This window comes from Pseudorca crassidens, chromosome 15 (genome assembly GCF_039906515.1).
Source record: "Pseudorca crassidens isolate mPseCra1 chromosome 15, mPseCra1.hap1, whole genome shotgun sequence".
NCBI lineage: Eukaryota > Metazoa > Chordata > Mammalia > Artiodactyla > Delphinidae > Pseudorca > Pseudorca crassidens.
This window is the reverse complement of record NC_090310.1, coordinates 16688312-16832490: the sequence shown is the minus strand read 5'-3', so window position 1 is coordinate 16832490 and position 144179 is coordinate 16688312. Positions and strand designations below refer to the sequence as shown.

General features: G+C 45.4%; 2 protein-coding genes across 6 annotated transcripts in view; both read right to left on the bottom strand.

Annotated features, from left to right (window-relative positions):
- Nucleotides 1–5961, bottom strand: part of GSG1L (GSG1 like) — a 223435-nt gene extending 217474 nt beyond the window's left edge. The window contains exon 1 of one of the 2 annotated variants that reach the window (XM_067706306.1): nt 5525–5961. In XM_067706306.1, coding sequence (XP_067562407.1) covers nt 5525–5873 — 349 coding nt within the window. In that variant the 5' untranslated portion in view covers nt 5874–5961. The remainder of the gene's footprint in view (nt 1–5524) is intronic. The other variant, XM_067706305.1, reaches the window with a different exon arrangement.
- Nucleotides 5962–27708: 21747 nt separating this feature from the next.
- Nucleotides 27709–134782, bottom strand: XPO6 (exportin 6). 4 transcript variants are annotated; one of them, XM_067706302.1, is made up of 25 exons: nt 134171–134782; nt 105060–105228; nt 99792–99882; nt 96698–96810; nt 95705–95902; nt 90512–90671; nt 88468–88545; nt 79193–79646; nt 75788–75914; nt 69646–69755; nt 60870–60978; nt 59327–59416; nt 57900–57969; nt 51201–51360; nt 48006–48098; nt 44244–44388; nt 42450–42596; nt 41356–41545; nt 35714–35869; nt 34640–34754; nt 34293–34464; nt 32723–32884; nt 31334–31432; nt 30948–31178; nt 27709–28398 (listed from the first exon to the last, which is right to left on the bottom strand). In XM_067706302.1, exons 2-25 carry the CDS (start codon nt 105141–105143, stop codon nt 28297–28299), a joined length of 3456 nt encoding a protein of 1151 aa, XP_067562403.1. In that variant the 5' UTR covers nt 105144–105228; nt 134171–134782; the 3' UTR covers nt 27709–28296. The 4 variants fall into 4 exon arrangements, with proteins under 4 accessions (XP_067562403.1, XP_067562402.1, XP_067562405.1 ...); XM_067706301.1 differs by having other exon boundaries at nt 59327–59419; nt 134171–134781; XM_067706304.1 differs by lacking the exon at nt 105060–105228 and having other exon boundaries at nt 59327–59419; nt 134171–134781.
- Nucleotides 134783–144179: the final 9397 nt, after the last annotated feature.

Below are 144179 nucleotides of genomic sequence, written 5' to 3'. Positions count from 1 at the left end.
GCATGGTGGCTGGAGCCTGAACTGTCTGACCACAAGGCCTGTGGTCCTGGGGTGCTCTGCCGCCTCCATCAACCAGACAAAAAACAAAACCAAACCCTCATTTTACACATAAGGAAAGAAAAGGCCACAGAGAGAGGGAGTGTGACTTGTTTAAAGTCACTCAGCAAGTTGGCACTGGAGGCTGGACTTGAACCCAGGGTTCATGACGCCTGGTGCAGCGTCCTTCTCAGTGAGGCCTCTTAGAGGTGCCTGGGGAGGCTGCGTGAACTGGGTTGGGGGGACGGGGTGCAGCACAGCACCGCAGGCAAGAGCCAGGCTCTGGAGCCTTCTGCATATCACAACTCTGCCACTTGGAAGCTGTGTGACCTTGAACAAGTCACTTCACCTCTCTGTGCCTCGGTTTCCTCATCGGGTGTAACCATGGCACCTACCTCATAGGGCTGTTATGGGAACAAAAGGAAGTAACACTTTTGGGGGCTCAAGCCATGCCCTTCAAAGTCCAACTCTTCATGTATCAGCTGCTCCTGGCCTGTCTAATATTACACCAACGTATTCCCAAGCGCCGCAAGTCCCCAGGTTGGGGACATCACATGCGTCCTCATACTTGTGAAAATGTAGCAGCATGATATAAGGGACGGACAGAAGAGCTGGGGTTTTCTGTAGAAATGAAGGGGAAGCAAGAAAGGCAGGGGGGTGGCAGGGGTCTTCTCCTGAGGGCTTATGGGCCCGCCCCACACTCATGCGTGTGTGTGTGCGTGCGTGTGTGTGTGTGTGTGTGTGTGTGTGTGTGTGTGTGTGTGTAAGGAGGGGTAGATGTAACAGAAGCCTCAGCGGAAGGGGAGGGGTCCCCGGCCGGGCCCCCTGCTTCCCTGCAGCATAAGAAGACACTTAGAGCCTGGCAGAGAACCGGACACAAAGAACAACAGACATAGCAACCAACATCTATCCCACAAATGTTTACTGAACACCTACTGCTGCCAGTGTCCTGAGCACTGGGGAGCCAGCCGTGAAACAACACAAACTCAACCTCCACCTTCACGGAGCTGGTGGACCACACACAAAACAAATGAGGAACACTGAGGAAAAGTCAACGGTGGCAAATGCTAGCAGAAAAATCAAGCAGCAAAAGCGTGGGGAGATAAATACTGAATGGGGTGCTGGGAAAGAGCTGACTTCAAGAAGTTTCCAGAAACCGTCTTGTGGCCAACTGGGGGAAGAGCATTCCAGGCAGAGGGAAAGGCAGTGCAAAGGCACTGAGGTGGAGTGTGCCTGGTGTCAGGAGCCAGTGTGGCAGAAGCCAGTGACCAGGCGGGAGAAGGAGAGGACCCCAGAGAGGCAGAGAGGCCATGTAGCCAGGGAGGGGCTGAGGGCCACCTTCACGCGGGGCCTCAAGCTTTGGGGAGGATGTGGCTTTGACTCTAAGTGGGGGGGGCAGTTGTCAGAGGGGGGCTGTGCAAAGGAGAGACAGGATCTGATGATCACTCAGATGCAGGGTGGCCAGGGGACTGGCAGGGGTGGGGGCAATGGTGGAAGCGGGGAGGCTGCTGCCCAAGTCCACAGGAGAGACGTGGGCGGCTCGGACAGCTGGCAGCCCAGAGGTGACCAGGGGCACTCACACACCCAACAGGTGCCCGGCACTTCCCTGAACTCTTTCACTGAATCCTTGCACCATGAGCAGCTGCTAGTTGCTCTGATCTCCCTAACCCCATTCCCCAGGGCAGCAAACTGAGGCCCTCACCCAAACCACACTGCTAAAAAGAGGCAGCACGTGGCATCCATCCTTCACAAGAGAGAGTGGGCACTGTCCCACCCATGACAGGGGAGAGAGTGGGTCTAGAGTCGGGACACCAAACGTCCAGCTCCTCCTCTCCCTTCTCTCTGGCCGCCCCTATCCCACTTCCCTCCAGCCACGCTCACAAGCCCTCCTAGACCCTGCCACCCCATCAGTCCTCCGGAGCCACCCACTTCCTGAGGTTCCAACACACACTCCCTGAGACTGAAGTTCAGCATCACCTGTGCTCCCCGGTCAGCACAGCCACCTGCCCGCCAGCCCCACCTGCCCGCTTCCAGACCTTCACTCGTGACCCCTCCAGGCCTTTCTCTGCTGCCCCTCCAACCCCAATGCCTGCGTCTGCACCCACCCGAGCCTTCCGACCATCTAATCCAGCAGAGAGATCCAATCTGCGTGAAGGGCTTGGGGTAATTCTGCGTCGAGGCCACACTTCTCTTTCTGTTTGTTGAAGGAGGCTGATGCTCCTTCTTGGAGGAAGGAGAAAAGCTTCCTTTGTGCCGGGTCTGGGGAGACTGTGTCTGTTTAGGACAGGCTGCAGTTTTCTTTGTGAACGCCGCTAGATTTTTTCGTGTGGGAAAAGGGTTTATTAGATTTCCCCGTGGCTGCGCAGAATGGGGAGAGGTTTTTCTGAGCACAGAAAGAAATTACCAAACAGGCGTTTGAGAGGAAGGAACATTGAGCAGCTGCTTCTCACGGAGAGGTTAGTATTTCGTGGTTGGTGTTTTCATTGGAGCGAACATAAAATGCAGAGAAAGGGAGAAAGCCTTCCCTGTAGTTTCATGGGCATGAGGGAAGGAAGTTGGTCCTTGATGTTCTGGCGGGGAGGACAGGATTTTGTTTGGGGGGGGGGAGGGCTGTTGGGGTGTTGTTTTTTTTTTTTCTCTTCAAGTAGAAAATAAATTTTAAAATGGTCGCAGAACCCAGAAGAAAGGTTGTCATAGCAACAAAAGTTTGAGGCCAGGTACCTCCTGACACCCTTTCAGTACCGTGACCGTGGAGGGGCAGGATTTGGGCACTGTAGGATCAGTGGGGGAAACCATCCAAAGCTTGGCTCAGACCTCCCAAATTTCTCACCAGCACTGACAGGCTGATAACTATTTTCCAAGCTCCCAGGGAGGAAAATTGTGATTTTCTGGGAGGGGCGATCTCTAGCCAACAGTGATCAAGAGGAAAGAGAACACTGTGGGTTTGTTTTATTTACCCAACAAACTAACCATCAATGTTTTTACTAACCAAGGACTGGGGGTGAGGGTCTTATGCTGAGCCCCCCCAGATCACGCCTTTCTCTGACCCCCAACTGTACCATTCTCTTCCCTGATCACTTCATTTTGATTCCTTTGTGCCCCATGAAGACAATTCAGGCCCCCTCATCAGCTGTGAGGCCAGACGAAAACCTCTCTTAGCTTCAAATTCCTCATCTGAAAAATGGGCACCATAGAAGTGTCTGCCACAAGGGCGTTGGCAAGGATTCCACGAGATCCGGCCGGCAAGAAGTTTTAACAGTGTCTGGTGCACATGAAGGGCTCAATAAACGTGAGCTAGCATTGTTTTTAATGAACAATTTTTTTAATGCTTAGCTTTAAACATCCTGTATCAAGCCCTGGAGGAGCTACACGGACAAGCTACAGGGAAATAACTGCAAGACTTGGGGGGTGTGACCTTCAGGAAGAAGCTAGGAGAGACCTCAAACAACTGAGAGGCTCAGCTGGCCAGTGAGGGCCCAGGCACTCCATGGGGCAGAGACAGGACAACTCCGCTGCAGGATACAGCATTGGATTTAAGTGTGTACATAAAGGAAAGGGCAGGGAGTCTGCGTTTTTACACGAAGGAGAAACTTGGTGAGAGGCGGAGGTGAGGTGGGGGGACCCCACCCCAAAGGGTGCAGATATTTCCCAGGACGAGGCATTCCGAGGCCTCCATGGGAGAGGATTGGGCTGAGCGGAAAGCAGGGAATTTTAGCCAAGATGTTCTTTAAGGTTAATTATTATTAAATCATTAAATTATTATTATTATTACATCCCAGAGTAAAAATTCAAGTCCTGAGTGCACACCAGAAGTGAGTCTGATGGGGTGAAACTGGTCAGGGGTGGGACCCTATTCGGAGTGTCTTTGGCAAACAGCTGGCATGAAGCAGGTGGTCTCAGGAAAGTTCAGTGGGGCACCCCTCCAGGCAAGACAGAGCAGGCAGCACCCCGGGAAGCCTCTGGCTCATGGTCCCGAAGCCTCATCCAACATTTATCCTGCAAATAGGTATTGAAGACCTTCTATGCACTAGACGGTACCCAGAAACTGGGCATGGCAATGAACAAGACGGCTGGGGCCCTGCCCTCATGGAGTGACATCCTAATGGGTAAGGGGGCCAAGAAGCTGGTGACCAAAGGCATGCCCCCAGAAAACTTCAGGTGTGCCAAGTGTGATGGGGGAGATAAAAATGGTGATGAGCTACGAAGATGGGGAGACCCTGCCTCCAAAGGGGGATAGGGAGGTCTTCTCTCCAAGGGACCCGGCCTGGGAAGGCGGGTCAGGAAGTCCCATTGGAGCTCAGGAGGAGCCAGCCAAGGAAGATGTGGGGAAGGGCATTCCAGGCAGAGGCAGCAGCCTCCCCGGGGTTCATTTCACACCTTCCTCCCTCTGTCCTTTAAACCAGTCAGGCCAACGCCGTATTCAGGACAAACTAGCGGTTGTGGCCCACTCCTGTCTACATGAGACTACACACATAGCCCACGCTGACATCGAAGAGCTAGGCAGGCACGGGGAGTTTTAACCTTGGGCAAAGAGGTCAATTCCACTCAAGAGGGTCCCCAGACTTGGCCTCGGAGCAACATCGTCTGGGAGGTACCGGGTGGTGTGGACCAGCGTCCCCAGCATGTGGTACAACCACCGCCAGGCAGCTTTCCCCTGAGCCCTGCCCTAGCCTCAATGCCTGCCTCGGCGACACCTACTCCGGCCCTGGCTGCCTCCGGCGGCAGGTCCAGGAAAGGGTGCGAGGCCGAGGGAACAGTTTGATCTGCCTTCTGAAGAGTCCCCCCCACCCCGCGCCCCAATTCTGATCCGAGCCTCGCCGAGCTGTCCCGCTTTCCCGCCGCATATTCTCCCGGGCAGGGGCCGGGACGCGAAGGGCTCCCTGCCGGGAACCCACCAGACTGCCCCCACTCCTCACTCTCGTGCTGCCCAAACCCGGTCCGGGAGCGGTTTAGTGCGGGCTGGGGATGGGGGTGGAAGAACGAGCCCCTCGGCTTCTGGCTCTGTGGATCTGCGGTGGAAGGGGCGGCTGACAGCAACAGTCCCTGCGCCAACACCACCGCCACCCCAGGCGGGAAGGGATGGATGGGAGTAGCCAGTGCCCCGCGAAAGGAAGAGGGGGAAGGGGCGAGCGTGGAGATGAGTTCTGGCTCGGAAAGGAACGGGGTGGGTGCCGGGAGACGCGCCTCTCCAAGGCGCGGCGACGTCCCCACAGGCGCCTGGTGCTCGTAAGGAGCACAAGCTCTGCCCGAACCTTGAAACGGCGGAGCGTCCCGAACGCCATCATTCGACACCCCCGGACCTGCCCACCGCGCTCCCCGCCCCCGAACGTTCGGCCGAGCCTGCGGAGCGCGGGGCACGGCGTCCTGGCGGTGGCGCGGGCCCCCGTCCCGGGCGCGAGGAGGGAGCGCGGGTTTGGGTCTGGGGCGCCGGGGCCGCGCAGCCCGGGGGAGCCGGGAGCGGAGCCCCGGGGCGCCGCCGCTCACTCACCGAGCCCGCCGAGCTCCTCCTCGCACGAGTACCAGATGCCGGTGTGGAAATTCCTGAAGAGGAATCGGTCGTCGCCTGTCTCCCAGCTGTAGAGCTCGACGCCAGGGGGGCCGTTCCCTGCGGCGGCGGCGGCGGCGGCAACGGCGGCGGGGGCGGCGGTGCCGTTGGCCGTGGCGTTGGCGCCCGAGTTGGGGCAGTTGGCGCTCCCGCCCTGGCCGCAGACCGGCTTGGGCACCCGCTGCGTGCCCTGGCACCAGTGAGTGGTGAGGAAGGCGGTGGTGGCGAAGAGCAGCGCCAGCAGGTTCAGGGCCACGGCCAGGAGCGCTCGGCCGCGGCGGTTCGTCTTCATGCCGCCCGCGCCGCCGGGACTGCGCCGCCGGGGAGCTCCGCGCGCGAAGTTGGCAGCCGGCGCCCCGCGTCAGCGGCCGCTGCCCACCGCGCCCCGGGGCTCGGGCGCCTGCGATGGGCGGCGGCGGACGCGGCGCTGGCCCATGCCCCCGCCCCCGGGGTGGGGGCGCGGCGCACGGGGGGCGCGGGGGGCGGGCGGTGGCGGAGCGGCTCCTGCGCGCCCGGAGCCCGGAGCGCGAGTGCACCTCGGCGAGGAGCCGCTGGCGCCTGGCAGCGGCCACGGCGCAGGGACGCGCGCCCCTCCGTGGGGAGACACCTGCAGGCGGCCGGCGACACTGTTCTGGTTCCCGCCCTCACTGGGAGAGGGGGCGCCCCACGCCGGGCGCTGGCGGGGGCCCGGCAGAGAAGGGCGCCCTCTAAAGAGACCCGCACCCGAGTGGAGAGTCTGAGAAGCAAAGAGAGTGCCAGAGAAGGCGCTCTCGGAGAAAGAGGCTTCCCACCGGGGACGTGAGGCAACAAAACCAGCCAGGAGGGGTCATCTCACGCAGGAACCAGAGAAGTCCCGCCCTCTGGAGAGAAGGGCAGAGCCTGCTGGGGCTCCCCACGAGGAACATGGACCCGCAGCACGCTCCCCCGGAGGCCCGGTAGGGAGCCCCAAGAAGGAGCCCCAAAGAGTCTGAGCTGCAGAGTTGAGTTTTTTGGGCTTCCCACACCCAAGAAGCAGCAGGGCCCACTGAAAAGGATGCCTCATTACTGATCCTGGAGTTGCAGGACCTGTCAGGAGGGGTACCTCACCAGAAATGCGGGGTTGTAGAGTCTAAAGGGCTTGTGCTTCCCCTGGGGGTCTCCCAGGGAGATTTGGGCTGTGTGAACCAACAGGACAGGCTCCCCTGGCAGGATGAAGCTGCAGTCACCTGGGCTCCTTATCATGGCATGGTACGGCACGAAGGGTGGCAAAGAAGTGTGCCACACCGGATGCCAAGTGTTGGATATGACGAATGGGACTTCCCCATGCAGGCATCCCCACCCACCTGAGATCCTTAGCAGTATGACCCGAGGAGGTACCACACCAGACACAAAGTTGTTGCAGTTATCAGGCAGGGGTGCCCTACAGAGGCTGCCAACCCAGAATCTCCAAGGTGGGGGGTGGGAACAGAAAGGTCAAGAATACTGACTTTGGGGTCAGGCGACCCTGGGGCTTGACCAGCTGTGGGCTTTGAACAAGTTATTGTACTAAACCTTTCTGAGTCTCGGTTCCATATCTATAAAAAGGTGGAGGAATATTGGGCTGTCGGAATGAGATCACACCTGCAAAAAGCACTTGGCACATAGTACGTGCTCAATAAACGCTGGCCATCATTATTATTATTATTAACATCTGAACCAAGATCAGAGGACTAAATTCACACAGACCTTTTCAGGATCTCTTGTGCAAGGTGGGATTGCCCAACTATGGACGCTCCATCCCCACCTCTGCTCTAAAATAACCATGACCCCTGAAGCCCCGTCACACTGCAAAGCACAGGGTGCCCGGATGCCCAGGATGTGCAACAGTTAATTGCATGTTGATTACAAGAGCTCATCTGAATTCTGCCCAAGCTGAGAACTGCTCCAACAGCCCCCTGCTCGTGGAGTGGCAGGGCTTGCAGAGTTCAAGGTTAACGGATTATGAATTGCCTTACTCTAGTGGGTGAGCCTGTGCTCCCTGGCAGCTGGTGCTACTTTGCCTGGGGGTAGGTGAGAATAATTGTAGGCAACGTTCCTGGCAGGAACCCATATGAAGGATGGCCGAGGGTCTCCAGACTTGTTCATTAGATCCCTTTTCTGGCCCTAGGCAAGGCGTTCCCAGCTATTTTGAGGAGGACCTCCATTCAGTATTGAGGGTATTGGTTGAGAGAGAAAATACATCATGGCCAAACAGCTGAAAAGAATTCAGTGACACTTTTAAACGGCCGAGCAATATTCATCGGAGGAGTATCTGTACACATTTGAAAACCAGTCCCTCGGATGTTGGCTTGAGACAGTGGTTCATGTGCATGTGTGTAGCACTCAGGGACCTACAGGCTGGGAACCCTGTCCTGGGCATTCAAAGCCGGGAGAGCCCAAGTGACATATGTCTCAGGGACCACACTTTCTTAAGAAGTACCCAGAGGAAGCACAGAGGGGTTTGAAATTTCCATCTGAGACAGTCTTCCACTCTCTGAGTGCCCATTGGATGCTCAGCATCAGAGAGAAAAGAGCATGAACAGCATTAATAAGTACGTTGTAGAGTCGGCAGGTGTTAAGAGCCAAGGAGAACAATAAAGCAGGGAGGAGGATAGAAGTGAGGGTAGCAGATTGTGATTTTAAATCAGGGCTTCAAGGAGATCTCACTGGGAAGTTGACATTGGAGCAAAGGCTTGAAGGAGGGTGGGAGCAGGCCATGGAGCTATCCCAGGAAAGGAGGTTCCAGGAAGAGGGAGCAGCCAGTGCAAAGGCCCTGAGGTAGGGGATAACTGAGAAAGCGGTGTGGCTGGAGATGAGTGAGCAGGGAGAGTAGAGAGGTGATGGGGGGAGGGGACAGGTCATCGTGTGTGGAGTCAGTTACAAGGACTCCAGCATTTACTCTGAGTTGGGTGGGAGCCTGGGGAGGTTCTGAGTAGAGGAGGGACATATCTGACTTGGAGTATAACAGGACCACTCTAGATGCTGAATTAAGAAGGGGGAAACAGAGACCAGCTGGGGGCTAGTGAGTGAATCCGTACAAGTAATGCCAGCGGCTCAGACCAGGGTGGTTGCAACGAGGTTCTGCATCTGTGTCAATTTTCAAAAGCAGATCCAGCAGGATCTGAGGTGGGATGTGTAAGACGCCTTTGAGGTGTTTGGCAGGAGCTCCTGCAGGGACAGAGCTTCCCTGTGCTGAGCCCGAGCAGGTGGGGGCGGGGCGCGGGGAAGCTCCAAAGTTCTGACTGATGTTGCCCTGGACCTTGTACTCGAAGTGAGGATAAGGACCAGGGGGTGGAGATTGTGCCACCAGAGGGCGCCACTGCATGTGTCTACACACCCTTCCGGAACCGAATCCAAACTCATGAGCAAGCCCCTTGGATAGGATACGTATTTTTATCCTCAAATAATGTTACAGTTGCCTTGGGTGTGGACAGGTGTTAAAGAAAAATTATCCATGACACCTGTTAAGACGGTAAGGCAGCCTTTATTCAGGGACCACTGCAAAAGGAGTTTTGCCACAGGAGAGAGATTGGGCTGAACTCTGAACACAGGGACAAGAGGGAATTTATCGCCAAGGAGCAGGGGGGCGGTCGGCGGGCGGAGGAAACCTCAGGGCTGGGGGGATTCTGGCTAAAGCGACTTGACAGGATTCCTGCTGAAGGCGGCCCAGCAGGGTAAGCTGTCTGGAGTGGCGAATGAGGAACTTGATTGGGTTTCAAGGATGAGGGATTCTTGCTAAACTGAACCAGTAGGATTCTTGCTAAAACTGGAGTAAGCCGGCCAAGGACAGAGCCTAAGGTCAGGGCCTAGTTGAGAGAAGGGCTCAGAGGAGCCCAACTAAGGTTTGGTCAAGGAGGGTCTTTGCCTGGGGTGGGGCTGAGGTGGGGAGGGAGCTTGTTTAGGAGGCCAGAAATGTGGGCCCAAGCCCCTGTCCCCTCCTCTTCAGACACTGTCAAAGGCCAAGGCCTCCTGTCTCCCAAGACCCCCGAGCAGGGATTGAACCCCGGCCACGGCAGTGAAGGCACCGAGTCCTAACCACTGGACCGCCAGGGAATGCCTCCAGTGCCTCTGTTTAACCTGCTCAAGTACTGCCCTCTGCCGGCCCCAGGACAAAGTCTAGATGCCCCAGTTTGCCTTTCCAGGTCCTGTATGGCTGGCCCTGCCCACATCTCAGCCCCTCCCATGCTGCCGACACACCAAGCCACTTTGCGCTTCCTGATAACCATGGCTGGGACAGTCCCCCAGGCCTCGCCCACCTCCCTCCCTCCCCCTCCCTCTGCCTGGATGCCCTCGCTGTGCTGATCCTGTGCGTCCTTCAAAGTGCTGGTCACACATCGCTCCACGCACGGCAGAGCCTTCCTTGGCTCTGTCCTTCTCCGTCTGGCCCTTCATCACCCCTCCTGTGCTGTGATGTCTGTGTTCACGCTCATCTCCCCCACGGGCCTGGGGGGTCCCTCAAGGTCACCTCCACCGGCAGCCTGCAGGCCAAGTCTGGCCCATGAGCATGTTTTGTTTGGCCTGGTTGGAATTGGCCTCCACAGGGTGCTAAATTTTCATGAGTTGCCAACATTCAATAATCATGATTTCACATAAAAATCTAGACTTTCAGCTTCTCTGGCAAGATCAAGTTACCTGCCGACACCGGGCCTGCATTTTTGCCTGGCAACCATTGCCAAAGTTCCCCGTAAAGCGGATCACAAGGGACCACAGTCCCACTGGGCCCTTCCATCGTTAGGGACACCTGTGGGGAGCCCCTGGGGGCATTCAAATTTGAGAACCTGGAATCAAGGCCCCAAACATTTTTGATAACACCATTTGGCACGTCTGTGGTGCTAGAAGTCAGGGTGATGGTTAGTCTCGAGGTGGCAGAGTGACTGAAAGGGGCCCCTGGGGGTGGGGCTTCTGGGGGCTGGTCACATAGGTGTGTGCACTTCATGAAAACTCATTGAGCCATACAGTTGAGAACTGTGCCCTCTTTTATATTCAAAAAAATTTACCAGAAAAACTGTTGCTGTTAATAATGAAATTCATACTTTTTAGGAACCATGAATGTGCTTTGAAGGGACACGACCCAAATGCATCTCGCCTTCTACTTGGAGTGGACTGCTGCAAACACTCTCACCAGCTTCTGGACCTCCTAAGTCACTTCCTGTTTTCTTTTTCTTTTTTTTTTTTAATTTATTTATTTGTTTTTATTTTTGGCTGTGTTGGGTCTTCGTTGCTGCGTGCGGGCTTTCTCTAGTTGTGGTGAGCGGGGGCTACTCTTCGTTGCAGTGCACGGGCTTCTCATTGTGGTGGCTTCTCTTGTTGCGGAGCATGGGCTCTAGGCACGTGGGCTTCAGTAGTTGTGGCACGTGGGCTCAGTAGTTGTGGCTCACGGGCTCTAGAGCACAGGCTCAGTAGTTGTGGCGCATGGGCTTAGTTGCTCTGCAGCATGTGGGACCTTCCCAGACCAGGGCTCGAACCCGTGTCCCCTGCATTGGCAGGCGGATTCTTAACCACTGCACCATCAGGGAAGCCCAGTCACTTCCTGTTTTCTAAGCCTTCAAAATAAAGCTTGGGAAACCGGAGCATCTCCGGCCTCCAGGCCCTCCTAATTATAGCAAAGGATTAGCCAATTTCCAATTACTGGTGAGGTTTTTTAAACATTGACTCCCAAGGTATCTAAGCCTAATACACACTTTACTCCCTGGTTCAGATGCCTCTCCAGGGCTTCAGTGAAAGCCGGCCTCGCGACACTGGTGTGTTTATGAGGCTGCCTGCTGCTTGGGGCCAGTGTTCCCAGGGGAGGAAGGGACCCTGGAGCTCTGTGCAATCAAAGAAGTCCCAGAGTGTGGGGTCTCCGGAGGAGGAAGGAACCCACTTCATTAGCAAGTGATCAACTGGAGTTTTCTTTGAAACTGTCTTAACTCTTCCAACAACTATTCGAGAAGAATGTAACAGGCCCTGGCTCTGTGCTAAGCTTTCAACGAACAAGACCAACCAGGTCCATACCTTCATGGGGCTATGTTCTAGAAGAGGAGACAGCAATGAGCAAGGAAACCGCTCATACATCCAATAATTGCAGATGGTAAAACAGGATGCAAGCGACAGCAACCAGGGGCCTCACTGAGGAGGGACGGTTGAGCTGGGATGTGTTAGCAGATGTCCCGGATCGCGGGTGGAAGGTCTGAATTTTAATCCTGGCTCTGCCACATCTGGGCCACCCCTACCTCTCAGAGCCTCAGCTTTCTCATCTGTAAATGGGGAGCGGGAGGGGCATCAACACGTGCTGAGCGTCCTCACAGGAGGAGACTTCCATCCCCTGTCACTCTCAACCCTCACAAGGCTAGTTGCCTCCATTTGACAGATGAGGAAACTGAGGCATGGAGGGAGAAGACGCTTGGAGTGCAGGGGGTTGGGGAGAGCTCCTATCCCACGGCCTTGAACATCAACCCAGGAGCTAAGGTCTTACCCCATCAGTGATGAGGATCCAGTGACGACTGTGGAACCTAGAGCATGACACACCCAGGGCTGTGTTTCTGAAAGGTTGCCCAGGGGGCCGGCAGGGTGGGTGGCTGGGAGGTAAGGAGTCCTGGAGGTGTGTCAGGAGGCTCATGCTGTGGTCCACACCTGCTCTGGTGATGAGACGGAAGCCTGGGCTTGTTATCTGGCCGTATTCACAGAGAACAAACAGGCTCGGGCACACATGCACCGCAGGACGTCTACTCAAAAATGTGCTCAGAGGGCTTCCCTGGTGGCGCAGTGGTTGAGAGTCCGCCTGCCGATGCAGGGGACGCGGGTTCGTGCCCCGGTCCGGGAAGATCCCACATGCCGCGGAGCGGCTGGGCCCGTGAGCCATGGCCGCTGAGCCTGCGCGTCCGGAGCCTGTGCTCCGCAACGGGAGAGGCTGCAACAGTGAGAGGCCCGCGTAACGCAAAAAAAAAAAAAAAAAATGTGCTCAGAAACCACAGCCATAGGGTGACCAACAAATCCACCTCAGCTCTGACATCCGGGGCAGAACGGAAGTGAGCCAGTCCTGGAGAGAAGTGGGAGGAGGACAGGAGGGCCTCACACTGGTCCCCGCCATCAGCAGTGATGTCCTCTGGATGACAGGCCAGGGAAGATCTCAGGGGGATGGAGCATGAATGCATCACGAGAAAGAGTGTGGGAACATTTATTTAGGACGGAGGGCACGTCAGGCACTTTGGCCAAAGGGATGTAACTGAACCCTTATGGAATTCTTAATCTCAGCTGGAGAAACTGAGGCTCAAGAAGTAGCAGGGCAGAGGCCGGAGTCCAGGGCCTGGCTGGCTGTCGTCTTCAGGTGAATCAGGTGTCCAGGTGGAAGCCCCATAGCCCACTGACTCCCCTCCTTGTTTCCAGCACTCAGTGGGATTTTTCTCAGTCCTCAGGGGCTGTAGCTGGTTTGTTTTACTCCAGTCTTGAAGGGGACAGTGAGGAAGGCTGGGGAGAAAACAGACATTCTAAGGTGTCTCCTGAAACCGGCCCTTCTCGGGCTGTCTTTCTGAGTCCGGTTTTCCCCCAAGCTGTTTTTTGCTTCCCTCTTCTGCCCCCTAGAGGCTGAGAATGGGGCAGCAGGCTCTGCTTCCCTGGACACCGAAGAAAGCCCCCTCTCTCCCCATCCACCCTCCACCAAGAAGCTAAAATTGCCTCCACAGCGACCTGAGGGACACCTGGGACTCGATTAGGTGATTGAGAGCAGAGGTCTCCAAGTGGGCATAAAAGTTAATAAATTACAAATATATTACCAGCAGTATAAAGCATATATAAAAACTAAAAGAATTTAAAGGAGGACATAAAGATTAAATAAACACGACTTTTAAATGTTTTTATTTTATTTACTAACAGTGTAATAGACCTTTTGGCCTTCCTTTATACATTCTTTATAACATATTTTTACAGCTAGCAATGCAACTGCATACCCTTTCTTCAATTTTTTGAAAAACATGGGTTAACACTGTGCTGTCGTGATTCAGGAGTCTGGTTCTGTGTAGTTACTTCCATACTTGATTTGGCTGTTAGAGCTGAAAAGAGCGCTTTCATTTGGATTTATACAAATATTTCTAAATCCAGATGAAAGAAGCACCTCATGGGCTGTGTTTTCTTTCTTTTTTTTTTTTTTTTTTTGCGTTACGCGGGCCTCTCACTGTTGCGGCCTCTCCCGTTGCGGAGCACAGGCTCAGCGGCCATGGCTCACGGGCCCAGCCGCTCCACGTTATGTGGGATCTTCCCAGACCGGGGCACGAACCCGTGTGCCCTGTATCGGCAGGCGGACTCTCAACCACTGCGCCACCAGGGAAGCCCTGGACTGTGCTTTCTAAACACCAATATTCATATTTTAGTCCCATTCTCAAAATAGGGAACCGTTTTTGGTGAAATCTGGCTAACCTACATTCATCTTTCTAGATATCCATCACTAAGTCCGGCAAACAATTCGGAAGATTAGTATTCATGTATTTTTAACAAATGGATTCAAAACCCCCTGAAAGTTTTCTTTTTGGAAGCTTTTTGAAATTGGTTGGAATCTTCCGTTTTCAAGTTCTTGAAGCGTGCAGGCTTGGAGAGTTTCTAAGGGAAACAAACTTTCCTTGCTTTTTGGCAATACGAGCTCGTAACAATGGAAACATTTCCAAACATCTGCTTTCAAAATGCTCTTTCCAAAGATGTAAAAAAGCAGTTACATTCTCTCCCATTGTTTAAAAGTTACCTTCCTCCTAGAGGAGCAGATTAGGTGCTTTGTTTTCAGGGGGGCAAATAGTGGACAGTCACGTGTCACCCCAGAAGAGGTCAGCGAATGTGGGCGCTTGTCTTTAAATACATGAGCCTCATCTCCAGACTCAGCAGCTGTTTGAAGTCACACTCAGGGTCCCTCCCCATCTCATAACAAAGTATCACTGAAGAGTCTTCTATGCAAAGTTCTTGTTCTTAGTAGTAATAATATAAATCATAAATACGGTGACAGAGAAGAGGGACTCTGTGTCAGGCACTCTGTAAGCGGGCTCAGACGGATTAACTTACTATATCCACGAACAGCCCTGTGAGGCAGGTCCGATTCTAGACCTTTTTGACAGATGGAGAAACTATGGCACGGACGTGGCAAAACCATGAGAAGCCAACTGGACAGCACGTTTAGGACATCGTTGTCGTGACTGACAGATGATACTGGCAAAGGGGAGACTGTGGATGGGGCCGGTGTGAGAACATGGGGACCCTCAGACTTGGGAACCAGAGCTTCCCCCACCACGCAGGAGACACCATAAGCTTCTAGCGGATTTGAGTCCAGGCCTGTGGTTTCGGCACAGCCGCAAGGGACACCCACACTCTGATGGGAGGCGAAGGACACAGAACTCACTGAAAAAGGGTGAATCTTGCCTGTGCTCGCACTGCCTTATCTTCCTCGGGTTTCTGATCAAGACATATGTTCTGGAGCCTCTTACCTTTACCACACAATCTGTTAAACAGTAGAGATGCTCACACACACACACACACACACACACACACACACACACACACATACACAACTGCCTGACACTCCTTTTACTGGTTTAGTCTCCCAAGTAAAGCAAAGAGAAAGACGATTTATTGAACATCTACTAACTGCCATATGGTGTACCCAGACCTTTATACGCATGACCTCGTTTTTTCCTTGCAATAGCCCTATGAGTCAGGGGCCCTTGTATCCCCATTTTATAGATGAGAAAACTGAGGCTGAAAGAGGAGTTGACCTGCCCAAGGTCAATGGCAGAGCTAGAGTTCAACCCCAGGTATGTGACTCCCGTTCCTGTGGCCCAGGATACCTTGACCTGGCAGCCATCACTTCTGGAAGTTCCACCTGGCAACTCTCTGAGTGGTCAACTCTTCTGTGTGCTGGGAGGGGGTTTTGTTTATTTGTTTGTTTTTTGGTTTTCCTAATGGAATAAATTTGACATGTAACATTGTGTAGAGTTTTTGAGCAGAAAAGAATTCTACCAAGTTAGAAGAGGGTTTCGTTAAAATAGGTGAAGGCAGTGAAGCGTGGAGAAACAGAAGTAGGAAGAATGGGATGTATTCCATTCGTGTCTCCCCAGGAGTGAGGAAAACCAAACACTGGGTTCAACCCAGTGCAAGGGAGAGAGCTCCCTCATTGGGGTAAGTTTATCATGAAGAGAAAATCTACCGCCTGACCAGCACCCCTGAGGGGAGGCTGCCCCAGGAAGGGACTTGGCTGGGGTTTGTGAGCCAAGGGTGGGCACACAGGGGGTGGATTTATGCTGTTGAGATGAATAAATGAGGTAGAGCCCATCCTTGGCCCCCATTCTTTATCCATCCTGTGTCTGTACCCTTTGCCATTTTACACTGTCCTTCCACAGTGGGCGGGGCCTGCTTCCCTGCCTCTTGACTTTGGACACGGCTTTGCCGAGAGCATGAGGTCAAGATGTTGGTGGCCTGGTCCTCAGTCTAGGCCTCATGAGATCTTGCAAGTTCCCACTTGCACTTCTGTCGTCGCTGTGATCAGAACACACCTGGGCTAGGCAGCTGGCCCCAGGAGGGGGACCTTGACTGACAGCCCCTCCTGATTCCCAGATACGTGACCAAGCCAGCCAAGACCAACAGACCTCCCTTGCCAAGTCCAACCTGCCTGGATTCCTGACCTCACATTCTCACACCATGCCAGCTCTTTCTTAGATGATGGGGAAGCTTCTCTTTCCCAGAAGCCCCAGCAGATGGCTCTTGACGTCTCACTGTAGACAGAGAGAATGGGATCCTCCGACTGGCTTAAGACAGTCAGGACCCACCCCTGGAGCTGCGTCTGGGGTCAGTCCCTGCCCAAACATCATGGAGGAGACAGAGAGAGGTGGCTACAACAATTATCTATTGCTGTTAACAACGTGCAAAACTTAGCAACAATTACTGTTTCTCATGATCCTGTGGGTTGGAATCTAGGCAACTATCCTTCTCTCTCCTGGTACCATTCGTGGGCTGCAGTCTTCTGATGGCTCGACTAGGCCCTAGGATCGATGAGGAGCTCACCTGTACACCTGGAAGCTGGTACTATGCTCGGTGGGGTGCCTTAGTTCATCACGTGAGCCCCCCCCCTCCAGTCAGCTAGACGGGGCTCCTGTTTTGCGTGTGTCTTGGAGGTCTTAGAAGGCACAGGTGGAAGCCACAAGGCCTCCTAAGCTCTGCCCTAGGCACACACATGGAGTCACTTCCAGGCATTCTATTGGTCTAAGCATTTCTGCCCAGATCTAAAGGGAGAGGGAGTATTGCAAAGGGCTGGTGGGTCTGCAAACAATCCCCACAGGTGATTAGGGCAGATACAAGAGAACAGATTCTGGATGGCCAAAATGGCCAATGACCACCACGAGAGGGCAGAGGGAAGCAATGGCAGAGAGGCCTTCCCGGGCAGTGGGCGGATCTTTCTGCCCACGGGTGCCCTGGCAACTCAGCAGGCAATGCCCCTGGAGACAGTGCTCGTGTCAAACACAGGAATGTTCCTGGGACCTACGCCCGGGGATAATCTTTGAGATCAGGACGGTAGGGGCTGGGATTACATGTCTCCCTCACTAAATTGAGTCATGAAACTTTTATTAAGGGATCTAGCTTGTCAACGTCAAGAAAACAAGGCAACTCTGGGCAGACCCATTAAAAGCAAATCCTTCTCCACTATCGCCATCGCCGGTCCTGGAGGAATTGTGAAATGACAGGGTGAAGAGGCGGGTCGGGGGTGGCAGAAGGGGCTGTCTCATCTGCTAATTGCATGCAAAGTGCTTTCCCAGGCCCCTAAGAATGCAGGCACAGCAGCCACATCCAATTTCCCAAGGTTTCTTCGCAGAAAACTGCCTCCTTCACAGACACGCGTGACAGCTGCTTCCATCAGACACGGGAGTGTGTACCCAGCCACTTCTCCATCAACCAAGAAGGAGGGTCAAGTGTGGCTACGTCATTTCCGGAACCTGAACACCCCCCTCCTGCCCCCTCTGACTGAAGGCCTCAGGGACCCAGACCTCCTAGCTGGAGAGACCCTCTGGGCCCCCTGGACCACTCTGCTCAGGGAATGGGGCCACACAAAGCCCCCACTTGGAAGACTATGATGTCACCCACATCCAGATTGGCCATCTCGTAGATATGTGTTGCTGGTCAAGCAACTTAGCCCCTCTGAACGTAAGATGGGTACGACAGTGTCCACTTAACCTATGGAAAACTCCTGGTATGACTTTTTTTTTTTTTTAATGTGAGCCAAGATTTTAAATCAGGAGATAGAATACAAATAATTGGATTCTCCAGCTTCTTAGGGACAATCTAAAAGTCTGCCAGCACTGGGCCTGCATTCCCAGCTGGCAGAACTGGCTGGAACTGAGTAACTGTTTTAGATAGGATACAGTCTCTCCACTTTGCCACAGTCCCCACCACTCCCTATTGTCTTACATCAGATCTACTTTGCTCATTCCTATCCCTGACCTAATCCCAGCAGGCACTGGAGTTTGCCACCACTGGGTTAGAATTTTAGTTCCACTGTCCTCAGAGCTCTACCAGATCGTTATCCCAGGATCCACTGTCACTAAACCAACAGCTCAACATCTGATCTTTGTAGGGAGCCGTCATTGCCTCCTTCTGCATCCTCCATCGCTCCAGCCACCAGGGGACTTGGAAACCACCTCCCTAGCCAGGCATCTGAGTGACCGGATCAGCCTTCAAACGTCCTTGTTCCTCCCTGTGGCTGAAGATCCTGGGGTGAGGCCTCTGCTTTCAGCAGTTTGCAGGGCCCCAGAATCCAAGTCTGTTTTACTCCTCCAGGCGCTTAGTCTGCAAATGGTTTCATCTCGGTCTCTGGGCTACTTGACTGGAGCATCCAGCTGCCGTCTCTGATGTTTCAATCTTTCAACAAATCCCCGTCGAGCCTCTGTTACAGGAAGCAGCAGACCAAGGCGCATGGGCCAAATCCAGCCCTCCACCTGCTGCATTCTGCCCACAAGCTAAGAACAGCTTTTACATTTTTTAATGGTCGAAACAAAATCAACATAAGAATCATATTTTGTGACACATGAAAATTATATGAAATTCAAATTTCAGTGTCCGCAAATAATGTTGGATTGGAAAGTAGCCATGCCCTTTCATTTCCGTGTTATCTGTGGCTGCCCGCAGGCTCCAGGGCAGTGTTGGGTTGTCGCAACAGAGACGTACGGCCCACAGCCCACAGAGCTTCAAATGTTTGCTCTCTGGCCCTTTCCAGAGAAAGCCTGCTGCCCCCTGCTCTGCTACATTCCAGGCCCTGTTCTGGGTATTGGCGCTACAGAACTATTTCCGCTGCCTGGTGCTGCATAACAAAGTACCACAAATTGAGCGACTTAAAACAACAGAAATGTATCCTCTCTGAACTCAAGGTGTCGGCAGGGCCATGCTCCCTCCGGGGGCTCCAGGGGAGGATCCTTCCTTGCCTCTTCCAGTTTCTGGTGGCTCCCGACATTCCTTGTGGCCGCATCCCTCCAATCTCTGCATCCCACCTTCCCCTCTGGGTACAGCTTTTGGAGACACTCATCATTGGATTTAGGGCCCACTGGATAATCCAGGGTGGTCTCATCTCTAGATCCTTAAGTATATCTGCAAAGACCCTTTTTAAAAATAAGGTCGCATTGGGCTTCCCTGGTGGCGCAGTGGTTGACAGTCCGCCTGCCGATGCAGGGGACGCGGGTTCGCGCCCCGGTCCGGGAAGATCCCACATGCCGTGGAGCGGCTGGGCCCCTGAGCCATGGCCGCTGAGCCTGCGCGTCCGGAGCCTGTGCTCCGCAACGGGAGAGGCTACAATGGTGAGAGGCCCGCGTACCACAAAAAATAAAAAATAAGGTCGCATTTACAGGTTCTGGGACGTGGGCATATCTTTGGCTGGAAGGGGTCATCATTCAACCACTACAAGTGGTTTATTGCCTTCTAAAATCTTCCATTCTTTTGAAGGGAGATTAATGATAACCACTTACCCCCTCCCCCAAAAAAAGACCCTAACAGGTCAGGTGTTGATGAGAGCTGTAGGTGAACTACAGGGAGGTGAAGCAGATGGAGAGGAGGCTGAGCAACAACCACCCCGGGGGGTGGTTGAAGGTGGGAGGGGAAGCCCTAACCCGCAGGGCCCGGGGGGACTGGAGGGAGGCGGCCGAGCCACCCGAGCCCGGTCTCCAGGGTAGGGGAGGAAAGCTGAGGCTCAAGAACAGGGGCCTGAGGCCTGCCCCAGGGCAACAGGCCACGCCCGGCCTGGAGGGTTGGAAAGGCAGGAGCTGCTCCACCACCCACTTAACTGCTGGGGCACCAAACAGCATCGAGTCCTCAAGCCCACTCACTCTGATTTTCTACTCTGCTAACGGGAAGGTGGAGACTTCAGGCGCCGGTGACAACCTGCTGTGTCCTGGTGGGGATGGTAAAGGTCAGATGTCACAGGTAAGGGTCTGGCACGCAGACACACTTAGCTTCAGACACAGGATTCAGTCGGTTTCGGATATTCAGTCCTGAGGGGACCATGATCATCTAATAGTGGCCTTTTAGTCTGAGGATCCAAAGTCCAAAACAAGACCTGGATGTCCCTCCCCCAACCCCATAAAGACGTCTGCCTCCCCCCAAAAGCAATCTTGGAAAGAAGAGGGATGAGGGGGAAGGGAGACCTCTTTAGACAAGACACTTTCAGTGGGGAGTTTGACAAGTCTGCCATGGACAGCTGTGCAGGTTGTTCACCATCCAAGAAGGCCTGGCTAAGGGAGCAAGTGTGGGGTGAAATCTTGCTTACACTCCACTCTCCTGGTGCAGAAGTGCCCCTATTTGGAGGAAGAGGTGCCTTTTGAAATTCTCACAAAACTTGTCTGAAGTTTGAACTTTAATGGAATATTTTATCCAGAAGAGCCTGTTTTAAATCTGGAGAGAATGATTTCTGTTTAATAGGAAAATTTTTAAAAAATACATTTTTTCCGGCCACCAGTTTTGCAGTGTAAAATGAGATGATTTCTAGAAACAGGTACGTTTTGTGTACATCTGAGTCAGGTCAGAGCACAGAGTATATTCTGTCCGTCACCTCACACATGCGCACTGTACACACACACACACACACACACACACACACACACACACATTCTCTCTCTCTCTCTCTCTCTCTCTCTCTCTCTCGTAATTATGATGATATGAAGGACATGGACCACTTTCTTGAGGGCAGGACCCATGGTTATCCACGCGTCAGGCCTAGTCCTCGACCCAGTACTGGTCACAGTATAAACCCTCAGTGAATGTCTGGTGATGGACCGGCAGACTGAACAGGTGAGTGGTGCATAAGCGATACACACCTTTGAGCTGAGCGTGGGTCAGACACGCAGCGTTCTATTAAGGGAAACCTACATAGCTGGCCTTTGTTTGGCTCCACAGCCCCTGTGCACAGAGAAACCCCAAGGAGCCTTGTGCTCAGGGACGGACCGGAGTGCCCAGGGTCTCCCAGAAGTGCACTCCACCTGGGTCATCTATACAAACTGGATTCTGCAAATAGCTCTCAAAGCCGCCAGAGGAAGCAGAAGCAACTGTGTGGAGCATACTGTGCGTCAGGAAGCAGTCCTCTCCTCACATGCCCAGGCTCTAAAACCAGAAAGGGATGGGACCCGGCAGACCCAGTGAATCTGGGCCCCCAGGGACCCTGACTCCTGGCTCTCAGCTTCCCACTGTCCCCACAGCCAGCTCAGGCTCTGGCTCTGGGACTCCTCCAGCAGTTCCATCCACAAGCACTTCCTCTCAGGAAGAACAAATCCGACTCCAGGCACAGCAGCCACAGCACCTCTGGCAGGGAACAGAATTTGGAATCCCATAGACCTGGTTTCCCGCCCTGCCACTTACAAGCTGTGTGACCTCAGGCAAGCCACATAACCCCTCTGGGCCTCAATGTCCTTCAAGTTCAAGGGTGACAGTGACAAATGTCCTGTCTCCTCGCTCAGCAGAATATGAGCTTAGGGGACGTCTCTGGTGGTCCAATGGCTGAGACTCCATGCTCCCAATGCAGGGGGCCCGGGTTTGATCCCTGATCAGGGAACTAGAACCCACATGCTGCAACTAAGGATCCCACAGGCCACAACGAAGGTCCCACGTGCCACAACCAAGACCTGATGCAGCCAAATAAATATTTAAAAACAGAGAGAAAGAAAGAGAGAAAGAAAAAAGAAAGAGAAAGGAGAGAAAGAAAAAGAGGGGAAGAAAGAGGAAGGAAGGAAGGAAGGGAGACAGAAAGAAAGAGAGGAGGGGAGGGAGGGAGGGAGGCGGGAGGAAACGAGCTTAGGAATGGCTGACAGGAGCACAGAAGCTTCCAAGGCCCCTCAGCATGCCGTTTCCCCAGTGAGGCTGAGCGGAGGCTGGCTCCTCCGTGAGCACGGGCACAGCAGAAAGAACGCAGGCTCTGGAACCACACAGACCTAAAACTGGACCCCAGCTTTGCCCATGACTTGCCGTGTGGCCTTGGGAAATTCACTTCCCCTCTCTGCGTCTCAGTCTCCTTATCTGTTAGCGTTTGCTCTGAAAGCAGCGGATCCTAAGGGCTGGGGTGGGTGCCTGCAGAAAGCAAGCCCTGGGCAGCGTCTGGAAGGCAGTGGTGGTCTGTCTCGTCCTGCAGCGGAGGAGGCGGGAACCATTTTTGGAAATGCCACAGTACAGATCAGTAAGGTAATAACAGCCCCCAGAGTGTCCTCGGGGCTCCCAGCCCCTCCCCAGGTAGGCTCAGCAGGGGGAAGCTGGAGATGCTGTGCACATCCTTCTCTGGAGTCCAAAACACTTCTACTCCAGTGGCCTTCAGAGGCTGGAAGCAAGGTCGCAGCGACTCCAGGGGAGCTCAGGACTTGGGCAGAGAGAGGCAGGGCATGGGCTGGTTGCAGCCTCTGGACCTCAGGCCCCACCTCGGCAAAGTGAGGATAAGTCTTCCTCAAGGGCTCCGAGATTGGACAGTATCTGTCTTGGTTTTTCCGGAAGGAGCCGCCCCTTTGGACGAGTCTCTAGCCTCAGGCCCCAAGCTAACTCCAGACACCAACGTGGGTCCAAGAGCTGAGGGCCCAGATTACCTCCTACAATGTTCCAGAGGCCACTTCTACCTCACTGGTCCCCGTCACGGCTTAGGCAGAAACAGCCAGACAGCTGGGGTCTCTAGGGGTCTGTGACCCACCAAAAGGTGTGTATCTGCACAGAGGCCTAAGGGGGCAAAACCCTGCCACACACATAACAAACATCATGTTGTACACCCTGGAAGAGGTGTGTGCATGTACATACACACAAGGAAAGGTCTGGAAGGCCACCCACTGAGTCCTTATAATGACTTAAGAAACTTCTATGTTCTTTGTTTCTCTGAAAGGAACATGTATTGTTTGCACAATAAAGAGAAGGAAAACTGGAGCTGCTGGATGTGTTTAAATAATTAATCTTTCACCCTCCTGGCCCCCCACTGCGGGCACCACACAGGGCTCTTGGCGTAGACCCAGGAGGCCGCATAACCCATGTCTGTGGTGAAACCCACCACCCCACCTAGGGCCCGAGCCAATCAATTAACATGGCTTTTAAAAGATGTTTCCAAATGATGCAGACAGGGAAGAGCGGAAAAGGGAGTCCCTGAGCTGAAGAAATCCTTCACTGAAGAGCCGTTCTCTCAAGTGCTTTTCCCTAAGGAGCCTGAAAGTAAGGCCAGGCGTTCTGAGAAGACACCAAGGACGCGGCTTCATTGTGTTAAAAATTAGCGCCAGGAGAGACCTCAGTGTGACTCCAGCTTCCTCCTTTGAGGAAAAACCCATTTAGATACATCTGGAAAATCCTCACGCACTCAGTGTTTTGGGGGCACCTGCTCCAGGCCCTACACTGAGCGCTGGGGACACAGATGCTCCCCTGCCTTTAAGGAGGTCTCATCCCGGCGGGGGACAGAGGCGCCATATGGTTAACAAGGAAGCCTCGCTGTCAAGGAGCGTGCAGGAGAGCTTCTGAGTGGAGGACCTGGAGGAGGGCAGCCAGCTCAGGTCCAGAGGGTCAGGGAAGACCCCAGCTTTCCCCTGGAGCTGGTGTGGGGATGAACCAAATTGGTCAAACTGCAACCACCAAAATGCTGGCTGTGCAGAACACGATGTTGCTCGTCATGTTTCTCTCAGTGCTGGGGACCAGCTCAGAGTCGATCCCTCCTGATGAGCCAGGCAGCTGCACCTGAAGCTGAAAGGAAGGACGCCGGGGATCGTCTGTCTTCCAGACGCTACAAGCCTCCCAGGGCCGGACACTTTCTCTTCCAGGACTAGGGAGAACAGAAGTCCCAGTTTACACCTGTCGCCCCAGAGTTACTGTGATAATGTCTCTTTTCACTCAAGACATCCGGGTTTGGGGAAAAAAAAATTATAGTCATCCTACCCATCTGTCCACCAAAGTTTCATGGCAATCTTCAAATGTCTCCGGTCAGCGCCAGCCTGGTTGCCAGCCTTAAGATGCCGTCACAAGGTGTCTTCAGCCTTCCTCTGCCCACTCGCCCAGAGGCGAGACCTGCTCAGATGATCGTCACCTGTAATGAAGTCTCCCCTGACCCCCTAGTTCTACAACCCTCTGCCCATCTTCTGGACTCCCAACCTTGATCACAGTCCTAAGTACTTAGATTCTGCAACCATCTGTTTGCCTTTCTCCTCACTGGTCTGTGAGTTCCTTGCAGACACAGGCTGTGTCTTATTAATCTCCAAATCCTTCCCTCGCAGCCCAAGCACCTGCCTTATGGAGGCATTTGGTAAGTCTGTAAAATTGACGAGCCACCACCAACCATGGCTCCTGTCAAGGTCCCTCTCCCTGGCCCCAGCTGCCTGGCAGAGGTGTCACTTGGGGACACTAACATTGCTCAGAAGTGGGCAGGAGGCCTGGTTAGGCTGCCACTAACCAGCCAGGAGGCCCTGGGGCTCAGGGTCCCCAAGATCCACAAAATTAGGGGCTGATTTGGTCAAATGGTCTCAGTGGAGCCTTACAGCTCAGACATTTTGCAACTCTGAAGTCTGTAACTTTCATCCTTCTTCTGAATAGAAATCAGGCCCCAGTGATATCACAAGCCTCAAAAATATTTGACCCAGCAGTTTCACATGTAGGAACTGAACCTATGGAAATAATCACACAAGTACCAAGATTTATGTACGAGGACGTTCACTGCAGCAGCATTTGTAATAAGAAAAACTATAAACAAATCATGGTATAGCCATATGATAGAACACTGCCAACAACTGCAAGTGTGTGTGCCTGACACCCAGTGAGGCCAAACGGAAACATCAGAGTTTGGAGCAGAGAAAGGTTTATTGCAGGGCCACGCAAGGAGATGGGTGGCTCACGCCCCCCAAAACCCCAAACTACCTGAAAGCTTGCAGCAAAGCATTTTAAAAGGTGAGGGAGGGGTGTGGCTGGTTGTTACAAACTTCTTGGTGCAGGAATCCTTTGTCCCCATAGGTCAGGTCACCATGTTCCTGTAAACCTCCAACAAGCCAAGTATTATTCTCTGTTCTGCAACATTTTATCTCTGTATGAGCAGAAAAGTGTAATACTCTTTAACAGGTATAGCCCTTGGGACATTGGGATTGACATATATACACCTGTTGATACTACGTATAAAATAGGTAACTAACGAGAACCTTCTGTGTAGCACAGGGAGCTCTACTCAATGCTCTGTGGTGACCGAAATGAGAAGGAAGTCCAAAAAAGAGGGGATATATGTATCTATACATATAGCTGATTGTAAAGCAACTATACGCCAATTAAAAAAAAAAAAAAAGGGGGCTTCCCTGGTGGCGCAGTGGTTGAGAGTCCACCTGCTGATGCAGGGGACACGGGTTCGTGCTCCGGTCCGGGAAGATCCCACATGCCGCGGAGCGGCTGGGCCAGTGAGCCATGGCCGCTGAGCCTGCGCTTCTGGAGCCTGTGCTCCGCAGTGGGAGGGGCCACAACAGTGAGAGGCCCGCGGACCGCAAAAAAAAAAAAAGAAAGGTATAGCCTTGAGAATAGGCTGTCCTGTATATTTCAGGCTATGCGCAACATTCTTAACTGGAAGCAAAGGCAACAGAACACAAAGATTAAAGTAAAAGAAACAGATCTAACATGGAGTCAGATTTGTTCTCCCCTATTACAATACCATCCACCATTAAAAACCATGTTTTAGTAGAATATTTAACAACATGAGAAAATGGTCATGTTAAATAAATCAAAAGGAGACTACAAAAACAGGACCTCTATTTAAAAAAAAAGGAAAAGGAAAATCATACATGTTTGCAGACAAATAGGGAAATGTTGAAAGAAAATTCACCAAAATACTAACACTGGTTTTCTCTGGGCACTGGGATTAGATGACCCTATTTTTTTTTTTCCTGCATTTTTTACATATGCTTCTACAACATTTTGTAGTTGGAGGGGGAAAAAAGGCTGTTAAAAAATGTCAACCCTCCGTTGTGTGAGGCCAATGGTAGGCAATGGAAGAAAATGCCATAAATTGTGAAAACCAGAAAATTTCATCAGAACCCTTCCCAAAGCCAGCGGCTGTGCCTTTGGCAGATGTAAATGACATAAACCAGAGGAAAAGCAGGACATGGGCATCAAATGGAGCCGAGACAAACTCCTTGCACCCACAGGTGGCAGGGAAAGCAGCCCACCTCATTGAAAACCCCCAGCCATTATCTGACCTAAAGGCTCCCTCTTGTCCATCTCTATCCTTTCCCCATCCCCTTCCTCAGATCACAAAGACAGTTTCTGGATTTGCCAAGGGCCTGAGAACTTATCCAATTCCACCCAGGTGTCCTAAGGCCTGCTCTGTACCAGGCCCTATGTGGGGCGCTGCAGTCAAGAGAAATCGGATCAAGACCTGTCTGACCTCCCTCCCAGGGGAGGAACCCTTCCTGCAGGTCATCCAGCCTCTTCTTGTCCACCTCCAAGGACTGGGAGCTCACTACAATCCATGCAGCTGGGGCCGCGCCCATCAGTCTTAGAATAAAAATCCTCCATCCCAGCCCACCTTACTCCTCAAGGCCTTTCCTCTACCATCCCAAGTCCTGCCTTGTGTTCCATCCAAGGGTGGGGCTCACAGGCGACCAAACCCATTCCCTCACCCCCTCGGTCATTAGGCATTCAAAAAGCCCTTTCATCATCTCGGGCACAGGCAGTGCTCCCGGCCTTGCCTAGCAGGCAGGTGAGGTGGTGTTTATAGCCCAGGAATAACTGGATGCTAATTCCCTTCTGTTAAAGGGCGACTGAAGTTTCAATTCCCTCCTCTATGAACTCTGAACTGGGGCTAGCTGCAGCTGGGAGGCTGTGACTGACGCGGAGCAAGGGGCTATGTGCACGTGTGCGCGTAGCTCAAATCCAGCCCACGTCCCCACTCCCACCAAAGTTATTCTTATAAAGAAAGGCCTCAGAAGTAGAAGCCATCAGCCCCCAACTCCCTCCCCAGTTCTGTCAATGAGCCTTCGCATAACACCCCTACCCTCACTTTCAGGTGAGCAAACCTCTTCCTGTCAGGCGTGGTGTTCCTCATTAGAAGCAACCCCAGTCCTGTCTGTCCAGTCCCTGTCACACCTAGAGCAGGAGGAGCTGCCGATCCGTTACCCTAGAAACTTCACGGACAAGTGCCATTTCTGCACGTGAACAGCTGGTCAAGGCCTCACATCTCTGACACACCAGCAAGCCCTGAGTCCCACCCACTCCTCGCCCCTCACACAGCTACACCCTCCCTCCCCTCCCCAACCCCCATTCTCAGACAATCCATTAAGAGACCTTCACCTCCCTGTTGTCCTCAGGCGTGACTTCGGTCTGTTGAGGGGTCCACTCTCTGGGAGGGGGAGCAGTGGGAGCCCACGTTTTGAGAAGCAGGGGTGTGGACACCACCTGGACTCCAGGCCCACCTCCACCACTAGGGTAGATGTCAGACCAAGTCCCCCACCATCCCTGAACTTGAGAAACAGGGACCCTGCGTCTTCTCACTGTTATGAAGATGTTGTCGAGAAGAGGACGGGATGTAAGTTAGTCCTCCTCGGAGGGGCTCCCCCAGGGCACCGACACAGGCCTCACCCCTTGCTGCCCGGCACCCTGCCAGGACGCTCCCCTTCACCTGGATGCTGGCCCTTGAGGAAGTTTTGAGTGGAAAAGAAGCTCCCTAACCAGCGTTTATATAACAACAACATAAGCATTTTATTTTTTCATTAAGCTTCTTAGTTTCTTAGTATCACAATGGAATGATGAGAAAACAAGAACAACAAAAAAAAACCCCACGGGTCTGCAAATCTCTGACAAACAGCAGAGACTTCAAGGCATTGAGGGGGAGGGAGGGAGAGGCCTGACAGAAGTGCCAAAGTAGTTCCAGCATCAGCCTCTCCTTAGCCGGCTGGGCCGGGGTGGGGGGAGGTGGAATGGTGAGAAGGTGGCACTGTCACAGCTGTCCTTGGCATTTCTGCCTCGTGACTGATACACGCATGATCTGCACGGACCACCCCACAGGGTTTCCCGTTGCCTCCCCGGTACCTGGCCGCATGATCCCTGCCTGCTCCAAACCCCTGGACACCCCGGAGCCAGTTCTGCTGGGTGGGTGGCAGGAGAGGAGCGTGGAGGGGGGTGAGGGCAGGCGACGCCGTTCCGGGTGTGAGAAGCCGAGGAGTGGCCGAGGCCCGCCCGGGAGACACCCGTGGCAGCAGGCGGAGGTGGTGCAGGTGGCGGCGGCAGGAGTCCACGTCCCTTGGGCGGTGAGCAGGCCACACCTAGAGCTTCACGGTGCCAGGGGGCAGGCTGTCATTGCAGAGTCTGTAGTAACGCAGGTCGTTGACCAGCCTGTGCACACTCTGGGTGAACGAGGGCAGGTCCTGGAAGGCAGGGGCACAGCTGCAGCCCAGCCCCACCCAACACCCAAAATCACCCCCACCCCACCAGCCACTCCTGTCCCACAGGGCGTCCGGAGCTCTGAGAACATTTGACAAAACGCGAAACTTCACTCACTCTTGCCCCACGTGTCAGCAACGGCACGGTGGGAGAAAAAGGACAACAGCTGATACCGCCCTAGTGCCCACCACGTGCCAGGCCCTGTCCCAAGCAATTCAGAGACAGAAGTTGTTCAATCCTCACTGCCAGCCTGCGGTGCAGGTTGTTAGTACCGTCATTTGAAGGATGAAGAAAGCGAAGCGCAGACAGATTAAGAAACCTGCCCCAGGTTACACAGTCAGGAAGGGAGGAGATCCAGACTGGAGTCGCTCCCGAGCACGGATACGGCTCCCCTCCACCACGGCCGGCCGAGCCACATCTGCAGAACCCTTCTCCACCCAGGGCTCCAGGCAGGCCCTGCCAATCAAGAGTCACAGTGGCCCGTATGTCTCATGACACCGAGCCTGCCAGGCCGCAGAATACAAACAGAGAAGGCCCCTCACAGCAGGAGGCCCAAATTCAACCATGGACCACTACAGGACCACCCGAGGTCTGCTTCTTCATCTTTGGATTGGGATTACTGAAGGCTGGATTGCAGGTCCACAGGCAAAGTAACATCAACGGTGCCTGTCCACACCCCCTAGGCAACCTGGCTAACCTCTCCTCCTCTTCAAACTTTAGCTCAAAGCCTGCCTCTTCCAAAAACGCCACTCGGATACGTCCTATTTCCTGGCTCCAGTGGGCTAGGTCGGGGCCTCTGCTCCAAGCTCTCTGAGGCCCTTGGCTCACCCTGCCTGTGGACAGTGAGGGCAGGCTCTGGAGCCAGAAGCCCCAGCTCCAGATCCCGCTTCCTGGCTCCACCAATCCCAAGTTCTGTAATTGCCAACCAACTGCTGCCCCTTCTGAGCCTGGGTTCCTCTGTGAAGTGGGGTTAAACAACAGGACCTACACTTCAGAAGGCTGTTGGAAGGCTATAAAAAAGCCGAGGCAAATACGGTGCTTGGCTCAGTCTGGTCCACAGAGGGCGCTGTTGCCCATCTTCCCAGCAGGACTCCTTAAAGGCAGGGAGGCACGAGCTCCTGGACACCTGGCACAGGGCTGGAGAAGAAGCCAGCTTCAAATACACAGTGGATGGATGAATGAATGAATGAAGGCGCTGATTCCTTTACTTATTTCATCCTCAAGAAAACAAACCAAGGGATATTTTTAAAATCAGTGGTGCCCAAATGCCAAATTCGAATGTCTTGAATGGAACATGGCAGTATATTTCTGCATTTTTAATACGCACCCCAGGTGCTCTGATGCATACCTATCAATAGCTTTGAAAACCACTGCTTTAAATCAAGAAGTTGACTGAGAATGACATCATTAGAAGCTGATCATTAAATATTAGGATTTGGCCTCCAGGATAAGGATGACAAAATACCCAACTGGCTGAAGTGAACTTAACGAAGCTCAGGAGAAAACAAGATCAACGCCAGGGAGAGAAAGTTTCCAAGACAAGGGAAAACAGGAGCCGAGTCTAAGAAAGAACGACCCTGACACGTATCACAGACGAGACAAGCAAGGAAGACGAAGAGTTTGCTCCAGCAAGAGCAACACGCAACCCTGGACGCTGAAGTGGAACGTGGATGGGCTGTTCTCGCACGGCGGTCGGGTCAACACCACCAAGAGGATGTGGGAGAAAGAGAAGGTGTCACTGCATCAAGTGTGAGTGGCTGAAAGACGAAAATTACTTATTCGATAGGAAAAGTTCCAGGAAGAGCCTCTTGGCGGGCGAACAGCCAAGACTTACAGCAGCTGAAACTGGAAGGAGGAGGACAGATGAGGGCCCAGCAACGAGGCCTCAGGACAGGAGAGGCTGGGCACCACGGGACCCGGACACACTAGCAACGATGGCTTCACGTGCATCCACAGACCTCACCACCCCAGTTCCCACTCAAGGGGCTGCCCAGGCGGAACAGCCCACCTGACCGTCTCTGGGTGGGCAGTGGGAGGCAAGAGCATGAGCACTGTGAGGCTCCTCCCAGGGCCTGGCAGCAGGTCAGCCCCACTGAGCCTGGCATCTGGAAGAGCCCAGGGCCCCATCGCTAAACCCTGATGCTTGGGCTCCCAAGCGTCAATCTTCATGGCCTGTCTGCAAGTCCTGGCCGTACTGGCTCACAACCCAGAGGAAACAAGAGCTGGGCCCCAGTCAGAGGTGGGCTCGACAGGGTGCAAAGAAGCTGAGACAAATCAGGCGGACGGCTGGGGCCAGAACCGGGCCCAGTAGCTGAGACAAAGAATATACGTGCTGCAGAGGCCACCACTGGGGGACAGCGTGTGCCCCTCAATCCAGCCACGGCACCAAGTCATCCAGGAGCCGCACGAGCTACAGTGGAGCCGCCGGGGGCACAAAGCACGCGCGAGGCAGCCTGCCCCCTCCTCTCGGAACAGGTGCCAGGCTTGAGAGCCCACGCCTGCCCTCCCTTTAGCCTGGCCTCTCTCTCCTCACCCGATCCATCTTGAAATTCCGCCCCAGCACATTTTTCTGGTTGGCATCCACACCATCACAGCTGGTCAGGAACTCTGGGAGGAAGGCCGCGAAAAAGCCATCGAAGTCCACAGAGGCCATGTTGTAAATGGCGATGCCAATCTCCTCCTGCAGGAGGTCGTGGGACTTGTGAACCAGGACCTGGAGCAGCACGTTCACAAACTGAAAGAGCATGGTGGTCCGGAAGATCTTCTGCAGACAGAAAGAGCAGGGTGAGCGAAGGCCGGGCGGGCTCCCTGCCTACTTCCTGTTGTGCTCCGCAGCCACTGACCCGAGGAGGGTGGCCTCGGCCTGGGCCCATGACACCTCTGAGGAAGAAACCTTCATCTGAGAGCTGGGGCACTTACCTTGTGGTACAGCTTCTGCTTCGTGTTGAGAGTCTCCAAGTAAAAGAGATTTTGTTTAAATAGGTGGATGTCAGGCTGGAGAAAGGACTGTCCAAAAGCCTAGGAAATAAGACCACCATTTATAAGCAGCCTTTCAACACCCTCAGACCCAGCCCTTCTAGGGCACCTCCCTACGCCCAAAGAACTGACACTTGGCGGCGGTTCCCCATGCTGATGCAGGGCGGGGCACCTACCGCCTCATTCTCCTGGCCTGTCTGGTCAGATCTTTGGAACGCTCCTGTGTAGTCTGAGCTCCCAAGTTCTCCCCACTGGGCCTCACTTATTTGGTCTCATCTTGCACCTTTTGTAATAAACCTCCACACCTTCACAGGATCTGTCTTTGAAGGAAGCAGCTAACACCTCTAGGCAAGCACCTCAGCCATCTTAGCAGATACCAGAGGCTGCCCTCCCCGCCTCAAGCCAACCACTCGCCCATAAACCACCCTCTCCTTGGCATCCCAGATCTTATAAACCACAAATCCTTGAAGGCTCCTTCACACCTGGCTGCCTCTGCCTTGGGGTTAAGCAATAGCAAATTTTTAAACTGCTTTGCAGTTTCTGAGCTGCGGAAGTTTCCAGTTCACCCCCCCACCCCAAACACAAAGAGCCCTGCTCCCACAGAAAGTGACTGAGGAGGAGTGGGGGAGGCCAATGAAATGCAAACCCAGTGGTGGGCAGGGCACTCCCCAGAATAAGCCGGTGATGGCCTCGTCATTCCGTCCCTGGGCTCCTAAACTATGAGAAGGGGGTCTTATAGCCACAGTGGTGTGTGCTCAGCCCCCAGAGCTCACTCTCTAGGGTTTAACAGTTGCACTTGATCAGAAAGGGAGACAATCACAGGGCAGTGCTTCTCCCAACACGGTACAAGCCAGAATTATCTCTCAAAAATGCAGATCAACTAACACACTGCTGCAGGTAAGGAGGGCCCCCGGTGGTCCTGACGTGGGCAACCTCCTCACACGTGGGGCAACTCTGCTATAAGGCAGAGGGAATTGAGATGTATCCAGCATCCTGGGTGCCAGGAACGCTGTGTACACTCTCATTTAACCCCACAACAAACCCACGAAATAGGCACTATTATCCCTACTTTACAGATGGAGAGACTGAGGCTCCAAGAAGTTGACTAACTTCATAGGTACTAAGAGGTAGAGCTGAGCTTCAGACCCAAGACCACGAGGCTTCAAAGTGCCACTGTGTGGCGCCTGCTGCAGTGGCCACGTTAGAGGCAGTGGGACCATATGCCACAGAAGTAAAGCAAGGGACAGTCGGCCAGTGGACCCAGTTGGTGTCCAGAATGATGCCCGTCTGTTCCTGGATCACAAGGCAGCCTCACCAGCTCTGCCACATTACCTGCATGATGGCACTGAACTGAGGCTCATTCTCCATCTGCTCCTCAGCAATGCCCCTCTGGACACTGGCCAGGACGGTGGACTTGAAGAAGTACCTCCAATTGTGATGGAGCGTCCGGAAAAGGAGCTCAAACAGCTCAGCCTTCACATCAGGGGAGGGGCGCTGTGGAGACACACACAGACCCTCAAACCTTCAGGGAGCCACTCACAGCCTGGGCCCAGAGCAGCAAAGAGGCCTGAGAGATGCCTCCTAACAGCCAGCAGCGTGTTGGCTTTCCACCCTCACTCTCGTCCTGTCAAGCCCCCTGTGGGCCAGCAGTTCAAACGAGGAGTTCTTCGGCAGAGACATGGCCGCAGTTGAGACACAGAATGCCTGGGTCGGTGCCAAGGGGCCCTTTTTCTGATGGAAGCACTCAGCTTTTTAAGCTAAGAGAAAAAGGCTACTAAATGGAAAACAATTAGGAATATGGATTTCCTGCCGAGCAAGCAGCTGATCTGATCTGTCACATCTTCTTGGTGGTGCTGTTCCTTTGCCAGTATAAAAAAAAAGCTGTCCCAGCTAACCTGTTGGCCTTATGCAACCTCTGAGGATAAAGACAAACAAGAAGGCTTAAAAGAGGTTCTGCCCTCTATAGAAAAGGAGTTTAAAGAGCACTTAGAAACCACCAACAGCAGCATTAGAGGGCCTCCAGGTGGAAGCAGCACCTCGGGGGAGGCACTGTGTGGCGCTAATTGCTCTCCCGGCCTGTCTCCTTTCTCACCGGCAAGAGGAGAGGGTGAGGGAGGCAGGCTCAGCAATAATTTTCACATTTATCCAAAAATCTCCAAGTCACTGAAGAGCATGACAGGTCACATTATTCCACAGGTCTCAGCAGAATTAAAAATTATAAGGCCCAGATCTATTTAATTCAGCTTTGATTAAAGTTAAATTAAGACCAGGGGGCACCAACTTCCATGGCAGGAATCCTCAGAGGGCGCAGGTGTGTTTAATGATGCAAAGCAACTGGACTTACTTAAGCCTTAGTCTGGGCAGTTAGGAAGGTTAGCCCTTATTTACGTAACTATTACAGAAAACTTAAGTTAAATATATAATTATTCTGAATTTTGTCATGCTGAGTGGCTGTTTTCTAAGAAGGACAAAGAGCTTTCTAATGATGAAAGCTTTGAATGGTTCTAAGAACTTGTTTTGTACCCCTGAGATCATGAAATTTCTTAATAGGAAAGTGTTATGAACTGTTATTACTACAACATTTGTTATGTTTGCTGGAAAAAACCATATATTCACCTAAAGTTCTACATTGTTTGCCATGGGACACTGATCTTACTTACCAACCAACCTTGTGACAATTAACCTGTTATGCTTACACCAGATTAGCTCTAATTAACTCAACCAATATAAAAAAAACCATATCAAGCTAATGGCATTCTTTCTCAGAAAAAAAATTATTTTATAAGAAAAATAAAATAACTAACAAATTAGCTTTAAAGCACAACACATTTTCCTCAATATTTCATTCCGTCCCCCATCTCAGGCAGGAGGCAGCACAGTGGACCACCCCAGCCCCTCATACCTCGGCGATGATGGGATACACCTGCTCCATGCACAGGGAGATGATGCTGGGGAGGAAGGGCTTGAACACCTGGCCAGGCTCCTGGACCACCACCTGCAGGATCTTCAGGAACTTCTCAACTACCCGGCAGCCAGTACTGCCTTCGTGGAGGATGCTCTCGGCCAACTGTTCTCTGCAGACAGAGAAAGCACACAGTAGCCAAGAAAATGTTTCTCTGGGGAGCAGTATGAAAACCAACGCTTGTGGCAAGTGAAGGAAAGGAGCAAAAAGTCCCACACTTTGTAGCCAGGTCGCACCACTTCTCAGGTTGAGTCTGAAAACCTTGGACACAGCGGGTCTGTGGTTACCTGGTAAACATATTGAGGAAAGTCTGTATGATCTGCTCAGTGAAAGGCACACCCATCTGTACTCTAAGGCCTCGAAACAGAGTGAGGAAGAAACTCAGCATCTCATCAGTCACATCTAAATAAAGGGACAAAGCAAATGATCAGAGGCACGTACACAGGGATAAACAGACGCCCTTGGCTTGATGCACTTCCTTCTGCAATCTGCACTATCCTTTCTCTTTAATTTCCCCAACACCATCACAGCCAATGACGGAAAGTGGGAAATGATTATGGATGTGCTGAGAAAACAGCTCTGGTACAGAGAACTCTGCCTGATGGCTCACGATAGGAAAAGAAGGTCATCTCGAAGCCGCCCTCACTGCCCAGCACCCAGCGCCATGCAGAATTCTCACTGCAGGTGGGTTATTCTGTACCCGCTGATGCAACTACTGAACTGGGTCAGCCCCTGAGGGCTTCAGCCACTTCTCTATGACTGGTAATCTGCAGTTGGGTCCAGGGTCAAGTGGCTGAAAGTGGACAGTAAGGGTGTACTCAGATTGCATGGCCCTGGGCTATTAAATAGATTAACTGCAGAAAATACTGGTTACATTTAGTGTGGCTCCACTTCCAGATCTAAACAATCATCTCGTACAGTACGTCCTGGCTTGAACTGCACACACTCAGGGGCAATCGGTGAACATCTGCTGACTGAGAAGCCCTGGATATTTCTCTCATAAGACTGACAAGACCACTGTAAGTGGTCATGAGAGCCAGGCGAGTACATCCAGAGACCCAGAGAGAGCCTCTCTGAGTGACAGTGACAGTGTGCGGAGGTGAAGCATCCCAGCAAAATCCACCTTGCCGTGTGAGTAAATAAGTGGAGCTATCAGAAAAGTTCTCTGTCCCGCTGCAATGCCCCTCTTACTCCAATCCATTCATGTTCCCAAGCGACTCAGCGACACACGACATCACCGCCCTCCGCCTTCACCATCTAGGCCGACCCCACCGACTGACTTGGCCTGCCCTGCAGAGCTAAGCAGTTACTCTGGTCCTTGTCAGCACCACCCAGCAGTGAGGCCTGCGGCCAGCTCCTACCTGACTGATGGATAAAAGCTGGGAAGAGGGCCAGGGAGACCTGCACGGATTCCTGCAGGGACTGGTAGCAGATCTGTCGGGACTTGGTGGATTCCCCAGAGATATTCTCCACGATATCTTCTAAGACACTAAGTGTCTGGTGGATAATCACTTTGGCTGCAAACCAAGATTAAGTTGCCTGTTATGACTTGTCTGAGGATAAAGCAGGGTAAGAGGGAACACAGGGAAGGGGAAGAAACCTGCAAAGTTATTCAGAGGACAATCACACAGAAGTCTCTCTTGACTGAGTTATCACTCTCTCTTTGTATCTCTCTTTCTACATCCTTTTCTTCCTTTTTTGTTCCCTTTTTACTGTCAGAACTCCAGTTGCCTGCCAGCCAGCCTGCTCAGTTTTTTGCCTCTATTCTGCCTCTATCCACCTGAAACATGTCCACAGAGAAGATGAAAGGTCCCTCAGGTTAGGTGCCTTGCACTTAATCAAGACTGTAAGATGGTGAATAGACCAGTGAGAATGTTAAGTGTCACAAGGTAATCACCACAGGCAAGAATGGACACATGCAGATCAAACACCCTCCCTGAACTGCAGACATGGCTCCAGCCCGGTAATCCACACAAGCACCGGCCATGCACATCTACTGCTGCTGTGTTAAGGAATAAACTGCCTGATCAATCCTTGGTCTATTGGGCCTGAGGGCCTGAAAAAATACATATAATTATTGTTATTATGTTGCATTATATTATATTGTAATATATATTGTATTATATGTTACTGACAATAAATACTTCTAACAATCCCCTGATGTAAGAGCTCACTGATGACTCCATACAGCACACAGGGGAAACAGAGGCAGTGGCTAGCAAACAGGCAGGATCTCAGAGGACAGAGCAAGGGCCTGGGTCAGAGGGGCCTGGATGTGAATTGCATGTGGTCAACACAGCTACACATGGGGGCAGGATCCTCATCAGTACACCAGGGTTGGCCAATAGCTCCCACCTTTGCAGGGTTGCTGTGAGGATTAGAGACAAGGTTCAGAATGATTCTCGCAAAGCACCTGACATATCAGGAGATCCAGCACAGGGAAGTTGTCACCATTCCCCAGCACCTGTGGGGTTTCTCTTCCCACCGGCTGCCTCAAGAAGCCCCACAGGGCTCAGCCTGAGCTTGACAGACTCGACCCTGGCAGAGCTCCAGAGGAGGAACTGGAGCTGGGCTGAGAGCCAGCCTCCACCTGCTAGGGCTCTCCGGGTGGTGCTGACCCCCAGAGCCCACCAGCCTCTGTGAGGGCTGCAGCAGCTTCCAGGGAAGGGGACAGCAGAAAGAATCCAGGCTTTAGAGGTGCTTGGGACCAGGTTTGACTCCTGACTCTGCTTATTCTGAATCTCGGTTTCCTCATCTGAAAATGTGGAGAGATGACACCACCTCACTCATAGGACGGGGCATGAAAGAAGACAATGGCTCACAACAGGCCTGGTCCACTCAAGGCTAGTTACAGGGATGCTAGACACTGAGCTCCTGAAGAAGCCATTCACTCACAACACTACCAGCACACGGATGCTCACTAAGCCAGAAAACTGCACCTGGCAGACGCTTCCCCAAGAACACACAAGGCACAGGAAAGGCAAACAGAGTCAAGAGACCAAAATCTGACCTCTGATGTGAGCGTATTTAAACAAGAACCAAGATTTATTCACAAAAATGTGCAAGTGGAATACTAAAAGCACAATTAAATATGTAATAATAGGAAAATGGATTAAATATGCAAAAATAGGAAATATGTAAATTGGTACTTCCATAGGATAGGATGTTATAAAACCATTAAAAACACTGCTTTCAAGAAGAAAGGCTAATTAATAATAATTTTTTAAAAGGTGGGGGGGGGCTTCCTTGGTGGTGCAGTGGATAAGAATCCACCCGCCAATGCAGGGGACAGGAGTTCGATCCCTGGTCCGGGAAGACCCCACATGCCACGGAGCAACTAAGCCCGTGCTCCACAACTACTGAGCCTGCGCACTACAGCCCCCGAGCCACAACCACTGAGCCCGCAAGCCACAACTACTGAAGCCCACGCACCTAGAGCCCGTGTTCCACAACAAGAGAAGCCACTGCAATGAGACCTGTGCACCACAATGAAGAGTAGCCTCCGCTCGCCACAACTAAAGAAAGCCTGCGCTCAGCAACCAAGACCCAACACAGCCAAAAATAAATAAATAAACTAATTAATTAATTTAAAAAAAAAGAAGAAGAAGAAGAAAGGGGCAATGTGGTGAAGAGCAACGGATCTGGAGCCAGTCAGACCTAAATCACACTCCTGACGCCACCACTTTCCCTGTGATCCAGAGCAACGTACACCTGCCAGGCCTGGGGTGGGGGATGGGGGTACGGGATACCTTTATTGTGGAGAGATTGGCAGACACTCCCTGAACCTGGTGATCACACTGAGCATCGCCAATAATGGGATAAACAGAAGCAATGCAGTGGAAGTACACGTCACTACCTGGGTGGTATTCCTGCCAAAAACTACTGGAAACAACCAGACAGAATAAGATTACGGGACTTTCTACAAGAAAACAGGTCCGGACGCTTTAAAAATGTCAATGTCGTGACAAACAAAAACTAGGAATATTTTTCTTTATTAAGAAACTAAAGAGATGTGACAATCAAATGTAACTCATGATCCTTGAAGGTATCCTTTTTTAAAAAGCAAAAAAGGACAGTCTGATAACAACTAGGGAAAATTTAAATGTGGTCTATGTTATTAAACAACATTATTGTAACAATGTTCCACAGCTTGGCTGGCTGTGTTAATGGTGTTCTGGTTATATAAGAGAATATCTTGTTCTCAAAGATAAAGGTTAAGTACTCAGGGATAAAGTGTTGATGTCACCAACTTCCTTTAAATGGCTCAGTTAAAAAGAAAAAGTGTGTGTGAGGTTGGGGAGAACACAAATGTGGCAAAATATTAACAACTGGTGAATCCTGGTGAAAGATACCAGTTTCTCATTTACTTAATCTTTCTTTTTAAAAAATTTTTTTATTGAAATATAGTTGATTTACAATGTTGTTTTAGTTGGAATGGGGGTTTAACTCTGTTTTACTACCATGTATTTTCTTGGCTGCTTTGGGTCTTCGTTGCTGTACGTGGGCTTTTTCTCTAGTTGCGGCAAGCGGGAGCTACTCTTTGTTACAATGCGTGAGCTCCTCATTGTGGTGGCTTCTCTTGTTGAGGAGCACGGGCTCTGGGGCGTGGGCTTCAGTAGTTGCAGCACGTGTGCTCAGTAGTTGTGGTTCGTGGGCTGTAGAGTGCAGACTCAGTAGTTGTGGCGCACTGGCTTAGTTGCTCAGTGGCATGTGGGATCTTCCTGGACCAGGGCTCGAACCCCTGTCCCCTGCGTTGGCAGGAGGATTCTTAACCACTGCGCCACCAAGGAAGTAGTTAGGATAGGAAAAATTTTCCAGCCTTCATTTCACCACTTGTAGAATGAGGATAATAAGACATAGCTTAAAGGGCTATAGGGAAAGCTAGATGAAACAACGTATATAAAGTTCCCAGTCCAGTGCCCGGGACAGAGTACACACTCAACAAATGTTAACTATGTTTTTCATTACGTTTACTGTGGAAATCATTATGCTATTCAGCAAATATTTCCTCACATGGTGGCAATCACACTTCCCACTTCCTCTGAAGTTAAGCCCTGGCCATATAACCATTCACTGTCCAATGAAATGGGAGTGGAAATGACAAGCATCACTTCTAGGCAAGAGCTTTAAGAACCACTGCACAATTCGCCATGTTCCTTTCCCAACGTAAGCAAAGACTACAACCGAGCCATCATCAGCCTGGGTCCCCGAGTGACTTGAACAAGAACAACCTCCCCAAACCCCTGACGCAAGCTGGACATATAGTAAGAGCAAGAAAATAGATGTTTTCCCTGCATTTAAGCCCCTAAGCTTTGGGGGTTGTTTGGTACCACATAGCATAACCTAGCTTATGCTACCTGATATAAGTACATGCAAGATAAAGTGAGAAAAGACCATTAAGCTTTATAAAACATGATTCCACAATAGCTGTATGGAACCCCTAGGCAGGTTACTTGATCTTCACATACCTTAGTTTCCTCATGGATAAAATCAGGATAATTAACAGTACCTAACTCATAAAGCTGATACTAGAATTAGATGAATTACTCAATGTAAAACACTTAGAACGAGGATCAGACAAATACCAGACTTTGAAGGTTGATGTTGGCACAGCCAGAGATTTGATGAGGATGTAAGATCGCCAAGGCAAGAGCCTGGCACACAGGATGCCCTCACTAAGCCAGCCATTCTTATGCAGCTATATAACTATAAAATATTTTTATAAGTAGAAAAGGGAAGACAATGAGGAATTAAACCTTAGCTAGACCAGGAGTCAGGACAGGTCTGCAGGGGGAGCTATCATGCCCCACCACGTATTATTGTCAGTTACTACAAATAGGAAGGTGTTGCCTACTTATCCCGCAGGAAGAAGAAAATTATTCTCCCACCTGAAGACAGTCCAGCCAATCACAGACTGTAGCAGCCTAACCAGTGAGAAGTCTTTATACTTTGGACTCCCAGGTTCCTCCAATGGACTCTGGTTATTACAGCCCCTAGCAACTCCCCCTTCTACCCTATAAAAGCAAGTGCCCCTTCCTAGTTCTTTGGATTTGCCTGTGGTCTGCCGTAGTCCTCATATCCTGAGAACTGCAATTCCTCTGGCTATTCCTGAATAAACTCACTTTTGCTGGTAAAATAATTGGCTATTACGGTATATTATTATTAAGGTTGACAACAATAAGACGGTTAAAAAGGTTACTTTCTAAAATACTAAAAATGGTGAGATTTAAGAGTTTCTTTGTCCATCTGTATACCATTCTAGTATTTTTGTACAATTAGTATATGTTAATATTTCTAATTATAAAAGTAATGCTTTTTTTAAAGAATGTTGAGTACATATGACTAACATTTCACAAAGCATTTTTGTTGACATCAGCAATGTTCTACTATTTTCTTTCTGTGAAAATAGACTGTATTTTCAAAATATTTCTTTAATATTTGTTATTTCAGGAAGATTTTTCAGAGAAAGCTGATGCCTTCTACTTGAACTATTGAGTTCTCTTGATTCTTTTTTTCCCTCCTCCTTTAATATAAACAATCAAACTTGAAGATACCAAGCTCTTTCAAAGCCTCTTAAATATATTTGGAGAAAGGTTAGAAACGGTTTCAAAAGATAGTTTCATGTTTCCCAGTGTGTAGAAGTGAACTGCTTTGATTGCTTATACAAGTATCTGAAATGGATCAAGAATCACTGTAGGATGTTTACCCACGGAAGGCTTCATCAAATAATGCCTTTAAATGGATGTTTTCCTTATTTTGGACATTTTAAATAAGAGACGGGGGCAACCTGCATTCAGGAAATAGGTTCATCTGATGTGCTCACTGAATTCCACAGGTGAGCAGGATTCTACCCCCAAGTCCGACTCTGCTGCTTAGCAGCTGCGTGACTATGGACAGATGAATTCACCCATGAGCCCCAGATGCAAATCCCATCTGCCACAAAGGAAGAATGATGCCTGCCCTACCTATCTCCCCAGGCTGTCCCTGCCTAGGGGCCACTTACTGTCATCCAGGGGCATCTTCCTCTGCGGGGCGACAGCATTGGGCTTCAGGTTGTGATAATCCCGGGAGAGTGCAGAGATGAGGCTGGCATGGTTGATGGAGCGCACAGGCCACTGCTGCTCATTCTCTGGGAGATTTGGCCATGGAAGCAGCAGGATATTAGAGAGGGCTCGGCACACCAACACCTGAGCCTGGAAGAGACCCCAAGGCGTCCATCAGAAGTTTACGAGCAATGTGGGCAGCAGAGGGGCTGTGCCTGACACAACCTTCAGTACCTACCGCACACAGTGAGCTCAGGCCTCAGGCTCCTTTCTTAAAACCTGGGCCTGGGACTTTGGTCCAACTCAGATAATCCACGGAGAAAAGAGAAACTGAGGCAAAAACACCAAATCTGGGTCTAGCACATCTCAGGGCCAGCCTCAACAATCACTCTTAGTGCTGACACTTCCCCTCTAAGTCAGTACTTGAAGCATTACAGAGGGAGAAATCACAGACACTGAATCCAACCTGTCCCTCAGCTGCCGGCTTCTGACACCCTCCGAGAAGCTACTCAGAACAGTGCTGGTAAGAGTCTCTTACAGTCAATGTGCCCTTGGCGTCAAGTCAGAAGCAATACACTCACATCCCAGGTGCTTTTAACTAACTGCTTTGACTCCCCTATGACCCCACCCCCGTTTTGTTGTTTTTAAACTTCTAGCCTGAGCCTCCCGGAGGATTTTAGGAGAATATACTTGTCTGGAGTGTCTCAACCCTAAGAAAACAAACATTTAACAACAAAAGCAGACTGTTTTAAACCAGAAAGAATGCAAAGAGGACTCTCCCAACACCAGCCAAACTGCCGGCTCTCAAAGCAGCACCATCTCCATGCCTCTTGGGAGGAACACTGTATGTGTGAATCAGCACACTGACTGTGTTAGGAAGGTCATGCCAGAGAGCACTGAGGCCGCATCGGTGCCACGCGTATAAGAAATCCATCGATGCTGGCACAGCCTGTAAGCTCTAAGTGCAAAAAGAAAGGCTAGACTCTTCTTCCTCAGCTTCCCTGAGCCTGAGCCACACGGCTCTGGGGACCCCAGGGTAGCCCTGAGGCCTCACCTTATCAACCAGCCGCTGGGCAGAGGCATCGGTGATTCTGTTGAATACTTTCTGTACTGCGGGGATGCTGATCAGAAAGACGGGCCGCACGGTGGTGGCCAGTGAGACCAGTAAATGGCACGCAGATAGCAGCAATTTGTCTTGGACCTGGAGAGGGAAGAGGACATGATATGTCAGCTCACGACATCTCCTGTGAGACTGGTTATTAGAAGAACTTAGTGAGGCAGCCACGAGCTAAATATGGCTCTTGGATGCGAAAGTATACCACCTAGGCTCTGGCTCAAAGAACTTTTCCTATAATGACGCCCAGCAACAAGGCATCCTCTTCCTTGCCACATCCATAGCTCCTGCCCTCAAGCCAGGACCACCCCCCCCACGCCGCCCCCCCAGTTCCTCCCATTCTCAGTCGCCGGCATCTTTGAGCTCAGTCACTTCTCAGCTCAAGAATCTACAGTGGCTCCCGTCAGCTCTTAAATCACATGGCAAACTCCCTGGCATATCATTCAAACAGCTGGGGATTGTTCATCTCGCTCTTCTTGCTCCAATCAAGCCAAGATCTCTCCACGCGCCCCCCCGCTTTCTGCACTCCATCAATCGCACCAGGCTCGCCTACTTCCTTCACCTCAACATGCCAATCAAAACCTTGGTTCACATACCATTCTATCCCTTTCAAATTAGCAAAAGAGAAGACTCTTTGAAAACAGGACCTAATGCTAGTAAGACTGTGGTGAAAACAACACACCAAAGAGTCAGTGGCATGTAGAATAATTTAGGAAAAAAAATAACTTCCTAGAACCACAAAATATCCCTAATTTTTAACCCTATAATCCCACTTATTCTAAGAAAACTACCTAAAAGGACAAAGCTACATTCATGAGTACACACATTTCAGAGTTATTCATTACAGAGTGACTTTTTATCAAGCGGAGGCAACGTAAAATACCAGCAATGGGTGGGTAAGTTTTGAAACAACCCCTCACAGGGTATCATAACTCATTTACAATTACAAACACAACAAAAATTTACAGAAAACAATACATTGTTCTGTTAATAGTGGTACAGGATGCCATGTATGATTAAAACTACCCCACTCCCCCCAAAAAAAAGAAAGAAAAGAAAAAAAGTATATGCTTTAGAAATATAAATTGGTGGTCTTCTTGGAGGACGACTTAGAATCTATCAAATTTTACATGGATATAACCTTCGACCCAGCAATTACACTTCTAGGAATCTACCCTGCAAGGATGTACACACAAGGATCTAATTTCCATCAACAGAAAAATCATTATACACTCCCACTACAGAACAGCACTGGTCAATTTGAAAAACTGAACTTGCTTGACACGTCTCTGAGGCATACTGTTAAGCAAAAGAAGATATCTGAAGATATCTCTCCAACTATCTACAAACTTTTACGTATGCAGTATGTGAAAACAGGAAAAAGTCTGAAAGATATACAACAAACTGTTGACAGTGCTTCCTTTGGAAAGGAAAATGCTTTGAAGGTAGGGATTAAAGAGTACCATAATTTTTTAGTCTGTATATTTGAACAGTATTTTACTTTTTGACAATGAGCATGTATTCATGTGGGACTTAGAGAACCGAAAAAATAGTTATATTTGAATTTATATGGACTACAACTAAAAAGGAACATGAAATGACACATAGTTCTATCACAGCGGTAAGAATTGGGTCTAATGCTTTGTGGTATTTTAATGTTATAATAAACGGGTATATGAACAGAAGGACAGACGTGGAGTTAGAGAAAAGGTGCAGCCTTTGCTGTTTCAAGACCTTGGTGCTGATCAGGGGTGTGACTGCATCCATGGTGGTGGAAATGAGCGTAACAAACTGCTGCGTATTCTGCCGATGAGCCTCACTGCAGTACTGTGCTAGCCAGTGAGAGTAAGCCTGCAGAGCAGCCAGGGACTGAGCGTGCCTGCGAAAGGAGAGAAGATGCGATTTTAAAGGTTATGGTCAAAATACATTATCACTAAACTTTTTTCCACAGGAGGGAAGAATTTCATCCATCACATTTACTATTCTAGGACATGCGTGGAAGTGTGGAAACCATTTACTTGCTCACGTAGTACCTAAAAGTTAAAAACCCATCGTCTAAATATTGCCACCACTGCCTGGAACACAGAAGGCAGTTAGTAAATGTCTACCAGATCTCATTCAACCTTTCTGTGACACATGTGAGCTCAGCCGAGAGAATGGTAAATAATGAAAACAGAATCAAAGAACTTAAATGATAATGTGTTGACTTGGGAACTAGTAAAAATTTTATATCCATAGCTACAAATCAGGATGTAGAAAACTACCAGGAATTATAGCTTTATAAATAAGCATTGATATGAGTCTCTCAAGTTTAAGCTTCCATCATACCATACATGGTATTTGGCTAGAGGCTTGAAGTAGCAAAGACTATGTTTGGACTATGTTTGCACACACAACAAAATATACATCATAAAAGCTCACAATTCATCAGATAATAATCAATCTTTTTACAAGTGAGGCAGTTGTCTCAGAGCTTACAAAACACCAGATCTTCTAATAAACCTAAATAGGTTATTTCTCCCTTTTCTGAAAAAATTAGTAAGTAATCTTGGGGTGATACTTTAAGACTCTAAATAAATATACCATTCCCCAACAAACACCCATTGAGGAACCCTGCCTAAATCATTCTTACACTGGTGGTTGCAAACTAGTGGTTTTTCTTTCTTTTTCTGTTCATTAGCTGTATTCTTCTGTAAAAAACTGCTTTCCCTCCCTGATCTTTTTCTTTCTTTTAAATCATATGGATGCTTTATATTCAATATGTTGTAACTCATTATCATCCTCATTCTTTCTTGATGATCACAATGTCAAGTCTGACCAGGAAAAACCCTTTCATGCTAGCCCCCATGTCCTTTTCATATGTTCCTAACCTTCCTTACTGACTCAACAAGATTCTCCAGGGTCAACCTGCCCCAGACTTGGAGCATTTCTCCAAGGAACTCTGGTTCCTTTTGATGGAGAATGTATTTTAGAAACCAAGAGCCTGAGTACTAGAGGTAGCATTGCTACTGGAGTGTCACTGCTTCTAGGACCTTTCAGTGGATGTAGCTAGGTTATAGGCAGACACTATTTAAAAATCAAACTCAGTATCAACAATCCCAGGGCAAACTGACCTCAAGTGCCTCTAGATATGATGCAAGAAGGACATGTCATCTCCTATGCAGTATTCTTGCTAAAATGTTTAACCTCAATCGAATACAGAGAAAAACAACTACACAAATCCAGATTAAGATTTTCTTAAAAAAAAAAAAAACAAAAATCAGTAGGATCTGGATCTCCAGAAAGCCAGTCTCTCTCTCCACCCCACCCCTCCCAAACATGCACAATTTGGGGAACTGGTCTAGGCTACAGGAGACACACACAATGTGTGATTCATTAGTTAGAACTCAGATCCAGAAAATGTATGTCTATAGATATATATGTAAAAAGGACATTCTTGGGACAATTAGGGAAATTTGCATAGGGAATATATATACATATACACTTAAAAATAGGAGACATACTTACATACTTACTGACATTACTGTATCTATGAAAGTTTTTGAGTGTTGATAATGGTATTATGGTTACATAGGAGAATGTTCCTAGGAGATACATGCTGAAGGATATACATGTGAAGTGATGTGTTGTCTGCAATTTATTTTCAAACAGTTCACACACAAAAAATGTATGTGTGTGCACTTGTGTACACAGAGAGAAGCACAAGAAAAAAAAAACAGCAGGGCTTCCCTGATGGCGCAGTGGTTAAGAATCCGCCTGCCAATGCAGGGGACACGGGTTCGAACCCTGGTCCGGGAAGATCCCACATGCCGCAGAACAACTAAGCCTGTGCGCCACAGCTACTGAGCCTGTGCTCTAGAGCCCGCGAGCCACAACTACTGAGCCCACGTGCCACAGCTACTGAGCCGATGCATCTAGAGATCGTGCTCCACAACAAGAGAAGCCACCACAATGAGAAGCCCAGCAGTGCAACGAAGAGTAGCTCGCCACAACTAGAGAAAGCCTGCATGCAGCAATGAAGACCCAATGCAGCCAAAAATAAATAAATAAATAAAATTTATTTTAAAAAAAAAACAGCAAATGTGGCAAAATATTTATCATTGATGAATCTAGCTTGAGAGTATGGTATATGGGTGTTCATTCTATTTTCCCCTTTTCTATAGATTTGAACTTTTTCAAAATAAGTTAGGTAAGAAAAGGTACTAAGTACCTTAAAGTAAGAAAATATTGGGAATTTTATATTCATAGTGACAAAGCAGTTATTTTGTATTTTATCTTTAGAATCCATTGATCAAAAAGTAAGTACCAAAAGTAAGGAGGAAGACATCAAAGTGCGTCTTGGGGTGGGAGGGGGCGGGTTCCTAAGAATTTCAATCAATCTATCAAACTTACAGAGCTCCTTAAAGGCTGAAGGAGAAGCTCTAAAACTTCCTGAAATTGTGTTCAAGGCGTGTTTATGAGCAAATTAGAACTTTTCTTGGGAGAAGCTTTCTCTAAATTCTCAAAAAGGAAAGCAATATTTAAAAAAAAAATTTTTTTTTAAACAACCACAGTAAATAAGACTCTATTATTTATCTAATTTGAAGCTCAAGAATGCTCTAGAACAGGGGTCAGAGACTTTTTCTGCAAAAACCAGAGTATAAATATTTCAGGTTTTATAGGTCACCCACTCTTGTTCAGAACTATTCAACTCTGCCACTGTAGTGCAAAAGCAGCTCATAGATAATACGTAAATGAATGGGCATGGCTGTGTTCCAATATTAACTATTTACATAAGCTGGCAGTGGGCTGGATTTGGCACAGGCCATAGCTTGCCAACTCCTGCTCTAGTCTAGAGCAAGCCTTCTGGGCAGTGGAATCTCTGGGATATGGCCCCATCTCCAGTCCCCATTCCTCTATCCCTCCCATATGTCACTTTCCTAATGGCTTTTCACCGTCTGTAAAGTTTCTCAAAGAGTGGTCCCTGGATACCCCGCTTTCAAAATCACTTGAGGTTCTTGTTTAGTATGTAAATACCCAGGCTTATGCCATCCTGCTACAATCAGAATCTCTGAGGGAATATGTTTCCCAAGCAATTCTCCTGTACCCTGCAGTTTCAGTCACTGGTCTACAGGGTAAGAGTCATGGCATTCAAGGTGAAACACTCAGCCCTAACATGCCTATCCAGCCCCGCCTCCCGCCACACCAACTGCTCACCACATCCCTAACTGTGTGACTCTGGAACACTTCTGTGGCTTGGCTTGTGCTGTTCTTTCCTCCTGAAATGCCTACTCCATATACCTTCTGCTGCCAGCTCTCATCTGCCTGATGAATTCCATTCACTCCAACCACCCCGGCCCCGAGATATCATCAAACAATCTTTCTCTTTCTAGGTTTGGAGGTGGGAGTTTTTCATCTTTTCATGGCAGCCACTATAGTCCCTTTTTATCTGTAAAGTCATTTGGGGCCAGACAACAAAGCCTTTCTGAGAATACACGAACATCTAACTATACTTACACATCAATGAGATCAGGCTTCAATACTGATGGCACGGCAGTCTCAATGTTGTACAATTTTATCTGAGATCCATACAAAGTGACTTTGACCAGCCTGTCGGCAAAGAAGAATATAAGAAAAAACATTCAGTTTATGGACTAAAATAGACAAAATGGACTAGGTACCAAGGTCTCGAGGACAGACTTTTTTTCAATCAAAAAGAATCCAGACCAGGTCTTCAATTTTATCCCAAAGACATAATCTGAGATGTGCATAAAGATTTATATACTAAGATACCAACTAAAGCATTACTTACATTGAAAACAATATAACACAACACAGAGAACATAATGTAATGTAACAATATATACAATAAAAATGATTAGGATGGAAATTTTTATGCTATGTGTATTTTACCACAATAACAAAAATTAGAAAAAAAGTGAATGTTTCAGGCGGATAGGTATATGATAAAGAAAATACAGCAAAATGTTCTCTGTAGAATCTATGGGTATTTCCTACACAATTTTTTAAATTTCTGAAGAGTTGAAATGGGGTGCGGGGGAGGGAGGCCACAAAAGTTTCTAAAATAGATTAAGGTATTTTTAACTTCAAGCACAATTCTTTGAGAAGCAAGTTACTGAGTCCACTGGTTGCCCAAGGGCTTACTATGTATCAGTACAAACGAACACTGAATACAATAACTAACAGCCAGCTCTAGTGGGAAATGGGAATTGCGTCTTTCACTAGAGACAGACATTCCTTTCTGAGTAAACATAAACAAACCAACCAAAAAAACTAGAGACCTGGCTAGGTTCTCTCTGTGCTTGCTCTGTAAGGAAACCTGGGAGCAGGTCTGAGGGGGACGCCAGGGAAGATGGTGCATGTTTCTCTCCCCCAATCCAACAGTGAGGAGGGTCTCAAACTTCACTGAGCGTAAGAATCAACTGGGGAACTAATTACAAATGCAGTTCGCTGGTGCTACCCCACAGACTGACTCTGTAGCATTGAGGGGGGTCTGGAAATGTGCATCTTTGAAAAGCAGCCAGGGGACTCTGATGCATGTAGACCATACTCTGAAAAATGTTCCTCTCTGATGGTGGGGAGAAAGCAGGACTTTGTTACAAAACCACAAGCTTGAGCCACAAGTTATTCAGGGTTGGGGAGCAGTCAGAAAGACGAATTTCCAGTCAGTCAAGGAAATAAGGGTAAAAGAGCCAAGGGTTCTCAATCTGAAGTCCTAGGAAGCAGGGTGTGGTGGTGGCAATAACTAGGCATCAAATCATTCCCCATCAATAAGTAAGACGCCAATGCGCAGCCAGTATTTAATTCTTTAAGCTGCCCCACGTTTTTCACATTCATACAATAAGTGTACAGCTCAGTGGTATTAAATATATTCACAACGTGCTAGCACCCCCACCATCCATCTCCATTACGCTTTCATCTTGTAAAACTGCACCTCAGCACCCATTAAATAACAACTCTCCATACCCCCCCACGCCGGCAACCAGCCTTCTATTTTCTGTCGCTATGGTTCTGACTACTCTAAGCACCTCATATAAATGAAATCATACCGCATGTGACTTTACATTCTGTTTCTTCATTCAACAGCATTCTTTAACGTTGTTCTACACTAAAAATGAACATCTTTTAATATTTCTATGTTTAGCAATCTTAATATTAGGTTTTTTTTTATGTAACCTGTAAGTGAAAACACTGCTAATCACAGTGGCTATTAAGATCACATAACAAGGAGGCTTCTCTCACACTTTATTCTAAATGAAGACAAAACAGCAAAGTATCTTTACGTACTGAGCCTGAAAACCTAAGCAGTGCAGAAAGATGTATATATTAAGGACCTACAAAATAGCAATCCAGGATCTCTGAACAGTCATTTCACTATGAAGTTGAAATGACTGATGGATATAATATATTGCTTAAGTGTAAATTAAATATAGATTTCAGACAGAAGGACATGTTCTATTCCTACTAACCATCAGCGGAAACAGGCCTAGTGCAGGAAAAAGAAGAAAAAGAACTTGAAGTAGAAGCTCTGTGGTTTGGAAAGAGCACAGTATTTGGACTCAGGAAACTGGTTAAAGTACCTGTGCTCCCACTCATGAACTGTGTGACCTGAGGTAAGGCACTCACCCTCTCTGGGCCAGAATTTACTCAGATAAAATGACAATACCTGTCCCTCAAAGTATAGAATGAAAGAAAATGTACAAAATTACTTTTGAAAATTTCCTACTACTGTATGCTGCTTTTATTATTATTAATCTGGTTTTTCAAGATTTATTTAAAATTCTTAGTTATCGCTGCTTTTAAGCTAAGAGTAATAGTTAAAGAAAAATCTGGCATGCAAGTAATTAGGCTTGAGCCCCAGCTACCCCTCATGTGTTACCAACGATACAGCTACTGGGTAAATGAAAGCACCAGGTGTCTCTCAACTTTTGGCTGGACCCACACCCACCCAGTTTTGATCGAATCAACTCACTGGTTACCTTGAAATGATCTGAAAACCTCCTGTCACTTTTATTTTAAGCATATGACTTTTTAAATGTATGAGTTCATGAGAAGGGAGGGGGCAGACTAGGTAGTAGGAAATGGTCTTCAACAAATGCAGCCGTAAACCCTGTGGGGGACCCTCGAGGAAGAAGTAGTAAAAGGAGCTTGGTGGTGGGAAGGCTGGGATCCACCCCTCAGGTCAGGCTTGGAGGCTGCCCAGCTTCAAATCCTCAGGACCCTAAGAGGACTGGAAAAACCAGTCCCATTCTAAAAGGACCAGAAAAGGTCCCACCTCTGGCCTCTGGCTGCCTACTCAGATAGTGCCTACTGCCTACGTGTTTGTCCTTTTATTAATATGGCTTTCTTCATGTCTCTTTATGACCTCACCTGGTTTCTTCTGAGGTTACTCCTATCTTTAAATATAAGATCGTCTATGAAATAACAGCTTATATTTACTGTTTGCTACATACTAGGCCCTGTGCTCAGTGCCTTACCTCATGTAATTCTCACAATAAACCTACAGGATACTACGTCCACTCCATTTTACAGATGAGGGACCTGAAGTTCAGAGAGGGTCAGTGACTGCTCCACACTCCCCTGTATGTGGCAGAGCCTCAATTCACCTGGTGCCAGAGCAGAGCTGCCTGGCAACAGCTGTTCCTCACACAAGCAGGTAAGCTGAGCTCCATGCTGTAACTGCCCACCCACCTCTCCACCACCGTGAGGGCGTCGCTGAAGCGCACGACGAACACGTCCCCGATGAAGTACTCGGCTAGGCGGCCCACAGCCTGCAGGAGGGAGCTCAGGTCTCGCAGTGAACAGTGCAGCCGCCGGCAGTCGTTCTCTGCTGTGATGTTCAACCTGTGTCCTGGAACATAACACTTCAGATGGTTTTTCAACAGGAAGAACATGCTTTAATTACCGCTACAGATATCTGCTCATCCAGGCAAGCTACATTCAGCAAAACCAATTTTTGAAACATAGCAACCCACAGGCTGCTTCCCAGTACCAAGCAGGGAAACTGGGCAGGCTCCACCTACAGCCAGACCCACATGCACCCCAAGGCCAGAGGGAGAAACAGAGACAACAGATAGCCCGGGCCGTGCTCACATGGACCGATCTGATCCATGACTGGATTCCTCTGGACCCTGTGAGGAATGACACCGCCAATTTCACAGACAAGAAAACACACCCACGGGGGCCCAGTAACTTGCCTAACATGGGTCGTATTTCCAGGGCAGAGCTAGACTCCTAAGCTAAGTCTATGCGACTCTGCGGGCTTTCTGCAAATGGCCCTGGTGCAGAATGGAGTCTCCATGGGCTGACAGGGTTCAAAGAACAGGGTGCACTCAGCACCCCCCCCCCAGGTTCGCAGGTAGCACCGTATGGACCAAAGGCATAGGACTTGGGATTCAGAAGACACAGGTTCCCTGCCACGTGCAAGCTCTGTGCCTCAGAGAGCCCTCTAAGTCTCAGTTTCTTCATCTTTAAAATGGAAGCAAGCGCTACTATCTAATTCACTATAGTAAGGGCTGAATTAGAATGTGTAAAAACCCTATGAACTATAAAACATTATTCAGTGTTTGTAATTAATAATGAATAACAAAGAGCTAGTGATTTTCTAAGGCCTGAAACTTTCCTTCAACATTTCTTCAAGTTGAGCAAGGAGGAAACAAAGATGAAGGAAAACAGCATCCTCAATGCAGCCACATCCTTGCCCTTTGGACCCCTCTCCCCACACAGGTCTACAAAATATATTAATTACTGCCAAGCCAGAGAAAGCGCTCTCCGTCTGACCAAGTCCTCCTCCTGCATCCAGGAGGAAGGAGGGAGGGGCAGTAACAGTAAGATCACTGCCACAGGGCACCTGCAATCCATCCACTCCCTAAATACTTTTCAAACCTTCTCCTGCCACTGCCACTTCAGGATTTTACTCTGCTGGAGGCAGGAACCTCCCCCCCTCCATGGCGCTCCACAGCATCTTCCTAGAACCCAGATCTAAGCACAAAGCTCCCAGCAGGCAAGGTGCCAAACCCTTCTGGGGCTCCCTCTGGCCAAAAGGGAAAATCCCAACCTCCCCAGCTTCAGCTGAGGTCTCTGTGACTTCACCTCCTCCTCCGATCCCACTCTATCACCTGGACCCACTGATGACCCCCTGGTGCCTCGTCTCTGCACCTCTGCACAAGCTGGGGTCTCTGCCTGGAGTCCCCACGTCACTCTCTGGTCACGCACACCTCACGGCCCTCATATAGCCTGCAGGCTCACCTAAGTATCGCCTGTCCTGGAAAGCCTTCCCTCCCCACTCCCCCAACAGAGGGAACTCACTTCCCCTCCTACACCCCCCCCAGGGCACTCCGTGCACGTAAGGAGATAAACTACTGATTTATAAGTCTGTCTCCTCACTGACTGTGAACTCCTTCGCGGTGAGGGGCTCTGCCCAGCAGCCAGCACGGCACCTGGTACAGAATGAGTGACCACAGATGTACGACTGAATTTGACACACACAACAGAGAGCTAACTAGAGCAGGAGAGAGAGTCCTGGGGGCCTGAATTTTCTCATACTGCCCTTGGGAGCATTCACTTTACTATGTAAACGTGAATATGGATAAGCGACACTGGTGGAGAAGAAAAAGGAAGGATGACACCTAAGAGACTGGGGGTGAAGCAGCAAGTTCGATGCCTCAGCTCCTACACTGACTTCCAAGTGCTGAGGCTGGAAGAGAGCCTGTGACAGCCCCGAAGGAAGGACAAGAGCCTGGAAAAGGGGACTCTGTGACCAGGGTGTTGTTACAGTGGGTCACACCCCAAGGAGCAGAAGAATAAAAGGAAGGGGCAACTCAAGGAGAGAGCCAGTGACAAAGCCGGCCCTGACCTGCCCGATCACCTGTCTGCTTGCAACACTCCCCGTGGAGAGCAGAGCCTCGGGGCAGAAACACGGAGTGGGCTTCTCAGCCTCAGGCAGCCCTGCCAAGGCCGCTGGGTGGGAGTCTAAGGAGGGTGGGCCAGCTCCCCTAGTCAGAGCAGGAGGGTGAGCGTCCCACACCTCCAGCCAGAGGAGCCCACAGAATACACAGAACCAAGAAGTGGTTCTGGTCGTGCTTGGTCACATGAGAGGGAAAAATGCCTCTCTCCTCTCCTCTCCCAGTTAACAGGAGTGCCACAGTTACACACCTTCTGAATGTCAAGGATGTTCAGGGTTACTGCTATGTAACTGAAGCCCAGAGTAAACAAAAACCTGTTGTTCCACCTGTATGCAGACAACCAAGGCTTAGGGCTCTGTGGGAAATAAACCCTTAAGAAAAACACACCCTGGAACTGGATGGGGTGGTGGTACAGGCTTCAAAAGAGATGAGGCCAGCTCTCCTTTCAGAGAGCAACGTGGACAGGTTTCGAATCCGCATCAGTGGCCCCTCACGCTCCCTGCACGTACCCGTCCTCATCTTCCACCCCATCTCCCACCGAGCTCTACCCTGACGAGTCGGTTTCAACTTATTCACTGTACTAAATACCAAGAACTAGGTACCCTTAGGTACAACCTAAGAACTAGGTTCTTAAATATTTTAAGCATGAAGGAAAACATTCTGTGTTTCTCTTTTAAAAACCAAACCAAAACACCACCCTAAATCATGTTTCCCTAGTAGATGGTCATGAGACAGCTTAAAAGCCATGGTGACCAGGCCTGCCCCTCTTCCCCTTTGGCCCCTGCATCCACGCATACATCTGAAGCATGGCCTTCCCCCAGCCTTGCCCCTCCAGCCTCTTCCTGGACACCTCAACTGAATACTAGAGAGCCCAATGCCTCTTGAGGGAGTCTTCCATCTTTGGACAGCTTGGTCAAAAACACAGGGGTCTCCCTGTGTAATAATTGCTCCTTATTACCCCTGGTCCCGCCCTTTGCGGGGAGGAAAACAAGCCTAAGCCTGCTGACACATGACAGTCCTGGGGAGATATGGAGAGAGGGGTCACACTCTTGCCAGTCTCCTCTTGGCTGAAATACACCCCAGGGCCCCTTCCATTCTCTGTGTCACCCTCCCTCGAGAATCCTTGCCATCCTGATCACTCCCCGCTAAACCTACCCTAATTTGTCTGACAAAAAGCAGTACCTAAAATGAAAAACAGCTCGCAAATGCTATGTGTGTCTTAGACTATTAGTTTGAACCATATGAGATTGCTGATATTTGACCGTTTCTGACCTAACAAAACTGCAATTCCATATAATTCAACTTAAAACATATGTGCCATTCAAGGTTCACATTAATCAAAATGGCAGTTGGCTCTTCCCTGCTCCATCTGCAAGGCAGACAAACATACAGGCAGTAAGTACCCTAAATCAGTCTCCAGCCCCTGCCCCCCAGCCTGGAAACCACATACTACCACCACCACCAAAAAATCATGCAGGGTGCCACACCTCAACCTGAGGGGGCGGGCTAGAGTTCCCGCTGTGAAAAGCTGTTCAGATCAACCCACATTTTCTTCTATTTGGCTAAGGCTTCGTTCCCTCCCTCCTCCAGTCAACAGCATAGAACATCCGCAAAGTGGAGCCTGCAGGGGAGAACACTGCTAGGTACAGCTTTCAGAGATAGAAAATATCATGGCCACACTGAAGTCCTATCTTACAGAAAGCAAGTCACCCTGCAGCTGTCTAGATGTACCTAAGCCACATCCAAAGAACAGCTCACTGGCAAATCACTGCCCTGGAAAGAAACATCTTAATGTTAAATATAATTCGGTCTTTCTTTCTTTTCTTTTCTTTTTTTGGGGGGAGGGGGGGTGGGGGAGGCTGGGAGATAAAGGTATAAAAATTAGCATTTAAGGTATTCCACTCTGAGAGAACAAACAAGTCATAAACGAACCTAAGCAGAAGAATTTAAGTCCAAAAATCTATATACTGTAGCTGGAGCAATCTCTTAGGCAGGGAAGTTTGCACAGCTAAACAGAAAAATTAACAGGGCTGCTTAGAACAGAAATATTGCCCCAATGAGGGAAGATCTCAGTGAGGGGTGGCAGAAGCCAATCACCTACAAAATGGATACCTGAGGGCCACATAAGGACACAAATGCAGCACTAGGGGCACAACAGGGCTTTGAGGATTTCTCAGACCACAAAAGGGACAAACAGCGAGGGCAAAGGATGATTCCCAGGGGTAAGGGAGGAGGCACAGTGACTGATGTACCTACCACAGGGACAGCGTGTTTTGCCTTGGACTTTACTGAGGAAGTGGAAGCAGGAGGATCAGCAGAAGCAGAGTAAAGAGTAAGACTCCCATCTCACAGGCTCTGGAATTCAGGCCAGGAGAAGGTCAATGCAAATGAAAGGAACGGGCCATAACCCATCAGGGGAAAGAGATGTAGTTTCTGGTAAGAGGCAGTAAGCCTGACTAATATAGCATGGAGGTTATATGAGGGGTAAATGACCATGGGAACCAAGGAACAAAACGTACTCAGAGTTTCCATTTTTTAATAGCCTTTGCATTGGAAACTTGGCTTTTGCTTTGTCATGGATAAGAGAGCTCATTTTAAAACAGGAAATAAGGATTTCTCTGGCCTGAGAGGTTCTGCCACTGGGGTATATGCACCAAGGATCAGTGCTAGGGATGAGGTTTAGAAATGACCTGGAAGAGCCAAGGGCACTGTGAAATTGCCAGTAAATGGGCGGCAATGAGAGCAGGCATAGGATATTTCATTTAGGGAAAAATCATTCAGATTATCCTTCTCAGATAAGAAGCTCTAAGTTATCAATTATGTCACAGAAAAAGGACTTAAGAATCACTGCAGATTTTCACCTGAAGACCGACTCAATGTAATGTAAAAAAAAGTCAGCTACTAACACTGACTTAAGGTCAATTTCGGGGGAAAGGAATACAAGCTCGACTTTTTTTTTTTTTAAGATCAAGAATGTCTTTAGGGTCCTGAGTATATTCTAGTTTGAATAGTGGCCCTGAGGGAGAGATCACCATAGTACGATTTTTCCCAAGAATGGTTTCTGGAAACATCTGCAGCATTTGTACACAGTCAAATGTCCATAAATGCTGACAGCATTTTACAGGCGCATTTGCTTTGAAAAGTGGTCTTTTTAAAGTTCTGCATAAGCTGTTCTTACCCTATCTACACAATCAGGGCCTAAAGCTGGGGCATGCCAAGTCCCATCAACCTCCTGGGGCCCAGTGGATTATTTAGAAGCTAATATAGTCATGGAAACAAGCCGTCACAGGCCACCAAGAAGGGCAGCCTCAGAAGGAGCCTCTTGGGGAGGCTCTGCCACAAATAACAAGCTCATCCAGGCAGTGGGCTACACCCTGGACAGCTCTATGCCAGGCTGAAACGAGAGCTACACAAGAGAGCGGAGCCCGGCCAGGGCCAGGCATAACTCCTGTAAGGAAAACTGGGAGGAAGAGCAGTGTGAAATGACGTACGTGTGTGTGTGTGTGTGTGTGTGTGTGTGTGTGTGTGTGTGTGTGTGTGTGTGTGTGTGTGTGTGTGTGTGTGTGTGTGTGTGTGTGTGTGTGTGTGTGTGTGTGTGTGTCTGTGTGTGTGTGTGTGTGTGTGTGTGTGTGTCTTCTCAGCTGGCAGAATGAATGTCAGATTTTGGTTAATTCAACTTTTTATCATTCCCTATTATACCATCTTGGTACTAGCACCAACAAGCCACGTGACCTTGGGTAAACTAACATCTCTGAACATTAATTTCCTCTTCTGTAAAACAGGAGAACTATTATTAGTACTTACACCTCACAGGCCAGTTGAGAGAATTAAATAACATAAGCAAATAACATGGTGCCTGGCATGCAATGTGTGTTCTACAAATAGAAGGTATTATTTTATCATTATTATTAACAAAATAACCAAAAAATGCTAACCCTAAACCCCAAGCTGGTGAAACCTGCCAACAGCAGGCCAAAATCTTTCCAACTGGCTACAGTCAGGGCTATTGACACAGGAGAGCTAACCATCCCCTAGGGTGAGCTCTACCAGTCCACCTGCTGCAGAGTTGCTCCCATGTCCTCCTGATTCTAAAAGCCAGAGAAGAACGAACCGGTCGCAGGAAAGTCCAAGACCATTTTTTTCTAGTGTACTAGCTGGCTTAAAGGACACAGAGAAATATTCTAATCACTAGGGTTTTTCAAAAGTCCTACCTCTTTGCTCCAAACCAGCTTCCTTTCTCTCACTGAGATGCCTCTTTGGAATATGCGGTCACAGCCTCATCTCTTACCTCCCCCAAAGCTCCTTTTTAATCATGATTTTGTGTGTGTGTGTTTTTTTTTTAATTTTCCCTGTTTAGAAATGGAGAGAGAGGGAGCAGTAGGGAGGGGGCAGTGGAGAAAGCATGTTCTGACAACACAGAAGGCAGTAATTAAATATCAGTCCAATTTTTTCTGGACATTAAATTAGAAAATAAAAGCCAGTTTACCTGATGCTGAAGTAACTATAAACTGCTGTAACCCCAGATAAACTTCTAAATTGTCCTGAAGAACTGGAAACTGAAAACAAAGAAACAAAGATTTAAAAACTAAAAAACAAAAAAAACACAGCATAAATGCAAATTGTAACAGCATTTCAACAATGAAAGAAGTACCTATGGTGGGGAGGAACAGGATAAAAACCTTTTCTCTGGGAAGCTTTATATGCAGCCAAGAAGAGGTGGCACCCTTCAGCACCTCCCACCCCCGGCAATTTCTACAATTGAAACCACCAGTTAATATTTGGAATAAGAAAGAAAATAACACACCAGTTTGATACTTTTTCTATTTTTTATTATTTTATTTTTTGCGGTATGCGGGCCCCTCACTGTTGTGGCCTCTCCCGCCACGGAGCACAGGCTCCGGACACGCAGGCCCAGCGGCCATGGCCCATGGGCCCAGCCGCTCCACGGCATGTGGGATCTTCCCGGACCGGGGCACGAACCCGCGTCCCCTGCATCAGCAGGCGGACTCCCAACCACTGTGCCACCAGGGAGGCCCCAGTTTGATACTTTTTCTAAACAAAGCACTGGATGCTGGGTATGATTATTATGATTATTATGTTCTTAAAAGAGGACATCAAGCTCCCAAATGATCTACACCTTCTAGAGCTCTGAGACAGGGCCCACCTCCGTTCAAGTCCAAGGAAAACCCTGCCTTTGAAAGAAATAGCACATATGCCTTATTAAAGTGCATGGCAGAGTGAAAAGACAGCCAAATTATTTGGAGTCAGTTTGCCTTACTCATTTAGCAGACAGGACTTTCATAACCAGAGCTCTACCTTTTCTTTCTAAAGCTGCTAACTCACCATTAAGATAAAATTAAGACGTTAATACGACAGGTCCCAAAGAAAGGCAGACGGCAAAATAAAATGGCTGTGCAATGCAAAGCTGACCCTAATAAATTATCTTGCCTCTAGAGGAGAGATGGACTTAATGAAATCTCCTCAAATAACAAACACCACTTAGTAAATGAAATCAGTCCTTATGACTAAGGATTCTAGCACATACACACAGGCAGAGAGTACCCAGCAAATAATTTGTCAAGAGTGAGCTTTACAAAGGCTAACTTTTCAACGATGTAATTTTTATAAATATATCTTCCACTTGGCTTAGCCACTTCTGAGCTACTGATGAAAGCATCAGTAAAATTCATATTACACCCAAGAGTTTAGGAAAGAAAAACAGAGCTTCCAAATGTTGATTTTAAAATATCTGGGCGAAATGTTAACATTTTTAAATTTGAGGGTCAGTTATGGTAATTATTATTGTTTAAAATATATACACTTTATAATACTGGTGAGCAAAAAAGCCTTACTACTCGTGCTATATGCAGGGAAATAATTAGGCTCTTCGTTCCCCTCCAAGTGGTGAGTTACCAGTGTTGAGAAGGCGTGTGTGGGAAGGAGCTCCATCACTTTGGCCACTACCTCCAAGCTCTGGCGTAAGTACCGCTGCCACTCTGTCTGCTGCTGCGGGGCAAACACAGAAGGATCAGCTCTCCCAGACAGGCAGAGTCTCGTCATCTTCCCTGCCAACCTGTCCTCAACCTCAAGTCCACTCTCAGACATAAATATGTGAAGAAATAGCAAATGATGGAACCAGGTTATTTGGTATTTTAAAAAGGCTAAGCTAAAAAAATTTTTTTATTTTTTAATCCAATGAATTAATTTCACAAGAAGCTATTTCCTCAAAAAGCAAATGATCCACATAGAATGACCTACTTTTCTCCCTATTGTCATAGGAATGATATTTTTAAAAAGCCACCTGTGAAATGCTCAAGTCCCCTTTACGTCATCCCAGCTATAGGAATTGGTTCATTACCTTCTGAGACAGCCCGTTACTAAGCACATATAAGTATAACCAACCACACCAGTGCCAGGCAAAGTATGGTCCTCAGACAGGCAGCATCAGCATCTCCTGGTGGTTTGTCAGAAATGCAAACTCTGTGCCCCCACCCCAGACCTCCTGAATCAAAGTCTATTTAACAAGCCATCCCAGTGATTCTTATCCAGGCTAAAATATGAGATGCACTGGCCTATATCAAACAGGTAACGGGAAGTGAAGCTAAAATTCACCAAGCCTCTACTATCCACCAGGCACGTGGTCAGTACATCCACATGTGCTACCCTCACATGTAACTGTCAACACAGGTCAGTTCAGATATATCCTTCCACTTTTGGGAGATGAGGAAATTAAAGCTTAGAGAAATTCAGCGACCAGACCTCTACCCCCATCCTACCCAGGGTTGCAGAGATTCAAATCCAGGCCATCTGATTCCAAGTACAAGGCTATTTTGAACCCAAATATGGCTTCCCTCAAGGTCTTGACCACACCACAGTGGCTGTTATTTTGAGAGTCATACCAGTGACCTGAAATTTTTTAAATGCATGGTGCTTAAGAAAAAGGAACACTGGAGTTGTATCCTTAAAGACATTTTCCTTACAAACGCTGGGCACACCAGCATTATTAAATTCAAGATTGATTTTAAGAGATATCAGTTTACAAAATATATACAGTCAAAAGAGACATCCTTTCATTCTAGCCTTATCATTTGAGTATCTCTTTAACTATTTCCACCAGCATCCAGCTAGCTTTTATTTGTTGCCCAGAGTGTGGGTGCAAGGCAGGGGAAACAGGAGGTAGATGCAGAGTTCTTACTAAACCACTTTTCACTGTACATATGGTTTTCTCTACTTACCTCTCTAGTCCATAGAGGTAAATGCCTGTAAAACTTTTTTTTTACAGTTAATGAACCCAAAGAGACCAGTCGGATACAAATTTCAAATGCATAACTCAAATCATAAGACCACTCTGGCTTAAAAATAATCTCCAGAGCAAAAGGCCACGGGTTCCAAGGCTCCATTTCGATTCATACCACAGCATGACAATGAATAAGGTCAATTAGGATGTGCTGCTTACATCGTCATCCAGTGTCTCGTCATCCAGCTCCTCCAGCTGGGCCTGGTTGTATCTGAACTGGATTCGATTCAACACCTCCGTGAGCAAGAGGACTAGGGCGTCTTCGTACCTATGTGGCAGGGAGAAATTCAACATCAGATGAAAGGAGGCTTTTAGCCTAGGATTTCAAAAAAGCCTCCTGTACTGTGAAGGGAATGGTGTCTGTGTTGGATCACCATACACAAGAAGCATCTAAACTAAACTTAGTTTATGGTTTTGCAAGTGCTATGTGAGAGTGGAACAGTAGCAGGGGTGTTTGTTTATTTATTTAACTATGTTCCAGGCACAGAACATACTGGATTGAACCTTCTTGATGGATTGAACCTTTTATCATTATATAATGTCCTTCTCTGCCTCAGGTAGCAATTTTTGTCTTAAAGTCTGTTTTGTCTGATATTAGTATAGCTACCCTTGCTCTCTTTTGGTTATTGTTTGCATGGAGTATCTTTTTCTATCTTTTTACTTTAAACCTATTTGTGTCTAAAATTCAAGTGAGTGTCTTGAACAACATGTAGTTGGATCATGTTTTTTAATCCATTTTGCCAATCTTTGCTTTTTAACTGGAGAAGTTAATCCTTTACATTTAATGTAATTACCAATAAAGAAGGACTTACTTCTGCCATTCTGCCATTTGTTTTCTCTATATCTTTTCTTCCTCAATTCCTCCAGTACTGCCTCCTTTTGTGTTAAATAGATATTTTCTAGTGTGCTATTTTAATTCCCTTGCCATTTCTTTTACCAAATATTTTTAAAGTTTTTTTCTCAGTGGTTGCCCTGAGAATTGTAAGTACTATATATAAATATCTATTAATTCAATGATTCAGTCCTTTTAACAACTGTGACAGGTAGGTGGTATTATCGGTACTTTTCTGATGAGGAAACTACAATTAACAGAAGCTAAATAAACTGCCCAAGGTCACAAAGCTAGCTGGTTTGAACCCAGAGCTCCCTAACTCAACATGTCATGTTCTTCTCTCTACACATAAACCACCAACAGGCTTGGAGCCTGCTCCACCCACTCCAGAAAACCTCAATTCTAGTCAATTTGTAAGAACACTTAAAACCTAAAAGGAGAAATGGAAAAAGCCTAAGGGAACAATGACCCTTTGATCTATGTCTAAGAATAATTTCTCAAAGAAACATGTGGAGCCCTAGGCTTGGATATTTCCCACATGTGATAAGAACCTAACTCAGAAGACACCATAGTTCTATGTGACAGTTGCTACCACAAGGGCCAACAAACCACTAATTTTCAAGAACAAATCAAGTAGCCTGAATGCTTGCCTGTCCTGAAATGTTTCTACAAGAAGTTCAGACCTCGTCTTACTCACAAGGCAAACCAGCCACGCTGGTTATTCAGCTCTCAGTGCCAGTCCACTCTCCACGTTTTGTGATGCTGGGACTCAGACTACACAACGCACACAGTGCCAGTCCCTCTGCCTGTTAGGCTCTGTCAACAGGGGCACTGGAGGAAAACTGGAAGGCAGAAGGAGGGGCAAAGGGACCCCATTCTTCCTGTGGGCTTGCTGTCCTGGCCAGTGTCACCCCAACAATGGTCACCTGGCAGTAATAATTGGTTCCAGCTTCCACATTCCCCAAACCAGCCCCATCACGAACTCTCAGAGGTGCTAGCAGCAGCCAGGTTACATCTTCTCCTCAAAGGATTAAGTCCCAGCTCCCTGGGGCCTCTCCTCTGAGCTCCTGTGGCAGTTGGGTGATACCCTCTCCTCAGAGATCTGAGCTCTAGCAGCATGGGGGCCGTCCCTCTGATATTTGACATTTTAATGACACCAACACCTCTTTCCTTTGTACCGCTAGCCCTAGTGGTGGAGCTGCTTCCCACAGTTATCATCTGTGTTGTCTCAGTGGTCAAGGACATGGAAAGAAGTCATCTGGTGGGACCTCTGGGAAAGCTTCTTTTGTCTAACCTCTCCCTCTTATTCCTGCTGCCTGAATCACAGGTGTGATGTCTAGATTCAGCATCCATCTTTGACTATAAGGTGACTGTGGAGATGGAAGCCATGCCTAAGGCTGGTAGAACAACAGGTAAAGGGATCCAAATATTAACTGACAGGGACTTCCCTGGCAGTCCAGTGGTTAAGACTCCAAGCTCCCAGTGCAGGGGGCACGGATTCAATCCCTGGTCGGGGAACTAAGATCCTGCATGCCGCACGGTGCGGCCTAAAAAAAACAAACAACAAAATATTAACTGACATACCAAAACAAAGGAGACACTGAACATTTGTCAAGGGAAAGAAAATCAAGATTATCACAGATGACACAGATGTTGAATTATCGAAGATTTTTAAAGCAGCTATTATAACCATCCTCCATGAGGTTCTATCAGCTGGAAGGTGTTTTGGACTGAACTGTGTCCACTCAAAATTCCTATGTTGAGGGACTTCCCTGGTGGCGCAGCAGTTAAGAATCCGCCTGCCAATGCAGAGGACATGGGTTCAGTTGCTGGTCCAGAAAGATCCCACATGCCCTGGAGCAACTAAAAGTCCGTGTGCCACAACTACTGAGCCTGTGTGCTGCAACTACTGAAGCTTGCGCACCTAGAGCCCATGCTCCACAACAAGAGAAGCCACCGCAAGGAGAAGCCCGCACACTGCAACGAAGAGTAGCCCCCACTCGCCGCAACTAGAGAAAGCCTGTGTGCAGCAACGAAGACCCAATGCTGCAAAGACCCAACGAAGACCCAATTTATTTAAATAAATAAATTCACATGCTGAAGCCCTAACTCTCAGTGTGACTGTACTGGAGACAAGGCCTATAAAAGTTAATAAAAGTTAAGTGAGACCATAAGGGTGGGGCGGGCCTTAATCCACTTATATGAAGAGGAGGAGACATGAGGAAGTAGGAGCGAGTGTGCTCACTCTCCCCCACTCCCTGTTCATGCACAGAAGAGAGGCCATGTGAGGTCACAGAGGGAAGGCAGCGTCTGCAAACCACGGAGAGCCCTCACCAGAAACCAAATCTGCCAGCACCCTGATCCATGACTTCCAGTCTCCAGAAGTATGAGAAAATTAATTTCTGTTGTTTAAGCCACCCAGTCAGCGGTATTTTGTTATGGCACCCCGAGCTGATTAAAATAGAAGATAAAGGATAATGAAAAAGAAACCTGGAACTTCAAGAATGAAGGGAAAGCAAGAGAACTGACAAATCTCTTGGTAAATACAACAGATTGCTTATTGTTTCTCTTAAGATCTTTAAAATATGAATGTTGGATGAAAGCAAAAACAGAACACTGTCTGATGGGGTTTTCAATGTACACAGATGTAAAATATATGGCAACCTCAATACAAAGAAGGGAGGGCAAAAAGATCTATATGGTGATGAGGTTCCTATATCACACTTGAAGTGGTAGTATGTTAACGTGAAAAATTAAATATATATATATATATACATATGTATTTTTTTTTTTTTTTTTTTTTTTTGCGGTACGCAGGCCTTTCACTGTTGTGGCCTCTCCCGTTGCGGAGCACAGGCTCCGGACACGCAGGCTCAGCAGCCATGGCTCACGGGCCCAGCCACTCCACGGCATGTGGGATCTTCCCGGACCAGAGCATGAACCCGTGTCCCCTGCATCGGCAGGCGGACTCTCAACCACTGCGCCACCAGGGAAGCCCGTATATGTATTTTAATATACAGAGCAACCACTTAAAAAACTCACATAAAGAGATATAGTCAAACACTCAATAGATACATTGAAAAGGAAAACTAAACTTGTGTGAAACAACAGAGTCTCAAAATAAATGAAGCAAAAACTGATAGAACTGAAAGGAGATGTAGACAAATCCACAGTTATACCTGGGAGAATTCACCTCTCTCTCAGTAACTGATAGAACAAACCGGATAAAGACAACATATAGAACACCATCAACCAACCTGACCTAACTGACACATCTAGAACACTCCACACAACAACAGCAGAATGCACACTCTTTTCAAGTGCACAATGAACAATCACCAAGAAGACTAGATCATAAAACAAACCTTAACAAATTGAAAAGAACTGAAATCACCCAAAATGTGTTTGCAGATCATAATCAACTAGAAAACAATAATGAGAAGACATATGGAAAATCCCCAAATATTTGGAAATTAAAAAACAAAGAGGAACCCAAGAGAAATTACAAAATATTTTAAATTGAATGGAAAGGAAAATAAAACATATTAAAATTTGATAAAGCTAAAGCAGTGCTCAGAGAGAAACTTACAGCATTACATGGTTAAATATACAATGTAAATACACCCATAGACCTGGGTAGCTCAAGCCACAAATGTGATTCCAAAAGCACCTCAACTTCTTCTGAGAGTTAAATAAAATTATACACATTAAGGTGACTACACAGTAGGTGTTTGTAAACATATGATGAATGAAAGAACAAGAGAACAAACAAATGAATAAACACGCAGGGACTAAATAAACAAAACTACAAGTCAGATAACTATGAAGCACTGAAGCACAGTCCTGGATAGCTTTTTCAACTCAATGAAATAACTAAGATTCCATTCCCTTGCTCTCTGGGGCAGTCAACAGCATGAATTTCTCGTAGCAAGAGCTAGAAAGCTACTGAAGCCCTGGTACAACCCTAGTTAATACCTTCTATTAACTGTATCAAAATGCCATGTGTCACAATGGCACTTCCTCTCTATTTAGCAGAAAAACCCACTTAGAAAAAAAGGGCAGCAATTTTTCTCACGCTTACCCACATTTGTTTATAGTCCAATTGAAAGTCACCCAGAATCCCTGGCAGGTCTATGGCCAGCACTTGCCAGTACTTTCATGACAAAGGGGTTCACAGGACATGACTCAATAACTTCAGGTTGCTTAACTCACTTCAGGTTTCCTCATCTTCCTGTAAAAATAAGTTTCTACACAGGTGTCTCCCTTCACATTGACAAGCATAGAGAGAAGGGAGTGAGAGAGAGAGAAAAGGGACGAGAACCAATACTTATTTACTGAACACCTACGGTCAGCCAAGGTACTTTACACACACTGGTTCATTTAATTTGCTCAACAACTTGTAAAGTAGGAACAACCATTCCCAAAGTACAAAGAGGAGAAAAGGAGACTGAAATTTAGGTCTTCCCACACCACAGATTCAAAATGGCAAACCTGAACAGTAAACCCCATTAGCAATTTTGTTCAGCTGGGTATGTTACAGAACATTTATTCCATTAACACTGGGACTCAAGTTCTCTAAGTCCCCACCAGTTCTGACCAAGAAACTCTTGAGGATCCTCACTGAACAAGGAACATGCAGAGCTCCAATTTCCAAGCTCCTAGGACCAAAAATAAATCCATGTACATTTGTGCTTCTAAATTCATAGCCTACAATGCCTATCACTTTGTTGTGATGAATGATGCAAAACCTTTAAACCACAAGGGACAGGAACTGAATGCTGTCTCTGTGACTTAACCACACCTACGTTTTACATTTAAGATACCAAGAAAACATTCTTGACTACTTCCTGCAAGATCAGTTGCTTCTGAAATTCTGGCTCAAGCCACAAAAGCCCCCCAACTTCTTTCAGATACATTTTCTCAGTTGAAAAACATTTGATTGCATTTACATGCTCTTCATTAAAATGAATGTGGTAATTATCTGTAGCCAGTGCTCTTTATCAGTTGCTTCTGCAAAACAGTGTATCTCTAATATATTGGGATCTCTAATATAACCTAGAGCAGTGGTTTGACTTTCATTTAAAATTTTTTCAGGGCTTCCCTGGCGGCGCAGTGGTTAAGAATCCGCCTGCCAATGCAGGGGACACGGGTTCAAGCCCTGGGCCAGGAAGATCCCACATGCCGCGGAGCAACTGAGCCCGTGCGCCACAACTACTGAGCCTGTACTCTAGAGCCCGCGAGCCACAACTACTGAGCCCACGTGCTGCAACTACTGAAGCCCACATGCCTAGAGCCCATGCTCCGCAACAAAGAGAAGCCACCGCAATGAGAAGCCCACGCACCGCAACAAAGAGGAGCCCCAGCTCGCCGCAACTAGAGAAAGCCCGCACGCAGCCACGAAGACCCAACGCAGCCAAAAATAAATAAATAAATTTATTTTAAAAATAAATAATTTTAATAAATAAATAAATTTTAAGCATAAATTTTTTTCAGTGCACACTTGTGTAAGCATAAGAGGTGAAAGGAAAAACATGTTAAGTTAAAGTTCAACTATTTTCTTTGCACACCTCAGCAGACTACACCCTTCTTTGTAGTCTACTACCTTAGACCACTAGAGGGTGTCTGACTGACAAGCAGTTCCCCAGAAGATGGTTACCATTTAACAGCATAAACCACAGACAAGCTTTGAAGGTTTGGGGTTTTTTTGTTTTTTAAAGGCATGAAAGTGTTATACATGTATGTTGAAAAAAAAAAGTCATGAAAAATTAGAAAGCCTTATTTAGGATAATAATCAAATGATCAATGAGAAAAATCCCTAGTGCTTTTTTTTAAAATTGGAGTACAGTTGCTTTACAATATTGTGTTAGTTTATACTGTACAGCAAAGTGTATATATGTATACATATACATGAATGTATATACATATACATATATCCCCTCTTCTAAGGATTTCCTTCTCATTTAGGTCACCACAGAGCACTGAGTAGAGTTCCTTGTGCTACACAGTAGGTTCTCATTAGTTGTCTATTTTATACACAGTATCAATAGTGTATATATGTCAATCCCAATTTCCCAAATCATCCCACCCCTAGTGTTTAAAGTGGTCAGCAAGAACCACTGACAACTGTGACAACAGATGACAGATGCCTAGGCAGGCAAGACAATATCTGCAAGTGGGCTGAAAGTCTTTGCTATCCAGGGATCCTGTCATTTAACTCCACAGTCACCACCTCAGTCAAGTAACAGCAACATCTTCTATTACTTATTATTACTGTGTAGTCATTACTATGTCCATTTATTGAGTGCCTAATACGTGATCGATAGTGTGCCAGGTATTTTACATACAATTTCCTTGAATCCTAGCCATTCTGCAAAAGAGGTATCAGTATTAGTATGCTCATTTTGCAAGAGGAAATGTGATTACCATATAACTTGACCAAAAGTAACACTGCTGCCATGAAGCAGAAAAGAAATTTAAACTGAACCACTGCTCCTTCTATTGGTGCAACAGTCTGCACAAGTATATATTTTCTCAATGGAACCATACTCTCCACACCTAAAGCACATTTGTACTGTGCTTTAAAAAGCATTTTCATATTAATCATGTATGTCCTCAGTTTATTCTTCCAACAAGCCTGAGATATATGAAAGAATATCTACCACTTAAATATAGCAAAATCAGGCACAGTCCCAGAACCAAAGGATGCAACTGCTCAGCATACAAGAAAGAGAATTTGGCGGAAGTGTCTTTTCTTTGAACAATCTCATTCAACAACACAATTACTCACAGTTGGCAAATTCACAAAAACAGGATCCACTGTTGTGTAAGAAGGTTTCTGACACACAAATAAACTACCCATAACCACATGTGACCTGACACCATAACAAGCTGGAAGCTATTTTGCAATCACAAAAATAGTTTTGGGAATGAAAGTGCAAATGCTAAACTTGGAATGCAAATACTGTTTCAAATTTTAAAAACACATAAAACCTCAGCAATGGAAAGGGTTTTAGAGGCTCAGTCCAACTCTCCCCAGTTGGGGGGTCTCCTCACCACCTCCATTTGGCACATTTCTGGGGGAGAGGCGTTCACTATCTCCACCATCAACCACTAATACTATTTACTGAGCATCTGTAATGTGCTGAGCATTCTAGATATATTAGCTTCAAATAATTAGATATATAACGACCACAGTGTACAGGAACCATACTTTCTGCCTGCAAACAAGAAAAAATGGGCTTGAGAAACGTGGGGAAAAAAACATTTCCCCATTTTCTGTTTTTTAAAATAAAATTAGAAGTACAAAAATGACTATCTCTGGACTGCGGGATTATAGATAACATTTCTTTATATTTTTCTATCTTTGCTAGTTTTTAAAATAAATATTTTTTTCCTGACAAGTATTTATTACTTTATTTGGGAAATTTTCAAGCACATACAAAAGGAGTGAGGCTATAATGAACCCCAAATTCCTATCAATTAAGTTCAACACCAATTATCAACACATGGCCAACCCACTTCCCCCTCTATCCCCAGGGAATTTTTTTTTTTTTTTTTTTTTTGCAGTACGTGGGCCTCTTACTGTTGTGGCCTCTGCCGTTGTGGAGCACAGGCTCCAGACGCGCAGGCTCAGCGGCCATGGCTCACGGGCCCAGCTGCTCCACAGCATGTGGGATCTTCCCGGACCGGGGCACGAACCCATGTCCCCTGCATCAGCAGGCGGACTCTCAACCACTGCGCCACCAGGAAAGCCCCCCAGGGAATTATTTTAAAGCAAATCCCATATATCATATCATTTTATCCAATAAATACTTCAGGTTGTATCTCTAAAATAAGGGCCATGGGGGAGGATGGGGACCACAAAAACATTATCATACCTAAAAAATTAACAATACATATTACTTTTTTAACCAGAAAAATGTATTTTTAAAAAATGAGATATTTAAGGGGAAGAAAGAAGAAAATGCTCAATGGCTTTACTACCTAAACAGCTTACATGACTCAGTTTCACTAAAGAGGTCTGACTGCATGGTTGCCTCTTTAGGCCACAAGAAAAACTGACAAAAATGTTTATTTCTGCTTATAAATGTTTCTGCGGTTTACCTGTTGAGAACTGCTTCCTTGTCTCCCAGACGGCTTTTAATTTTACTTGTCAGATAGTCCAAAAAGAGCGTCCAGATATCCAAACAAGAGAAGTAACCTTCATGAGTAGGCTATGGTGCAAAAGAAATCCAGACAATGAAATTACTTAATGCAACTACTCCTTAGAAACACACCCACCAGTGTTTACATACACCAGAATGCTACAACCATAAGCCTAGGTTCCCTCGGCTTCTTGGTAACCACAATTGGTGTCTTTTATTCGGTCTTCACGATTGGGCCCTGTTGAACCTAACAAGACAAGGGTACCATGGAACACATCATTAAGGAGATACTGTACTATGCAGGGCAAACCAATTTACAAAATAAGCCGAGCGAACACCTGTTTTAAAGTCTGAGACTGTGATGCGGACAGCTCTTACAGATCATCCAATTCAAATCTGTTTTAGAGAAAAAGAAACTGAGATCCAGAGATATGTTCAAGGTCAGGGGTAGGAACAGGTCCATTTAACCCCAGCCAATGCTCTTTCCACTACATACTATTACAAAACCAAAACTAAGTTTCAGTGGCTCCAAAGTGACAAGTTTACACATTTGAACATTAGGAAAGTAACATCTGCAGTCTTCCTACATAACAGATTGAAAATGAGCTCGTTAAGACTGACCTACAGGCTTTAGCTCATCTGCAAAGTAGATGTGTCAAACAGGCTAATAGCAACCTCTTACCAGGTGTCGATAAGGACAAAGTAAGGAGAAAAGAGCAAGTCTTTGTAGGGTCCTAGTGCCTGGACCACTGCACTGATCAACTTTCTCAAGAGCCTTGAGATTCTATTTCATGCAAAATCCAAGCACTATATTCTCCAACATCTAGTCCTTCTCACACATATTCAGTTTCATCTGTGGCCCCCCAATCCCTTATATATCCACTCAAATTCTTGCTACCTACAAGAACTCTTTGGCTTTACTTGTGATTACTTCATTGCACCACATATTTGATGGCAGGATCAGATATGGAAAGAAATAATACCATCATCTTCTTGAGTCAGTTTCCTTCCATCTCTGGGCCAAAGAAATCCAGAAGTTTACAAGGGCATGTATGGAATCTGTCCAAGAGATAACTACCAATGACGGTGGTGGTGTACCCAGGCTGAGTCTGAGACAGAAAAACTGTAAACTTAAAAAATGTGGCATGGGGCTTCCCTGGTGGCGCAGTGGTTGAGAGTCTGCCTGCCGATGCAGGGGACATGGGTTCGTGCCCCGGTCCGGGAAGATCCCACATGCCGCGGAGCGGCTGGGCCCGTGAGCCATGGCCGCTGAGCCTGCGCGTCTGGAGCCTGTGCTCCGCAATGGGAGAGGCCACAGCAGTGAGAGGCCCGCGTACAGAAAAAAAAAAAAAAACGTGGCAGACCCCACTCACAAGCCACAGGGCAGCTCTGGAACTGGACTGCTATGCTACAGCTCAATCAGGACCACTGGCAGGGCCATCCTCAGAACACAAAATGAACCAGAAGAATAAGCAGAAAAAACAATAAGCCGTGTGGAAATAATATGGGTAGCTTGTGGACAGGCACTTGACTTGCAGCCAGGAGATGTAGTCTTGTCCTGGCTTTGGCTTGCTGTGCTTCCAGTAAGGAGGTCACCCAGCCGCCCTTCCTTGCTTTGAAAATAAATACCTACCAGATCCCTCACCAAAAAATATAACTGATCGATGCATGTGGAGGTGCTTTTGAGAAAAGCCACCATATAAATCCAAGTGTTATGGCTATGTCAAAGGAGTTTACAATTATACATGTCTTTCTCATGCGTTTGAATTGAGGATTTACTGTGTGGCTCAAGGCTGGAAAAAAAGTTGGGCAAATACACCCTCTGTAGGACCTGAAACACTACCATTCACATCCATCTCTACAGGCCCCACTGTGAGGCCTTATGCACTGCCCACAGTCTGGCCTTTGACAATTGCTCTGGGCACAGACTGCTAAGGTCATAAAGGCAATACGCTGACTGCACTTTTGGAGTCATACAACTTTGCAGAGCCCTCATGGACCCATTTTTAAAATGTACCCATACTCAGATTTTTTACTTTTCAGATTCCAGGGCTGGTTAGTCACTAAAGATCCTGGCAAGTTCCTTTAAAAAACTAATGATGCTACTCTTCTCTCCAAGTGGTTTGTTTTGATTTGCATAGGTCTATTTGATCTTCACAACAGTCCTGGAAAGCGGAGAGATGTCTTTCTTCCTCCCATTTCACAGACAAAGAAACCAGAAGTCAAGTCATCTGCCCAAGGTGACAAGATAAAGAACAAAAACAGAACTAGACTGTGGATCGTAAGACTCCCCCAGTCCAGACCCTTCCCCCTATGCCATACTATCTCAGGCATGTTTTAAGAAGAAGGGGCAAAATGGAAACTGCAAGACCAAGAAGGAATTGGTAATGATACAGCAAGAGAAGGAGCCGGAAGACAGAAACCATATGTTTATACAGACACCTCAGGGGCTCAGCAGTGGTGGAGGCAAACACCTGGTGAGCACTAGTGGCTGGAGGGACTGTAGCAGGACACTTAGGTGAAAGAAAAACTGCAGGAAAATAAACAGAAGAGAGGAAATGGTTACAGGAAGATACTACCACCATCTTCATCTTATTACTATTCTTTAAAAATATGCTGACCAGGGACTTCCCTTGTGGCGCAGTGGTTAAGAATCCGCCTACCAATGCAGGGGACACGGGTTCGAGCCCTGGTCCGGGAAGATCCCACATGCCGCAGAGCAACTAAGCCCGTGCGCCACAACTACCGAGCCTGTACTCTAGAGCCCACGAGCCACAACTACTGAAGCCCACGTGCCTGGAGCCCGTGGTCCTCAACAAGAAAAGCCACTGCAATGAGAAGCCTGTGCACCGCAATGAAGAGTAGCCCCCATTCACCGCAACTAGAGAAAGCCCACGCGCAGCAACAAAGACCCAACAGACCCAAAGATTAAATAAATAAATTTAAAAAAAATGTTGACCAGGATTAATATTTCCATGAATTGTAGGAACAAAAGGCAAAGTACACTGAGAATAACCCTCTAAACAAGAGAAAAGACACATTTTCCCACTTTACAGAGAACTTAGCTATGATAAAGGAAGAACATGCTGTTAATGAACAGATGAGAACTTAAAGCTCTCTCTTGACAGCAATTTAATTTCTTATTCTTTTTTTTTTTTTGCGGTATGCGGGCCTCTCACTGCTGTGGCCTCTCCCGTTGTGGAGCACAGGCTCCGTACGCACAGGCTCAGCAGCCATGGCTCACGGGCCCAGCCGCTCCGCGGCATGTGGGATCTTCCCGGACCGGGGCACGAACCCGTGTCCCCTGCGTCGGCAGGCGGACTCTCAACCGCTGCGCCACCAGGGAAGCCCTAATTTCTTATTCTTAAACCTTATCCTAAAGAAATCTTTTACTACCAGCTCCTGGGTCTAGAGTGTGCCCTGCCAGCTTTCTCCCTCCCTGCCTCTCCAGCAAAGGGCAGCTTCCGCCGGAGCCCCTTCCAGGTTCCTGCCCCTCTGGCCAGTGCTCAGAATCGGCTTCTGCCTGCACCTCGAGGCCACCAACCCACACAGCCCAGAGTCTGCACCCAGAAATGCAAGTCCTCACACAGGAGGCCAGCAGAACACAGGGAGCTCAGCTGACAGTGACCCGCTGGTGAGGGAGGAAGACAGAAGCTTGCTGTTTGCCTCATGACCAATCTATCTCTTCTCCCAGTATGTAATTAAAACATATATAAATATATAAAACCACCACTCTCGGTTCAATGGAAAATGAACCCGTAGGATTCTAGTGAAAGAATCACAGAAGATGAATATGGAAAGACCCGAAAGATGTCCACTGCAGTCTATCTCCCTAGGAAATTTAAAAGACTTATCCAAGGACAGAGACCTAACAGAAATAACCAGAGCTCAAACACAGAACTTTTGGGTCCACATCCAAAGAAGGAAGCATCAGACATGCATACTTCAAAGCACTTTTTAGCTTTCTTCTACACCACGTATACTAAAAAGGTCCCATTTTACACAGGGAGCAAAATCGGAAGACGGTTCATTCCGTTTGCCAAACAAACCCTTCCTTCTGCCCCCAGCACTGGCTCCTTATCTCTCGTTCGTTTCTGCTGCACTTATTCAAAGGTATCTATCAAATCCTTCCTTTTTTCCTGGTCCCCTTTAAGATTTCTCCAGATCCATCTCAAATCTCTCCCACTTCTGATGCTTCTCTCCTACATCCTCACCCTCCTATATCTCATCACCTCTTCTATCCCTTCTTAGGCCTAGTGAGATCGGCGTGCTTCCTTCTTGCTCTGCACTCACCAGCCCCTCTATCAGACATCGGCCCCTCTATCAGACATCGTGTCACTTCTTTAACCTTTGATCCTCCTCCTCCATCCGCACCCTTCCAAATCCCCTTTTACATACACACACCCCTCCCAGCCTCCACCCTTACCTCTCCTCTAGCCTCATTAAGTTACAACATCAGTGACTGAAACAACCAAAAAAGACTGCTTGTAAAATCAGATGCCCTCACTGACCCAGCAGTTTCATTCCTGGTAATATACCAACATACACAGAAAGAGCTACGTATGTACATCAAAAGGCAGACACAGGAATATTCACTGCAACATAATTCATGACCACCAAAAACTGGAAGTGGCCCAAATCAGCACTGGAGTGGCTTTTCTAATGACTTCCTATAAAACAATGAGAACAAACTACTGCCACACACAACACAGATGAAGCTCACAAACATAATGTTGAATGAAAAAAGTCAGACAAAACAAATCTACATTGTATGCTTCCATTTAGAGAAGTTCTAAAACAGGCACAACTCATCTGGGATATTAAAGTCAGGTCTGGGGTTACTTCTGGGGAGGATGTGGTGGGGAGTGATGAAGGACATGAGGGGATTTCTGGGGGTGCTGGTAATGTTCTACTTCTTGACTTTGGTGGTCACATGTCTTGTTCGTTTTGGGAAAACTCACGAAGCTACACATGTATGATTTATGTGCTTTTCCATACGTGTGTGATAGTTCAACAAAAAGCTTTTTTGGGGGGAGCAGGGGGGGGCTACACTGCAATGCTTGCAGGATCTCAGTTCCTCGACCAGGGATTGAGCCCGGACCACACCAGTGAAAGCCCCGAATCCTAACTACTAGGCCACCAGGGAGCTCCCCAAAAAGCTTATTTTAAAAAGACACACAGGGGCTTCCCTGGTGGCGCAGTGGTTGAGAGTCCGCCTGCCGATGCAGGGGACACGGGTTCGTGCCCCGGTCCGGGAAGATCCCACATGCCGCGGAGCGGCTGGGCCCGTGAGCCACGGCCGCTGAGCCTGCGTGTCCGGAGCCTGTGCTCCGCAACGGGAGAGGCCACAACAGTGAGAGGTCCGTGTACTGCACAAAAAAAAAAAAAAAAAAGACACACAAATGGGCACAAGTGATAGGGCATGACAGAAATGTTTAAAACTGGACTCTGATGATGGCTGCACAAGTCTATAAATCTACCGAACATCACTGAATTGTACAATTACAATGGGTGAATTGCACAGTAAGTAAATGTTATCTCAATAAAGCTGCTAAAATATATATAGAAACAAAAAATACTGAGTCATCAGAATGTAAATTCAGTGAACGCAAGGACTTTGTTTACAAGGGTTATAGGCCTCACTCCTGGAACACAACAGAAGCTCAAAAAACGTTTGCTGAATGGGGGAAACAACTGGATCCACCAAAACTGAACTCTTGAGAACTTCACTATTTACAATGTCCTTGTGGGTAGTCTTAGTGACAGTTACAGACTAGAACTAAAGGCCCTAACGTCAGGCTTTTTCTATATTTTGCTTCTTCAACATAACAGTGATTAAGAGCAGACTCTATCTGGCTCCACCGCTTACTGTATGACCCTCAGCAAGTTATCTTTGTGCCTCAGTTTCTTTATCTGTAAAATGGGGATGATAATAATACCTACCTCATAGGGTTGTTATGAAGGATAAATGTGTTAATCTTCATATAGTAAGCACTATATAAATGTTTGACAAATAAAATAAAGAAGTTCTTTCTCCTGAAAATAACAAAGTAGACATTTTGAGTGGCAAGAGAGAGACATGGGCAGTTCCAGTGCTTTACCTGATGAAATGTGTACTTGAACAAAAGTGTCAAAAACTCCACCACAGGGAACTGGGAGTAGGACTCGATTCGTCTTAGGTGAACACTCACAAAGAGCCGCAGAAAGTCAGTAAACTTCTCAATGTAGCTAAAGAAGACAAGAAGACAAAAGGTGACAATGAGAAACTCGGCCACCTCCCTAGAAGAGAACTCAAATTCAATCCAAATTTCTTTCAGTACAAAACTATACAGATTTATAACAAATATATTTTCAGTTAAAAATATAAAGGCCTGCAACAATTACCTACAGGTCAGGCAACCCTTCATTCCATTACCACCTGAAACATAGCAGAAAAGCAACTTTAATCCTCAGACACTATCTAGGTAAGGCATCTTATAAGCTAGCGTCCTCATATTTTCTAACTCAGTGTTATGACCCAATTAAAGTGAAAGGAAATGGTACTCAAAAGGTCCATGGGCAGATGATCTGTCATTTCAATGTGGCAAGTCTGGAGGGCTGGTTTTCTTTGCTAGGAGGCCAAAATATTAAAACGAATGTGCTAAAAACCCAAATACAAAACAAGGCTATAGGAAAGGGATGGCATCCAGGTAAGATATATTCAGTCTTGCAACCTAATGTTCATGTTTTTTCCCCACCCTCTGGCTCCTGGTGCTAATTAAACATAGCACGTCCCAATCCATTCTAAAAGTGATGTCAAATCTAAGGGAGGAGGACTGTTAGAGCTGGACAAGACTCAAGGACAATTTACTGATGCATCATTTTAGAGATGAAGCCCAGAGAGATAAAGTGACTGGCCCAAGGTCACTCAGCCAGCTCACAGAAGAATGGGACTACCATCTACTCCCAATCCAGTGCTCTTTCTTTTCACATCACAGTGAATTCCCAATTCATTTGTATTCAAATATCATTTCACAGAAGAGTGTGGGTCACAGCTGCAAGGATAAGATATTTTTGTTATTGAATACACAGCACATCATCACTCTCACGTTTCAGAAACTGTCATTTTAAGCTCCTAAATACCAAAAGGTGATTAGAAAATGAGATGGGCATACCTCCATAAACCACATTTCAGAGACAGATTAAAAAAGATAAAAGATACACTGGGCCTTAGCCAAATATTGAATGATGGTTAAAAGCAATTCTGAAACTCCTAACTGCAAAAAGCTGTGTTTTTTTTTTTTTTAAAGCAAAGATGTATGAGATAATAAAGGGGAAGAAGACTACTCCTCAGAAGAGCAAAACTGGCCCATAAATAAAACGTCCCATATTGTTTCTGGGACCTAGCACCCTGAGGGTGGCCAATCTGTGTGGCCGCCACACACAGGTAAGCTTATTTGCAGCTTAAAAAAATAATAATAATTTGTTTGATAAGGATCATGGGGTCAAATACTTGAAAAACAGTAAGGCACTAATCAACTGTTTTTAGAGATAGGAAAGTACAAAAAAACTTCTCTGAGGCCTTCAATCACTAATACTCAAGAGCAGGAACTCCTCATTCCTCGCTCAGCCTATTACACATTTTTATGTGGTTATTCAAAGACATCAACCAGTTTGCTGCTCTTTAGGAAGATGCACTCAATTCCCTACCACCCATTAAACAATAAGGAGAAGTCATGGGTCAAATACCACACAATCTCAATTTTATTTGAATCTCCAACCCAATTTTTTTAAAGAATACAAGCAAGACTGTTCAGTAGCTAAAACTCCAATTTTATTTCACCTCATTTTCTTTCCCTTGCCCACCTTCTGGTACAGGTGCTAATGAGCAGTAGAAAGTTAGAAAAAAAGGCAGTAGAGGAGAAGAGAGGAAGAAACCTGGTTAAGCAGCTCCTAAACAACTGAGAATGGACTTAGCTGTTTAGAATTAGTGGTAAGGGACCCAAGAGCCAGGAAGCAAGCACACAGTGTTGTTCATGTCACCTTTCTGCTTCCAGGCACCTCTCAGCTTTCACAGGGCAATAGGAAGCATAGGATTAAAATATAAAACCAAGAGCACAAAAGTTACACGTAACAAAATCAGAACACAGATCATCCATGATGACATTTTTATACCACCCAAATGTAAGCCATAACAAACATTACACCACAGTAAAAGTCAGAACAACTGATATCTGATCGTTGGTACAAGCAGTTGGGTTACTGTTGTGATTTTTTTAAACATATGAAAATACAGCCTTTCTTAACCAAAGCTAGAAAGGATATAAACATATAAGCTGTGTGTCTCAATGCTGATGTTTTTGAATTCAAATAGGAAGCTATTACCCAATAATGAAAAATAAAACCAACATATTACCATATCAGATTATGAGTTCTTTTGTGATTATACAAAGAAAATTTCACACAAAGCTTGTTTACAATGAACCAAACCAAAATAATCTCATGTATCAATTTTTTCAACTTTAGAATAACTTATTAAAATTGCTAAATTTAGAAAGCAGTAAAACTGTCTTAACTTTAGGCACCTGACTTTATATCCTGCTGCTTACTCTAAAGTAAAAGAAATGGCTTAACTCTGTATAGCTTAACAACAAAAACAAGCCAAGGAAAATTGATGAAAATACTAACAACTTTTGCTGCCAGGCAATCTATAAATATTTACTAATTCAATACAATTTATCTGTTTGAAAGTCTCTGAACAGTCAACATAATGTTCTTAATATAAGCTTCCAATTTTCCCTTTTGTTTTTACACAGCAGTAGCATCATATTAATGAAAGCTGTAAGATACATAAATGACATCATCTGTAAGGGAAATATAAATGAGACCATGCCTCAGCATACTGTGGGACCATCTGCTAAGAGTCCTTAATAAAGCGAGGCTAAGTGATTTCAGGCGCCATTCAAGAGGACAGTAACCAAGAAACTCAGGTGTGTGCCCCATTAACAACTCTCCTTTCTTGTCATCAGTGTAAAACTCACAATAGTGACAACATTCCTACACACTGCACGACGTTCACTTGAGAAAAGTCAAACAGGAAGAACCAACAAGCAACACCAAGCAAGGAAGGGCAAGTGTAACTCCTGTACCTCCACGGGCCTCCTCTCCTGTGCTTGGCTACGCATGAGCAGCGGTCCCAGTTCCTGCACCACCTCAGACCTGCAGGCAAAGAGTGAGGAGAGGGCGGACAAGGGTGGAAGGGAGGACAGGAGGTGGACGGGCAAAGAAGACAACCAACCTACACAATTCACACAATTCACAACTTTTCCAACTCGACTCGCTTCCCTTAACCACCCTAGCCCTTCCAGCTAAGCTTGGACTTACTGGTACACACCTACCTCTCCGTTCCTCACCAGGAGCCCCAGATTCTGAAACCAAAGAGGATTACAGACACTATGCAGCGCAACGTGATAAACAGTCAAGGCCCATTCTCAGGGCACAGCCGATGCCACACCTGTTTTCATTACCTCTCATCGAGTTCTTCTAGCCTGCTCTTCACCGTGTGGGCATTGTTATCCTTGGTGATTTTCTGCAGGAGGTAGAAAGTCTGCTGGAACATACGCAGTAAGTACTCCTCGAACTCCATAGGCACACAGTTCTTGGACATGAGTTCATTGATGCAGGACATGGCCAGGACCCCAAGCCGGCCGCGCTCCTGACCCAACACACAGTTCTGGCTGCTGCCGTTAACTGATGCCATCTTTCTGGCCCGGATGTCACAGCCAAAGCGTGCAAAGTGGAAGATGGTGGTAAGGAGGGACGGGGTGATGCTGGCAGACAGAGGAATCCAACTGAAGAGATGGGCCAGGCACTCCAAGGCCAGGGAACAGATATACTCACTCTCCACATCAAGGATGGGGATTGGCTGATTCAACAGTTTGGCTGAACTAGGACTCTGCAACAGGTTACTCAGTAAGTCGCCTGAAACACAAAAGGCTTTTAAGATACACACTATCAAATCTCTTATAAACCAATTTAAGTAATTCTCCTTACAAAAAACAAAAACAAAAAACCAAGCATTAGCATAAAGCAGAAGTTCTCAAAGTTTGGTCCAGGGACCCCTGAGAGCCCCCAGACGCTTTTCGGGGTTCACAAATTCAAAACTATTTTTAAAAGAATGTTATTTTCCTTTTTCACTTTTATTATCTCACAAGTGTACAACGGAGTTTTCCAGAGGTTACATGCCAAGTTACAAGCAACAGAGAAAAAGCAAACGCTATCTATCATTAAGCTACATATTAAAGAGATTTACAAAAATGTAATGCCGCTCTTCTCAGTAAGTGTTTTTGTTTGCTTTGGAAAAGTTATTTTTCATTAAGATGTATTATTTGTTAATATGCACTGAGTTCATCACAGTTACTTTTAAAAGAATTAATAAATATTTCCAAATTTTCTCAGTTTGAATACCAATAGATAAAACCCACAAAGCTCTTTAAGGACCTCAATAATTCTTAAGAGTAAAGGGGTCCAGGGAATTCCCTGGTGGCACAGTGGTTAAGAATCCACCTGCCAATGGAGGAGACACAGGTTCAAGCCCTGGTCCAGGAAGATCCCACATGCCGCAGAGCAACTAAGCCCGTGTGCCACAACTACTGAGCCTGCGCTCTACAGTCAGCGAGCCACAACTACTGAGCCCGCATGCCACAACTACTGAAGCCCGGGCGCCTAGAGCCTGTGCTCCGCAACAAGAGAAGCCACCGCAGTGAGAAGCCCGCACACCGCAACGAAGAGGAGCCCCCACTCACCACAACTAGAGAGAAAGCCTGTGTGCAGCAACAAAGACCCAATACAGCCAAAAAATAATAATAATAATTAATTAATTTTTTTAAAAAAAAGAATAAAGGGGTCCAGGGTGGGCGAAACAGGTGAAGGTGGTAAAAAGGTACAAACTTCCAGCTGTAAGACAAATAAGTCCTGGGGATGTAATGTACAATATGGTGACTATAGTTTACAATACTGTATTGTATATTTGAAAGTTGATAGTAGTGTAAAATAAATTCTCACAAGAAAAAAATTTGTAACTATGTGTGGTAATGGATCTACATTTACTGTGGTGATCATTTTGCAAATATACATAAATCACTATTTTGTACACCTGCAACTAACACTAACAGTGTTATATGTCAATTATACCTCAATTAAAAAAAAAAAAGAGTAAACAGGTCCAAAGACCAAAAATTTGAAACTACTGGGCTAGTCAAGGTGAGGTCTGTGGACCTGCATCACCAACATAACCTGGAAGTTTGTCGGAAATACAAATGATCAGGCAACACCCACACCCACTGAAGTAGAACCTGGCGGGCAGGGGCAGGAAGCTGTGCTTGTACCAGCTCTCCAGGTGATTCTTACGCTTGCTTAATTTTTGAGAAGCACTAAACACTAAAGGAAATCACACAAAATGAAATTGGGGGTGGGGGTGGCTATAAAATGATTTTAGAGAAGACAAAAGAAGAAAAACATTCATAACTATAACAAGAAGAAGCCTTTCCTGAAATAAAGGTGTCACTATACAAAATGAAAGGGCTTATTCAGCCCCAAGAAAAAAAATGAGTAATCAATACAAAAACTTCAGTAATAAGGGAATGTAGGCAGAAAAGGCACATATACAAAGGAGAAAACCTCGAATTCAGACTTCACAGTAACAGTCAAAGCCAAAAAACAGTGGTGCAGTATCTACAAGTTCTGGGGCAAAGAATGACTTAACCCAAAGGTCCCCTTTGAGTATAAAGGAAGGTGACATTTTTTTAAAACATGCAAAAATTCAAATAATATATTGCCCACAAATTCTTAGGGAGCAACTGAACGATGAAACCATGCAAATAAAGAGATAAATAAAAAAGAATTACAGAATGGTGAAGCTGTGGCAAAGGGACTAATGCAAGCACTGAATTAAATACAGAATCAAGACTAAACAAATGGAGGAATTATAGAAGGGTGTGCTAACTAACTTTCTCATCTTTCACAAGCACGGAGTCTCAAAATATATGGTCTAAAATTAAAATATGTAGTAAGAAATTGGTTTTCATAATCTTTTTTTCTTATCCTTGGAGATATCTTTTACAAACTAATATTCCTTGTGGAAAAAGCATCTCAAGGTCAGCAATTCCTTCCATTTAATACTTCCTGTTAAATTCAAGTAAAACTAAAACTGAATAGTCTTTAGCAAAAATATATGATACCAAAAAAATATATATGATACGATACCATTTGGTCCTTTTATTCAGTTTAATCTACCTTTAACTGCATTTATGTAGAGAGACAGGTCTGGAATGATGTTATTTCTGTATGGTGGAATATTGGGTAAATTTTTACATTTTGTTTTTTACCTTATAGCAGCAGTTCTCAAATGTTTTAGTCTTAAAACCCCTTTACACTCTTAAAAATCACTGAGGACAGCAAAAAGCTTCTTTCTGTTTATGTAGGTTATTTCTATTGATATTTGTCATATTAGAAATTAAAACTAAGAATTTTTCAAATATTTAATTCATTTAATAATGATAAGCCCATTACATGTTAGCATAAATAACATTTTTAAATGAAAAAATTATATTTTGCCCTCCAAAAAATTAGTGAGAAGAATAGCACTGTTTCTACATTTTTGGAAATCTCTTTATTGTGTGGCTTGAAAGAAGATAGCTAGATTCTCTCATCTGGTTCTGTACCCAATCTGTTGTACAATGTTGTTTTACTGAAGTATATGACGAGAACCCAGCTTCACACAGATATACAACTGAAAGAGAAGGAAGTGGCCTTTTCAGATAACGGCAGCTATTCTAATACTAAAATCTGATGAGTACTAATTTCTTAAAGGTTAACTGCAATGTGGAATCTGAATGAGCTTTTTTTACTCGGTATACTCAGAAGAGTGACAATAAAAATGACAAACAATGTTTTAGTATTTTTATGACCACATCGTTGACCTTTGGGACCCTGAAAGGGTTTGGGGGGACCTCCAGGGGTCCCCAGACCTATTGAGAACTGCTGCCTTATACTAATGTTGGATTAATATGAACAGAGTAGTTAACGTTTCTCAGCCTCAATCTCCTCAGCCATTAAAATGAGGATTTTGTGATTTATTAATAAGAGTTTAATTTCCATTGTTAAAACTAGATTAAAAAGCTGTCCTCTGGCATCTGTCTTGAAAGGTGTTTGCTGGTTTCTATTCTGAAAGAGCTGCATTTGATACCAGATGAGACTCATCATGATCTCAGCTACTCAAGCTGGTAATCAGAAGACCTGGTTTCAAAGAATAATGCAAGAAGGATGTTCAAGCAGAATCTGCAAACGTTTCAGTTTGTTTATTACTGGATTAATAATTTTGATTTTTGGAATTGCTGTGGTGGCTTTCCACTTGAGTCATACAACTTTCTATCAATGGTTGTTTCTGGTATTGCTTTTTTCATCGTTCATGGACTGACGGCCATTTATGAAAGATGCCAGTTAGAGGAAATCACCATTACCCAACTATTAGAATTATCAGGGCATTTACCAACCAGGATCAAATTGAGGCTTTAGCAATGGAGGAACCAACAGACACCACCTCAGTATGATCTTATACTAAACCCGGACACTGTTGGGCCCTTGGGCCTTTTTAAAGTCTCTTGAACATTCTTAAATAGAAATAAATTCTGGCTTTAAAAACAAAAACAAAACAAAAAAGTTGGCCCTATTCTTCAGCTCAGAAGAATTTTTCCAGAATGGAATTCTAAGGTGGGGTGTGGGGAAAGCAACACATCAATGATAACACTGATGTTAAGAACAGCTACTAGGACTTCCCTGGTGGCACAGTGGTTAAGAATCCGCCTGCCAATGCAGGGGACAGGGGTTCGAGTCCTGGTCTGGTAAGATCCCACATGCCGCGGAGCAACTAAGCCTGTGCGCCACAACGACTCAGCCTGCGCTCTACCTGAGAGCCACAACTACTGAAGCCCGGGTGCCCAGAGCCCGTGCTCCGCAACAAGAGAAGCCACTGCAATGAGAGGCCCGCGCACCGCAACAAAGAGTAGCCCCCGCTCGCCACAACTAGAGAAAGCCCGCACGCAGCGAAGACCCAACACAGCCATAAATAAATAAATGTTAAAAAAAAAAAAAAAGAACAGCTACCATTTCATGTGCTATTATTATTTGCTTGGTGCTGCACCAAGCACTTTACATATTCTCATTTAATGCTCCCAGCTCTAAAGTAGGTATTACGATTATCTGCACTTACAGACAGTTAGAATAACTCAAACACAGATAGATGAGGCATTTCCCCCATGTTCCTCAGCTAGTCAGAGGCAGAGCTAAAACTAAAACCCAGGTCTAGCCCCAAAGCCTATGCTCCTTCCCAGAAGCCAGGTCAGGAAAGATTATGCAGCCAAGAAAAATGATCAGTCAGAAAGCTAATATTCAAAAATAGAAAAATATGTAAGATCCAATGTCACATGTAAAATAGCATGTGTACACCATGACAGAAACTATACAAAGATACAAGCACAAGGACAAAGACTGAACGGGAGTATGCAAAGGTAAAAACCTGTTTATGTGGATAGGATGATCTCTGACTATTTTTTCCCCTCAAAACAAGTATCTTTTAATGTTGTTTCTCGATAAAAATTATTTTACTCAACTTTAAATGTTTCAGGGAATTTTAGTAAATCATAGAAGAATTTTTTCCAAAATTATATATATTTTTTCTTTTTTTTCTTTTTTTGCGGTACGCGGGCCTCTCACTGTTGTGGCCTCTCCCGTTGCGGAGCACAGGCTCCGGACGCGCAGGCTCAGCGGCCATGGCTCACGGGCCCAGCCGCTTCGCGGCACGTGGGATCTTCCCAGACCGGGGCACGAACCCGTGTCCCCTGCATCGGCAGGCGAACTCTCAACCACTGCGCCACCAGGGAAGCCCCAAAATTATATTTTAATCCAAGTGAAGGCATCGCCACAGAACAGAGACCCTGCTTCATGCTGCAGCATTTCCAAAGCTATGCTGAGACAGCTTTAACAAGCTCTTGATTATAAAGAGGACTTGTAAGAGGGCTCCTCGATTTTAAAAAACCTGTGACCAACTTCATCGTCCCTGAATTGGGCCAGGCCCTGGCGGCAGCAGACACCCACGCCCCAAGCAGTACGTAGGCCACTCTGGGGCATTTACTGACTTGGAAGTAACCCAGACATGGCTGGGACACTTGTAATGGGCTTTCATACAAAGATCCCCTCAGCTTTCTTCTTTTCTTACTTATTGAAATTCCACATGTGTTCTATTCAGTTCTACATTCACTAAGAGTTTCTCAACCTCAGCACTATTCACATTTGGGGCTGGATAATTCTTTACTGTTCTGTGCACTGAAGGATATTTAGCAGCATCCTTGGCCTCCACTCACCAGACGCCAGTAGTACTTACTCTTTCTTCAGTTATGTTAACCAAGAAGTTTCTCCACATTGCCAAATATCCCCTGCAGGGCTAAATCACCCCAACTAAGAACCTCCGACCTAACTGTAGCCTCAGTCCAGTAAAATGGGGAGAAACTCTTTTTAAGGAACCCTTGGGAGGAGGAAACAAGATCAAAAGAGTTGTGATCCAAAGTCCCATTTTTCTACAGGTGAAAAGATCTGCAAGTACCCGAACATGTGCATCTTATAAAGAGTTTGGGAAAAAACCAGAAGGCGTAAACTGGTCGTAATCAATTAGGGCTAAGACATCTTCACCCTAAAAAACTTTCCATCGCCAGTATATATACACATCTATATTTAAAACTAAATACCATGTGTGCAAGACCGATATGGCCCCTTAATTTTTATTACAGAACAAAGCTAGCTCAGAACTACAGTATTTATGTAATTTCGTTTTGTTCACATTTTTTCCCATTTTCCAAGCAAAAAGAAGCAAGGACAAGAGGAGAGTAACTAAGGAAGAGGGCTGAGGCTGCACGAGCAAAGAAGGAAGCCGCACCATGGCATACAGACGGTACATCCACACCTCCCCTCACTCACTCCTCAGAGCAGAGCTGCTCTTCTACAGAGAGGACATCCAAGGTCAGAGAAGGTAAACCAAGTAAGCAGCGAGCCAGGACTCAACCAGGGGAAGGAGGAGGCAGGCAGAAATGGTGAGAGTGACCGAGACAGCAAACTTAGAAGAAAGACAGTGCACCTCGACTGGGAATGATGGGTTCACGTCACTGTCCCACCCCTCACTGGTGATGTGACCTCTGGCAAGTTACCCGCCATGAACCCCAGCTTCCTTTTTGTAAATAAGAGAGAAAACCATCATCAATTTCACAGGATTCTGGTCTAGTGAGGTGAGTTTAAGAGATGAGGCAATAATTTGGGGAACTATTCTGAGAAATGAACTACACACACCTGTCAAAATTTTTTCTATAACCAGACTGTTAGAGCAGTTGTCAGAGGGACTAGTCCCTGGGTTTTATTCTTTGAAAGTGATCAGACAGAAAATGACATTACAAGAAAACATATGAGAAAAGAGACCAAAAGCCCACGGGGCCAAGTCTGATGGGTAGCTGGGCAGGGCAGTGAGAGTCTGGCAGGGACTGCTGATGGGGTATGTTTAGGAATTATCTGAGTTTATTCACTGGGCCCCATGGTTTCTCAGAATTTCCTCCATAAAACTGAACTCACAGTCAAGAGAGCTAAAGAATTTTCTAGACATTTTACCACTTAACTTGGTGTCTTAAGGGCACAAAGGCAGTTGAGCAAAAGCATCAAAATAAATGTTGATTAAATCATTAGCATTTTTGCCCATATAGTGAAGCAAAATCTGATGACTTCACTCACAACTCTCACAAAGAGAGTTAACAAGTGAACATGCAATTTTTTTTAAAAAGAGGAAGTGTACCAACTTAAAAGCTTATTTAACTCCCTAGTCCACCCCCCCACCAGTTTCAATTTATTCTGCTTTTTCTCAAACACTAAAATTCAAGACTTCAAAAATTTTAATAGTGTCTAAGAGGCAACTCTCAAAAAGCACTCATCATATTTTTAGGTTTTGTTTGTATGGAATGTCAACTGAGTTCTTATTTTATTTCCCCTAACCTCATAAACAAAACCTAGGCAAAACATGAAAGAGTCAAGCATTTATTTTTGATTTGTATTATCTAATATTCTCCAACCTGCCCTCCAGGATATAAGTCTATCAAAGTATCAACTGAGTTAGCTCAGAACATGTACCTGAAAGAAGCCAACTAAAACTCACAACTTTTGGTACTGGAAAACGATGTCAGAAAAACAAGTTTTACTAAAGTAAACTGCTGCTGCTCACTTAACCTGGATACTAAGATAGTATTCAACTATCAAAAGAACCAAGTTTTGCAAACTACTATTGAAATGAGATGACAAATTTTTTTTTTTTGGCCACACCACATGGCCTGTGGGATTCTAGTTCCCCCACCAGGGATTGAACCCGGGCCCTCCGCAGTGAGAGCACGGAGTCCTAACCATTGGACCACCAGGGAATTCCTGAGATGACAAATTTTAAGATCAGCCAAACTGCAAGAGATTCCAAGGTGTATACTCAAAAATCAAATCTCTGCATCTTTGCAATTTTTTCTTTAATCATTCAAATATTGCAAAATATAAATCTGCTAAGTCACCTCAAATATCCACTTTGAAAATGAAGGTTTGCCACCAAATACAAATAAAGTTCAATTTCCTGTAGGCTTTTACTATACTCTAGAACTCTGTAATAGTTTTTAACCTAAGAAGTATGACAAATGACTAACAGTTTTTAATCCAAGTATGATAAATAGAATTGAAATAAATTAGTAAACTGTAAGCAGTCCTCAAAACTTCATGATGTATTTTCAATTCTACAGCAACTCTGCAAGAATTTCAACTTCCACATATTAACAACAGGCTACATGAAACAGCTAGGGCTCAGAGATGTCTGATTTCAACAGCCTATTTCCTTGAGGTAAAGGAGAAAGATGAGGAAACACTTCTCATTAGCCACATCAACCTTTACAGTAGAGGAAGTAGTATGTGTCATTTCACAGGATGTACTCTACTTGAAAAGAATTTGTGACCATTTAACATAAACAGAAGCCATTTAGAAGTGAAAAGTTCCTGCTCAGACACAATTTCCTCTTTCCATCCATCCTTGAAAGTAGCCATTTTTAGGTGAACTGCACTCTGACTTTTGAAACAGATATTAATATAACTATGGACAATAACTAGCCACCAGTAAACTATTTAATGGCCACTGTAAATATGCCCACACTTGATCAAATAAATCCGAACTTTTGTAAAGTCAATGCTGATTACTGCACACTGGTTCCCAATCTGTCCAGGCCAAGATGACTTTTCCCTGAGCCCATGAGGAAGAAGCACTCCACATACCCACGTCCCCTCCTTCGGGCTGCCACCCACCTCCTATGACCTGACCCCTGCATGACTGCAAAGCAGACCCATCACGCCCACAGGCTCATACCAACCTCAGCATGAGCAATACAGCCATGAAATATGAGAAAAAGGGAAAAATAAGCCAGGAGGGACAGCAGTCATAAGCTGAAGGTGCCACCTTCCTGATGGGCAAGGAAGAAACAAGCTATGTTGTTCGAAATATTATATTAGAAAGTACATGTACTTACAAGGAACTAAGAAAGTCAGCTACTCAGAAGACAAGGGCAGAGAGGCCAAAAATAGATTAAGGAAGAATGTGCATCTGTGTCTGGCATAGATAAGCAATTGCTACCCTGCTGAGACCCCCAACTGAATTTAAAAAGAGGAACACAATGTGTGGTGCAGACCATACCACTTTCTCCTGAGGTTGGGGATGGTGGTGGGGTGGCAGCAGTCACGCTGTGTTTGTCCCAGACAGTCTCCAAGATACCTACCAAGAAAGGAGAAACTGAGTTTAAGAGAGAAATAAAACCTAACATATAAAAATCAGATTTAGAAAAACAATGTATTGATATATTTGATCAAGAATCAGTATTTAAACAACTGTCTCTATGTCTAACTGCTTTTTCTGGACACCACCACTTGGATATTCCAAACTCAATTTATCTTCCCCCACAAACCTGCCACTAATATTCTCATGCTCCTCACCAGTCAACAGTACCATCCGCACAATCTCAGCATCTGGCCTCTGCTCTCCCTGTCCGGCCTCACCCCCACCCCACACGCAGGCTTCATCACACTGCACTATTTACTAGCTGTTCCTTTCTCATGTGTTCTCCTTCTTAACCTCTGAACTGCTCTCCCCCTTCCAATCCAACTTGACCTTTCACCAGACTAACTAACTGCTACCTGTCTGTCTCTCAGAATTCCACTCAGCTGTCACCTCCTCCAGGAAGTTTTCCCTGCTCAGTTTTGCCTGCACATAAAACATACCTCTACCATAACTCTTAACACATTGTCTTTCTCCCGTACTAGAGTATACCTTACTAGAGGGCAGGGATTATGTTTTATTCCTCTTTATATCTCCTTACAGAACCTGGTACATAAGATGATCATAAAAGCTTTTAAAAATATTCTGTTCTCAAAATATTTAATATTATAACATGGAAAACACTGAAAATATCATGTTAAGTAAAAGAAGCTAGACACAAAAGGTCACATATTCTATGATTCTATTTTTATGAAAAGTCCAAATAGGAAAAACCAGAGACAGATAATACACTAATGGTTGCCAGAGGTTGGGGTGATGAAAATGTTCTGGAATTAGACAATGTGATAGTAGCACAACCTTGTGACTATATTAAAAACCACTGAGCTGCTATACTTTAAAATGGTAGATTTTATGATATGTGAATTATATCTCAATTCAAAAAATTTTAGTGTCTGCAAAAGTAGGACACAGAGATATCAGACATGGTCCCTAACTCCAGAAATTTAACATCTAATTGTGGATGTCAATGAATATGCTTTGAATGAATAAATGCTCTGAGGTTTGGGTTTCCCCTAGGGATTTGGGGGAGGATGGGGGGTGGTAAATGACAACTTTACTTTTAATCAAAACACTCTTATAACCAATTTTAAGTGCCCACCTCATGACGACTGCTTTTGTAACACATGCAGGAAAAAAAAAAAAAAAAAGTCCCTAGATATCCAAGAAGCAGCCTGAGTAGAAGAGCTGGAGACAGAAACCCTTCTGGTCCCTACAACATTCCCTCCAGCGCGCAGCTCAGCCTTGTGGCCCAACACCGCCCAGAACCAGCAGCTCCACTGACAGCACAGCGGGCACGGCCCTTGCCCTGTCTCCCTCGAGACACAGGGGCTCCGTTCTCTTCCTACCCTCCTGTCTCATTCTGCAGTTTGCTTTCTGTTTATTCTTACTCTTCACTCATAGTCACGAGGCTCTAACACAACAGACCAGATGACGAAGCAAACGCTATATACAACTACAACCTGGCGCACAGGGTGCTGACTCCACACCTGGTCTCACTTCCTTACTCAGAATTCGAAATGTTCACATCTTCCTCCTCCTCCTCCAACTTCTCCTGATTTAAATTCAAATCATCTTAAATAAAGTGCCTGCCACCCACCTTACTCAGAATGCAGTAATCAGCATTTCAATCACATTCCTATGACCCTGTCTATACCACATTAATCATGGCTATAGTGACGACAAAATAAAGACTTTAAAAGGAAAATAAATTACAAGCATTTTTTGAGACCCTACCGTGTGCTAGATACTGGGCTAGGTGCTGGGAATACGGCACCACATTCTTTGTGTTTTTACGTTCGGTCTCAGTAACAGCTAAGGCAACTGCTCAAAAATTCTGAGTGCCAGGGCCTGCACTCCGGGCATCTGCAGGCAGGCCTCTGCCTTCTGGTGCCACCCAGCTGCTCACCTGTCAGTAGCCCAAGCACTGTCTGCACCTGTTCCAGCAGCAGCTTTCGCAACTCCTCCTTCCGAGCCACGCTGAGGTCCTCACGGGGACAAGCCAGCTCTTCTGAAGTTGTCTTCAACATGATCAGCCCGAGGGGAGTTGTCACAGGGGACTGGATCAACTGCCAGGAAAAAGTAAGTTTCTGAGCAGAGTGCCTGGCTAATTAAGGTACAAAGAAGACGACAAATGGTGAACCTATGAAGTACAGTCGTCCCTCGGTATCCGTGGGGGGGGGGGGGGGGGGGGTTCCCAGGACCCCCGTGAATACCAAAATCCAAGGATGCTCAAGTCCCTTATATTCAATGGTGTCGTGTGGTCAGCCCTCATACAGGAGGGTTCAAATCCTGTGGATACAGAATGTCAACTGTACCTCTGTGTGTTTAATCTTACATGAACAGGCTACATAAATCAAACCTTTAGAAAAATGACTGAGTACACTTATGTACCTTTTTAACCATTCAAAATATATTCTCATCTTATTTTAAAGACAGAATTCTAAATAACACCATGAACTTAAAAACAACAAGAAAGCAATGCTCTTTTACACCTAACATGACAATTTTTATACATGTCCATACTCCCAACAGAGCCTTGGTTACTCTGCCCAGGTTACTATATTAGTGATTAAGGTATGTGTAAACCAATTTGTGATATCTTTCCAACATTCAGGTGTTAAATCAAGTTTACAGTTCCAAGCTTTGAATGCTTCATAAGAGTTCAAGATTAAACATGTGGCAGAGCAGAAACACACATACACGTCATTAAACTATGATACTGATACGGTGGACTTTGCAAATACCTACGTAGCAAATTAAGGTACTTTTTCTATCACCTGCAATATCCACTATGCCATAGGAAAGTTTCCTTAAACAAGAGACAAAAAAAGGTACACTTTCAACAGCATAACACTACTTATACCTTTCTTATCAATTTCAATATATTCAAAGCATTTATTTTTTAGTTTCCAGAAACGGTAAAAGTAATCAAGGTACCATTAAAATCCTACTGGGTTATATGCTACAATCTATGAAAGAGCAAACAAATTGAAAAACTTGACCATTTTCTTTAATCATAGTTAACTTTAAATGTAGTTCATTCCCTGATAAAAATAAGTTTTTTATTTACTCAATCTATAAAATATAAGCCTTAGGGAAGAGGAGGTCAGGAACTACACCCAGATAGAAAGGATATTCTCCACTTCAAAAAACACAGGGCACTTTCCTGTCCTTGAAAACAACTCTTCCCATTGCAGACCAAGCAAAAGCACATCCCCGAAGAGCAGGACTCAATATTGAGAACTTAAAGAGAAATTCAACTGCCCTCAGCAGCAAGCAATAGTGTGTTGAAAATGCTCTCTATTAAATCAGCTAACACTTCAAGTACATCCTCCACAAGTTTTCTCTTCATTTGCTACAAGTTCGGGCTATTTCTAACATCGACTTAAAATTCAGATAATGCAGTAGGGGAGAAACAGGAAATCCCTCCTCTAACAATTTTTCTTTACATGATAACGTGAATAGAACTTTATAAGCATCCCTTTTCACTCACACCTTTGGATTATCAATCTGTATTTTAAAAGATTTCTATTACTTCTCCCCTTTCATTTCCTTCTTTCTCTTCCACCCCTTTTGTCTCTATTTTCCCCCAAGACCTCATTCTTACTCTCTCAGCTGGGAATGACTCATTACCAAATAGTCCACTGGGCAATACTTTCCTGTACATATGAAATGCTTCTGTGCTCTCCAGAAATAAAAAATCCCTAGAGTATGGAAAATGTATCTTAAAGGTCCTCCTTTCTCTCATCATTTGGGAGAAGGGAAGAGTCAGACAAGAAGCTGGCTGAAAATTATTCTTTACTTGAAAGAACAGCCTGATAAAATGTGTAATTTTCCTTCTCACTAGCTTTGTTTCCAGAAAGCTTTTTATTAAAAGAGTGCTTCCTTTCACCATCTTCACATACATAATTAAAGCTCATGACATAGGTAATCTCTGCAATTTATTTTAATACAGAATAAGCACCTTCAGGTTGCAAATCAATTTCAGGTGCTTAGTGTTAGCTTCAGAAATTTTTATCATACCAGCCAATCAGAGAAGAAACATCAAAATTCTTTCTATGCTTCTTTTCGATGCTTGCCACTTAAGTATCTGGCCCCAGGCACAATGTGACCAGAAGTCCAGCTCAGCAGATTCCAGGACTCTGAAGAACAGACTCTAGAAAGGTGTGATGTATGTGCTAGTGCAGGCGGCTGGGGGAGGTGGGGAGAACAGGGGTCGGTTCTCACTTCAATGATTCCTTCTCCAGTGGCCTAGAAAGGCTATACCAACACACAGAATTGTAGGTATCTTTCTGGGGCCCCAAATCAACTCCTCTTTGCCTGGTATGACAGTCATCATAATTATGGCATAAACTGCACAGATGCCCCAGGCCAAATGTTACAGAATTAAAAAAAAAAAAGGCTATGCACCCCAGACCGCAGGCCATAATGGAACTAAGCCAAAAAAAAACCTTTCAGATGGTTTAATCAACAGATCATATAATTGTGAAGTTGATTCCAGAACCAGTTTGGTCTTGTTTACCAATGCCTAAAGAAAAGATTTTATTATCATTATCAGAAATGTCAGCAATTTAGCACCAATCATTCTTGACATGGCTTTCATGCCACTGACTGGTTCTCATGCATGAATAAGAAGCGGGGAATAATACAACTGGAAAGAATTTTAAAGATCACTTAGTCCAATCCTCTCGTTGTACACAGAAGGAAATGGAGGCTCACATAGGAGTTACTAAAATCAAGGTGATCTGTGACAAAAATGGACACAGACCCCAAACCCACTGCCTCCCAGTCCAGTGCCCCTTCCACTACGGGGTGTTTCAAAGTTATGAAGGCTGCATGGGGTGAAAGGAGTCATTTCTGAAGGGTGGAAAGCGGGAGGTGGTGGGCAAGAGAGGAAGACAGCTACCCTTCTGAAATCTCCATGAGCACCTCACCTAAAAATGCTCTTCCAAATTCTCATTTATCATCATTAATCATACTTGATGGGCAGACAAGAAATGTCTGCTTTTCACCGAAGGAAATGATCCCAGCTGGGCGAAAACATGGCTTCTCCTCACTGTTGCCGACAAGACTCAGCTCTCTGTCTGGCTCACATTCCACTGCTGCTTCACACAAGACACACCACTGACCAACCCAGGATGGAATCCACTCAGACCCCCCCACCTTCCTGGTTCTTTCCATCTCCATGGACTTCCTCGCTCCCTCTCAGAGAGCCATGGAGACTTACCACAACTGCTTTTCAACTTGGAGTGAAAGGAAGCGTGTCAGAGAGAGCCAGCAAAGCCTCTGGCCTCCTAACCCACCACTGCAGGCTCCCCACCTCCTTGCCATTCCTCGGGTTCTTTCCACTGTTATTCCCTTTGCCTACAACACTGTTCCCCTGGAAGCCCACATGGCTCACTCCATCACTTCCACTCAGTTTCCGCTCAAGAGTCTGCTTCTCAGAAAAGGCTTCCATGATCGTCCCATCTAAATAACACCTCTGATATTCACTCCTCCTCACCCTAGATTTAGTTTTCTCACAATACTTATACCTACCTGAAAGAATTTATTTGCTTATTGTTTACTGATGCCTCCCCCTTGGTATTATAAGCTCCATGAAGGCAGCTATTTGTTCATTACTATATCCCCCAACGTACCTAGTTATTAGTACATGGCTGGTATTCAACAAATAGTTTATGGAATAAATGCATGAATCTCCTTTACAATAACAATTCAATAAATCTCTAGATAAATGAATCACCATACAAAACAAAATAATATTGAAGGAAGAACTTCTGTGCCACCTTGAGAGGTGATCCAAAAGAAGCAATATGGATGCTGAATTTTTTAAATTGCTGCATCATTCAAACGGTTTGCAGGGAGAGCAAGCAGAACATTAGAAAAGGGTATTGTTCTGGAAGATTCTGCCGTCACTAAGACTATAACCAATTTTCAAAGAATTTTATTTCTATAATCTGTACATAATACCCATTTCCTACATACCCAGACTGCCTCGATAATATAAACATTTCCAACTTTATCACAGGAATCAAATGAACAAAAGCATCGCCCTCTTGGCTTTTAGGTCCCCCCTATTCCCTGATGACTTCCAAATCCTGAACCCCAGATCCACATTTCCTAATGTCTCACCAGACGTGCACAGAAGGAACACGCAAATCTTAAATGCATTTTCTGCCAAACTGAATTCACCATCTTCTACCCAACCCCATTTCCTCAGATGGCCTAGAAAATCTGCCATCTGAGCCAGGAACTTGGAAGGCATTCTAGCTTCCTCCTTCCCTCCTCCCTACAGCCTAGTCCCTGCCCAAAGCCGCCTCCGTGCCTCGCTGCTGTCCAGCAGGTAAGCCCCGGCTTGGCTCAGGCCCCTGGGCTCACTCAGACTTCTCCAGCAGCAGCCTTCCAGGCCTCCTTCGCTCCGGCCTCACCCCTCTGCAATCCAGACTCCACACTGCTGCCGAAGTCGTCACTCCAACATAAACATGTGGCCACGTTGTCTCCCTTCTCCAAACTTTTCATTAGTTCTCGAGTAAGGACTATGAATTAAACACTGATGCCCCCTGCAAACGCAAAGCCCTCCCTGCTCTGGCCCTGTCCATCAGCCTAGCCTCTCACTCTACCACTCAAGCGACCACCTCACATCTCATCACCAGCAACACTGAAAACACCTCAGCTCCTTGAGTCTAAATGCCGTGTCCTCACTGCACTTGGCACAATACTTCGCTACAGTCATTAACATATTGTTGGGTAATTATTATTTCCATCGCTTTCTCCCCACTAAACTATAACTATCAAAGGCCTCATCCTGGCACCCAACACCTGGCACGGTACCTAACAGGCTTTCAAATACTTGCTGGACAAAATTTCACAAGAAGTTAACAAAGTGATTGGGGTTCCCATCCCCCACCTTCTCCACTGCACCAAGGTGCAACACGTCTCAGGAACACAAGGTTAAGTGAATGAGATAATCCACCCCACAATGACCTCACCACTGCAGTTCCAAAATGCTCATCTTAAAAATCCTCTTCAAGACAAGAAAATAATCACTTCTTCAAACAAATTACTTACAAGATAAAGTTTCCATAGGTTATCTCCTTACCTGTAAAATGTTAGTAAAAAAGTCATGGTAGAACATGGGCCAATCTTGACGGCCGATGTCAACAATCACTTTGCAGAGCTTGTTCCGGATGAAGTAAGGTAAGGTCTTGTGGTGAGCCAAGAGGAGTTTGGGCAGGCAGCTACGGATTTCCATCTTATCCTGAGATGGGACCCCAAGCCACATTTTATTGATCAGATTCTGAAAAACAAGTATACATCTTGTAAGTTAACAATCTATACACAAAACAAACTGGTTTTCATCCAACAGTAGCTATCTCCCTCAAACAAGAAACTGCTTTTAAACAAAGGTTTGGAGCAATTTGGCAATGAGAATAATAAAATATTCAAATTTTATGATACAATAATCCCATTCCTAGGAACATAATTTAACAGCTACATAATTTAACAGAAACAAAAAGGTGTAGGTGCAAAAACTTTCTATAACACCATTGTCTCCACCAAAGAATAATGACAGAAACAACTTTAATGTAAGAATAAGAGAATGGCTTGGTGAATAATGGTACAACCACTTATAGAAATATAATATAAAGGTTAAGTGGGGGGAAAAACAGAATGCAAAATGAAATGAGCAATATGATTATAATTAGGTTTTTTGGAAAAAAGTGTGCACAGGAAGGCAATGATTGGAAGAGAGTTGAAATAAATGAAGATTTTTAATGGGTATCATCCCTCCTCCCAACTGTTTTTCTTTAATCATCTTTCTCTTTTAAATGATAACATGGAAGGAAAAGTTACATGTTACCACAAACGACCTCCCGACCTCACCTATCTTACCTTTTGGTGCTGAAGATGGAAAGGTGCCCTGGAAAACCTGACATCTTGACAAAGGCAGTATATGGGGAAGAAGCCCCTGAGATGGGTTACCACTATTTCCCAGCCATGTACACATCAAAACTAAAGTCTAGTGCCAATAACAAGGCAATGTGACTAAGAAATACTCTTCAGAATAGTATAAAAGTATCTGACAACTTACCTCAAAAACCGTTAAACTGTACATCATTACATAGTCATTCCTAGTGCTGGAGAGAAAATACAGGCAGAATCTCCAGGCTCCTATTTGCTGAGCAAAGTTATTAAGAAGTTCCTCTGGAAAAGTTAAATAGCAACAAGAGAAGGCTATGAAAATACACAAAATTAATACAAGGCTGGCTGTTTTACTATTTTTTTTTTTAAAACACACCTCTTCTACATAATGTAATGACATCAAAACCAACTACAAAATCCAGCTGATTCTTCAAGATAGAAAGGACAAAGCATACAATATTTTTCTGACTCTGAGGTGACCATGAACGCTGACACCCAAATAACAATAACCTAGCTACGGACACCTTTTTTTTTTATGGGCACTATTTTAGGTAGAGAAACTTTCACTGCTGAAATTCTTAATCTAATGTGTAGACAGACAGATAGAAGAGTATCATTTTTACCTTACAAATGATGGCCAACCGGTAACTTACTTCCTCTGGGGTACAGCTATATGTTATCTCCTCACCACTCACTCAACACTGTTCTTACACACTTATACACACACACACACACACACACACACACACACAAAATGATGGCCAGAAAAGCAGGAAAAGAAAAAATTAAGACTAATCTTATAAATGCAGGATTGGAAAAAATGCAAGAGAATTCAAGATGGCTAACTCCCTTCATCTGAGTTGGTTTTATTTTAAAATATCACCCAGGAGTCGGCAAACAAGAGCGGCAGTCATGGGAGTTGCCAGGAACCACCCTGGGCACCTCAAATCAGTTAGAAGTGGTTTTCTTCCTCCTGAGGCTGCTGGACAAACAGCAAGCATTAAGAGTCTATCACCGTGTTTCTGGACATGCTGCCCCTTAGTCACCTTGACCTGCTGCGCTGGTCATAAAATATAACACAGAGTGGGTAAAAATACAAAGGCAACAACCCTGAGAGATTCTAGGAAGCCCTTGGAAAAGCAGCAAGCACTGCAGCCCGTTCTAACCCTAAAGTCACCGCTCTGCCAGTGCCCTACAACGCAGGCTAAGTGCACCAAGGCAGTCTCATTATAAATCCCATAAAGGAAGCTGATGATGTGTTCTTATAATTAAGCAAAAGTTTCTATGACTCCCAGAGGTGAAGTCCAACCAGAGAGTGATCTCTGGTTGGAAATGAGGAACGCTGGACTCTGTTCTAGACTTTGCCACTAATTCACTGAGTCTGATCCCAAGCAAATCACTGCTCCTCTTTGATGTTTCAGCCTTCTCCACTTTTAAAAATGACCAGACTGTCTCTTGAGGCTCCCTGCTAACAGCTCTATCTCTAGAGCACTTTTGGTGGAGGATGGGTGGAGCCCCTATAATAAAAGGTCTCCCTCCTTTCTCCCACCTAGCTAGGAAAGACTTTAGTTTATCCTAAGACATCAAAAAAGAAGCAAGAAGTGGTTCCAGCCCACACACTCAAATAAAGCTATGGAGACTAGGTACAAAAAGAACTAAGACACGCCTACTACCAAACCCCCGGATTCTCCTTAGCCGGCATTTAAATTAGACTTCTGTAGCATCTGGTTATTTAAAACTATTTAAAAAATCAGATTAGAATAAAAATATGTTAAAAAGCTTCCACTTTTAATTCATGAACACTGAGGTGAACAACATTAGCTTTGCAATCCAAAACTTAAAGAGAAAAACAAAAAGCATATCAATTATAAGCTTAAAACAGGACTATGGAGAAATTAGATATAAGGGAAAGATCCTTCACCTCCTTTGGTAAAAATCACCACTGATACTTTTACTATGAGGTACTTTGGTAGCATAAAAGTAACAAGAGGCTCACTCTGGGGGCAAGAGGTGGGTCAGCCCAACTGAGTAATAAGAGAGAATCTAGGGAAGCAAGCAGAGGGGATCTTCTAAGCCAGATGCCTGATCATCTACTGGGCTCAGCTTCCATCAGTATCCCCTGTTTATAAACTCTCTGGTTCCCTACAGCACAGTCCCTCAGAAAAGAAGGCATATACAGGGCAGGCCCACAAGAGACCACCACATTTAAAATTAAGAGATAAGAAGCTACATCCACCGGGAGCTAATGTGATACTCAAAGGATGCAAGGGAAAATGGGCTGCAGCCAAAGGTCTACTAGCCACCTGAAAATCCAAACGCTAATCAAGCTTTGGCCCAAGGGCAGAAGTCAGCCATAACACTGAGCTGGCTAACATGACTTAGAGAAGCCACGTGCGACAGAGAAATGGCTCTGCAGAGACCCGGAGACACAGAAAAAAGCCTCCAAGGAAGTGAAAGCAATGAAGGTCAGTACAGAGCAGCCAGACACACAGGGGAAAGCCTCGAGGTCTGGATCAAGAAAAACATTTTTCATCGTCAAGTTCAGGGCTTAAGTGAGGACTCAGAGAGAGAAAAAGATTACTCTAGGACTTCAGTGCAGCATGTCCCTGAAGCAGAGATCTCACAACTTAAATAAACCTTCTAGTTTACAGTATGCTTTAATGAATATTGTGCATGTCAGTGAGTATAAAATTCAAAAAGAGGTTCTAGAAGGTGCCAAGGTTCCCAGAAGACCTGAAATTACACCTACATCTCTCTGTTGTTTGAAGCCTTTATTCAACAAAACTTGCAGAATGAGAGCGATAACAGTGGCAATAAGGAAAAAGCAAGAAGGCCCCAAAGGATACACCTGTTAAAGGATCTCTGGGCACTAGATGAGGTTCAGGATAGACCTCTACACACCAAAAACATGTTTGTTTTAATGCTTTCACGAGTTTTTTCTTTAAATTAAGTCACAGACATCTTATAAAAGTTTAACATTGCTAAAATTAAGAGCAAAGCAGGGGTAGGGGTTTCCACACATGGCCAAAGGAAAGAAAATCCATCACTATGGATTATAGTGGGCTCTACCGACTACAGCCCTTGCAGCTAGGTTTGTAGACCTCACCAGCCACCAACCAGCAGGACTGGAGCAAAAGGAGCCAGAATTCAAGGGGAAACATGCAGGCTTGACCAGGCTGCCAACATCAAGGCTACCAACTCCTTCCTCCCCATTGGGGCCTTTTCGTTATAAACGACTCTTTACTACTCAACATTTCACTTACCTATCTCACGTTTTCTTTCATTGGTTGTACAGTCGTGGAAAAACTCTGTCATCAGACTTTCCAGTGCCCTGAGAGAGGCTTCTTCAGATGCCTAACAAAGAAATTTGAAAAAAAACAAACAAAAAAAAATCAGTAGCTGTATTTTCAGTTCTACTGTTCCTCAGTTCCTTCCAGGTCACATTCAACAGCCATAGTAATTTACTTCCTCAAAACATCTTGGTTCAACATTCTTCAAATACATGATATAAGCCAGAAAAACTGCAAGGAATTTCCCAGCTGACTCAAAACCCAAAGTTTTAGTATACTCTATAAATTCATGCTACCATGCTATCGATTTTCAATTATTTATGCTAAGGAAAAGAGAGCAAATAATTTAAAATTTAATTCTTGAAACATACTGAAAGCAAATTAACAGCCCCTGGCTCTGACTGAATAGGCAGAATGAAGAGATTCAGAAAGGTTAGGGTGCCCTATAGACTATCCGTCAACGTTATTTGCCCCATGTCTGAATAGTTAGCCATATTCTAATTCAGAGCAACTGTAGTCAAACTGCTGCATGGATTCCTGGGGCTTTCTGAAGGGACTTCAGGAGCCAAACATCCACTCAACTCTCAATCTCACATGAGCAGTCAACAGAGATTAAGGTGCAGCTAAGAGCCAAGCAGAGCAAGGACTCAAAATGAGACAGTACCTCCCACGCTCAGGCCCACAGAGAGCCAGACTCTCAGCAGAACCACTCAGGCAGAGAATAAGAGGAGAGGGACCCTAAGCCCCCTAAGGCTCATCCTCTCCCTTTTCCATACGGAGCCCCAAACCCACTTCCTCTTCTCTCACTGAAGGAGGGGACATCAGGTGCAGCAATGAACTTGAGTCAACACTCCTTCACATAACCAGTCTGCAACAAGGTGAGCGTTCGCAGGCCCCTCTCGAATCCTCACTGGCAATAATTACCTAGACATGATCAGAAGCCAAGAGCAGTTTTGATTTCTTAATCATCTCCTAATTTCCTTCTTCCCACCCACCTTCCCTATATCCTCTCCACTGCCCCTAGAGTGAGAGCTGACTATTAAAACTGTATTTTGAAACAAGCTCACAGGGACTTCGCTGGTGGTACAGTGGTTAAGAATCCGCCTGCCAATGCAGGGGACACGGGTTCAATCCCTGGTCCGGGCAGATCTCACATGCTGTGGAGCAACTAAGCCCGTGCACCACACTTCTGAGCCTGCGCTCTAGAGCCCATGTGCCACAACTACTGAAGCCCACACGCCTAGAGCCCGTGCGCTGCAACAAAGACCCAATGCAGCCGAAAATAAATTTATTTTAAAAATAAATAAATAAAATAAGCCCACACTCAAATGTATCACGTATCAAGCTGTAATATTACCAGGGGCCTCCACTTGGTAATGGGCTTTTGAGGACACTGAGGAACTTGGGCCATTTCTGTGGATCAAAGAGCACTTCTTGGGACTGGCACTAATTACAGAGGCTGAATCAGGCTTGCACCAGCCCACCTACATCAACCAGCACATGTTAGCACACTAGACAGCACACGGGGGGCCACGTTCAAGCAGTGCCAGGCACGGCTGTCGCTCCCATGCTGCAGTCATGGTGACAGCTGTGCAATGACAGCTGAACTCTGACATGCTGAGTGATGAATTATTGTTTAATAGTTCTAGCACTTGTGAGTTTGAGGGACTTTTTTATTTATTTATTTACTTTTATTTATTTATTTTTGGCTGCGTTGGGTCTTCATTGCTGTGCGCGGGCTTTCTCTAGTTGCAGTGAGCGGGGTCTACTCTTTTTTTTTTAATTAATTAATTAATTAATTTTGGCTGCATTGGGGCTTTGTTGCTGCACGTGGGCTTTCTCTAGTTGAGGCGAGCGGGGCTACTCTTCGTTGCAATGCGCGGCCCTCTCATTGCAGTGGCTTCTCTTGTTGTGGAGCACAGGCTTCAGTAGGTGTGGCACGTGGTGCATGGGCTTCAGTAGTTGTGGCACGTGGGCTCAGCAGTTGTGGCTCACGGGCTCTGGAGCGCAGGCTCAGTAGTTGTGGTGCACGGGCTTAGTTACTCTGCGGCATGTGGGATCTTCTCGGACCAGGGCTCGAACCCATGTCCTCTGCATTGACAGGCGGATTCTTAACCACTGCACCACCAGGGAAGTCATGAGGGACTTTCTGGTCTGAATTTTATGATAAATATTAGCCCTCTGCTCTTTTTTCAAACCAATATATCAGTTCAACTAAAAAATACCCTTGGATTGCAAGTTAAGCTTTTTAATGCAGAAATAACCGGAATGTGGAACAAAAATAGGACTGCAATCCTCTTTAACCTGTTTCAAGTTTTTGTGTTGATCAAAACAGCCTCACTGGAAAAAAAAAAAAAAAACAGCCTCACTGTTCTCAGTGACAGATTTGCTAAGTGTTATAAATTCATAATTCAAAATGAATTTGTATAAATAAAAAAATGCTTCGGTCTGCTTCATTAATCAACTTGGTGTACCATTTCATTTGAAAAAACAATTTTTAAAAATGTTTGAGGGAAGATTTAAAAGAATCAAAGGAAAATCTCCTATGTTAAAGTAACTTATTGGCAAAGAAATAAACATAAATCAAGACATATTTCTCGAACCAAAATCAGCTATTTAGTCAAAATAAATCTATAGTTTTTCTGGAGCTAAAATAGGTTCCTGAACACTAATGATACATCTTCAAGTCACACCTGCTACATAACTTATTCTTTTTTTTTTTTTGGCCGTGACGCGCAGCATGTGGGATACATAGTTCCCTGACCAGGGATTGAACCGGGGTCCCCTGCAGTGGAAGCGTGGAGTCTTAATCACTGGACCGCCAGGGAAGTAAGTCTCTCCACAACTTATTCTTGCAATGAATCATTTTAGAGTAGATCCTGGAAAAAACCTGAGCTTATCACATTCAAGCAATCAACTGTCAAGGTTTATTTCATATGGGTTCTTGAGGCAGAAGTTTGTGAACTTGACAATTACAGGCCATACATCAAAGCCTGCTGAAAGCAAGTCTCTGACTCCCCAGAGAATCCAACCCTATCTCCATTCCCAGTCCCATCAACCTCACCCCTCCCAGCTCCAACCCTAGCTAACATTCCCAAAGAAAGTGGAAAGACAAAAGTATCCACAAAAATCACAGGATGATAGTCTCACCTGATTTTGTAAATGATGGTTATACGAAAAAGGAAACTCTAAAACCTAATAATCCAGTGGCACACCAGGTGTTTCTCAGCAAGAAAAAATAACATGCTGTTTGCATTTTCAATCATTTCGATAACTGCAACAGGAATACCTACCCCATGGGGTGTTAAGAGGATCAAATGAAATGCTCCATGTAAAACTGATATGTAAACTCCACGAGGTTATCTAATTCACAGTTATGGCTGTTATCATTTTTATTTGGTCTCAGATACCAAATGAAAACAGACCAAAGCAAAACAACAAAAGTGGTCAGGCCTACTTTGAAACTGGAGATTCATGCCTTCAGGCTTAAGGGCTTTGTCCCAAACATTATCCAGTGGCGCTTTTTTCTAACTGGATTTCAAAACAAAACTATCTTGAGGAGAAGAAAAGAAGGGTGAGACTTTTCCAGGATCATACAATCAGAACAGAGCTATAAGGACATAAAGGAGGGCTTCCCTGGTGGAGCAGTGGTTGAGAGTCCGCCTGCCGATGCAGGGGACAGGGGACACGGGTTCGTGCCCCGGTCAGGGAAGATCCCACATGCCACGGAGCGGCTGGGCCCGTGAGCTATGGCCACTGAGCCTGCGCGTCCGGAGCCTGTGCTCTGCAACGGGAGAGGCCACGGCAGTGAGAGGCCCGCGTACCACAAAAAATAAAAATAAAAATAAAAGACATAAAGGATATGTTCAAGACCTGCAAATGGTTGAAGGATATTGGAGAATTAGCCCCATTTGGCAAGAAGGCCACTGGACCCTTTGCTAGCTGTTTTAAGCAGGTGGTGAAGCCAGAATCCAGACGGCAGTGGGTTAAGAAATTAGTGGCCTACTGAAGCCCGCGTGCCTAGAGCCCATGCTCCACAACAAGAGAAGCCACTGCAATGAGAAGCCCGTGCACCCCAACAAAGAGTAGCCCCCACTCGCCGCAGCTAGGGAAAGCCCACGCACAGCAAAGAAGATCAAAAATAAAAAATAAATTTATAAAAAAAATTAGTGGCAAGTAAGTATCAATACATGGGAATATTCCATACAGACTGCACTTTCAAGTTATAAAAGGACAAAGACATTTTAAAAAAAAAGTGTCATGGTGTGGTAGGAAGAGAGGTTTCAATTCAATTCCCAAAGGCTATTCAAGCAATGCTCTGATTAACTGATGAACAACATTCAGGATTCAGAGACACCTGACTGCTTCCCATCTTGGACTTGGGATTTAAGACCCAGATCTTGCAGAACTAAAAGACAAGGTTAGCTTAAAACCAAGCGAGGCACATTCACACACACAAAAAATTTCAGTTACGTGACAGACATAAAATGTAAGCAGTAAAACAATAAAACTTCTAGAAGATAATACAGATCATCCTCATGACCCCGGGGTAGGGAAAAAATTCTTAGAAACACTAAACATAAAGGAAAAGATTGATAAATCGGAATATTCATCAGATGGCACAATGAAGAGAGTGTAAAAGAAAGCCATGAAATGGGAAAAGATGTCACCAATATGGATAACAGAGAACTCCTATCAGAGTATAAAATAACTTCTACAGATCAATAAGGAAAAGATAAATGACTCAATTTTTTCAACAGGCAAATAGTTATTAAAGAGGATATCCAAAAAGCCGATACATAAAACAAGTGCTCAACCTCATCAGTCATCACAGAAATGTAAATTAAAAACAAGACAGTGCTACAAATCTACCAGAATGGCTAAATTTTTTTTTTTTTTCCAGAATGGCTAAAATTTAAAAGACAGTAACAAGTATTGGTGAGTATGCTGAGCAACTGGGACATGCACACACTGCTGCTGGTGGGTCTATAAACTGGCGTAACCATTTTGGAAAATGAACATATGCATACTTTATGATCCTGTAATTCTACTCCTTGACAATATATCCAACAGAAATTTGGATACCCCACAAAACGTACACAGATATTCACAGCACCATTATCCATAATATCCAAAAAGTCTAAAGAACCCAAATGTACATCACCAGTGGAATGGACAAATAAGTTGTAGCTTATTCACCAGGAAGATATTATAAGACAACAAGAATGAATGAACAGGTACTTCCGTAAGTAGCGCAGTGGTTAAGAATCCGCCTGCCAATGTAGGGGACACGGGTTCGAGTCCTGGTCCGGGACGATCCCACATGCTGCGAAGCAACTAAGGCCGTGCGCCACAACCACTGAGCCCACGTGCCGTGATTACTGAAGCCCGTGCGCCTAGAGCCCGCGCTCTGCAACAAGAGAAGCCACAGCAGTGAGAAGCCTGAGCACCACAACAAAGAGTAGACCCCGCTCGCCACCAACTAGAGAAACCCCGCACGCAGCAACGAAGACCCAACACAGCCAAAAATAAATAAATTTTAAAAACAAAAAGAATGAATGAATATTGCTTCATACAACAACATGGATGAATTTCACAATGTTGAATTAAAGAGGCCAAAACACATCCTTCATTATTCGTCTTATATTAATTTTTAAAAACAAGCAAAACAAATCCATGGTGTTATAATCAGAATAGTGGTTATTAACCTCTGCAGAGGAGGGATTCTGGGATGCTAGTAATATTATGTTTTCTTGATCTGAAAGTTACACCAGGATGACTGTGCACTTTTCTGTAAGTACATATACACAATTTTTGAAACTTAATGTTATACTTATTTTTAACATTCAGGTTGGTATTTGCAGACTCTGATTTCAGAAATTGTGTTTTTCCTCTATTAGCACGATTATTAAGAGCAGTTGGGAGGCCTACAGGTGAAGTCTGAGCATGAGACTCCTGGATTCCTAGGAATCATCACCGATTTGTCTTCAAAGCTCCAAGGGTGACAACAGAAAGTATTATAATCCCATAAGTCTATGCTTCCCCTGGGCTCACCTCAACAGCAAATTAAAATCCTTAGGATGATGAATTAAAAGTGGCTCAGAATACATACACTCTCGGAGACCTATGTATATATCTAAAAACTCTTTTGTGTTCCAAAAAGAGTTAAAATCTGCCAAGTGGAGCTTTCAACTATGCCTGCCTTGACTTTATCTGCATTTTTATTGCACTGCTCATGGTCCAGCAGTTCAGAGACTATGCTGTACGACTGACTCATTTATTAAGGAACTACTAAGTCAACCAAGACTCACAATCACCTAATAAATTATAAGAAAAATTGGCAAGAAGGGCAAGGGCCACATAATTTGAAATCTTCTTTGACTTTTCCCTCAATACCACTTCTACCAGGCCCTAATCACCCCCTGCCTAGATTGCTGTAACTTCTTTTACCTAGTCGTCCTGATGTCAGCTTTCCCAATTCCAATCCAATCTGTACTTCATTACCAGATAAATACTCCTAAATATCCATTTTCTGCCCCAATTATTCTAAACCTAGCTTTAAAGAGGCTTTGAATCTGGTCCAACTGAGACACTCAGCTATCCACTCAACAAATAAACTCAATATTCACTAAGTAACTGATACTGCATTAGGTCCTTGAGATACCAGGATGAGTAAGACTGTCCTTGACTTCAAAGAACTGGAGATGGCATGGGGGGTGGGGGGGGCGGGGAAGAAGGGTAGAACCTATGAATAAAAACGTAGAATGTGATGGTCTACATCCTATAGTAATGACATATATATAAATGGCTTTAGGAGCCTAAACAGAACTAACTCTGTCTGAGGGAGACAAGAAAGCTTCACAGAGATGATAATATACATTGGGATTTGAAGAATGCAGAGTTTACTAAGAAGAAAGAAGGAAAGCATGCCTGATTCACCATTACTCACCACAGGAAGCCATCACTCCACTCTGAATACTCATGGTCTCAGAACAAATGTCTATTCCCATCCTGCATTTGCTCCTGGGTCTGCAATTCATAGTTCAACCTTCATGAAATTTCTTACGAAGTTTACAGTGCAGATCCCCTCCTTGTTTTCATCTTTTGTCTTTTCTTGTAATCGGTATCACAGAATTTTGCCCATGGCACTGTTCTCTGCTCATTTCGGAATGGCACAATGAAAGAGCACAGGCTCTGGTGTCAGGTTCCTTGGGTTCGAATCAGAATGCACCTTGGCCTAGTTATGTAACCTATTACTCTTTCTCCTCTTGTGCAAAACTGGGGATAAGAGAAACTAACACACGGGGTTGTTCTGAGGATTACATAAAATAATCTATGTAAGGCATGTAGTAAACCTAATGCCAGGAATAAAGTAAGAGTTGAAAGTCGTATCTGTAACTATTAATAATTCATAGATATTAGGCCTCTCTAACCAGAACATGAACTGTCTGGAAAGAGATTCTGCCTAATATGTTTGTACTTCCTGTAACGTCCAGTATGGACTGGTACTCAAATATTTTACAGACCAAATTCAGGAGAGTAAAAGGAACAAGTAGACTGTTAGTATCAGTTTTATTTTCTCAGGAATAATGGTAATTCCCTCCGAATTCAAGATACATATGACTCTGTTTAAATTTCCCCCTTTAAGAGCTCTGATCAGGGCTTCCCTGGTGGCGCAGTGGTTGAGAGTCCGCCTGCCGATGCAGGGGACGCGGGTTCGTGCCCCAGTCTGGGAGGATCCCACATGCCGCGAAGCGGCTGAGCCCGTGAGCCATGGCTGCTGAGCCTACGCGTCCGGAACCTGTGCTTCGCAATGGGAGAGGCCACAACAGTGAGAGGCCCGCGTGCCACACACACACAAGAGCTCTGATCAGAATGACCTTTGCTCACAAGCACTCAATGAATACGTTCTGAAAACCAGGAGACTGCTAATAATTTATCTTAAAAACACTGAGACTGATGATGGGTAATATGGTGCTTTGTTTGTTAAGACACCTAGATGACAGTTTTCTCAAATCCTGATTAAATCTGTAATGTTTTACCTAATTGCCTCTATAACACCCCTCTCTAACACATAAACTTTTTATAAAATAGATACTGGGGAAAAAATGACTTTTTTTTTTTTTTGTGGTACGCGGGTCTCTCACTGCTGTGGCCTCTCTTGTTGTGGAGCACAGGCTCCGGAAGCGCAGGCCCAGCGGCCATGGCTCACGGGCCCAGCCGCTCCGTGGCATGTGGGATCTTCCCGGACTGGGGCACGAACCCGTGTCCCCTGCATCGGCAGGCGGACTCTCAACCACTGTGCCACCTGGGAAGCCCAAAATGACTATTTTTTTAAAGAAGGTTTTTATCAAGCTTTTTGCCAGGAGTCACGTTTTGTCTATCCTTCAAGGAGGTGAATCACATGAGCCTTCTGTATTCAGGTTCATGCTTCCTTGATAGTAAACCTAAAAAAATGACGGCGAGCATAGCGGAGTTCCAACTCAAATACTCCTGTGGCATATCTAGAACAGTTTTACTACTCTATTTACTTATACATAAAGAACGTTTCTGAGAAAAGTGATTCTATACTAACTGCTGACCAAGGTTAAAAATAAAAAGTATGCAAAACATACCTGGTGTGTTACAACAGACACCATTAGCAAAGAAATTCAATCTCACATAAACTCTGGGAGCTAACAGGATTACCATGGATGCCTAAACTCTCAAAAGAACACTCTCATTCTTCCCTATACCCTTCACCACTGCAAAGAAAACAGACAAGGGAAAAAAATCTCTTTGGCCTTTAGGCCTGCATATAAGTAGAGATGAAATACTAAGCTTAAAATAACACACAATGGGAATCAATGTGACATCTATCCATCCCCTCCTGCAGTCAGCTCAAAATGCTAAGAAGCGCACCAAGGAAGCCCCAGGCAGGAGAAGAATACGCAGAACAAGTCTTCTTCCCACCTTTCCCATCACTGCTCTTTGTGTCTCAACCTGCAGATACTGTCCTTTTAAAAAACAAACTAAACACACCATGATGAAGTAGAACTCTCACTATTTCTCTGAAAGCAAATTGGTAAAACCAGTTGAATCTTCAAAGTCTGACACTCAGAAGTGCAGTCACCCTGGGGGTGTTGAACGCTTCCACCAAAGACAGAGGGGAGACAAAGGGTACACATACACAGTGAAGTAATTAACTCTAAAAGTTATATACCGGGCTTCCCTGGTGGCGCAGTGGTTAAGAATCCGGCTGCCAGGAAGGTTAAGCTGGGACGAAGTAAGAGAGTGGCATGGATATATATACACTACCAAATGTAAAACAGATAGTTGTGGGAAGCAACCGCATAGCACAGGGAGATCAGCTCGGTGCTTTGTGTCCACCTAGAGGGGTGGGATAGGGAGGGTGGGAAGGAGACGCAAGAGGGAGGAGATATGGGGATATATGTATATGTATAGCTGATTCACTTTGTTATACAGCAGACACTAACACACCATTGTAAAGCAATTATACTCCAATAAAGATGTTAAAAAAAAAAAAGAATCCACCTGCCAATGCAGAGGACACGGGTTCGAGCCCTGGTCCGGGAAGATCCCACGTGCCGCAGAGCAACTAAGTCCGTGCGCCGCAACTACTGAGCCTGCGCTCTAGAGCCTGAGAGCCACCACTACTGAGCCAGAGTGCTGCAACTACTGAAGCCTGAACTCCTACAGCCCATGCTCCGCAACAAGAGAAGCCACCGCAATGAGAAGCCCGCGCACCGCAACAAAGAGTAGCCCCTGCTTGCCTCAGTTAGAGAAAGCCCGCGTGCAGCAACAAAGACACAACACAGCCAAAAATAAAAATAAATAAAGTAATTTTTTTTAATTTAAAATTAAAAAATATAAAAGTTATATACAAAAGTTGCAAGGAAAAAAAATATTTTCTACTGGGCTTCCCTGGTGGTGCAGTGGTTGAGAGTCTGCCTGCCGATGCAGGGGACATGGGTTCGTGCCCCGGTCCGGGAAGATCCCACATGCCGCGAAGGGGCTGGGCCCGTGAGCCATGGCCGCTGAGCCTGTGCGTCCGGAGCCTGTGCTCCGCAACGGGAGAGGCCACAACAGCGAGAGGCCCGCGTACCGCAAAAAAATATATATATATATTTTCTACTGAAGGAAAGACATGGAGAGCCACACCATGTTCCAGGAAAGCAAGGCCGGGGCAGATGCACTTACCACAACTCTACGAACACATGACTGGAACTAACTACTAAAGTTATACGTGTGCCTCGAAAGGCTCCTGGTTGTCTCACCTACAGCTTAAATCTGAACAATATTTGCCCTTTGAGAATAACTACAGACGTAACTTTGAATGATATCATCATGCAGATACTTAATATTTGATTAAAACATATACTGTGGCTGTATCTAAACATAACTCTAATCACTAAAAGGCACCTATCTGCTTTAGTCTAAAACTACTATAAAGGTGATCAACTACAAGACATTCCCGCCCCTCCCACCCCCAGTATTTCTTGGGTTTGCAGAAAGTGCCCAGTCAGATTCTCCGTCCCTTCCATGAACAAAAGGATCTGTTTACTGCTGAGGACCAGGAGTCAGGAGCAGGATGACTGCCAGTCATCTGGGCCAGAAAGCCCAATGGGTCCCACTATGGTAGTGAGAAAGCCAAAGCAGTATATTCGGTCCCTATGGGGACCAATTAGAGGAAACATCTTGTACACAGAGGACAGTGTGTTTTATGCTGGGAAAAACCAATCCACCCACTACTAGACAAGCTATAATAACAAGAGGCACCAATTAGCTACGAATGGACAGGTGCCCTGGTTTCAAAATTTTCCAGCAAATCTAAAGAAAACTACAGAGTCATGACAAATAACTGTCATTCCTGATTCTAGACTAGATCCTGTACTGGAGGGAAAAAATGCTATAAAGGACATACTGGGCCAACTGACAAAACTGGAATACAGACGGTAGATCAGATAAAAGTACTGAATCAATGTTAAATTAATTAAAGTTGACAACTGCACTATGGTTATGTAAGAGAATATCCCTATTAGGAAATATACTATCTAGGGGCAATGGACCATGATGTAGGCAACTTACTCTCAAATGATTCAGAAAATATCGTGTGTGTGTATATGTATGTATGTGCATAAATATACATAGAGAGGAAGTGCAAATAATAAAAGCAATCATGGCAAAATGTTAACAATAGGTGAGTTTGGGCTAAAAGTGTAAGAGTGTTCTTGGTACTACTCCTTCTTTGCAAGATTTGTCCAATTGGAATTTTTCCAACTAAAAAATCTCATCTGTTGGATTGGTACTCTCCACCTTGCTCCTCACTGCTCCAAGCTAGCTGGTCAAAGAGGAAAGAAAAAGTGACAAAAGAGTACAATAAGAAGGAAAGGATTATGTTACTCTCTCAGATGCCAGATTTATTATCTCACACTGTTTCTGAAAAAGGATAATACATAGCCTAGACATTAAAAATTTTGCATCTGCTGGTTGGACAAGAACCACATCCCACTAAGAGCTAAAATACGTACAGCTTATACACTTACTTATTTATATTCTAGTCCGAAGGCTTTAATTAGACAGCCAAAGAAGCAAATGATAAAAATAGTTATTCTGCAAGAAACTGCCTAAAATAAATGTGTAATACAGCCAAGAACAGGCTCTCTTCACAATCCCATCTGCTTCTCTTTCCCAGGTACATATCCCAGGAGGATGAATGTTTATACCAGCATGCCTAGTCAATTAAACTCAAAAGATACTTAGTGAGCACATTTAACACAAGGCATGCTACCAAGAATTCCTAAAAGAGGACCACAGAATCTTAAGAGAGAAATAAACAAACCCCAGAGAACAGCAAGTCCAACCTCATTTTACAGATGAGGAAAATGAAGCTCAGAGTATCTTGCCCAAAGTCAGCCAGCTATTGGTCAAGTCACTGGGCAGGGCCACCAGAGTCCTTTCCCAGCGACGGCTCCTCTACCCCTTAAAGAAGCCCAGAGAAGTTCTGCTCCAAGGGCTGTGGGAACGATGAATGAGCTGGCATTACCCTGCATTTGATGAAATCAGGAAATGAATGGGTGCAAGGTTGATGGACCACCATAAAAACACACTGCAGGGCTTCCCTGGTGGTGCAGTGGTTAAGAATCTGCCTGTCAATGCAGGGGACAAGGGTTCAAGCCCTGGTCTGGGAAGATCCCACATGCCGCGGAGCAACTTAGCCTGTGTGCCACAACTACTGAGCCTGCGCTCTAGAGCCTGCGGGCCACAACTACTGAGCCAGCGTGCTGCAACTACTGAAGCCCATGCTCCTAGAACTCGTGCTCTGCAGCAAGAGAAGCCACTGCAATGAGAAGCCCGCGCACCTCAAGGAAGAGTAGCCCCCACTCGCTGCAACTAAAGAAAGCCCGCGTGCATCAGCAAAGACCCAACACAGCCAAAAATAAATAAATTAAAAAAAAATACTGCAAATCTGAATCACAATTAACACTACAGCTCAAATGTAAATAATTTCATTTCACTGCTGTTACCACCTGCACCATTTAAGAGCAAGTCTCTTGTAAACCCATACCACCTTCCTCCTGAATTACTCCCAGAATGGCCTTTTAAATAAGTTAAAATAACATGTTTGTAATTTTGGCAAAAATCTCCAGACTATATTACAGACTGTTGGAATCTGGGGGAGCATAATCATTTCCCTTCTCTCACCCTCCCTGGTTCTATCCATTGATATACAGTCTCAAGAGATCAAGTACAGGTCAAAGTCTAATGTCCTCCTCAGGACGGGTAAAGCTGCAACCCCTTTCTCGTTCTAAACTGCCCTGGCCCGCCCATGCCTAGCCACGAGGGGAAGGCGGGACACAGAGGAAGACAAGGTTCTCCTGAGAGGAAGCAAGTGAGAGGGCACAGGCACAAAGCTGGGCAGTGTTCTGATGCAGTCAGTGACCTTGCACCTAGTAGATACGGGCCTTGGTGCTGGGCTCCCCCCAGTGCAACCATCAAGAGATCAATCACTCTTGTGGGAAGAAAGAAATGCGAAGAGGGAGACAGGGCCCAGAAGACTGTGCTCCAGTACTGCTCCCACTTGGGGTACAGACGACAATCCCCTGAATGTGCACCAAAGCAGGAATGAGGGGACACAGAGAAGGTGCTTTTTACACGAGCAATGACAGAACTAACAGGCTGCATGGGAACCAATGCTACCACTGAGAGGTCCTCAGCCACAGCCTGGCAGGCAGAGAAAATACCAAGTGAGAGCCGGCCCCAGCTCCAGAATACAGCCTGCATAAATTTGGGCAAATCCTGCCAGCTCTTGGAGCATCCTTGGTACTAAATGCAATCAGGTGTGTGTACTGCATGTTGATTATAAAGCACTATGTAAATGTTGGCTAATACAGTAGTTCCTCTCTCACTACAGGTTTCTCTTAGCCCACCCTCATGTTTGGATTTGCTTTTATAAAGGCAAAGTCTCCTAAGTTGTCATCAGCTTGTCCCTCTCAATACACCCAGCACCACCTTAATGCTGTAATTCTTAATTTATGATCAGTCACATTACCCTAAGGCTCTCCAAGTATCACTGCCGACTGCCAAAGGGTGCTTATGTATCCCACACAACGTAAACAATGATGCCCACGGGAGCAGCTGCTGAAGGACCTTTGACGGTGCTACATTCTGCAGGAAGTGTGATGCTGCTACACAAGCAGAGATCTGCGTTCAGTAGGAGGTGACTCTTCCTGACTGGGGAGTTCTAAATGCTCCTCCCATCACCATAGATGACTACTAGTCACCAAGAAAGAAGACACCACATGCTCTGGTGAGAGCAACTCTCTCCACCAGGGACTATCCTGGGTGCTGGGTTCTGCACAGCACTATTAGTCGATGCAATTTTCTTAAGTTTTACTTTCAATAGTATGCTTGGTAATCACAACTGTGATTTTTAAAAAGCTGTAACTTTTACAATATGGAAAGCTATCGTAATATTGAAACTATTCATGATTCTCTTCCTCCACCCCACTGAAGATTCACTGGGTTAGAAGACAGAACAATGGCAGTTCTGGGGATGTTTTTTTAGGAGTGGGGGAAGTGGAGGTGGGAGGTACACAGGAGAAAGGAAATGGATACTTAGCTCCTGTCCAACTGTCTGATCCTGCCAGGAATCCTGGCCTTGCTCACATCCCTGGATAATGAAGGGATGACTCAAGAAGCAGCCTTCTATCAGCCTCCAAACCCCACGCAACAAGCATAATTAGCTTGAGACGGGAGCATGTAACCACCCTTCCTACAGTTCCCAACCGACCCTGCTAGGACATGGGGGAAAGGAGTAGAAACAGAGGTAAAGATAAAGCGCTGCTTTTGATTCCCACCTCCCAGCTCTGCTCCTTCACTCTGGGCAACAGCCCAAAGCCAAGGACTAGAAATTCCACACCATTCCACCTGAACGTGCCCTTCCACCATACAGCTGGCTGGGTACTCCCTATCCTGGGAATGCCTTAAAATGAATTGTCACAGCGTAACTGTGAGGGGTGTGGACTCTGGAGTCAGCCTCAGGTCTGTATCTGACCTCTAACTTTACCACTTTGTGCATGACCTGGCACAAAGTACTTAACGTCTCTGAGCCTCAGTTCTTCACCTGCGAAGTGGATTTACAACAGCTCCCCACCAGGTAGCTGTGAGAAGTAAATGACATAACACACAAAAACCCCTTGGCACCTTTAACTATAAATGAGCAGAACTCTTTCACTATATATTTCACTGATGAGTCAGTAAGCTTTAAAAAAAGGAAGAAACCAAATAAACAAAAATCCCACATAAGTCAACTAAATGCTCAAAAAAATTCCAAGAATGCCACCGTCTTCACTTTCATTTTTATAGTGATCAACCTACCAGTGCCGCACACAAAGAATAAAAGAACAGCACCATTGTCTTCCAGGCTTCTATTTGTGTTTGGGACAACATGGGTTGGAATTAGATTCATGATTCCAGCAGCAAAAGCTGTCTGGTCTTTTTTTTAAGAAAAACATATTACATAGAATCCCAATACATAAAATAGACTCCATCAGAGACTGCTTAATTAATGGGGCTGAAGGAGGAGAACCCAAACGCCTATCCAGCATTTGGGATACCTCCAAGAAAGTACCACATTAAAATTCCTCAGAATTAAAGCCCTTCCAAAAAAAAAAAAAAAAAAGCCCTTCCAGCTTCGATTCAGGTTCTACCAAGTCTGGCAAGTTTTCTTCAGATAATAAATGGTTTATAAAAGACTGGTTTGCAAATTCTCCCTCAAGTATCTTTCAACTGCAAGCCTCTCACCACCACCCAGGGGCTTTGCCACCTGACCATCAGGGGTGATCAAGTCACCCCATCACCTGGCCCTGACCTGCCCCTTGGACGTCACCATCCCCATGCTCCCTCTTCCAGTTTCCTCAACCACCCTGTGCCCCAGCCAGACCCAGCTTCTCCACATAACAGCTCCATGTCTTCACAGATGCCATTCCTGCTACCTAGGATGCACTTCTCTACCCAGAAAACTCCTACCTATGCATTAAGACTCCTTGAAAATGGCACCACCTCTGTGAAGCCTACTGAAGTTCCCCCGGCAGGGCCGGCCATTCTTTGTGGGCTTCCTAACATTACACTGAACACGGTGAACTGAAATGACCTCTTTCACACAACACTGGCGAGATCATAAACCAGTGCCACCACAATGGAAGACGATTTAGCAGTTATCTACAAATTTTAAATGCATAGACAACTTCACCCAGCGAATATACTTACAGCAATTTTTTTTTTTCCTCCAAAAGTTTATGTGTGAAAGGACCTTCAAGTCAACACTGTTTGTAAAACAAAAGATTGGGAACAACCTAATTTTCCATCAAAGCAAGACTGGTTAAATAAGGTACATCCCTATCATGGAATACTATGCAATAGTGAGAACGCTCTATACACATAGGTATGTGGAACTACATCCAATACATTAAAATTTTTTAAAAGGCACGAAACAGTGTACCAGTATGTACAGTATGCTACCCATTAGTAGAGGCAGAGTAGGGAATATGAAAATACACACGCTTTTCTTTAAACTGGTAACGGTGGTTGCCTCTAGAGAAGAAAATGGGGTTCTGGGGACAGGAGAAGGGAAAGAGGCTGACTTTTCTCTGTACACTCTACTGTATCATTTAAATTTTGTACAATGTTCACTTGTTTAAAAAAGAAAACAGAGAAAACAACTAGAGAAAAAAGAAATTTCCTGCTAATGTGTGGGTCTCTCCAGTAGCCTGGAGTGCATAGGCAGAGACCACTTCCTAGTCATCTCTGTTCCCAGGGTCTAACTAGCACACAGCAGGCACTTAATAAACACTTGTTACAGGAATTATTTTAACTCTTTCTCTTATACTAAGTGAAGCTATAGTTACTCAATGGTGATAACTTAAAAAACTAACATTTACTTAGCACTCAGTACATACCAGGCACTGTCCTAAGGACCTGACATCAACTCCTTTAATCCTCGTAACAATCCCATTGCACAGATGAGGGAAATGAGGCCCAGAGAGATGAAGTAACTTGTCCCAGGTCACATACCTGGTTAAGTGGCAGAGCCAGGATTCAAACCCAGGCCCCAAACCCATGCTCTTAAACATGAGGTTATACTATTTTTCAGATACCTAGGAATGTATTAAAATTGCTAAACACTGAATGCATTCCTTACTTGAATACTTGCTGCAAAAATCCGTCCTTAACTGCTTAATCATAAGCAATGTTGAAATAAAATGAGTTAGGCCACTGCCTACTTGGAGACTGAGGTATCTCTAATCCAAGTTCTGATCACTGGCTTTGCTGATTCACAATGACCCCACCCCACTCTCATGGGTATCCGGCTCTGGGGAAATAACACACTGACTAATGAAAACAAGACATTGACTTGCCCACAGAATTTACCATGGAAGCTATACTTTGTTCCATAAATAAAATCCTCCATCTACACCAAGCATTCCATTTCAGTGGGTGCCTGATCAAACTCTGAAGGCCTTTGGAAAAACGACCTGAAAAATGAAAAACCACACAAACACACAAAACTTCCCCCACTACCAAGGACTTCCAATGAAGATGTCAAACACGAAAAAGACACCCCGGACCCTCTCTGGTTGTCCTTGTTGTCCCCAACACCACTCTTACTCCTAAGCAAAAATTCGTACATTTCCTGAGGTATTATACATTAGATACTGTCACAAATGTATTCATTCATTTTTAGGCTGGCTATTTTGTTGCTATTGTTGTTATTTTTTGATGACACAGAGGGAAGCACCTTACCTAAAGTTCTCCAAATCATGCTGCTGTAGAGGTTAACTTCTAGACGAGTTTCCTATATAGTCCCAGCCATGGAATGTGCTGTCATTTCACTGGCTTTCACTCTCCAAGCCCATATTCTTCCAATCTTTGTCCCTATTTCAGGTTCCCTCCTCCCCCAAGGCCTGTAGCCCTCTGTTCACCAACAACGACCATAAACTAGGAATGGGACATCTTGACCAACTAAATATGCTGAATTCAAGACTGTTGCGGGGACTTCCCTGGAGGTCCAGTGGTTAAGACTTCGCCTTCCGATGCAAGGTTCGGGTTCGATCCCTGGTCGGGGAGCTAAGAACCCACATGCCTCGCAGCCAAAAAAAAAAAAACACCAAAAAACATAAAATAGAAGCAATACTGTAACGAATTCAATAAAGACTTTAAAAATGGTCCACATCCAAAAAAAAAAAATCTTTAAAAGAAAAGAAAAAGACTATTGCCATAGATGGACTGTCAATTTTCAAACTTTGATATTAATACATAGACTCAATTCAAATTTTATTTAATCTAATTCATCTTTTTTTCTGCTTTAAAGGATATTGAGATGCCATGTACTATATGATCCCATTTATATGAAACATCCAGAATAAGCATACCTATAGAGACAGAAAGCAGATTTGTGGCTGTCAGGTGCTAGGAAGAGGCAGAAATGGGGAGTGACTGCTCCTGGGTACTGGGTTTCCTCTGGAGTGATGAATCACTCTAGAACTGAAGAGTAGGAGTAGTTGCATAACAGGGTGAATGTACTTTAATGTCACTAAATTGTACACTTTAAAGTGGTCAACTTTCTGTTATGTGTATTTGAAGAAACAATAAAAATCAACTTAAGACTATGGAAAAAAAAAGTTAAAGGCACCATTTCTAATATATTACAGTAAGCGTAAAGGATACTTAAATAGTAACTAAAGTAACCATAAGGGATCTGTCTCCTATAAACAAACAAAAATAAAATCTAACTTGGTAAAAACTTTTCCTATAAAAAAAGATATTAAGGAATAATGAAAAGCCATTTTTTTAATCTACTAATTTTGCAACAATTTTCTTAAGACTACCCAATGCTGATGAGTATTTATCCATACCTAGTGGAGGAATAAACTGGCGTAACCTTTCTGGAAAATAGCTTACAACATACCTTAAAAATGTTTATACTAAATCTAAAACTATTTTAAAATAAAAGATTTATTAAAAAAAAAAAAAACTTCATACCCCCTTGGGCCCTTCTGGGAATCTAGCCTAAGGCAATTTTCTGAAATACAGAAAAAGCTTTTTGCAAAAACATTAATCACATATTATTTACAATGGCAAAAAATGGAACAATCTAACTGCCAAAGAATCCATGCAATGTGATATTATAGAGCCACTGTAAATATTTATGAAGTATTTAATGATTTGGAAAACTACTTATACTATGTTAAGTGGAAAAGGCAGAAGAAAAAAGTACATTTATAGTGTGATCTCAACCGTATTTAAAAAGTAAATAGAAAAAAAGACTGGAAGGAAACAAAAACATTATTAGAGGTTGAATCAGATGGGGGTAATTTCTTGTCTATTTTATACTATCAAATAGTCTACAGAGTTCAAAACACTTTTTACAATCAGGAAAAATAAGCAAAAATCAAAAAATGGCAGAGAAGACCTTGTGATCACATCAGTACCTACTTTAACAGCCAAGCAGTACTGGAAGGAAGAAGGTGCAGAAACTGAGCTAAATTACTGGAAGACTTGGCTACTGTGGTTTTGTTTTTGTTTTTGTCTTTAATAAATCCCTATGGGAGAAGAGTATACAGGAACTCCCTGTACTATTTTTGCAACTCTTCTGCAAGTCTAAAATAACTCAAAATAAGATATTTAAATTGAATAAATAGGGACTTCCCTGGTGGTGCAGTGGATAGGACTCCACACTCCCAATGCAGGGGGCCCAGGTTCCATCCCTGGTTGGGGAACTAGATCCCTCATGCCACAACTAAGAGCTTGCATACCACAACTAAAGATCCCGCACGCGGCAATGAAGATCCCACATGCCGCAACAAAGACCCAACAGCCAAATAAATAAATAAATAGTTTAAAAAAATAAAATAGATAAACAACAAGGACCTACTGTAGAGCACAGGGAGCTATATTCAATATCTCATTAAAACCTATAATGGAAAAGAATCTGAAAAGAATATATAATGTATACACATATATTCTATATATATACACATATATTATATATATATATATGAATCACTTTGCTGTACACTTGAAGCTAACACAACATTATAAATCAACTATACTTCAATAAAAAATAAAAATTAGGGACTTCCCTGGTGGTCCAGTGGTTAAGACTCCATGCTTCCACCGCAGGGGACACACATTTAACCCCTGGTTTCCAAGATCCCACATGCCTCGCAATGTGGCCATAAAAGTTTTTAAAATAAAAATTAAATTTGTCTTTCTCTAAAAAGAGAATGCAGAATATAGAGGAATAATTTCCTAAGTAATAATAAAGCACATGGCTCCTTCCCTCAATAATTAAATAAAAACCTTTCCAGGAGTAGCTGCCTTCACAGACGTCACCTGCACTGCCTATTAGAACTCCTTATTCTTCAACATTTCAAAGCTTTCATCTTCACGACCTGACCTAAACACGCTGCGTTTTTTTTACTCTTCTGTGTATACCTGCGGCTCCATCTGTCCAAAATGGCCCTTCTGCTTCCCCACCACCTCATGTCCCAAATTCTATGCCTAGGGACTTCCTACTTCTGCTTTGAAACCCAACTCATTTGCCACCTCCTTTGGGAAGCCTTCCCTGATACAACCCTCCCATCCCCAGTGTGGCCAGGCTTTTTTTTTTTCTTTAAGTACAGTTATACCTCTCACAAAGTTATTTTTCTGTACTTATTCCCCAGCATTGTAATCATTTGCTGACATGCACATCTCTTCCAGAAGTTACAAACTTCTGTAACTTCTAGTCACCCTTTTCCATGCTTACATTCAATAGCTGTAGGCCAGCTTCCAGTTATCTTGCAACTCTGTTGCAAGTGAGCCCCCAAATTCACCAACAATGTTTCCTCCAGCTCCTGACTTTCCCTTTCAGTAAAGAATTACAAATTACACACATTCCAGTGAATAGAATAACACCACAAATTAAGTGTCTTTTCAACTTTCTCTAAATAATCAGCAACAGTTTGCAATGGCCCACCTAGTATGAGGAATTGTTTTCCTTTCCTTCCACACCTAGAGTATGGTGGATCCAAGGCACCAAGTTTTTAACATTGTTCTCTAATTTGTCCATAACTCCTTTTTGCTAACTAAGAACTTTAACTTCCTCAGATCATTTCATTTGCATCACCAGTTCTATTAGTTGAATTTCTTTGCAGGATTTTCTTTCATAAAGTAATGAAGATTGTCATAACCCTGAACAGTAAAGAACCCCCAGGCTGTACTGAGCTAGGAGATCAGCCGGGCCCACTCATGTGCCAGCCAAGTGAGTTGCTCCAGACACCTGAAGGTATTGCAAATCATACTTTTTTTAAATAACAAATGATTTATCAAAGGCTTTGAAGGTTACTGACAATCAAAAACACAAGTGTTACGTACCAAGGGTCTATCTACTGAGTATGCCAATAAAAGCAGTCTACTCAAAGCTCTCTTTCAATCTGTTCCCTCTTGAGGTGTAAAGGGGTATTTTCTCAAAACGTTTCCTTATATTTCTTTTGAGGTCTTTTCAAAAGCCTTAAAGTTTTTTCTCTTCATAAGAAGTCTCCTTTACAGATACACCAGGATATTTTTCAACGCTCCTCATAAAAGTATGTCTGTCCACAGAGCTCAGGAGACGTGGACCAGGTACCCCCACAGTAAAATGTGATGATGGCTACACAGCGCTCCTCAAGATAATGGATGTGCCTGGATCGTTAATTTGCTTGTAAAGATTGGGGAGGGAGGGAAGGGAGGAACAAAAGAAGAGAGGGAGAGAGGAAGAAAGAAAAAATATATATTGACTTTTAAACAACACAGGTTTAACATACAATTCAAGATTATCAAGAAACTTCAGGTTCACAGAGAGCTGCTATGACCTAAAGCCCCAGGACAAGGGCCTTCTCTTAAGCAGGTGTAGGCTCTCTGCCATTAGAGGAATTTCAGTAGAAAATCAGGGAAACCCTAAGCATGATCGGTAAACTCTCCTATGAAGCTACTTCATATATCTTTTTTTTTTAAACATCTTTATTGGAGTATAATTGCTTTACAATGGTGTGTTAGTTTCTGCTTTATAACAAAGTGAATCAGTTAACTTCATATACCTTTTAACATTCTAAATTCATGCACCCAATTAACAGGACCAGCAACAAATGATTACCAGAAAAATCACTTCATTCACCAGGGTGAGCACTGCAACTTTCTGGCAATAGAAGTTCTTTCCTATGATTAAACCTGTTCTTACATCATGTTATGACAAATACATATGAAACCAAGTGGGAAGGAATAGACAACTTAATTACATGGATCATCAGACAAAAGGTCTGATGGTTCAGAAAACTATCAGATTACAGCCCCCTCACCAAGACAATCTTTTTATTCAAGTCCACAATACTAGTACACAAGAAATAATAGTGTTCTTAACCTGACTAAAATTAGTGGCATGAGATTAATCAACCAAATGTGCAAGCTATTCCAAACCTAATTTTATCAACATTCTAAAACTATTCAGCCAAATTACATTTAAAAAAAAAAAAATGTTGGCTGACCCAACAGAAAAATGTATAGAGGTCAGGAATGGTCAAGTGACATAGGAAAAAATACACATGGAAATAAAACATCAAAAGATGTTCCACTTCACTCATAACTAAAGGACTGCACATGTTATTCCTGAAGTGCCATTTTCATCTTTCACATTAAAAAGTTTTATTGGTGTCAGCCAGAAGGTGGGGAAACAGGAACTACCCCACTAGTGAGAATATAAACTGATACAATCTTTTTGTAGAAAAAGCACTAAATACCAGAATTTTTAAATGTACTTTTTGCCCCACAATTCCACTTCTAGAAACTTATCCTACAATCTCACAAAATGGACAAAGAGAAATTTGATGTGTTTATTGTAGTACTGATGCAGCACACACTAGAAATCTAAAATATCCAACATTAGGGAACCAGGTAAAAACATTAAGGCAGGCATACCATGTTCTAGGGAAAAATGATAAAAGAATGATCCACACTTAAAGATATCCTAATTGAGTTACTGAACTTCAGCAATACAGAGTTCTCCTAGCAGTCATGCAAAAAAGGCAAGTTCTCTCTCACTGAGGTAAAGGGAGAATGCATTAGGCTAACCAGGCTTTTCCACACAACAACCTTCAATGGAAGAAAACAATGGAGAAATATCCACAGAATTCTAAGGAAAAGAATGTATGACCCATTAGTATTATACCCAGCCAAGTTACCATTTATGGATAAGGACGACAGACATTTTCAAAACAAATAATTCAGGGAACAGAGCAACCATGAACTCTATTGGAAAAAAAGTGTATACACACACACACACACACACACACACGTATCAACTAATCAATGTTAAATGGCGAAGTGGTTGAGAATCCGCCTGCCAATCCAGGGGACAAGGAAGATCCCACATGTGGCAGAGCAACTAAGCCCGTGCGTCACAACTACTGAGCCTGTGCTCTAGAGCCCACAAGTCACAACTACTGAGCCCACATGCTGCAACTACTGAAGCCCGCGCACCTAGAGCCCATGCTCCGCAACAAGAGAAGCCACCTCAATGAGAAGCCCGTGCACCTCAACAAAGAGTAGCCCCCGCTCACTGCAACTAGAGAAAGCCCGTGCACAGCAACAAAGACCCAACACCGCCAAAAATAAATAAAATAAATAAATGTTTAAAATAAATAAATAATAAAATAAAATCAATAAATTCAAGTAGACGGAGAGACCTCAAGAGCACTGTGCTCAGTGAAAAAAATCAATGTCTAAAGGTTCCGGCCTGCAGATTACATTTACACCACTCTCAAAATGACAAAACTGTAGAGATGGAGAACAGATTAGTGGTTGCTAGGGGAGAGGGAGGAGGGCTACAAATACAAAGAGTATTAGGAAAAATATACTCAGGCATGAGTTAGATCTTCAGCGGTGATGGGACAGCTCTGTACCTTGACTGTGGTGGAAGTTACATCAATCAATACATGGAATAAACTGCATAGAGCCATACACACACATGAATGCAGGTCAAAAAATGGTGAAAACTGAATAAGGTCTGTAGTCTAGTCAACAAATGCCATGTACTAATGTCAATTTCCTGGTTTTGATATTGCACACAGCTGTGTAAGGTGTCACCGTTGGGGGAATCTGGGTGAAGGGTACAACAGGAATCCTTGCACTCATTTTGCAACTTCCTGTAAGTATATAAAGTATATAAATATTTCAGAAAGTTTTTTTAATACAAAAAATAGTAAATTGATTTTTATAACTAGCATGACCCAAAAAATCAGCATCACCACTTTTTTAATAAAAGTACTTATTGTAGATATCTAACCTCCTTATCTTATAGACAGATAGAAACAAAGACATATGGATTGTTAATCATAGTTCAGGGTAGGAGGATTTAGGGGATTTCTTTTTTTGCCATGTTCTTTGTATTGATACCTTTTGATACTGCTTGATTTTTAATGAGCATACAGAATTTTTATACAAATTATCCAACTGTTAATCTAAAAAAACCCTGATCTATCCCAGGTCTGATTATTAGCCAATTTAAAAACTAATGACTTCCCCCACAACTGCATTTAACTCATAAAATACCTTTACCTTTTCAAGGAGTCTGAGATCAGAGATATTTTTCATTATAACCTTCATATAAAACAGCAGCAGACTGCTCTGATGTAAATTAACTACTGTGTATGCTAAGCCTAATGGGCTTAACTGAACTGAAATACATAAAGAAGCCAAGCAACCTTCCTCTCTGTTGTCCTGTTATGTGGTCCAGCTACCACTTTGCCCTCGAGTCACATTTTTTCTAATCTATCACATTAGAGCATATGCAGAAATATCTATTTTCTCGTTTGTTATCAGTGAACTTTTACCATCTTGCCCTTTCCATTACCAGGTGTAAATTATGCAGCTTTTAAGGTTAGATGACTAAATGTACTGTTTTTCCTGGGACAATATACCCAGTTGGGCTACATTTCAAGTAACGTTTGTCATCAGCAAACTTTTACCATCTTGCCCTTTCTGTTATGAAAGGTAAATTATGCAAGTTTTAAGGCTAGCTGGCTAGATGTACTGTTTTTCCTGGGACAATACACTCAACTTGGGTTACATCTGAAGTAAATATACCTATGTAAATGTGCATAGGCTTAAAAAGAAATCTAGTGCTACAGAAAAAACTTGGGCTGTGCGTTTAGAATCTTGGGTCAGCATCCCATCTCCATCAACTTGCAATGTAACTTTAAACAAGCTACTTATATTACCCTCCCTGAGCCTCGGGGTCCTCATCTTCCTCAACTGTAAAACAGGAACAGACAGTAATACCTACCTTGCAGGGTGGCTGTAAGATGAAATGAGGTACTGTCTGTAGTATACATGAGGGCCCCCAAACAACGGCTAACACAGAGTGTTGAAACACTCACAGACCTTTTTTCTCCCTCTGAGCCCCAGCTTCCTTCCCTTCCCATTAGCCTCTTTCACCTCCCTCACTTCTCTCTGCCTTGTGGGTTTCCTCAGGTACATCCACAGCTCTCACCTCACCCCACCCCTACTCCCACTTGTTCCCCAGCAGTCCTCCCAGAAGCAATCAGTTTTTGGAGCCTCACAGGAAGTGTACCATCTGCACAGCATTTGTTCTAACAATTCCTCTTGCTTACCTGCTCCCCACCTCCACCTGCCCAGGGCAAAAATGCTGCTATCTGAGCTTGCTGGCTGCATGGCTTTTGGAAAAACAGGGTTTTACTATATTCATACTCTGTTTCAAGCTTACTATACTCTCTAAATGCTGCTACTATCATTTACTAACCTCAAGGGCCTACCTTGACCTTCTTGGATTTGTTTTCACACCTCTTTTTTGGGGGGGAGGCGCATCACACAGCTTGTGGGATCTTAGTTCCCCAAACAGGGATCGAACCCAGGTCCTTGGCAGCAAACGCAGCGTCCTAACCACTGGACCACCAGGGAATTCCCATCACACCTGACCCTTTCAATTACCTAAATATCTGTTGAATGCTTACGGGGCACTGGAAATGTAAAGACTGAGATTCATTCCGATATGGGCTCATAAAGAGAAAGAACTAATCCTCTCCACTCCCAGGCTTGGAGGGGGAGGAAAGGAGAGGAAGCCAAGGAAAGGATGGAGGAGGTTCACATTTTGCTCTTCAAACTTCTGAGTTATTTGACACTTACTACAAGAATGTAGCCTTGTAATTCTTATATAATAAAAACAAATAAATCAAAATAATAAAAGCAAAAAAAAAGAACACCTAACTATAATCAAAGATGAGAAATGTTAAACTAGTGGCTGGAAAGCCTCAAAGAGGTAGGTAAGGTCTCAAAAAGAAGAAAAGGACATTCAAGCAGAGGGAACAGCACTGAACAAAGGCAGAGACGTACGAAAGCGTACTCGGTGTTCTGGGAATGACAAGTGGCTTGCTGTGGCTAGAGAACAAGATATAATTTGAGAAGTTTTGAAATGATATATCGAATGAATCACTTTAAGCATTTAATAAATCATCATCTCCTAACTGAGAGGAGTAAAAGAGAAATTATGAAAATCCAGGACCCATGTGCTTTCCACTACTCTGCCGTGATAAAAACTTGGTCTCTGGCAACACTGGGGACCCTCTGCTCAAAATAATTTGGGGTCAAGCGACATGACCACATCTGAGTTCCATGTGGTAGCTCTGGTAGGAATACAGAAAGAAGATGGACTGGTGGAGGAAGAACCTGGAAGCTGTCAAGACACCACCCATGAAAGCAAGAGATGACAATGGCCTGACCAAAATGGAGGGAATGGAGGGAAAGCCCGAGGTCAGGACACAAATGAGTTAGCTGCAGCATCAACAGGCCTACAAGTGGAGGACTGATGGCAAGAAGGATGTTAAATATGACTCAGGTTTATCACTTGAGTGTCCAGTGAATAAGATCATTAAGAGAACTAGGGCATGGGGGAGGAGGCGCTAACCTAAGGGGAAGATGACGGATTTGGTTTAGTCATGTTTAATTTGATGTCTACAGGGCACTCCGGTGGATATCCAAGGCTGGAGAGGGTGGTTGAGTTCTCATTGGTACACAGGCCATAGCTGAAGCCATAAGAAAGAAGATCAAGGGAGACTGAACCAAAAGTTATATCATGGAAGCCAAGGGAACCAAGAAAAAGTGTTTCGGGGGGGGGGAGAAAAAGGGACCAGTGTTTGCCAACAGCCAAAAGATGGCACAAGGACTGAAAAGAGGCTATTTATGCATTCACTGTACTACGCCAACTTATGTAAGGAACTTGAGCATCCATAGATTTTGGTATATGCAGGGGCTCCTGGAACCAAGCCCCCGTGGATACCAACGGATGACTGTATATACTGGAGTCAGCACACAGTGGTCGTTGGTGATCTTGAAAAGTAGTGAAGACAAACAATCAGTCTGCAGTGGGTTGCACAACAAACCACTGGTGGAGAGGAAAAGGGAGGATGAAAAAGAAGCGGAAAGTAACAGCTACACATTCAGGAATTCCCTCCCTCTTCACCCCAGCTGGTGCAGTCACGTCTCCCTTGACTTGGACACATATGTCAACAATCCAACTACCTAAAAGTTGTCAAGATCCTTGTCCTGCGCAATGCCAATTACCTTCATCTCAACACAGCGGCAACTGCCTCCCTACCTACAGAGCCAAATCCCTTATTTTATCGGCACATGGACTGTCTCCTGTCATCTCCCTGTCAGTTTCTTTACCTGTCATCTCTTCCATTCCTACCAAATCCAACCACCAATTAATTAAAATTTCCTACTATTCCCAATCACCAGTTCAGAGGCTTCCAAAATCAGCTTGAGCTCCTCCCTTTTCTTCATCCCTTGAATCTGGAATCAGTCAGTTTTAAGTGATGACTCTCTTGGTCAAGTCTTCCTCTCCACTCCTAACTCCAAATCCAAGAACAGGCCTTTATCACATCCACACAGGCATGGTGTCCTATCTGTTTTCCCACACCAATCTAACCTACACACAGTAGATGGATTAATGTTCCTTTAAGAAAAATCAGCCGAAAAACAAAGCCAAACTCCCTTGGGTAGTACTGGAGGCCCTTCATAACCCAGCCCTTGACTGCTTTTATAAGCTTTCTCCCCAACCACTTCTTCACAAAAATCTCCACCATTGCCAAACCAGTCTATTATAGATCCTTTCATAACACTACACATTCAGTTACACCCTTCTCTTCTGAAATACCCACTCTGTGCAAGTTCTATGTACTCCCTTTCTCTAAAGGTCTTGAACACCCAAGACCTCCACAGCATTCCTAACTACAATGTAACTGTCTACTATGCCAGCAATTGTTCTAGACTCTCGGGATACATCAGTGAACAGAGCAAAGCTTTAGGGAGTTAATATTTTAGCACAAAAAGATAACAAAAAATAGATTTCATAAATAACATTAACCACGTAAAATGTTTAAAAGTGTAAATCCTACAAAAAGTAAAGCAGGACGTGAAGGACTGGGAGCTCTGAGATGGGGTTACAATTTTAAATAGGGTGGTAAGGACTGGCCTCACCGGGAAGATGCCTCTTGAGAAGGCCTCAAGGAGGTCACGCTAGTCATATAGACATCTAGAGGAAAGTGCAGTCCAAGCAATGGCAACAGCCAGGCCAAAGCCCGGAGGCAGGCACACACCTGGAGCATCTGAAGGACAGCAAGGAGGCCAGAGTAGCTGAACAGAGTGAACCAAGGGGAGAGTAGCAGGAGATGGGTTCAGAGTGTAACCATGGGCCAGAATATGGAGGGCACAGTAGGTCATAGAGGCGCACGTGGGCCACTGTGGCCTTCGCTCTAAGTGAGATGAGGAGCCATGGGAACAAAACAAAGACATGATCTGCCTTAGACTTTTCAAAGGATCACGGAGGCTACTGTGTTAAAACAATCTATCATGGGACAAGGTCAGAAGCTAGGAGAACAGTTAGGAGGCAACTGCAGTAATTCAGGCAAGAGATGATGAAGGCCTAAACTAGAGAGACAGCAATGGAGGGAACAAGAAGTGATAAAATCCTGGCTACATTTCGAAGGTAGAAAACAATCAGCCTTCCTGATACGGACCAGATGTGGGATATGAGAGAAAGAAAGGTCAAGGATGACTCCAAGTTTCTGCCACAAGCAACTAGAAGGATGGAGCTGCCCCCAACTGAGAAAGAGAAGACTGTGGGTAGAAAAGAATTAAGGGGAAAGTCGGGAGTTGGGTTTTAGACAGGTTACATTTGACATGCCTGACAAACAAGCTTGCATGTCAAGTAGGCATCTGGATACATGAGAACTGCGGCTCAGGAGGGAGGTCTGGCCTGGGAGCTAACTAGGTCTGAGGCCTAGAGCACTCCAGCTGTTCAAAGATCAGTGCGATGAGGAAGAAATATCCAGTAAGATGGCGGAAAACCAAAAGCACATTTTAGTGTCCTGGAGGCCAGGTGAAGAAAGACTTTAACAGAAGGGGGAGTGTTCAACATGTCCAATGCTACCGACAGATTGACTAAGATGAGAACTAACCCCTGCGTTCAACAGCAGCGGGGTGGGACCTTGACAAGTGAGCTTGGGAGAGAATGGAAGGTGAGGAATCAAAGACCACTCCTTCCTGGAGTTCTGTTGCACAGAGGAACAAGGAAATGGGGCAGCAGCTGGCCAGGAAAGTAGGAATAAAGGTATTCACGATGAGAAAAAATAGCATGTTTGTATACTGTGCGTATAAATGCACATAAAGCCCTACAAAGTCCTAAGTACTCAACGAATGTTAATTCCTTCTTTCACTTCCACCCCTGACACCTATTACTTTCTATTATCTTTATTGATACATATCTAATCTTTGTAACTATCTGCAAACTTTCAATTAGAAGGCTCTCCCCCCCCACCCCACCCCACCCCACCACCCCCCACCCCACCCCCCGTGTCCAGCTGTCAAACTCTTCCTAACCCTTCAAGACTCAAATATTCCTCCTGGGAAATCTTCCCTGTTCCCTGTCCTCAGGAATGCCACCTTTGTATCAATGCATTCTGTGTTAATGGTCACCCTTAACACAGCCTCTCATAATTACCAGAATATATGTCCCATTTCCTCATTAAACTGACCTCTAGAGGGCAGGGACAATACTATCCCTCCTGGGGTGAAAGTGTAACAGTTGAGAGCACTGAGTCTTGAGCCAGACTGCCTGGCTCTGAATGCCAGTTCTGCCACTTGGTTGTAGTGTGAGCTTGAGAAGCTGCCTAACCATTCTGGGTCTTGAATGTTCTCATCTATAAAATGGGAAATAAGAACTTCCCTGGTGGCACAGTGGTTAAGAATCCGCCTGCCAATGCAGGGGACACGGGTTCGAGCCCTGGTCCGGGAAGATCCCACATGCCGCGGAGCAACTAAGCCTGTGCACCACAACTACGAAGCCTGCGCTCTAGAGCCCGAGTGCCACAACTACTGAAGCCCGCGCACCTAGAGCCCGTGCTCTGCAACAAGAGAAGCCACCGCAATGAGAAGCCCGTGCACAGCAAGGAAGAGTAGCCCCCACTCACCGCAACTAGAGAAAGACTGAGTGCAGCTATGATGACCCAATGCAGCCAAAGATAAAGAAAAGAAAATGGAAAATAACAATAGCCTCTGCCTCCTGGAATTGTTTGAAAGAGTAAATGAGTTAACATATGTAAACTCATTAGCCTGGCATATGCTAAGCCCTATAAATACAGACTCTTTAACATATTGTATCCACAGTACCTGGGATTTTAAGCTTGATGAGGGAAGTCAATAAACAAATGAATAAACTGAGGTACTCAAAAGCTGGCCTACCATACAGAATTACTTCTCTGTACCACATTAATAGTGCTTTTGGGGTCTGCTTAGCAGGTAATTTTATCATTTGAACCATGTCATCTACTAATTTTTTCACAAGCTGTTCAAGTCATTTCTGGATATATACTTGTCTCCCAGACAACCTCTAATGCCGTGACTGCCACAGAGCCCCTCTGACAACCGCTGAACCTTTCCCTGCCATCTCCCTCCACCGCCACAGCTTCTTCACGCCTCCCGCCCCGGTGCACAATCCAACACAGTTGCTGAACTAACAGAAGACACACCAACTGAGTGGCCAAATTTAAGGTCTGATTTTCCCTCCATTACAGGGACCATTCATGAAACACGACAGTCAAAAATAAGAAAGTAGGGCTTCCCTGGTGGCTCCATGGTTAAGAATTCGCCTGCCAATGCAGGGGACACGGGTCTGAGCCCTGGTCCAGGAAGATCCCAACATATCGCGGAGCAACTAAGCCCATGCGCCACAACTACTGAGGCCCGCGCACCTAGAGCCCGTGCTCCCCAACAAGAGAAGCCACGGCAATGAGAAGCCCGCACACTGCAAAGAAGAGCTGCCCCTGCTCGCCACAACTAGAGAAAGCCCACGCGCAGCAACGAAGACCCAACACAGCCAAAAATAAAATAATTAAAAAGAAAAATGAGAAGGCAGACTTCCCTGCTGGTCCAGTGGTTAAGACTCGGCACTTCCACTGCAGGGGGCACAGGTTCGATCCCTGGTGGGGAACTAAGAGCCCACATGCCTCGCGGCACAGCCAAACATAACAAAAATACAGAGTTCAAAAATGAGAAGACTTTGTAACCAAAGCAATCTTCTAAGCAACTAAAAAAGAAAAAAAATGCTAATTTAAGTAAGGGTTCAATTTTGCACAAAATTTCCACAATAAGCAAAGCTCATTTGATATTAAGTAACAACTTTTCAGAGAAGTAGTGGGAACCTCTAAGATGTTACATCACTTGAGAACTCATGGGAATTCAACCCAAAATGATGATTTAATCCAATGTAGTTAGAGTTTAACTGTTCTAGGAATTCTGTACTGCAACTACAAATTTTTTTTAACTAGCTCTAAATTTGCAGGTCAAAATCCCTCCTCCTAGAGGGACAGTTTAAAGGAAATTCCCATGCTCCCCAGCCCTCATCACTATCTCAGAACCAAATAAAATATAGTTGGATAACATTCCCAACCAACTTCCACATGAGGAAGCACCTGCACCTCAAGGAGCACAGGCTTTGGAGAAGAGCACCATGGACCCAAATGCCGGCTCCACCACTTGTTAAACAGGTATCCTACACCAGGTCTGTTCATCTCCTCCTCTGGTAGTAACGGCAATAAGGTAACCAACCTACCAGTGTTGGTGTGCTTAACTGATACTGAGTGACTGAAAGAAAAACCAAATAAATGAAAAACAGCTAGCTTAGTATAGATACTTAATAAATGGTAGTTCTATCATATTACACCATTTTCATCTTAATAGAGAGTTGAAGTTTTAAAAAGAAGATATTACAAAGGCCCATACTTACTTGCCAACTCTTTAAACGCTTTTTAAAGTAAAAATGTTAAGTCAGTAAGAAATGGAAAAAAGTTCCTGGAATAAAGAACTGTGATCCCAGGCAAAAGACCCTCCTCTGGGAAGACACAAATCAGGCAATGGCTTCCTTGCGACCAGGGACAAGGCCTGCCCTATCCACACCCCTGAACCTGGGACACCTATAGGAGATGAACCCCTGGTGTCAGTACTGCAAAAAGGATGTAATTTGACAGTCCTATTCACCTTAATCCGCTGTGGTCACCCACTGTATGCTAAAATAAGTGAGGGGTAGGCTATAGAAAACTTGACTCAAAACTTACCTCAGAAAAAATTGTAAATGGTAAAATCATGAAGTCAACTACTACTACTTTACAATTACTGCTCAAAGGTGGTCATTTTCATAACACTCTCCTGACCGCCAATTAAAATGGAACCTGAATACAAGAGTGCCTGGCCAGCTTAAATCAATAAACAATAAAATTCTGTCCAAAGGTTCTAAAGCAATGTTGTCAGCTACCCGAGGGGAGGTACGTGTCTATCTTGTTTAGCTGACATTCGCTAGAGCCTCGAATATAGTGGCTACTTAAAATTCATTAAAAGATTTGTACATCCATGTTCACAGCAGCATTACTCACAACAGCCAAAAGGTGGAAGTAATCCAAGTGTCCATCAACAGATGATCGGATAAACAAAATGTGGTCTACACACACAATGGAATATTATTCAGTCTTAAAAAGGAAGGAAATCCTGACAGATGCTACAACACGGATGAACCTCGCAGACATTATGCTAAGTGAAATGAGCCAGTCACAAAAAGACAAAAACTGTACAATTCCATTTATATGAGGGACCTAGAGTAGTGAAATTCATAGAGACAGAAAGTAGAATAGTGGTCACTAGGGGACAGGGAAGGGAATGAGAGTTACTGTTTAATGGGTACAGTTTCAGTTTTACAAGATGAAAACAGTTCTGGGGATGGACGCACACAATGCGAATGTACTTAATGCTACTGAACTATACACTTAAAAATGGTTAAAATGGTAAATATTATGTTACATATATTTTACCACTATTAAAAAAAATTCATTGAAAGAATCAATGAAGGATTACTGAATACTACTTTCATCGTTCACTAAATATTATACCTCATACCTTTAGATTATTCATTAGAAAATCCCTGTCTCCACATTTTATAGCTGAGGAAACTGGGACTCAGAGAGCTTAACTGACCTGCCACTATCCTACATACAGTATCTATTATACAGTGCTGCTTGGCATTAATGGTGCATTTTATCTGACTGGTTGTAAGCCCCACGAAGGCAAGGGCTATGCCTTAGGTCTTCTTTCTCCGCCCAGAACCTAACACATAACCCACAGGCCCCTTGAAACTTCTGAAAACCCCACTGGCCTGAACAGTTGTATTACAGATGTAATCCCCCCCTGCATCCCCTTCTCTACTAGACCACTAGTGTGGAAGACGTAAAATGGGCAACCTTAAGAACACTTCTGTAACTGGAAGTGGTCAAACACAGGCCAGGCAACCACCCCAGCGGGCTTACTATGTTCCAAAAGCTGGGGCAGATAAAAGTTCAGACAATTTCATCTTTGAGAGTACTGAGTCTACTGCAATAGACAATTACAATAACAATAAGACAAAAGCTTAAAAACAGATGTGACCGCACAAACCTAAGGAAGTACTGACAGTGCTTTTGGGTCTGGAAAATGTGGAATGTTATCTTCAGAAGTGGCTTCTGAACTAGATCTAGAAAGATGAAGAGTTCTCCAGGCACTACCAGGGAAAAGGCCAGAGCATGTAGCAGAAAGAAAGGCAGAACGGGTGTCAAAAGAACAGGCCAATTCCTGACTTTGATTCCTAGTTCCTATGATCTAGGTAAGTGACCTCTGAAAACCACAAACCCTCTCAGCTGCCCCGTATATAAACCTACAGCAAGACCCCCTCCAGCTCTGTTAAGTGTGTTCTATCAAATAGGAGCTCTGAAATCAAGACTGCCTGGGTTCAAATCTTGCCACTGTTACTTAAGAGTGACCTTGAGCTGGGTAATTAGCTGCTCTGTGCCTCAGTGTCCCCACTTCAGAACACAAGGCTGGTATGCTAATTAAATAACACACGTCAATCACTTTAGCACAGCGCCTGGCACATAGTAAGCACTCAATAAATAAATGATAGCTACCATCATGATGAGCTGCTACAATGTAAGAGAGGCAAACACCAGATGCAAGGGTTGTGTCCGCTTGGCGTCCAGGTCCCTCCCAGTTCTGAGCGATCCCGAGGGGGAGGGGGGATGGGAGCTCAGAGCCCGGCTGCAAACCCTGCACGCATGTGTCACTGTCGGGCTCGGCACGCGCCTCTCCCCGCCCCGGGGAGAAGCGATGGCTCAGCAGTCCCGGGCCCGCTCCCACCGCTCAGACCCGGCACCCGGGAGAGAAGGGGCCCCGACCCCACTTACCATGCTGGCTGGGGGAGAGGGCGGCTCAGGTGAGCTAGCTCTCGGGCTTCGGACACGTCCCGCTCGCACAGTTCAGGTCATGGTCCCGGCAGGCTCGGGAAGTCCCCCACCCATGCAAAGACAACCGCCTCCCCACCCGGGCCCCGCGGGGACCCTCTACAAAGAGCACGGCCCCCTGGCCCGCCTCATCGGGGACCCCCGGAACAATTCATCCAGACCCACCCGCCCCTCCGCAAGGAAACTGAAAAAGCAGGAAATGGGGCTCGGAGGCCGGCGAGGAGAGCAGCGGCTCGGGGCCCCCCGCCCGGGCCCGACCCCCAGTGGGAGGCTCCGGGCCCAGGCAGGGGCTCCCCGGCCCCCGCGTTCAGAAGTGGCGGTGGGCCCGACCCCGAGGCTGAAGGGGCGGACGCTGAATGGGCCTCGGCGGCGCAGCCCGAGCGGCCGGCTCAGGGGAAAGGCCCGAGGGCCCGAGCTATCCTTGCCGCCTCAGCCCACACGGCCGCCGCCGCCGCCCCCCGGAGCATCCCTGCGCAAGCCCGCTCCAGTGCTGCCCGCTCGCGCCGCGCGGCCGCCCCCAACCAACAGCCCCAACGCGCCGGAAGTGGCGAGTGCCCGGCGCGGCCCCACGGCGCGGCCGCCGGGCTGCGGCGCTGGAACCGGACCAATCCGGAATCGAGCGGGCGGAGGCCGGGGGGGTGCGGGGCGGGGCCGCACCTGACGGCTCCCTCTGGCACCGCCCCCATTCGGCCCCGCCCCGCGCCCGGCGCCCTCCGCCAGTCCACGCGGGCCGGCGGCCATGTTGGTAAAGGGTACCGGACCTGCCACCTTGGTAAAGTGTCGATTTCTCTTTCGTTTCCTGCGCTCATTCATTCCCCATATCTTCATGGAGCGCCTTCTGCGTGCCCAGTACCCGGCTAGAAGTCGGCGGCACACAGCCTCTGCCCTTGTGGAACTTACATCCATTCAGCCCAAACATTTTAGCCCTGCCGTGGACCTGGCGCCGCTGTGGGTGCTAGGACTAGTGTAGTAAACAAGACTACTGTAGTCTCTGCCCTCAAGGAGGCAGATAAGCAGCAAGTAGAGAGCAAGTGAATAAATTAATTGTAAGAAACGAGGAGTGCTGTGAGTGAAATGAACGCCACAAACACGCAGGGTCCCGAGATAGAAAATGGAAGGGAGGGATGGAAATGTAAACTGAGGCCTGAAGGATAAAGTCAGTAGCGGGAAGTGTGATCAAAGTCGAAGGAACAGCAACTGCAGAGGATCTCAGAGGGCAAAGATGCGTTGGGTTCCTGTTCCTTTCCTCCAACCACTTTACTTGTGAAAGTGCTGAGTTTAAGAAATAGAAGCAAGAAACAATCCCAGGCAGCAGAGGTGCTGCTAGCGTGCATAGGCTGGATAGCAAATCTGTATAGTGGCTTTCAAACTCCAGCATGAACCAGAATCACCTGGAGGGACTGTTAAAACACTGATTGCCGTTCCCCACTCCTAGAGCTTCTAATCAGTAGAAGCTCATGATTTACACTTCTAACAAGTTCCCAGGTGATGCTTGTGCTGCAGGATCACCCTTGGAGAACTGCTGATATAACTCATGGCTACAAAAAGCAACCACTTTCGTTTATTCTTTCATCAAATATTGTTGCCCACTAAGTGACAACCACTGTTCCAAGGATTCAGTGCTGAGCAAAACAGACACACTTGGGCCCTTATGGAATAGAGAAACAAATTATTTTAAAAGTATTACAAAATAAGTCGGGCTTCCCTGGTGGTGCAATGGTTAAGAATCCGCCTGCCAATGAAGGGGACAAGGGTTCAAGCCCCCGTCCGGGAATTTCCCACATGCCGCGGAGCAAAGAAGCCCCTGCGCCACAACTACTGAGCCTGCACTCTACAGCCCGCGAGCCACAAATACGGAAGGCCACGTGCCTAGAGCGCAGGCTCCGCAACAAAAGAGCCACCACAATGAGAAGCCCAGGCACCGCAACGAAGAGTAGACCCTGCTCGCCGCAACTAGAGAAAGCCCGCGCGCAGCAACAAAGACCCAACACAGCCAAAAATAAATTAATTAATTAAAAAAATAATAATAAGTCATCACTTACAATTGTAATAAGAGCATTAAAGTAAAATACAAACCACTTGAGAGTTAATAGCCAAGGGATATAAGCTAATCTTGGGGGTTGGGATGGAGAGGCAGTCAGGAAGTGACTTTTATTTAGCTGTGGCCTGGATGACATGTTGTAGTTTGCTAGGCAAAGAGAGGGGACATAGAATCTCCTAGGCAGCATAAACTGCATGTACAAGAGAAGCCATCTCAGAAGATAAACAGGGACTTCCCTGGTGGCCCAGTGGTTAAGACTCCGGAGAGTGCCACAACTAAGAACGGGTGCAGCCAAATAAATATATATATATTTTTTAAAGACGATAAACAGATGAATCAGGATCCATGCCAAGTGACTTGGCCTTTCTTGGCTCAGTTTAGTGAGATGAGCAAAGGCTTTAGGATGAGACAGATTTGAAGCGGAAAACCCGCTCTTACTGCTAGCTGAGATACATTGAGCAAGTCTTAATTTTCTCACCGTGTGATTGGATTAAAAGTCAACCCACCCTCAATAAGAGGTATGCCTTTGGCTCGCATAACTCCCATGACTGGACAACCAGAAATAAGTCAGCTTCAGGCTGGGAGTGATGGGAGCCCTGGATCCATTCCTCTAGGATGTTCTTGGCTCTGCAATCCTCCATGTATCAGCCTTGTCCTCAAGATGGCTGCCAGGGCCAGCCAGGGCCACAAAATTCCCTGTTCACATCCAGCAAGAGAGAGCACCTTTTCTCATGTCCTATCTCATGGCAGTAAGCTTTATCCTACCGGTCCTAATTGACCCAGGCCTGCCCATCCCTGAACTAGCCATGTGGAGGAAGATGGAATTGCTATAATTGACTTAAAGAATCCTCCCCTTGGGCTGATTTCAATTCCCCAGAATAAAGTGGACTTGTTGGAGTCACCACATGTCCATCATACCTCCTTTGCCAGGCTAGAGTGAAGATTAAATTTAATGTACACAAAACGTCTAGCACATAAGGCATGCAATAAATCACAGCTATTATTAATTTTACTCCAGGGATTTTGTCCAAGTCAACTAAATAACATTCTGTTATTAATATTAATCTCAGGCCTGTCTATTCCAAAAAAAGATTTAAGACTGCTATTACTTTTTGTTGGCACTGCAGGGATGGCCCCCATCCATCTCCTCCTGACCATTCCTATTGCTACTGCCTTGGTCTCATTCATTCAGTTATTTGTTCAACATTCAATGAGTTAGTATTAACTTTCTGCCAGACCTTTTGCAAAACCTAAGAGTTCCAAAATGAATAAGATTCAGGCAAATTGTTCACTGCCTCATGGTGGAAACAGCCACCCAAAATTACAGTATAGTGTGACAGGTGCTATAACAGAGGTGTGTACAAGCCTTCTAGCTATGGCAGGGGGAGTAGTTGGGAGGCTAAACAGAAATTGTAACGTTTTAGTTGGGTCTTGCTGGATAAATAGAAGTTCACCTGACTGCTGCAGTGTCCCCAACTCCTCTTCCCACTCCAAGCTGTCTTGTACTGTGCCAAGACTCTTTCCACTGCAAGTGACAAAGTTGGGACTCTAGAGTTGGAATTCTAACTATCATATGGAAAAAAGGGACTATATTGTCTCAGGGAGAGATCCAAATGGTCGCTTGGATTTTAGACATGGCTGGATTCTGGATCTGAAGTGATGTCATAGAACTCAGTTTTTCTCCATTTCTTGGTTCTGCTTCCTTGGTTCTGGCGGTCCACATGGTGGGCCCTACATACTCAGGCTTTATCTTCTCCCAGGTTGAAGCCTGGTAGAGAAGAGAGTATACCTCTCCTACAAATGTTCCAGGAATATAATCCCATTGGCTTTCATTGGATCGCTCCTGAACCAATCACTGCAACCAGGGGGAATATGATGCTCTGATTGGCTGGACCTTGGTCACATGCTCCATCCCAAGCTCCACAATAGCTCTTTCAATGGCCAAGATCTCTCTGAGCCCCACCACAATTCTGCCAGGCTGTTAGAACCTGGAGAATTCTCCCATTTTGCAGATGAAGAAACATATTAGTTTTTCAAAAGACATAGGTGTTAGCGGTAGCACTCAATATGGACTTAATGAAAGAAGGGAAAAAAGGGTGAGTGTCTGGCACCCTCTATAGGTGATGGGAACACACTCTCTTTAACCTGTCATTCAAGGCCTTTGACAGTCTTTGAAACTCTGTAACCAGAGTCTCTGGGTTGAGTCTTTACTCTGCCTCTTACTAGCTGTGTGGCCTTGAACAAGTCACTTAAACTCTCTGTACCTCAGTTTCCTCATCCATCAAATGGGAAAAACACCAGTACCTAACTGGCCAGGTAGGTACCTGTGTCAGTCAGGTTCTATCAAGAAACTCTAATTCAGATTTGAAGAATTGACAAAGGGGTGTTTCAAAAGGGGTTTTTGTAGGGAAACCCTACAAAGGATAATGCAATACCCCGGGTCTAGTAACAGCAGGACTACTGGTACCCCTAGGCCTAGAGGGGCTAGAGGAGGAATGGTTGCCAGAATCTGGCAAGGGAGAATCATGTGAGAGCAGCTGAAGGAAGCATCCAGCCAAGGTGATCCTGCAGGGAGGAGGCCAGTGGAATAGATACACTGACCTCACTCTCTTCCCTCCCTCTCTCTCCTGCTGCGGCTCCCCTTTGCATAAATCCAACTAGAAGCCAGAGACCAAGGGAGGCTGGTGACACAGTTCATAGAGGCCAACCTCCTGGACCCAGGGTTAGGTAGAGAAGGGGAAATGGAAGAGACCCAGCAGAGCACCATGCAGTGTTTAGAACTATGTCTGGCATATTAAAAGATTTTCAATCATTTTAGTTATTAATTACTATCTCCATCCTAGTTCCAGTCCTCCTTTCAATCTCCTCTCTCTCACCTAGCTAGAATCCTCATGGCTCCTGGAAAACAGCAGCCTCTTTCATGTCTCTGAGCCTATGCTTAGGTTGTTCAACCTTTTAGAATGACATTTTCCTAATCCCTTTTCCTCCCTTTCAAAATCCTACTCATCCCAAAGACCAAACTCACATGTCTCCTACCAAGTGTCCTCCTCATGTGGAATAAAGGGCAGTTAATAAACAGTCATTAATATGATATCGGAGAAATATTGTCTGAAGACTTAACTAGTTGTAACATCCACCAGAAATATCCAACAGGAATCATCCATGGGTACAGCATCATGGGGGACAGACCCCTAGTGTCCAGCAATATCTCCCCCTGTTCTCTTCCAAGTACAGGGGAGGATTACATGTCCCTATTCCTTGCAGTTGGGTAGGATGATGCCAACTGAGTGGAAGTGACCCATGTCACTTCTGGGCCAGAGCATTTCCTTGCCTGGGCAATTCCCTTCCATTCTGCTCTCCCCTGCCATAGTAAACCCTGAGGCACCATGTTGAAATTGTGGTACCATGAAATGAGTGACTACATGGGACAGAACCCCTTCCAGACCCACACCAGACCAGCAGAACAAGCAATAAATAAATTTTGTGTTTTGAGGCACTGAGATTTTGAGGTAGTTTGTTACTGCAGCATAACCTGGCCTTTCCTGACTGGTACACATGACCATGTGTGCAAAGATGAGCCCCCTCTGAGTCATATCTGTCAGTATTCTTAGGCTTATGTAGTCCCCTGCCCTTGAACCTGGGCTGGCCCTGGGAATTCAATTCTGACCAATGAATTGGAGTGGAAGGGAGCATGACTTCCAAAGTTAGATCTTAGAAAGCTTATAGCTTTTACCCAGGTTTCATGGAATATTCCCTCTGGGGCAAGTCAGCCACCATGTAAGAAGTCCAATTATGTAAGAATGCCATGCTGCGAGGAAATTCTGGCTAGCCACATGGAAAGACGGTGGGAAGAAAGAGAGTGTTGCCTGACCAGCTTTCATCCATCACAGCTGGCCCAGGGGAGGTACCAGCCATGTAAGGGAAGAGGCCATCTTGGATGGTTGAGCCCAATCATGACTTGGGAAGACTCCAGGCCCAGCACCTGTCTGCCTACAACTGCATGAAAGACCCCAAATGAGAACCACCCAGCTAGGCCTGGTCAATCTGCAGAACTGTGACAGATAATAAGTTGTTGTTTTAATTCATTAGGTTTTGGGAGACAACAATACCTGCCCAGAACCTGCAACTATCCATAACCAGAACACTATAGTAAGAGTCTGCCCTTTAAGGGAGCCCATAAGGAGCCATCACAGCTCCTTTCTTGTAGGACTATGAAAAACCAGTTGTCCACAACCCCAGTCAACCACTGGGCAATCCCTTGACAGGAGACCTGGTTAATTGTCTGTTGACTGTGTCCTTAAAAGACAGAAAGTGCCTGAGGCTCACATCATGCAAGATCAAGACCATCCAACCTCAAGACACACCCAGGCCTCCTACAGCTTCACTGAGCCCCCGCAACCTTCAGATCAGAGACCCTCCAGCTCAAGCCCAACCCCCGCCTCCACCTTCACCGTTAGCTAGTTGTTGAAATGGATTTCTGTTGACCTGGCAAACTTTGGAAAAATGAAGCAGGGCATATGTATTATTAATAGAAAAAAATCTGTGAAGTTGCAATACCTCAATTCTGAACATTGTGTGTAAGAGTTATTTTTACCTAAGTTATTTCCCAAACAACATCTAAATTTAGGAAATCCATAAATAATTACTTTTTTAATGGCTAACAAAAATGGTGAGGGTAATAAAAGATCATAAATGGTTCCAAAAATATGGTGCCGACAAAAGAGAAGATGAGCCCTGGTCTGTGGACAAATGAATACAAATTGAGTGCAAAATATCTCTATTTTATATGCAGATTAGACCTAATGGGAAAAAATGTAAAATGCAGAAAATTAAAAGGACACCTTATGGGAATTCCCTGGCGGTCCAGTGGTTAGGACTCCAGGCTTTCACTGCCAATGGCATGGGTTTGATTGCTGGTCAGGGAACTAAGATCCCACAGGCTGTGCGGTGCTCTGGCCAAAAAAAAAAAATTTTTTTTTAATTTAAAAAAGAAAAGGGCAATTTATTATGAAGCAGACAACAAAGAGGAAATAAATCTAGGGCTTTAATGAAGGAAGATATAAAAAGAGAAATTAAGTGATGTAGCTACAATATAATCAAAAGTCTTTTTTTTTAAGTCTTTTTTTTATAAATTTATTTTTTAAATTTATTTTTGGCTGCGTTAGGTCTTTGTTGCTGCGCGCGGGCTTTCTCTAGTTGCGGTGAGCGGGGGCTACTCTCTTGTGGTGCGCGGGCTTCTCACAGCAGTGGCTTCTCTTGTTGCAGAGCAAAGGCTCTAGGCATGCGGGCTTCAGTGGTTGTAGCACGTGGGCTTCAGCAGTAGTGGCACGTGGGCTCCGTAGTTGTGGCTCGCAGGCTCTAGAGTGCAGGCTCAGTAGTTGTGGCGCACAGCCTTAGTTGCTCTGCGGCATGTGGGATCGTCCCAGACCAGGGCTTGAACCTGTGTCCCCTGCATTGGCAGGCGGTTTCTTAACCACTGCACCACCAGGGAAGTCCCTGTAGTCAAAAGTCTTATATTCAGGTGTAACCCAGGTGTCAGCTGTGTCTTTGTCCTCTGGCTCCTGTATGCTCTGCTTTTTGCCTTACATCAACCTGGATGCAAAACCCAAAACATCTTCAAATTTCCCAAAACAATTGACTCACACCAAAGCAGTGTTTCCAATGGGGTGCGACTGGCCGTGTGTGAGAAACATCTCACCAGTTAGTATGATCCTGGCCACCGAGACAGTAATGACCATGCCCTCACCCCCAGCAGTCACTGTGGCCAGTAAAAACAGCCCACATGTTTCTAATGCTGCTGGGGCAGCGCCATCCTCAACAGAGTAACCGTGCACCAAAGCAACAAGGACCCATCTTTACTAAAGATTTCATAAGGATACAGAAGAGGAGACTTACATCACACACCCCATTGCAAACAACCTAAAACCTTCATTCACACTCTGCTTTTTTCTACAATCCTTCATCAGCAAAACTGCTACTGGCTCGTTTTTTCTTTAGCCCATCATCTCTCATAGTGCCTGGCAGTCTAGTTCATTTCTCTCCCTGCAGAATTTCATTCCAAATCTCAAGTTTCTCTCCTCACTATTATACAGAAAGGAGACTTATCATTGCCCTGGATGCTGCCCCATATTTGCATATGCACACTCATCATTTGCTCAGCAAAGCAAAGGGCCCTCATGTCAACAGAACTTGCCCTCCTTAAAAGGTGGTTTAGCCACCATCTCTGGTTACCTGAACACATCTTGAAATCTTACCACAAGTGTCATATCATCTCTGTTTGCTCTGGAACGTTCTGATGAAGGAAGTTGTCTCCATCTTGTTACACTGGAAGAACATAAATGACACAAGGGACTCCTATTTTTTTCCTGTCCCTTCTTCTGATAACCTCAGTTTTGCTCAGAAGGTACCTCTCCTCCACTCTCAGTGTTTAAAGTTTGGGTGGACTGACTCCATGTCAGGGTTAAGCATGTGACCCAAGATGATATGTTTTCCATTCTTTTACTAACAAAATCAATACTGTAAAAAATAATCTTGGGGACTTCCCTGGTGGTCCAGTGGTTAAGAATCCGCCTTCCAACGCAGGGCACACGGGTTAGATCCCCGGTCTGGGAACTAAGATCCCACATGCCACGGGGCAACTAAGCCCGTGCGCCACAACTAGAGAGAAGCCCGCGAGCCGAAACCAAGAGCCCGCACGCACTGCAACAAAAGATCCTGTGTGCCACATCTAAGACCCGACACAGCCAAAATAAATAAATAACTAAATAATAAAAACCTTGTGCATCTACATACATAAGTGTGCCAGAGTGTCCATAGAATAAATTCACAGAAGTAGAATTGCTGGGTCAAAAGATGTTTCTGATGGACGGTGCCAAATCACCCTCCAGAGGAGTTGCGTACTGCTCTAAGCTACACAGAGAGTAGCTATTTCCACATAGACTGGCCAGCAGGATATATTGTCAAGCTTCTGAATTTTTTTGCCAAACTGAGAGGTGCCATTACAATTTTTTTGTGAACTGTCAATTTATGTACTTTGCCCCTTTTTGCCATTGAATTGTTGGACTCTTGCCTACATTTCTAGGAGTTCTTTATGTAATTAGGAGATAAACTATTTGTGATACTGACTTGCAGGTATTTTCCCCAGATTGTCATGTGTCTTTTGATTTTGCTTATGGTTTTAATTTTCCAAGAAGTTTTAAATTTATTTTTTATACTTGAATTAATCAGTCTTTTATGATTTCTGGATTTTGAGCCATACTTCGCAAAGATGCTACCGTGCCAATGTTTGAAGGAATTTGTCCATGCTTTCTTTCTTTTTTTTTTTTTTAATATTTATTTATTTATTTGGCTGCGCTGGGTCTTAGTTGCGACACACAAGATCTCCGTTGCTGCGTGCGGAATCTTTAGTTGCAGCAGGCGAACCCTTAGCTGCGCCATGTGGGATCTAGTTCCCTGACCAGGGATTGAACACCCCCCCCCCCCCGCATTGGGAACGCAGAATCTTAGCCACTGGACCCCCAGGGAAGCCTCTGTCCATGCTTTCTTCAAGTACTTTTATAGCTTTAAAAAGAACACCGAACAACAACAGGTAAATCTCTGATCTGCTTAAGAGTTTATTTTGGTGTACAGTGTGAGGTATGGATCCAAACTGTTGTTTGAGACAGAAGACTCCAAACCCAAACCAGGCACAGACTAAGGTGACTTAGTTCCCAGAAAGAGGCCAGGCCAGTTGCTAGGACCTGATACACAGAACGAAAAAAAGTGCCCAGAACTGGCCAAGTTTAGACTCCAGGACAGCAGGAACGAACAACAGGTCCTAGTAGAATGATAGCAAGAAGCAGAATCAGATGGCAAGCCCAAGGTCCCAGCCAGCAGAGAGACAAGGAGACGAGGAGAGGGCCTGGGAAGCTG

What these genes read in the sequence shown, in the direction of transcription:
- XPO6 (XM_067706301.1), bottom strand. Translation starts at nt 105,143, where the DNA reads ATGTGGGATCGTCCCGGACCAGGACTCGAACCCGTGTCCCCTACATTG. An exon ending in CACACGCCTTCTCAACACTG is followed by an intron (nt 57,970 to 59,326) that starts GTAACTCACCAC and finishes CTTTGTTTTCAG; the next exon opens with TTTCCAGTTCTTCAGGACAA. An exon ending in CCCAGCGGCTGGTTGATAAG is followed by an intron (nt 41,546 to 42,449) that starts GTGAGGCCTCAG and finishes GGTCTCTTCCAG; the next exon opens with GCTCAGGTGTTGGTGTGCCG.